Raw genomic sequence first — 144,179 nt, 5'->3', positions numbered from 1 at the left:
ATATGAATAAAAATGATATTTATTTAGCCAGCGCTCATACCTGTATTTACATCCTGTTTTCGGTCAAAGTCCATAGTAATCGATTGTCGAGTTCACGCGCATTGGTTTAGTACCTATGATCATGCGTGTGAACTCGGCAATCGATTACTATGGACTTCGACCGAAAACAGGATGTAAATACAGGTATGTGCGCTGGCTGAATAAACACCATTTTTATTCATATCTTTCACATCTACTGCAGTCAGATTCACCCGCGTTCACTCCGAAGGAATCACTCACATGACCTGTGCACTTGTAATGACACATCAAGGATGTTAAGAGGCTAAAAGCAGGTTTAAAACTTGCCCCATTGAAGTCAACAGGGTGCAAATTTTAAAAAGAGGATAACACGGTGTAGGCAACACCGATTTTTGTCGTTGTTCTCTGTATTGACAGCACTCCAAATGTACAAAAAAATGAGCTCAATGTTAAAATTGACCGGAGTTCTCCTTTAAGTTCCGCATCGAAATGGTTTAGCTCCTGTGTATTTAACAGATCTTCTATCGCCCTACAATCCATCACGCTATTTAAGGTCACAAAACTCTGGTCTTTGGTAGTACCTGGGATAGCAAAGTAGACTAAAGGAGGGAGACCATTTTCACATGACTCCTAAACTCTGGAACAGCCATCCTGATAATGTTTGGGATTCAGACAAACTCTCCAAGTTTAAATATATATTAAAGACACATCTCTTTAACCAAGCATTCACATAATGCATCTCATAACCTTATACTCCAGTTATATCAGATAAAATAAGATTGCTTGAAATGTTATGAACAGCAGTTACACTAATTCTTTTCCATTTCCCTTTCTGTTTCTACCTCAGGATGCCCATGGATAAAGCTGCTTTGAAACTATATGTATTGTGAAAAGCACTATACAAATAGATGTGAACTGAATTGAATATGAATATTGAGTAGCTCAACAGTTTTCAACATTGTCAATAAGAAATGTTTCTTAAGCACTAAATCAGCATTTCACATAAATAAGTTGCCTTACCCAATTTGATTGTACATAAAATTAACCCTCATTCTTCCTTCACGTCCTGTAACAAATCCTTCCCTCGCAGGTCAAAATGACCCAAAGGCCTAAAATTATACTTCATTTTATTTTTGTCCAAGCTTATTTGATTTCATTTTGATAAAAAAAAAAAAAAAAAAAAAAAAAATCTATTTGTAATTTCTGGGTCAAAATGACCCGAGGGAAGGATGAGGAAACTGAACTGAAGTTAAGTTGAATTAGGTGGGATTTTCTTTTTCAGTGATGAGACTGCTTTGAAAAACAAAACAAAACAAAACAAAAAAAATACCCCAAACTTTTGTACACTTTAAACACTGATGTTTAAAAGTTACAGATTTAACATATTTATGTCATCTTCCTCCACTGGAATATTTTTCAGTGCGGTAACCATACATTTTGTTTGAAATGGGGTCACATGGTTTAGTTAAAAGAACACAATCCAGATCTGTACTCCTAAAACAATGTGCATTCTTTGCGATGAAGCCTCTCTGTATTGGGTTGTACTTTCTTCTGGTACCATCATTGGCTGAGGAACGCAGAGAACTTGCCAATTGACGAATCATTGCCCAGAGCTGTGGTACATCAGGCAGAGAAACAGAAGTAAAGCAGGGCCAATGTTGATTAACTCACATAAATGTTCTGCACTCCTTTAAAAAGGCTGAAGGGTAGCTAAAGTCATTGAGAATGCTTTCATAACAGCCCTCTAATGACTTTGTGGTAATCGTCCATGTGGAAAACATCAAAACTTAACGTTACGCTGTTTGCAATCAAGAGAAAGGCCCATTGACTGATTATGCTCATTTGCCACTCATTTAGAACTGCGGCTAAAGTATGTTTGGGGTGTTACTGATTTCTAAGCACCTGCAAGAAGTCATGTCCTGAACAGTTTATACAAGATGTATTCATAAATCATAATTTTAAAAATATGATAATGCATATTAAATCATTTTAGATACATTTAGATACACTCTGAACATACACTTTTTTATTCAAAAGTTTGTGGTCAGTTAGTTGTTTCTTCTTTTTATATATTTTTTATATAAGTCTCTTAGCTTATTGATCAAAAATACAGAGAAAATAGTAATATCGTAAAATATTAGTACAATTTAAAATAACTGTTTTCTATTGTAATATATATTAAAATGTAATTTATTCCCGTGTTGGCAAACCTGGTTTTTCAACATCATTATTCCAGTCATCAGTGTCACATGATCCTTCAGAAATCATTCTAATATTATGGTTTGCTGCTAAAAAAAAAAAAAAAAGAAAAAGTATATATATATATATATATATATATATATGTATATTTATAATTTTAATTAATTTTGAAAATTATTCTGCTGCTTAATACTTTTGTGGAAACTTTTTTTTTTTTTTTTTTTTTTCAGGATTCTTTGATCAGAAAGTTCAAAAGAACAAAATTTGTTTGAAATACACATCTAATAAAAATATTAAGGTCTTTAAATAAATAAATAAATAAATAAATAAATAAATAAATAAATAAATAAACTTACTGACCCCAACTTTTTAACGGCAGCGTACTCCCTCAACAGCACAAAATAACTGCATGCTACAAAAAGCACCAGGTTCTAATAGTTTCATCAATTCCTTTTTATATTTACAAATATCTGACATTGATACAAAAGCCCGTCTTTATAGACCACATGGATGCAATTATAGACTTAAAACTAAAACTTCCCCTTGAGTGATTCTGCTGATCACTCAGGTTTGGCCAGCTGTGTTGATATTGTATCTCACATGCTATTTCTATAATTGTTTGCAGATGCTTTGAGTCGACCTGCTCTCGGTGAGGTGATGTTTAAGGAGCACATAAGAATGCTTAGTAGATTTTAAGGGTGGTTGAACTTTTTTGTTTACAGCTTAGCAGTGAGACGGGAAAAATGTGCTGTTGAAATGTTGTTCAGGTTCAGTGGCTAATATTCAGCAAGTAGACATTTATTTGTAGTCTCCCTTCAAGTTTCCAAGAAATCATAAGGGGAGTCCTGAAACCCCATACCAACAGTTTTCAAACTGTGTCCTGTGTTGTCCGATTCACTAATAAATGGTTCTTATGAGTCAGTTCTGTTAATGAATCACTCAAAATGAAATTTAGGCCGGTTGCATAGCTGCTAAGTTAAAGGGATAGTTCACTTTGAAATAAAATTTTGGTATGTTTTAGCTTACCTCAAGGGCATCCAAGATGTAGGTGTCTTTTTTTCCGCAGTAGTTTCAATTTTGATATTTTTAGGTCAAACCGTTCTTGTCTGTCAGTCCTATAATGCAGGTCTATGGATACTGTCTCAAAGAGCATGCACAAAGTTCAAATTAAAACAATTCCCCATCGTCCAAATTAAACAATTCCCCATCGTAAGTACACATTGATGGCCTAAGACACGAAACGAGCGGTTTGTGTGAGAAAACGAACAGTATTTATATTGTTTTTAGCTCTTATAACACAGCCGCGTTCAAATGATCTGAGGGCTCGGGCGGGTATAGATATATACACTAGATGTCGCCTTGGTTACTGCAGTTCATTGGAACGAAACCGTAGCCAAGCGAAATCTAGTGTATATATCTATACCCGTCCACGGGCGGGTATAGATATATACACTAGATGTCACCTTCGCTACTGCAGTTCATTGGAACGAAACCGTAGCCAAGGCGACATCTAGTGTATATATCTATACCCGCCCGAGCCCTCAGATCATTTGGACGCGGCTGTGTTATAAGAGCTAAAAACGATATAAATACTGTTCGTTTTCTCACACAAACCGCTCGTTTCGTGTCTTAGGCCATCAATGTGTACTTACGATGGGGAATTGTTTAATTTGGACGATGGGGAATTGTTTTAATTTGAACTTTGTGCATGCTCTTTGAGACAGTATCCATAGACCTGCATTATAGGACTGACAGACAAGAACGGTTTGACCTAAAAATATCAAAATTGAAACTACTGCGGAAAAAAAGACACCTACATCTTGGATGCCCTTGAGGTAAGCTAAAACATACCAAAATTTAATTTCAAAGTGAACTATCCCTTTAAGACTGCATCTTAAAAACTAGTCTGACCAAATAGCAGTTAGTTAGGGCTAATCAGTCTTAATTTTCAGATTAAAATTAGGCCAATCGACCTTTTTATGTAACTGACTTAAAGAATTTATGACGAGTCTTGAAGAAAAAAAATTAGATGACTAACTTGTAAAACTAGTCTAAGCAGTTTATGCAATCGGCCCATGAGTTATCCATTTTAATAAGTCTGTCTATTTAACTGAATTAACTCACCAACTCTGTCAGAGCAGCTCTTCAACAAACTTATACTTAATGAACTGTATGACATATACTTCATCAACTGCAAGTTCCATTGCAATACATCATGACTCCAGTATAGCTGCTATTACTTGATGTGCTACCAAGAAAGCTACAACATATTTTCTCTTTATTTTTATAGCCTACCTCACACTCATGTCTTATTTCATTTTTATGAATGTCTTATTGCATAAACGTTATGCAATGAAACTGCAGGTCTACACGATATAATACATGACAAGAATCAAATTAGCAAAACAGAAAAAACTGATTTTCTTTTTTTTTTCTTTTTTTTTGCCTCAAGATTATATCCTCTGCCCTTTGCTCATCTAGAGAACTTTAGAATGAAGGGTGTATTTTATGTATTTATTGCACTGGACCTATATTACTGTTCAAAAGTTTGGGGTTTGAAAAGCATGTTTTTGAAAGAAGCCTTAAATATGATCAAGAATACCTATAATATACCTGTAAGTTTAAAATAATTTTCTTTCTATTGTAATATACACTCACCTAAAGGATTATTAGGAACACCATACTAATACTGTGTTTGACCCCCTTTCGCCTTCAGAACTGCCTTAATTCTACGTGGCATTGATTCAACAAGGTGCTGAAAGCATTCTTTAGAAATGTTGGCCCATATTGATAGGATAGCATCTTGCAGTTGATGGAGATTTGTGGGATGCACATCCAGGGCACGAAGCTCCCGTTCCACCACATCCCAACGATGCTCTATTGGGTTGAGATCTGGTGACTGTGGGGGCCATTTTAGTACAGTGAACTCATTGTCATGTTCAAGAAACCAATTTGAAATGAATCGAGCTTTGTGACATGGTGCATTATCCTGCTGGAAGTAGCCATCAGAGGATGGGTACATGGTGGTCATAAAGGGATGGACATGGTCAGAAACAATGCTCAGGTAGGCCGTGGCATTTAAACGATGCCCAATTGGCACTAAGGGGCCTAAAGTGTGCCAAGAAAACATCCCCCACACCATTACACCACCACCACCAGCCTGCACAGTGGTAACAAGGCATGATGGATCCATGTTCTCATTCTGTTTATGCCAAATTCTGGTAGAGTCTACGCCAGACTCTACCATCTGAATGTCTCAACAGAAATCGAGACTCATCAGACCAGGCAACATTTTTCCAGTCTTCAACTGTCCAATTTTGGTGAGCTTGTGCAAATTGTAGCCTCTTTTTCCTATTTGTAGTGGAGATGAGTGGTACCCGGTGGGGTCTTCTGCTGTTGTAGCCCATCCGCCTCAAGGTTGTGCGTGTTGTGGCTTCACAAATGCTTTGCTGCATACCTCGGTTGTAACGAGTGGTTATTTCAGTCAAAGTTGCTCTTCTATCAGCTTGAATCAGTCGGCCCATTCTCCTCTGACCTCTAGCATCAACAAGGCATTTTCGCCCACAGGACTGCCGCATACTGGATGTTTTTCCCTTTTCACACCATTCTTTGTAAACCCTAGAAATGGTTGTGCGTGAAAATCCCAGTAACTGAGAAGATTGTGAAATACTCAGACCGGCCCGTCTGGCACCAACAACCATGCCACGCTCAAAATTGCTTAAATCACCTTTCTTTCCCATTCTGACATTCAGTTTGGAGTTCAGGAGATTGTCTTGACCAGGACCACACCCCTAAATGCATTGAAGCAACTGCCATGTGATTGGTTGATTAGATAATTGCATTAATGAGAAATTGTCAGGTGTTCCTAATAATCCTTTAGGTGAGTGTATTTTAGAGCATAATTTATTCTTTAAATGGCAAAGCTGAACATGAAAATGCATTCTAATATGCTGATTTGGTGTTTAAGAAACCTTTCTGATTAATATCAATGTTTAAAATAGTTGTTCTTAATATTTTTGTAAAAGTTTTGTCAATGTAAAAGTATTTTACAGAATTTAATGCAAGAATTTAATGCATCCTTGCTCAATATATATTCATTTCTGTAAACAAAAAAAGTTTTGTTTTAGGACTGTGTGTCGGATCAGGTGTTCAATATTACAGGAGCTCCCTAGGGTAAAGTCCTGGCTCCCTTCCTGTTAACTCTTCATACAGCTGACATTAAATACAACACTGGGTCATGTCACCTACAGAAATACTCAATGACACTTTGATTGTTGGATGTGTGAGAGAAGGCATAGTACAGAGGAATCACTAGTGTCTTTGTGGACCGGTGTAACCAGAATCCTCTTAAGCTCAATGTGGAAAAAACAAAAGATGGCTCTGGACTTATAATAGGAAGAGGAAACATTTCACCCCAGTTTACATCCGTTGGGAGGATGCTGACACGGTAGATTCCTCTTGGGAATGCACCTGAACAGCAGCGCTGACTGGTCTAATAACATCCAGTACATATACAAGAAAGGCCTAAGTCGACCATTCAAAATATGCAGAATATGAATATTCAGCCTACAGTAGCAAGTGTCATTTTTATGCAGTGGAGTTTGTGAGTCTGTCTTGGATAGTACAGTAGTTCACTGAAGGTGGTGGCCAAGAGGAGGGTGCTGTCCAAACTTTAAAATATTATGGAGACCTCCATAACAAGAGCACTTGTAGTTCTTGAATTATCATGCCCTGGTGTATCACTGAGAGACAGTGAATCCTTCCTGCCCACTGCCATTAGTCTGTACATATCCCTGTACTAATGTGACTATATTGCATTACAACCACTTCCCTTTAGCTGCTCTACACATTTACATACATACACAAGTTTGGCGACTGTAAGATTTTATATTGTTTTTAAAAGAAGCCTCTTATGCTCACTGAAGCTGTATTTATCCAATTAAATATAAAATATAGTAACAACAGCAATATTGTGAAATAATATTACAATTTAAAATAACTTATTTCTATTTGAATATATTTTAAAATGAAATGTATTCCTGTGATGAAAAAGCTGACTTTTCAGCATTATTACTTCAGTCTTCAGTTCACATAATGCTTCAGAAATCATTCTAATACTGACTTGGTGCTTAAACATTTCTTATTATTATCAATGTTGAAAATGGCTTTTTTTCAGACTGTTTTGATGAATAGACAGTTCAAAAGAACAGCATTTATTTGAAATAGAAATCTTTAGAAACATTTAGTTTTTGATCAATTTAATGCATCCTTGCTGAATAAAAGTTTATTTTTTTATACAATTATTTTTGAGTATGCAGTCACTGTAGAGAACCTTTTAACTTTATTTTATTAATATGTTTATTTTATTTCATTTTATGGTTACATAATGTACTGTATTATGTGTAAACATTTCCTTGTGGAGACTTATAACCGATCAATCAATAAATCCAAGTCCCCCTTAACTCATTGGAAAGTCAATGATATATATGTTACTGTAAACAGTACACTCTGTCTCTGTTTTTTTGGTCTGTGTGTGTGTGTGTGTGTGTGTGTGTGTGTGTTTTACTTTGTGTTGTCTTCAACTGGACAAAATCAAGTAATCTAGTCTCTAATTTATTTATCTGCAAAATAAATAAAGCCTTTCTAATAATTCATTCTTTCTCTATAAACTGTTTTGAATTTGCATTATAAAAAAAATGAAAAGCTTCTGTTTTCCAAACTTTCGGCAAACATGTGACTTATGTCTCTGCTAAATAGAAATTTAGAAAGAGCTTCCTGGAGGATGAGCGGTTATTAAGTCCTAGACGTCCCCCAAGGGTTTATTTAAGAGCTTATGCAGCAAGCATGTCCCAGATATAGACGTGCGCTCAGACCTTATCGCTTCTCGCTTCTCGCAATGAACATGTCTGACAAAAGGCAGATTAGGCAAGGGGTTCTTCAGGAATGTGTTACAAGCCTCACTGACTTTTCTTAGACTCGTGCTATCACTCTCTATGTCTATAGAAAGTTTGAGTTTGGCCATCAACACAACATGAAAGCTACAATTTATGACAGAGCATAGTATTTTATTTATTTTTATTTTGTATGAACACACAATGCTAACAATGAAGTTGACTCACTTGATGGTGTCCACCTGTTGACTATTAATGGTGTGTAGCTGACCTAGTAAGCAAGAAAAAATCTTGTTTTTATGCTGTTGAATTATTATTGTATTAACCACAAACCATTTTCAAAGATTGCTTTTTTAGATTGCAAACAAGCTTGACAAAAGGGCATCCACCATCATCTAAAACGATTTAACTTCTCAGCTCGTCAAAAGTTTTTAAAACGTGCTTATTTTAAACGCAGTAGCATAATCTCTAGAGCATAACTGTCTGTCTGCACTGTCGAACAGATAATACTGTAGGAGCACTTCTCATGACCTTAGACCTTCTGGTGTCGCAGTAAAATGACTAATGTGAACACATTTCCAGATCATTCATAAATCATCCTTTCTTTACAGCAAAAGTAGATAGCATGGACAAACTGATGATGGTGGAGACTAACAGTGTAAATAAGTCTCTGCTGTCCACAGATGCTGGTCAGTCTAAAGGAATAGTTCCACAAAAAAAAGAGAAAACTGCATCATAATTCACTCACGTTCATGCTGTTCCATTTTTCTATTCTTTTCTTTTTATTCTTTGATACGAAACACAAATAGAGGTGTTAAGCAAAATATTGCATGAAAAAGAGATGCTCAGGTAGGGATTTATGGGATTTATGCCATTTTTATACATTCTATATTTTTTTCAAACTCCAAAAAGAGCAAAAAAGCACTTTTGAAGTAACATAAAAGTAGTCTATCAGTGAAAGTGGTATGAAAGTGGTAACCTGAAATTGTAAGCCATCTCTGATCTAACCCTTATATTTTATTTAACCTTCAGATGTTCAGAGTAGTCTCTCTATACTGAAGTCATATGACTTTAGAAGTTTATCTGAGAAACATATTTTAAAGCCAAGGACACACCAAGCCGGCGGTCGACCGTCGGGCAGTTTTTGTGCGTCGGCCGACAAAGTTTTCTCAGTGTGTTCCGCGCAGTCGGCTGAAATTGGTCCTCGTCGGCTTTTTTCTGGCCGATTCGACATGTTGAAATACTCTCGGTGAGAGAGAGAACTCTGATTGGCTGTTCAGTTTAGAGAACAGGCACAGATAGAAGGCTGTTCTAATGTTACGTCATCTTACCTGAGTGTTCCTTGGCGAATATTTCAATATTAACATGAGCAGAGTGGAATAAAGAAAGTGTTTAGCAGGATTGATATTCAAAACGGTAAGCACGCACTGCTTTGTTTATGGTTTGTGTGTCTGCAGTCTGCAGCATCAGTTTCCTTTTTTGAATGACGAATAGGCTATAAATGAATATATCTTCAGAAATAGACAGTTGTCTCATTTACACACAGGTGCAGAACACGCATGCTAGCTGACAGTCGGCTGTAGTTCTCTCGGTGTGTTCAAGTGCAGCTTTTTTTCCCCGACGCAGGCGACGCGAGGCGACAACATAGTCGGCTTTCATCAGCACTAGTTCTTTGGCATCAGTTTGGTGTATCAGTTAATAAAATAAAAAAATGGTGCCATGAGGTTTGACACTGGTTCTTCCATGTCACATGACTGATTGTAATAGAGCATGATTGAAATTAGACGCAACTGGAATGGCAGATATGAAGGTGAACAACGGCTCAAAAATGTGTATTGTTTCAGTACAAAGACTTGGAATATAGCACACATTTGGACTACCATTGTGATATTTTATTGGAGCTTATAAGTTTAAATCCACTCTGCTTGTATAGACCTTATGCACCAGAGAAACGAGGGCGCCGCCATCTTTAGAATATTGTCTTTGAACTTCCGTTTTTGCGGTCGCTCTGTATATTTCTATGGCATTGCTGTCCAGGAGTAATTAGCTTTTGAAGTGGATTTACTTAATGTAAAGTTAACGAAAGTTATCATGAGGATTGTAATGTTTAAATCAGATGTCTTAACAAATGTCAGTCGACCGGGAAGATTTTAAAACGAGCCGTTCATTCATAAATACGCAAGATCGCTGTGAAAATACAGACCGGAAGACAAAAGACAACGAGCGAGCGCAGCGCTGCAAAGGGGTGAGGCTACATAAGGTCTATAGAAAACAGAAGCTTGACATTTACAATTTGAATGTGTGTGTGTGTGTGTGTGTGTGTGTGTGCGCGCTAATTGTTTCATATGATTCATTACAATATTCTAATATCTTCAGTACTTCAATACGAACTATTTGCCACTGGTTCTTCAGTCCAGTACCATCATCTGTGTCAGAATGTCAATCACAGTCACAGATAAGAAAATCAAATTGGCCTTCTTTCCCAATCTTTCTTCCTCCCTCCCTCTCTCTTTCTCTCTCTCTTTTGTTTTTGGTGCAAATGCCCCAGTTATGAAACCGCGTACATCCCACTCAGTCAGAGGTTTGAGCTCCTGCTCCCTCCCACAGGGTATGTACCAATATGCACGGAGCACATTTTCACAGATGCCATCAGAGAACAAGCATATGAATTACCAGGCAGCCTGCCATCTTTGAGTTCAGACAGAATGCCATTAATACCAGATGAAGAGCCCAAACAACAACAGCACAACAACATGAAAGCCCAAAACAACTGGGACCAGGTAAAGGTTTCATCATTTTATATATTAATGTCTTGATTAACAAAGACTCCAAACTCAACTCTCTCTCTCACACACACACATACTCTCGTTCTCTCTCTCTCTCCCTTTCCCCCAAAAGTTGTGACACCATTGAAACTACCAGCAGACTTGAGGGACTCTGTGAAAAAGGATCCTGTCAGCAAATCACGTTACGATTAATAAAATATATGCCACTGTTGACCATGACTTATTCAAGAGCTATTATGAATTCATGCCTACAATTAAAGAAAACACAATCGTTTTAAAATTGAATGGCAATAAATATTAGTATTACCCAATTAAGTCACAATTAATACTAAGCAGGCTGATTAGCTGCAAATGAACACTCCAATTAAAAGATGCACGTACAAATGGAATGAAAAGGGGGAATTACACTGCCCATAGCATTTGGCCATGTTGAAACGTGATGAGAATATGAGCTAGATGGACAAAGGATAACTATTTTGGATTTTCACTTTTAAAAGTTACAGTAACAGTCTTTTTTTTAGTCTTTGCACAATTGTTGATTTGGTGCTGCTATACGGTCAATGCTAGAATAGACCAGTGGACCAGAAATGAAATAAAGGGGAAAAAACTAAACAAAATAAAAATATGAAACTTGCGAGGAATCACAGATATATTATATTATATTATATTATATTATATTATATTATATTATATTATATTATAATATGGTATAAAATATAACATAATATAATATAATGTTCAAAAGTTTGGGGTCAGTAAGTTCTTTTTTTTAAAGAAAGAAAAGAAAAAATAAATTCTTTATTTTATACTTTTATTCAGTAAGGATACATTAAATTGATCAAAAGCGACAGAAAAGACTTTCACATTACAAGAAATTTGAATAAATGCTGTTTAGAGTTCATTTGTATTTTCAATTCATCAAAGAATGCTGAATATATCATGATTTCCAAAGAAATAATAAGAAGCACAACCATTTTTATGATAATAATAATAAATGTTTTTTGAGCACAAAATCAGCATATTAGAATTATTTCTGGAGGAAATGTGACACTGAAGACTGGAGTAATGATGCTGAACATTCAGCTTTACATTCAAATATATTAAAATAGCAAACATTTAATTTAATTAGTAGTATCACCGTTGTTACTGTATTTTTGATCAAATAAATGCAGCCTTGGTGAGCATAAGATACTTCTTATGCTTAAAGCATTGACATCTGCCAAAATCTGTTTTAAAATCTTTAAAACATGAAGGCTACAAACAAATTAGTGCTTTGTTAATACATGTTTACCAATAGAACAGTCTACATGTTGTCAACCCTTGCATACAGAACAAAATGAGATAAACCTCTAAATCTCAAGACAACTTGATAAAGCTTCAGTAATGAGGAGGCATTAGGCATAAATAAAACATAGACCAGTAAGTTGTAATGATATTCAGGTCAATGTTTTATTAGATACAAGTACAGTTGCACTTTCAGCTTAGGTGCCTGTTTACAATACTGATAAGCCTTCCTGGCTGCACTTAGACCCCATATTGATAATGGCCCATTTTACTAGGCATAGATGTTTAGGTTGCATAATGGACAGTGATGTAGTCAGCCAGGAACTTTGCTTTAGATGAGCTTGTTGTTCCAATCGACCTTCTTAAAGACAGCCTATCATGCTGCCAGAGCACATAATGAAAAAGAATCCAAAATAGCTTCAATTTATGTAAGGCTGGTATAAGGCAGACTTGAACCCAAGGCTTATGTGGGCTTTTATGTTCACATGAGCAATCAAGTTTTCCCCTGAGTCTGACCACCCACATTGTGATATTTCAGGCATAGAAAGTCCAAGGCACATTTGGCTCTTGATCCCACCACCGTCCCCCACAACCCCTCCTGCATATCAGTCCGTATCGCATCTAAAGCAAAGGACTAGGCGAGTTTGTCAGATGCGAATATCGCTGCTGATCATTTGGGAGAAGGTTATGACATGGTGGCAAGGGCTCAGAGAAAGAAAACGACAAAGATCGAGGGAGAGAAAGGCGGAAAACCTCAGGAGAGGATTTGTAATTCCTCCTGATGCTTCCCAAGCTTCGGCTGACTGTTGACAGTCAGGCAGGCTGTGCCTCACCGAGCGCTGGTGTTTCCTTTGGGGCCCCCCTCCCGGCCGAGGGGGGAGGTGGAGATTTGCAATCCCACCCCGTCAAAGTGCTCTCTCTTAAACACTCACATACACACGTACACACACATACACACACAGCAACTCTCCACAGGAAAAGCAGGAGACAGAATGCGCAGCCCCTTCACAGCAGCTTTGGTGCGTCGTGGCGTCCAAATGGGATCTTGCTACACTTTGATAGTTGGTTAATTACTCATATGATACCACACAGATGTCTGGGGGGCTCTAGCCGAATATTCGTCTAACTAACTCACTGACTGATTGACTGACGGGATCCTGGGGAAGGCAGACATTTAAGGAGCGGTAGGTGAAAAACCAGGAGGCATTTATAATTCATAAGTGTAACAGTTTACGTGCCGTTCAGGATCTCTTTAGTGCCTAGCTGATGCTAAACTGAGATGCTACTTGAAGGGCTGTCTACTAAATAGTTCCTTGTGTACCAGGTGGTGGCAGGGACTTTGAACAGGAAACACATCTTGGCTCAGAAGTGTTCCTTTGCTGTCAAGATAATGAAAGGGGGTTTCAAATGATTCCAAACAAGATGAGAGTTGATTAACTTTTCTCACTTGTGATTCTTGTGTACGAATAGGCTACATTTGTTATGGATAAAATTGCACAACTTATTTGAAAGAGATTCTTTTTTTCTGTGTGTGATTAGCAACTTTTTAAGAATAAAAACTAGAAATGTTATGCTCTTTTCGAACAGCATATCTAATGAAATTTATATGGCTTCACTGAAATGTTAAAATATTATATTTGGTACCACTTCAACAGTGAGAAATGGATTTGTTACGGTATTTATTAATCTTTTTTAATGTTCGTTGATAGAAATACAACTCTTTATTGTAAGTTCATGTTAGTTCAGGTCTGTTAAATTATATTAACAGATACAACTTTTAATAATGTAGTAATGGTCAATGTTGAAATCAATATTAAATAAGATTATTAGATGTATTATTAGTTCATGATATCTAACAAATGGAACCTTATTGTAAAGTGTTATCAAAAAGGTATCTGATTGATATGAAACTGAATTGTTATTAAGCTGTAGTAAATTACTAGAACATTTCCTATAGTGAAATTCCAAAAGACTAAGTTTGGGAAACTGCCCTAATGAATGCCAAACGCAAACCAGAGCGGAAATGTGTGTTGAGGAAACCAAAGTGATGAAAGCCATGCAACGGGTGCATTTTTAAAATTACAAATGAAAAAACAAAAGCTTGGTGCTGTGCCACTAGCACCATGCCAGCACTGATGGGTACTTGCCTGGGATGACAGGAAAGGCAACGTCTCGTCCCCATAGCATGACAGTAACTCGTACTGGCACTCTCCATCTGTGCTCCTCCACTAAATCCCTTTTGAAGTTGTGTTGAAGTTTTGCGCATCTAGTGTTATACTTTTAAGTAATTCTCTTTGATTTTGTTTCATTCTGAGGCCTGCATCGTATGTCTCTTTATTTTGTGTGTGTTTGTGTGTGAGCTGTGACAAACTAAACTTTACAACATTGTGTGTTTTTGATGTCCGTCCTGTTGTCTATTTTTCTACAGCTGCACTAATCAGGATCATATCACCTCATCTGGAAATCAAAGAGCGAACTGCGTTCTGCAATGGGCATTACGACACTACAATTGTTTTTGCTAATGGCCGTCCTGGCCACTAGTGGAATATGTCAGATAAATAGAACAGAGGAAGTCCAGGACAGTTTTCTTCAAAACTCTACTACCTCCAAAACCAATGTGCATAAGGGTCTCCAGCCCACCAACAAAAAGGCCCTGCTGGATAACAATACCAAACTTCCACCCTGCAAGGATCCCACTTCCATCAAGCTCTATTTTAAGTATGTTAACACAATTATTTCCTGTGTCGTGTTTGTGGTGGGAATTGTGGGTAACGCCACCTTGCTGAGGATTATTTACCAAAACAAGTGCATGAGAAATGGACCCAATGCCCTCATCGCCAGCCTGGCTCTTGGAGACCTCATCTATATCACCATAGACATCCCTATCAATGTCTACAAGGTAGGCACCTTTGTTTCTTCATTATTTTCAATTGGTAGGAAACATGACATTATGTTGTTCTTAAAGGGATTTTTCACAAACCAGACAGAAAGACCAGCCTACACTCTTAAAAATAAAGGTTCTTGATTTGCATCTATGGTTCCATGAGGAACCCTTAACCTCAATGGAATGTTTCCATTGTACAAAAGGTTCTTTGTAGTGGAAAAAAAAGGTTCTCATATTGTTCTTCACATTAAGAAAATCAAAAACGGTTATTCTATGGCATTTCTGAAAACCCTCTATTGGAACCTTTATTTTTAAGAGTGCATACAATACAGTGCAATACAAAAGAGAGTACTTGAGCACAGGAAGGGAGAGTGAGCTGGCAGAGGAAGTTGGGAGGATGCTTAGATGCACAGGGCAAGGGGCCCTATAATTATACGGTCATTCAGATTTTATCTCCAGGGCCGTCCTATTACGGTTACTGAGGCTTTTGTGATGAGTACAGCAGGGATATGGCCTGATAAAATAAACAGAGGATTGAAGGCCCATCGTCCAAATGAACAGCCCTGTTTTGACTAATGCTTCATCACTAGCCAAAATTCCCTTGTCTAATACTCTGCTCATCAGTGAACTCAGTACTTGACAGTGAACAGAGGCCTCTAGCAGATGGGTCAGTGATGTGATGCTCGATTTTTTTTACATTTTTATTTTAAATACATTAAAAGTGCAATTCAGACATACAATGACCTTTTCAATGAAGAGCATATTTTTTTAATTCATGTGTTAAAATTCATATATATATACACACACACATTATTTAAAATATTTGGGGTTGGTGTGACCCCCCCAAAAATGTACTTAAAACCGTACCTAAGAAATATATGAAAAACTTTTTTTTTTTTTTTTTTTTTATGATTAAAGTCCCCCTGTAGTCAATAATTTAATCCCTTAAAAATCATCTTTGATGACCAACATTACATTTAAACGTTTTTTTTTTTCCTTGGAGAAAAAAAACGCGGTTCTGTGAATATGCAAATTAGCCCTGCCTCCACTCACTCACACCAGCTCAGAGATCCACTAGTTTACGATCACACTTTGACGTGATTGGTTACAAGGTAGTTTGTTAAGTCAGAAACACACGCAATTTCAAACCAAGTTATTGAGACTGTCTTTGGTTCACTGCAGTTTTAAGGAGAAAATACTCATGGTGTTGACATGAATTTTCACATGGTTTGTCGTAAAGCACATCAAAAACACCACATATACATATAAACAACATTAAATACTTGATTTTCACCACAAGGGGACTTTTAGATTCATGTACTTTGTGTACATTTACTTATTTATTTTTGTTGAATACTTTTTACTTGATGGATACACCACATGAAATTTTAGTGTCATATACTGAAACTTTTCATCAAAATGGTATAAATATATGTTTTTAACTATATACAGTACTGTGCAAAAGTCTTAGGCATGTTAATACCCCTTTTCTGTTTCTTCATGTAATCACATACGGACTCGATGATGGTGAGATCAGATCATCCTGGCTGTTGTCAGATTCCTTGTGCATAGAAATCTCACTGGATTATTACAATTAATGGCAAAAACAATGTTTGGAAATGTAAACTGATATTTCCTACTGACACACTACAGGGGGGGGGGGGGGGGGTATTAACATGCCTAAGACTTTTGCACAGTATTGTATATTTTTTTCTTTATCTTGGACTTTCTTATGCATCATTGACCCGGGTCAGATTTCCTATCTGTAGTCTATCTATATGATTTATAATGTTAAAACACAGCAGAATGTTTCCAGTTTTTACAAATTTCATTTTGAGGGACTTTTCATTTTGAGGGATGTTGAGTGGAGATCCAGAGAGCTTCTCTATTAGGATGAAAGGTGTCCGTTTAACATTGAAAGCTCAAACAACAACAGTGTTTTAAAACAGAAGTGCGGCAGTTAGCATGTCTTGTTTTGTGACGCACAGACTTCTGTGCACTCCAGACCACTGACTTCCAATATACATCAAATGCACATACACACTCCATCTGTGCTAAACTCCACACTCCTCATACAAACAGGGCCAGGATACACCCATGAAGAGCTTCCTTTCTAAACCTGAGCAAAATCCGCATACTTTTCCTGTTTAACAAAACAACGCCCTTTCAAAGAACCCTGTCAAGGCCACTTGAATGATGAGACTTTGCAAGAGTCCAAACCAACAAAACACAAACCTTCTACTGACGCAAAACTTCATTTCAAAATGGGGTACACTTCAAAAAAGAAGACATGAGGATTTTGTTTTCAACACTACTAGAATCTTCCAAGGTGAAGACTAGCAAAAGTACACAACGAACAAAGAAGTGCCTGGGCCGATATACAAGTAGCCATTGAAACTGCGCTAAATCAATTTCATCAAGACAAGATGTGTGCCCTTAAGGCCAAAGATGGGAACAGAGAGTCAAAGCAAAACAATCTGCTACTTATTTAAGTTAAACTGTTTCAGAAACCAGCAAATTCCAGAAATGTAGACTGCCTCAATTATGGTTAAACATCTCCATTTCATTCCAACTTTATAAATAAATGTACAGACATAAGTGCTTAAAATAAATAAGAAAATGCATCCACATTTCATTCATCTCAATGCAATGTATTCTACTAGAGCTTGTGGGTCATATGGCTGAGGAATCATAGAAATGAATGATCCTTTTTTTCTTGCAGCTGCTTGTCACAAAATGGCCGTTTGATGAGAGCCCATTTGGACTCTTCCTGTGCAAACTGGTTCCATTCCTCCAGAAAGCATCTGTTGGGATTACAGTACTCAATCTGTGTGCTTTGAGTGTGGACAGGTAAATCACTGCTTCACCATTTTTAAATATTTGCCCCTTTCAGTGTCTACATGTTCTAAAACTTGCCTTTTGTAATTTATTTTCACAATCTTTAAATTGTCAAAGAGTTTTTCTACTGATGAGAGAAACTCATCTAATTATAAAGCTACCTACAAACCTTTCTTTAATTTGACCTTTAAAACATCAACCCTCCTTGAGGTTACAGGTTCAAGTTTCACAGCCGAGGTCTTAGGGTCAGAGAGAGACAAAGGTCAGAAGCTGGGTTTATGGTTTTAGGCCTATATGTTATAATCTGTCACCACTCCTCATAGCTATATTGTAATTCAGATATTTAAAGGATTAGTTCACCTCAAAATGAAAATTTCCTGATAATTTACTCACCCCAATGCCATCCATGATGTCCATGTCTTTCTTTCTTCAGTGGAAAAGAGGAAAACATTTTTCTTGCAAAATAAGTTTCAAAACTTTTTTGAGGAAAACATTTCAGGATTTTTCTCCACACAATGGACTTCAACGGTAACCAAATTGTTGAAGTCCAAATCAATGCAGTTTGAAAGGGCTTTGAAGGGCTTCAAAGGGCTCTGCACGATCCCAGCTGAGGAATAGGGTCTTATCTAGAGAAACGTTCAGTCATTTTCTAAATAAAATAAAAATGTATATACTTTTTAACCACAATTGTTCGTCTTGTGCTGGTCTGCGACGCGCCAGGCATTACGTAATCACGTTGGAAAGGTCACGCTGGATGTAGGCGGAAGTACCGCCCCATTGTTTACAAAGCGAACATGCGAAGACTAATACAAAAGCCCTTTAACAAAAAAGGTAAAACAATGACGTCAGACGATTTTGAAGTTGGAGGAGAAAATGAGATGGAGTTTTTCACCCTACCCTACCTTTTTGAACAGGAATACACAGATGAAGACCTTAGGCAGATGGAGGAGACCGCTACATCTAGCGTGACCTTTACAATGTGATTACGTAATGCCTGGCGCGTCGCAGACCAGCACAAGATGAACAATTGTGGTTAAAAAGTATATACATTTTTATTTAATTTAGAAAATGAATGATCGTTTCGCTAGATAAGACCCTATTCCTCAGCTGGGATCGTGCAGAGCCCTTTGAAGCACTTCAAAGCCCTTTGAAACTGCATTGATTTGGACTTCAACAATTTGGTTACCATTGAAGTCCATTGTGTGGAGAAAAATCCTGATATGTTTTCCTCAAAAAACTTAATTTCTTTTCCACTGAAGAAAGAAAGACATGAACATCTTGGATGGCATTGGGGTGAGGAAATTTTCATTTTGAGGTGAACTAATCCTTTAAAAAGAAACATATTTCGCAATTCTTGTCTCAATCTCACTGTATGCTTATTGTACGTCTTCAAACCAAGCATGACCTAACTTTTCAGACTCTATAATTTTTATTCTCATAAAGCATTGTGGAAGCATTGTATTCTGCCACAAATATATTATGCTGTCTTTATCAGCAAAAACAATTAACAATTCAAGCTTAAAAATCCAGTTTTGTGTACATTTATTTAATTGGACACTGGCGTCTATCTGTATATTTTGTAGTTGTTTAGAAAATTAATTTGTAATTATTTTGACAGTAGAAGCTCAAATTATATACAGGTGATTTGTCAAAAAGTAGCTTAATTTCTTTCTTTTCAATTTATCCACCATTTTAAAACCAGAGATCTCTTGGCATTTAAATTAAGAATTTTGTATGAAATGAGAAAAAGCTGTATTTCCCGTATCATCTTGATCAGGGTGGTTCCAATGAAAACCTTCTCAGGAAACATTAGTGCATTTGCGCATGTGGTTTAGGGGAAAAGGCGGGACGTGAGCTCGTCCACTTCTTGAATCAGGGCACTTCCTCCAGTTTATAAGGTCAGCTCTAATGGGCACCTCTCATTAGAAAGTATTTTCCTCATCAGGAGCCTGAAGCCACCTGCCCACTTCAGTTTAAATGCTACCATAAAGAAGGAAGAATGGCTGTTATCTTGTCGTATGTCTATACAATAAAACTAAACTAAAATGTTGTCTTTCGGCCAAATTGTTAACATGCTGTATAAGCCAAAAACAAGCCATCAACTTTTTTTCCCGTGTGAATGATGTTTCATTGACATTAAGAACCATAAGAGCGAATCTGAGCCACAAATGTCTAGCAGCCCGTCATAATTTTTAAAGAATGAATCACTTGAATCATACGGCTGGACTTTCACAACAGCACAGCCGCTTTCAATTAGTTTCTGAATCATGCCGAGGAAATGTTCAGCACAACTCGCCAGATCCGTTCTCCCCATGTTGCGTGAGCTTACATATTAAATGAAGATAATACATACAGGTGCTGGTCATAAAATTAGAATATCATCAAAAAGTTGATTTATTTCAGTAATTCCGTTAAAAAAGTGAAACTTGTATATTATATAGACTCATTACATGCAAGGTGAGATATCTCAAGCCTTTATTTGTTATAATTTTGATGATTATGGCTTACAGCTTATGAAACCCACAAAATCAAAATCTCAGAAAATTAGAATATTACATGAAATCACACAGTAATTACACAGTGATACCATGGTCATTGAAGCAGGTTTTGGTTCTTTTGGCAGTGTGGGCAGGTGCAAATCCTGCTGGAAAATGAAGGAAGCATGAAGTGCTCTGAAAATGTCCTGGTAGAAGGCTGCGTTGACTCTGGATTTAATAAAGCACAGTGGACCAAAGTCCTCTTTTCTGATGAGAGCAAATTTTGCATCTCATTTGGAAACCAAGGTCCCAGAGTCTGGAGGAAGAATGGAGAGGCACACAATCCAAGATGCTTGAAGTCCAGTGTGAAGTTTCCACAGTCTGTGTTGGTTTGGGGAGCCATGTCATCGGCTGGTGTTGGTCCACTGTGCTGTCCACTCAATGCAGCCGTCTACCAGGACATGTCCAGAGCACTTCATGCTTCCTTCAGCAGACAAGCTTTATGGAGATGCTGACTTCATTTTCCAGCAGGATTTGCACCTGCCCACACTGCCAAAAGAACCAAAACCTGGTTCAATGACCATGGGATTACTGTGTAATTACTGTGTGATTTCATGTAATATTCTAATTTTCTGAGATTTTGATTTTATGGTTTTCACAAGCTGTAAGCCATAATCATCCAAATTATAACAAATAAAGGCTTAATTGAGATATCTCACTTTGCATGTAATGAGTCTATATAATATACAAGTTTCACTTTTTTAAAGGAATTACTGAAATAAATCAACTTTTTGATGATATTCTAATTATATGACCAGCACCTGTATATCATCCAGGTGGATGCTGCACATTGGTGGTGGTTGAGGAGATTCCCCCCTTCTATGTAAAAGCGCTTTGAGTGCCGAGAAAAGCGCTACGTAAATGTAATGAATTATTATTATTATTATTATTATTATTATTATTATTATTATTATATCATGTCTTTTTTTATCCGTCTGAGTTTTGGCAAAGTGGATACATCTCTACTTAGTGAAATATAAATGTCCCATTGTTGTTGAACAGGAATATTCAAATGGGTTATAAAAAAAATATATAGTTATATAAAATCTTGATGCACCGTTTTACAGGATCACCCACAAGAGAAAAGATATTAATGAAACAAACAAGCAAACATGACTTTGAGCAAAGGGAAACAAGCAGCCAGGCAAACCAGTGACTATATCCAAACAAACAGCTGAAGTATATCTGTGAGCATTTTAGTAATATGCATATTACAATGCAAAGCAGCCTTTTCATTAATCTTAGATACTGTAGCTGTAAACCAGTAGCTGAAAGTTGGCACAGCTGCACGCACGGCAATATTTTCACAGAAGCTTTCCCACACGATAGGAATCTGATCAGTCAAGCTTTGCAGGTGTTGATGTAAAAAAGAAAAAAAGAAAATGGTGTTGAAGACTATACATATTTCTCTGAGGTCATTCACAGAGATGTTTATTCACATAAAGTAGATCTTTCCATCAATCTATTTTATGCAAAGTTTGGTATATTGCAGGATGAAAAAAAAAAAAAAAGATTTTCTTTATTTATTCGATAAGAGGATGTACATATGGAAACACATTTACCAAAAAAATCCCTTGATGCGCAAAAACAACAACCCCCCCCCCCCCCCCTATCAAATTGTTGGGGATAATTACCTCCCAGAACTGTCTCACATGACTGAGTTCCCAAACGCCAGGCATCCACCACCGAACGCAAGATAACACGACAGCATTCATTGCATTTTGTCTGCACGCTCTGAGGCACAAGTAATATATAATGTACAAAAAAAGAGCCACAGTGGCATCCCGATTGCAGCAACTTCCTTTTTTATCACCAGTAAGTGACAATTTTGTTTTCTTAAATACAGTACATGCACTGTTAAACATCCAAGTTGATTGTACTTAAAAAATGTCAGGCAGCAACTTTGTTTTTAAGTCATTTCAACTTAAATTACATTAAACTGACTTAAAAAAATGAGTTGAATCTTGTGTATATTATAAAGAAAAAGTTGAAAATGGCTTAACTTATTTTGATGAGTTAATGAGTTGTCATAACTTATTGATCATATAATGTTTTATAGTGTGGGATAGAAATTTCACAATTGTTTTATGCAATACTCCACTTTTTGTACATAAGTTAAATGCACATCTTTGGATGAAAACATAGCTAATGACATGTCTCTGTTGTGAAACAGATGAGCAATCTCATGAGAGTTTTGTTTTTGTGGCTCAGGTACAGGGCTGTAGCCTCCTGGAGCAGAGTGCAGGGGGTCGGCATTCCCCTCTTTACTGCCATTGAGATCTTCTCCATTTGGGTCCTGTCCATTATCTTGGCTGTACCAGAGGCAATAGTCTTCAACATGATCACCTTCAACTACAACAACCAAACCATCCACACTTGTATGCTTAAGCCTGAAAGTAACTTCACAAGGGTAAGCTTTAATCGGATGGATGTCATGCCGACGTCTTTTCCCTTCATTCACATAAACACTCAAGCACTTTTTGTAAGTGCATCCTGTGTGGTTGACCTCGAGCAGGATGCTATGCACGATTTCTGTCATCATTTACAAACTTTGATCTTGAAAGCAACATTTTGCGTAAATCACAGACAATGCAGGGGATAAGAGTAAAACCTTTTCTTCAGTTTTCCCATGCAGACGATATCTGGAGATTTCTTTTTCTTTGTTCGGTCCAAAGAAGTAAATTGATAGCAGACCATGAGTGCAATTACAAGCTGATGTATCTCTCTCAAGCAGAGCCATATGTGTGGATGAGAAACCGAGTTCATTCTCTCATATGAACCCTGCCATTAATCTCAGAAACATTGGATAATTCAGATGAGACAATTTAATACAGCACAAATTAAATTATAAAAATGAAATTAACATTGTGTTGTTTTCACTTTGAGTACTGTTTTATATGTTAAACAGTTATGCTATAGGGACCTAGGGATAACGTAAGGTCAGCTGATTATTATCATAAAATAAACCCAGCAGGGTGATCAGGATGCAACGCAAAATGCTTTTCCTGTTTATTGCATGGCTACAAATAAGTAAATTATTGAATAAATGTTAACTGCTAAGTAAAGAACAAAAAACTATATTTTAAAAAACTGAAATTTTAAAAAAAATACAATAAAATTTGTATTTTATTATATTTATATTATGCATTTATATTATATTTATAAAATGTGATGTTATTCCTGTGATGACAAAGCTGAATTACTCCAGTCTTCAATGTCACATGATCCTTCAGAAATCATTATAACATTTTGATTTTGTTCTCAAGCAACATTTCTTATTATTATCACAGTTAAAAACAGCTGTGCTGCTCAATATTTAATGGAAACAATGATCGTTTTTTTGTGTGGATTTTTTAAGGAATAGAAATGTCAAATGAACCGCATTTATTTGAAATAGACTTTTTTTGTAACAAAAAAAAAAAAATGTCTTAAAAAATCTTACTGACCCCAAATTTAGCTTACATCATATTAAGCTAGAATGTCTTCCTCTTTTTTTTTATCGAATCCATCTCTTTATTTTTTCTTACCGGTTCGTTGCTTCCGGCGTCTAAACATCAAAAGTTTAAGCTCACAGTTAAAACAATACTTAAGTCTTCTGAGGGCATTTTTGCTATATTTTTAACTACTTTCAATTAGCTACCAATTCATGTTGGTATAAAAAAATAGTGCTGTGACAACTCAGCCCTTAAATGATCTCTCACTGGCTGTAAACACTGCATCATGACACCGTAACTTTTTTCCTTTTTTTTTTTTTTTCTATAAACATAATGGAAACTGTGAATGTCTTTCATCTGCTTTCAGTTCTATGTAGATTTGAAAGACTGGTGGTTATTTGGCTTTTACTTCTGCGTGCCACTGGCCTGCACAGCTGTTTTCTACACCCTCATGACATGTGAAATGCTCCACCGTAGAAACGGAAGCCTTCGGATCGTCCTCAGTGAACACCTTAAACAGGTATGAAAAAGTCCTTAATACTAATGCTCATAAACCTTCAAGTCAGTATCATTCAAACATAAGGAGTATTACTGCAAAGTGCACAGTAATATTGTGTCTTATTGTCTTTATTAACAATTAGATCATGGATGGGCAACTTTGGTCCTGGAGGCCCAGTATCTTGCAGTTTTTTAGTGTTTTTTTTTTTGTTTTTTTAAAGTGATCTTTTTAGTCATTCTGGAGACCTTGATTAACCTGTTCAGATGTATTTGATTAGTGTTGGAACTAAACTCTGCAGAGCAGTGGATCCAGGACCAAAGTTGCCGATCTTGAATTAGATGATATTATAATAATCTTTTTAGCCGATCTTGAATTAGATGATATTATAATAATCTTTTTAGCCTGTTATGTATGTGCTAAAGTCTGTAAAAGTAATATCTCTGAGAGTACATTATATAACATTGAACATACTGCGGTTCTAATGGCTTGTTCATGTTTTTCAGCGGCGTGAAGTGGCTAAAGCAGTCTTCTGTTTAGTGCTGATCTTTGCTCTTTGCTGGTTCCCCCTTCATCTCAGTAGACTGTTGAAGAAAATGGTTTATGTTCCAACTGATGAAAGACGTTGTGACCTACTCAAGTGAGTGAGCCTTCGCCAATTTTTACTCTTAACAGCGGACTGATTTATTTTATACCCTACATACTTGTACTGTATGTGCATGGTACTTATTTCTTGACATACAAGTTATAGTTTGTACTAAAGTGTTTACAGATGTCCAAATAAGTTCACAGACCCCTAACAGAAGCTGTAAGACTTGCAACTTAAAAGATAAACTTTAGATAAAATCTACAAATTTTAAAATAAAAATAAGATATATAAAACATATATTTTAAATGTAGTACTGTCATTAAAAAGACTGATTAAAACACTGTATGTCATTGTATTCCACAAGACAAAAAAATATATTAATTTAGACAAATTGTACTGTTTAGAGTTAACAGGAATATTCAAATGGTACATAAAAATATATATAGTAGTTATGTATTAATAGTGATAGTTGTGTATGAGTCCCTTAGTTGGCCACTGAAGACATCATATAGCCACTGTTGGAAAAACTCAAACATAGAGCATGATGGGAAACCAAGACTACAGGATCTTAACGAATTTCTGTCAAAATTATTGGGCAGCTTCCCTTCTCAGGGCAGATCAGGGACAATAATGGAAAACCTGGAAATATCAGGGAATTTTAAAAACAGTAATTTAAAAACAAGTCATGGATATTAATACAATTTTAAAAAGGCATGTTTTTTTTATGTGACTATGGTATAGTATTTCTAGTGTGTTTTTTTTTATGAGCTCAGCTTTAAATTAATTGTTGTATTTTAAATCTTCAGATAATATTTAGTATTTGTCATTGCAATCTCTAAAATAATCCATCTTATTCAAAAATGACAAAATTCGTGTAGATTGTGCAAGTGGTATGTAAACTTACACACAACAAAACTAAACGAGTGTCCAAACTTTCAGCTTCCTATTGATCATGGATTATTTTGGCATCAACTTGGCCACTGTGAACTCCTGCATCAACCCCATCATCCTCTACTTTGTAAGCAAGAAGTTCAAGAATTGCTTTAAGGTGAGTGCTTATTCCTTCATTAACCAGCCATTGCAAACAGACTCATACAGAATGAGTGAATGCATATGCTTCCTCACGTCACGACTTCGCAAAATCAGCGGCCACAGAACATTCATGTGCTTGATTTATGGAGACGAATGTTTAGGTGTCCTGTGAGTCATTTTCAGAGAGAGATAAGCCATGCCCAGCCATGGGTGTCTGAGCGTAGATTACAGACAATGATGTCAGATCCTAAGTGGGCCCCTTTTCAGTAATGAGGATGATCCCATAAATATAATGCAGCTGAAGCGTTTGTGAGACAAACCATAACACCAACTCAGTTGGCCAACCAAAGTTCATGGCCCTAAATACAAGCAAACTGGTGAGCTGTGCAAGAGATGGTGTAGGTCCAAGAGAAATATTCAACATTGATTTACTATGGGCCAAAGTTAGTGCTGCAGATAAGAAATACTGAATCAAAAAAAAAAAAAAAAAATCAGTGCCTGCGGGGCAGCATTTCTTCAAAATAATATTACATTGTTTCTTGCACATTTTACAGCATGCTCAAATTGAAATGTCCCGTAAATGGTGCTAAAAGCATGTTCAATTGTTTTCGAAACAGAAGAATGTAAAACTGGCAACATTTTAAAATGTTGGCTGTTATCGTGGCAGTTCAAAACAGAAATTTTCAGCAAGTGCCGCTAAAAGGTTCAAGCTCTATCTCCTTCGAAATTGTAGTACCACCTACACTAAACCCTGCTCTAAACATAACCGATAGTGTTAACAAAAGCAAACCATGCCATTTTAGCTTACTTCTACAAGTCTTTCAGCTCTTTAATCAAGTGTCGTGACACTTTTTTTGAACTGGACTCGTACCTGAGCGTTACAAATCGCAAGTGCAATGCTGTATCAAGTGAGCTAGTGAGCAAGTTTACTATGTCAGAAACCCATGTCATGCAAACCTGAAAATGTATTACTTAACAAGTCATGCACTTTGGTGTGTTTTGGGGTCATAACATATATGTATTTTTTATTTTTTTTGAAGTTTTGCAAAGCAGCAACATGTTTTTCTAATGAGCTTATGTTGCAACAATCAAATGATTTTCCTTTTATCTTTATCACTATTTCAGTCCTGCTTGTGCTGTTGGTGTCATACCAAGAACCAGGTGTCCAGCTCAGGCCCCGTGAACGGCACTAGCATTCAGTGCAAAAACCATGAGCCCGGCAACCTCAATACCGACAGAAGCCTTCGCAAATACAGCGACTGAGAGGCGGAGGACAGTCTACATGCTTAAAACGCATTAGAAAAGTGGACATCATCATCATCATCAGTGTCAAACTTTGAGGTGGAGAGCATTGTAACCATTCATACGAAACTAAAGGCCCTGTGCTCAGCGCAGTATCAGGATGTTTTTATATATAGCTTCAGATCAGACAATGGACCTGATATATTTAAAGTCTCCCGTAGACTTAGAGCAGCTGTTCCCAGACATTCAGAGTGTTGTTTTTCTGTGTGAGAGAAGTGGTGGGAGTGAAGACCAACAGCAACAGGATGCAGCTGAACCTAACAGCTACAAATTAACCCTCATCAGGAGCTCAACATGTTTTCCTTACGTAAATACTGCACTATGAACAAGCTCTGGATCGTCACTGTCTGATGTGAAAGGAAGTTGCAGAAAGGAAGAGTGAACTGGTGAGGGTCAATCTGTGTCTCTGTGTGTGTGTGTGTGTGTGTGTGTGTGTGTGTGTGTGTGTGTGTGTGTGTGTGTGTGTGTGTGTGTGTGTGTGTGTGTGTGTGTGTGTGTGTGTGTGTGTGTGTGTGTGTGTGTGCGTGTGTGTTTTGTGTTCCTTCCTATAGGCTTTGCCAAAGAAACTCCCATGCAGCTGAGGGGACAGCCTATCCCTCAAATTCAGTGTCCGGTTGTTATTGTTAGCACAATGAATGCAGTTATGGAAGCTTGATTCAAAACTAGTTTGTACAACAGGAACTTTGAATGGCTCAAAATTTATTTAGTTGTTAGGCGAATCGTATTGTGCGCTGGACGTCACCTCTGTCTATTTAGAGTAGTAGGAAGATAATGAAGATATGCCTTTTTTGTTTAAATGCCAAATTAAGTTTCATGTGTATATGCTTGAAAGGTGTTAGATGAATATGTAAGCTCAGAATACAAATAATACAAAAATACACACATAAAGATCATACAGCACATGTGAAATGTAACAGCTGGATTGTGTTCCAGATTTGAGGAGGCAAATAACTTTGACCTTGGTAGGATTTAAGAGTAATTTCTAGGAATGACTCCAACTGCAACAAATGCAGGGTTATAGTGTAAAAGAAGAAAAAAAAGAAAAAAAATTGAGCATAAGGGCGCGGGAAAGGGGGCTTTTGTGTAATCAAAACAAAAACGCCCAAGAGATACAAACATATCTTTGCTTTATTTTGACACTGTGAAAGTTCTGTGGGGAGAACTCATACATGCTATTAACCTTATACATTACTTCAATATTATTAATATTTAATGGTCTCAGTATTTGTATATCATCTGCATTTTAAGTTGAAATATTTGTTTTCTTTATCTTGTTGTACCAAAAATATACTCCACCATTCAAATGTTTGGGGTCAGTAAGTATTTAAAAAAAAAAAAAAAAAAAAAAAAGGATATTTTTAATCTGCAAAGGATACAAAGCAAAGACATTCATATTACACAATATTTCCATTTCAAATAAATGCTTTTGAACTTTTTATTCGTCAAACAATCCTGACAAAAATATATCAAAGAACTGTTTTCAACATTGATAATAATAACAAGAAATGTTTCTGGAGGATCATGTGACGCTGAAGACTGGAGTAATGATGCAGAACATTTAGCTTTACAATCACAGAAATACATTGTATTTTAAAAAGTTATTGCAATTTGTACTAATATTTTACAATATTACCGTTTTACTGTATTTTTGATCAACTAATCGTAACCTTTATGAGCAGAAGAGACCTCTTTCAAAGACATTATTACATCTTACCAACCCCAAACTTTTGAAAGAAATCCATTTTCTTTTGACATAATCTGAAACTAATATGAATGACATTGTATACGTTCTGACAGAGATCTACATGGGTCTTGTTAATTTGAAATGCTAAGTGTTTTGTGCATGACAACAAAAAAAAAAGATCATGTTTGTAGTGGAATTTGATGTCACGGATTACCCTTGTCACACTGGTTTAACTTTACCACCTGAGTGAGGAATGTTGCACAGTTATTATATATATATATATATATATATATATATATATATATATATATATATTTAAACTTATTATAGTACTATAACAACCGAACATCTGTTTATTACTCTATATGCTATGCAGTACAGAGAATTAACTATAGATTATTTTACATATCATGACCGACTGGTTAAAACTTGTCAAGCTTCTTCTCATAGACTGTAATAGCATTAGTCCAATCTTCTAGATTAGCTGCTAGTTATTTGTGAGAGTATTGGACCAGACTATTGATTCTACCACTTAAAGCAATGTTGTCTTATCTCCAAATGTAATGAGGTTTCAGTGTTAAAAAGATAGGTCCCTTGTGACATGCTGTCTGTTTTTGGCCTGGGAAGAAGCTCCAGTATGGGAGTGATTTGTGATGCACTTTGACCCACAAGGCAACACGGCCCCTCTGGGTCATCAGTGTCAACCTAGAGGATGTGAACGGGGCATATAGAAGCCTTAATGTAAACTGTGGAGCTGAAACCATTATCTGTCTGCAATGTAAGTTACTGTTTATATCAGTCTGATATTGGTTTGGAAAAATAAATATGTTTTTTATTTGCTTGTGTGGGGTTTTGTAATGTTCTATTATATTATATAATGAAGATGATGCTTATTTATAAGCACAGTAGACAAATTGTTGGTCTGGTCTCAAACACGATTTCTCTGAAAAAGATTTATATGCTCTAACAGTTACAAATGTGTATTAATTAAAAAGCTAATAATTTTTGATTGATATAAAGTCATTGCAACACAATGTTCTAGGCTGAATATAAACGGGCCATGTTCACCAGCCAAAATAAGCATGGACTCTAATTTACAATAAAAGTGTCTTTTTGTTTGTTTTAAGACATTTTCTTATCACACATGGAATTAGAAATTTAATTAGAGGAAAGACAAGTGTGTTTTGAGAGTCTACTATTGAAAGCATATTAATGCAAAAATGAAAAAATGACGTCTCATCAGAGATTTGAGATATGTTTTTCTTATTCTCATGAAACTGCCTTCAGGGAGAAGAACGAAAGGTTTTAGGTCCGAGGAATTTGGTGGGAACCTCTGAGCCTGCCAAGGAAGGAGCAAATGAAGCTCAAAGGCAAAGTAACACAAAGAGCCTTTAAAATAAAATAAAATAAAATAAAATAAAATAAAGTGAAAAAAAAAATCACTCTAGAAACTTCCCCAGATGCCATCAAAATGTCGTTGTACTCAAATAGTTAAAGAAATTCTAATATCGCTCTGCATCTGTATTAAATTCAATGTTTTTATTACTTTCCTCTAGAAATGAAAAAATGTAAACATTTGAAAAAGTTGTTTTTTCCCCCCTGGATGTACGAGCTGCTCTTTTATGCTTCTGTAGTTCTGTAATGCTCTTAAGTCTTCTGAAGTCATATGATAACTTTTTGTGAGGAACTAAAAGTCATTATTTGCTGAAAATCCATGGCTGCAGCTCATATACCTCAAGCTCATAACAAAATTTGACACCTAGCCTATAATATAAGTAAGGAATAATCCACGGCTAGCTGTGCATTAAACTATTTTAACTGGTTGCCTCCACAGAGTGCATTCAAATCATTTAATGAACAGATAGCCATGGGTTATCAAGTTTCTCGGTGCGAGTGACGTATGTGTGTGTGTGCTTCAATGAAAGCAGTGCATTGATATAGAACAGTGATTCAACTGATTTGGATCTACCTGTGCATTAAATGGTTTTATTGGACACCTTCCAGCCAATCAGAATCGAGTATTCAGACAGAAGATGGTATCCTATACATATAATATAATTCTTTATCCTGCCTTCAGCTCAGGTCTCTCAACAAAGCACATAGTTATTTTCAGAGGAAAAGTAGCTCTCCAAGGCCAAACTACCAGCAAACATAGATAAGCGCTGACAGTATCCTAAAGTTTTTAATAAGAGTGCTCTGCCATGGATTATATTAATAACACATTTCTGATATTACACCACCACTGCCATAACACTTAAAAAGGCAAGAAACCAACGGCATTTGGATCATATCTGTGGATAAAACATGTCTTAACTGTGAGAGCATGCAGTGCAGTCACCTCTATTTATGAGCATGAGGTAACCTTATCTCTCATGCAAGGGATTTCAAACCATCCACAAAATTAATGTATGAGATGACTGAGCTCCAAGAACAATAATCAGATTTCTATTTATTTTTTATATTACAATATTGAGGACTAGATAGAATCATTTCTACACTAAACAATTTCTATCATACACATTTTTGGCCAGGTGTTTGAGATGAATTAATAATCAAACATATATTTTGAAGGTATCCATCTGGCATGACACCAATTCATGAAGATTGTAATTCACATGTCCAAAGACATAAAGCCACAAACCATGATCCAATAACTGTCCTCATTTAGCCCAACAAGTACTGACGTCTAAATTAAATCCAAACTAAACACAGAAGAAGAACTCTCATTCTGGGAGTCACATGAGATGTTATATGGACGGCACTCAGCGTTTAAACTTTAAATATGTATCCAATTTTCTCAAACACACCGCCTGTTTGTCTTCCCTGCCCCGACATGGCAGAGTCCCACATGCCATTTTGCAGAGCTATCCCTCCAAGTCATCCAACAAGGCGCTCACATGAGTGTGGCAAGAACGATTTCTAATTTATAAAAGCCAAAAGGATCGATTCAATATTCATGAACAATCTGTCCCATCGCAATGAGCCATTTCTGTAACTGGGGGACAGTATGATGACAGCGCAGCGACATAAAGGAAAAGTTCTGCCTCCACGTATTCAGGACTACTTCAGCCTTGTACATCTTCCTTTGTCCTCAAATATTTCATTGACACAATTTTTTCAGATATACCTTATTTTTTGTGACTGGCAAATGACCGGTAGGTCTTTTTAAACCTTTTTATTGCAGTCTGTGTCTTATATAAACACAAGTGCATGAGAGAGGAAAGAATGAGTATTGAGTTTTACAGGTCAAGCTCCTGCCTCTGCTTTCATCATGGAAACGTTTAAACTCTAGCTGATTTTCCATGTAAAAGACCATTAAAGTCATCTTCCACATTCGGTGGGTATTGAAACAGCCTAGTGAAACTGCGCTCTTATGTCTTCTGCGGGACTGCTGGATCTGACAAGAGGAGACTGTCTGAGATAAAATCTGTCCTACTCAATAAAACATCTGGAAATTATTGCTATTCCTCATTGTACACTCAAGTAAATACACAGGTTTGATTTTAGGGGTTCAAGCACGTAGCGCTGAAACCCTATTGTTATTGTTAATTTTCCCATGATGCAGCATTCTTCATCTAAAACTGATCGGTTACCGAACCGTAAGTCGTATAGACTTGAAACTTTGAGGGCTGGTAGTACTCACACTGCCTACAACGTCACCAAAGACGCGCCCCGATCGGCCTGACGGGGGCGCTACAGCGGTCAAAAGTACAAAATGGCTCATAACTCCTAAACCGTTAGGCGTAGGCTCAAGTGTCTTATATCGCTGGAATCCTTGGCTCAAGATGTACAAAATGCATGCATCAGATTTTTGGGTATTTGGGAACATTTTTGGGTATTTGGGTTTTTTCAAAAAACCTACTTTTGCAAACTACTCCTTGGTTTTTGGCCCGACCGGAACCAAACCAGTGCAGCAAGATTCTCTGGACTCTGATTATCAATAATTATCAAATAAAGTGGAAATTTCAGTTCACGGTCCCTAAGAGCCGCCAAAATGTTTGAAGTGGGAGGAGCCACTTTTACTAAATTGGCTATAACTCGTGAACGGAACGAGATATTTTCACCAAACTTGTATGTAAGAGCAGCATGTAAGAGCTCATTCTGTGGTTGCGTGAAAAAGGATGCGGCGACTGGCCATTAGGTGGCGCTACAACTGTTAAAAAGGTGTCAAAATTATGTATTTCTATGGCAAATCCCATGAAATGGCTAAAAGCGGCCCTCTTCCTGCCTGATTTGCATACAACCTCACAAAATTGGACGTGCACATGCATCACATGATCCTAAAGAAGCTTGGAAACTTTTATGGACGTTGGGCCATTAGTAGAAGTATAACAGTTGAAGGTTTTAAAAAAAAACATACCAAAAAACACCACATTTCCATGATAAATGAGCTGAAAATGCAAAAAGCGACCTTTTTCCTCTCTGAGGTACATGATAAAAGGCTTGATAAAGATTTTGTAACCAGCAGCTCAAGCGTCAAGGTTTTTTTTTTTTTCTTATATAAAGGCCTTTTTTAGGCCCTTTTTATTAGGGGTTCAAGCACGTAGCGCTGAAACCCTATTGTTATTGTTAATTTTCCCATGATGCAGCATTCTCCCTTTAAAACTGATCGGGCAGACAGAACCGTAAGTCGTAGAGACTTGAAACTTTGAGGGCTGGTAGAACTCTCACCGCCTACAATGTCACCAAGGCCCGACAATTGGGTGACAAAAAAGTGACAATTGGCCATTTGGTGGCGCTATAGCAGGGAAAGAAATCATGAAAATGGCTTTAACCACACCCACCCAACCGTTAGTCCGATGAAAATTGGCAGTGTCTTTGTCCAGGGTGCCATGATAGTCTATGAGAACATTGGCGTATCTCAAAAAACTCAGGTTGCCTCGTCGGCACAATGCCCTGAAGGAGCTTGAGAAGTTTCAAGCCAGCGTTTTTCACGGAAGTGACCACCTTAGACTCCTGAATCCTTGCCGAGTCCAACGATATCAAACATGCCAGGTTTCGCCTTATGGTTTGTGTAACGGTGTCATTTAGCGCTTAAAAAACTTGCAATTATCTTCGAAACCGTTGGTCCTATTGAGACAAAACCACCACAGGAAATTTGAAAACATAGGTCAATAGCTAAACAATAATGCCCAAATGTCAGAATTATGATAGGAACTGACAAAAAAAATCCAATCAATGTCGCCCATGAATAATTTTTAGGCTCTCACAAATATAAGTGTCTAAACTTCAAAACAAAATGAGATATTTACAACAAATTTGACACACGTATGAGCACACTTTGAGGACACCTAATAGAAGTGGTGGAGATCAGGTAAGACATGGTGCTATAAATGTTAAAAAAAAAAAACTTTAAAAAAACATATTTTTCCTTAGTAAATTGCCTGTATTGGCTGTAGATGGTCTTTTCCATCTATGATCTAAGTGTATTTGTTTATTTCGATCACCATTAGCCACTACCTAGGCAGTGGCTACTCTTCCTGGGGTCCCAACAAGTAAAAAATACAAAACTACATTTAATAAACAATAATAAAAAGTCAAGTCAATGAAACATACTAACCCAACATTCATTCCAAATATCAAAATCAACTATTTACTATATAGGCTATTGTGCCATTAAATGTTCCATTAAATATTTTTTTAAAACTATTTTTTCTTGTTAAAAAATATGTAATATCAATGGTAAATCATTCCATAATTTCATTCCTCTATACATTACAGTCCGTTGTTTTGAGTGTTTTGCCTGGTGTTAAAATTATGACTAGTACTATACAAAAGTTGAGAGTACAGGACATTAGGAACTCTAGACACAGAAATAATTCTTATAAAACAAAGCAGAGAGACAATCCTTCACCAGTGCATTCTTATTATATTAGCCCTTCTATTACAGTTTCAAGTGAGTCATATCACTCTGTTCTGGACTAACTGTAATTTTCCAATTAGTTCAATTTTGTGTCTTTACTTGATGTACTTGACCACACCACTGGGCAAGAACCAAGAGCCAGTGTTGTGGTAAAAAGTTTACACATCTCTTAATAACTGACAAACCTCTTTGTCAAAAAAAAAAAGTTGCAATCAACTTTTGATGCAATTTGATGCAAACACAATGCTTTTGGTTTTTATCAAGTTTAGAATCAACTTATTATTCCGTACCAACTATGTGACCAATTGTATTTCCTCATCCAAAGCAGTAGACAACTGCTTAATTGATGTTGCAGGTAAATATAATGTTTTATCATCTGCATACACGGTCTATGCACACTTTAAAACAAGAGGAAGATCATTGGTCTTAAACAGCTTCCTTGAGGCACACCACATTGCAACTCTTTCTCATCTGAATAACTTCCATCATAAAATACACATTGTCGCAATAGTTAACTTTTAAACCAATGCACATTATGAGAGGTAAATTAGTAACATTTCAGTTTATCCAGCTATAATTTATGATCCAGTACATCAAAAGCTGAGCAAAAATCTAACAATACTGCTCCTAAGTTATTGTCATCAATCTGTGATCTCTCAATGTCCATGCTGAAAATTAGATAGCAAATTATTCTCCTTAAAGAATAATTTAATTTGCTCACAAACTATCATTTTCAATACTTTGCTAAGAACTGGTAGCAAACTTATTGGTCGACTATTATGACCATTAAAACCCAGTGCTGCATTTTTCTGTAGATGAATAACCTTTGCGTCTTTCCAAGCTAAAGGAAAAATCCCTTTTTCAATACTGATATTAAAGATGTGGCAAACTGGTTCTGCCAAACAACATTTCTTCTCTTAATTTATCAACTTTATTTGTGAAAAAATCATTAAAATAATTTCCAATTTCATATGGTTTAAAAATAGTTAAAAAAGAGTCGCCTGTATCAATAAAAGAAGGAATTTGACTTGATTTCTTATCCATTATTTCATTGAGTGTACTCCACATTTTTTTACAATCATATTTACATTCACATATTTTAATTTTGTAAAACATTCTTTTCTTTTTCCTTTTAATTTTAGTTACTTGATTTCTTCATTTGCAATAGATGTCCTAATCCTCCTTATTCCCAGTTCTGTTTGCTGTACCCTTTGCCACATCTCTCTCAAACATAATGTTTTTCAACTCATAAACAATCCATGGTGCCCTAACATTCTTCCATTTTTTCATAGCATGTTTGTCCACCAAATAATCTTTCAAATTCTGACAATGCATTATCAGGATGAACTTCCTTATAAACATCAATCCAACATACATTATTTACGTCTGTACAAAATGATTCTTGACTGAATCTCTTATACGATCTTTTATAAATTACTTTTGGTTTCCTACGCTTTCTAAGTCTTTACATGCTTGCTAAATAAAACATAATATCTTTTTACGCATGTGCTTAAAGGCCTTAAACCGCTTGAATGCCGATAAATGCTGCTTGCAGCTTTAATTTTGTTTTGATATAGCCTGGGAAGAGCTCTTTAACTTCACAAATGGCATAAACAAAACAATTAGGCCTATAAAACTTTTAAGATGTTGTGCTGTTTTAAAGTGCTGTGTATATTAGTAACACTTATACTTGCATATGCTTCCTGATAAGATCAAATAAAACAGTTGTTTAGCTATGTCCACTATAAGAAAAAGTCAAACTCTGGAGTTCTGTGCTGTAAAAAAAATTATATGATCAATAAGTTATGACAACATATGTTTTTACATTGCTTTAACTCACCAAAATAAGTTAAGCACTTTTTATGCTTTTCTTTCTATATTTTTCAAGTTATACAATATTCAGCTCATTTTTAAAAGTCAGTTTAATGTAATTTAAGTTGAAATGGCTTAAACATCCAAGTTGATTAAAGCAGCAACTTTTTTATTTTATTTTTAAGTTGTTGTTTTTTTTCCAACCAGTTAAAAAATGTACTTTCGTGCTGATACGGCATTTGTCGTAATTGGATTAGCTGCAGGGGGGGAAATAAATAAATCTTTTTTTCACACACCCCAGGAATCTTAATTAGAAACAGTAATTTGACGACTGTTCTGTTGTTCAGGAAAACAAACTAAAACATGTGGCGCAATCTTCCTGCTAAAAAAGAAAACAGACTTAGAGACTTGGCTTGTTTTTTGTTCAGGAACACTTTAAACAAGAGATGAAAATGGATTACTGGGATACTCGTTCACGGAAAGTGTTGCCACACACTGCCATCTAGTGAGACACCCAAGTCTGACAAATTTCACCTTTGTTTCACACTGCACTTTCACTTGTTCTTGGTGTGATTGTGAGGTCATTTTTGTTTAAATCCCCTTCAGTGAGACTATTCTATTAATCTTTGCTTTTCTCTCCTAAGAACAATTTTAAGTAAAATTCAATAGCATGTAAAATTCAATAAACTTAAAGTGACAGTTCATCAATTTTGTCATCATTTACTCACCATCATGATGGTCTCATAAGATGTTCTTTCTTCCATGTAACACCAAAGGAGATATTAGCAGGATGTTGGCAATACATTGAAGTCCAGGCTGTCAGTCTTGAAAAAGGACAACAGCAACAACAAAAATCTGAAAAGTAATCCAAAGACAAGGTAACAGAGGAGTTCCATAATGCACACAATATACAATATTATACACAAAATAATCAGTCTCTGAGAAAAATTATAAAGGAATTACAGATTTAAAAAAAAACACTGAGGAAAAAGTATTATTTCATGTCTGGTAAATACATTGTTTTGCAATCACACATAGAATGACAGAAATGGTATCATCTGAACTGGCAAGTTATTTAATTTTATATATGGCATCACATGCTTTTCAGCTATTTATTAAATATACTAGAAATGTCTGATCATGAGGTCTGTCACATACTTTCTAATGTACTTTAGCTTTGCCCACAAAATGGGCCCTCATTGTCTGTTTTGTTTAGTTGTTAGCCAAAAGTTTGTTTATATTTTTTTTCTGTTTCCCATTGTATTTGTAGTTTTAAATTAAAGTTTATCATTTTTAATTAAAATGTGTAATGAATGAGGGCACTGTGGGCAGGTTGGGGGTGGCATACAAACTATTTTGCTAATGACCACAGTAGATTAAAAAATTCAAAATGCCCGTGTTTGAAATCGGCAGTAGCCTACAACTCACCTCGGTAGTGGGGGAAGTTGTGACAACGTTTTTTTAATTGTTATTATTTTACACAAATTATGGATAATTATATTTCTAAACCACTTGCTTTTTTAGCAGACAGATATAAGCCCCTTTCTGAAAAACGACACTGAATCAGACGTCGAAACAAAATGCTTTACAACTCTCACCGGTCGCCTCGTTTGTTAAGCAGCCGTTCTCCCATCCGAGTGGTGGCGCCAAGTATTAAAAATGCCTCGTTAAACAAGCGAAGAACCAGCCTGCAGTGACGACAACATCAACAGGAAGGTCCGACCAGCAGCTTTGTTTATGAACTTGTCACACGGTCACTTCTTTTTTTTTGTTTTTTAGTCTGTTAACGTATATATGTCTTAAATGACATGATTTGAAGTCTGTAAACTTATATATTTTTTATGACATGACTTCAGCAAAAAGAGAATTAAATATGATTGCGCGCTGACTTAACAACGGACGCGATCGCGAGCGGCTCTTGAAACTAAGCAGTGACTGTAATGTATGTGTGGGAGCGGCGGGAAGCATCGGGAGGAATCAGCTGATTATTTGACTCGCTGAACACATGATTCGTCTAGATCTCTGTAGTGTCTATTCCAGTCATATGCATTCTAAACCAAACCACAGCAGTAGAACTGCCAGTAAACTCAGTTTGTATCTGTAACGTTACATGTCTCTGTGTCAAACTCCATTGGAGTGTAATGTAAAAGAGGTTAGTGTCCGTTGGAAAGATGCCGTGCACATGCGGGAACTGGAGGAGGTGGATTCGGCCTCTCGTGGTGCTGCTGTACATTCTGCTCCTTCTGGTTGTCCTTCCTCTCTGTATATGGGAACTTCAAAAATCAGGGGTCAGAAGTCTTTTTATAACTACACACATTAAACATTTAGCAGCTGATAGTCAAGAATGTGCCTATAATTCTGTTGTGAAGAAACTTCACATAACCATTGAGTCTAATTTGACCTACACTAATAAATAATTCATTTGGACTCTATTATGGTATAAGAGGTCTAAAGAACTTGTAAGTTTGATTTTATCTGGTCCCAAAGTGTTTTGTTATAGAAAAATGCATGTTTCTACATTACAATTTAAGTAATCTGTTATCAGTGGTGACTGTGTCAAAGTAATGTCCATATGTCAAGTTGTGATCATAATGATTACAATCTATAGGCAATTTGGCAGTGGTGCATGCCATGTTGATTTAGAGTTGCTGTCATCTGAAGTCCTCGCAGGGTTTGCCGTCATCTCTTCAATGGTGTTTGCTCATCTGATTATATTTTTAACTAAAACTATTACAAATTATTTCTGTTCATATAAATTAAGATGAAATAAAATGAATGTTGCATGAAAACCTATGCTAAAAAAAATAAACAAAATAAGTAAATGTTGTCTTGCCAACTAACGGAACTAAAATATAAGTGTGAGTTGAAATGCTAAAATTATTAAAACTACGGCCTAGTTTCACAAACGGTTTAGATTAAGCCAGGCCTTAGTTCAATTTGGACATTTAAGTAGCTTTTATAAACATAAAAAACAAAAAAAAAACCTTACTGGTGTGCATCATGAGACAAAACAATGGCACTGACATATTTTAAGATATGTCGGTGCAAGTTATGTTCAGTTAAAACAGCTCAAACATGCATTTTAGTCTGAGACTAGACTTAAAGGGATAGTTCACCCAAAAATGAAAATTCTATCATTGTTTACTCACCCTCAAGTTGTTCCAAACCTGTATGAGTTTCTTTGTTCTGCTGAACACAAAGGAAGATATTTGGAAGAATGTTTGTAATCAAACAGATATCGGTCCCCTTTGACTTCCATAGTAGGAAAACAATATACTATGGAAGTCAAAGGGGACCGAGATCTGTTTGGTTACAAACATTCTTCCAAATATCTTCCTTTGTGTTCAGCAGAACAAAGAAACTCATACAGGTTTGGAATAACTTGAGGGTGAGTAAATGATGACAGAATTTTCATTTTTGGGTGAACTATCCCTTTAAGCCTTGTCATTGAAATGACAAAGGGGTAAAACTGAGATAGAAAAATAAGTTAAAGCCAGAAATACTAGAAATAGAAATATTAAAAAAGCTGATAAAAATGACAAAAATGCATAACAAAATTACTAAAATTTAAACTCAAATTATAAATGAAATTTTGATAATAAAAGCTAGTTAATAATATAAATAATGTATTTATATATAAATAGTACTAAACTATATATATATATATATATATAATATATATATATATATATATATATGTATGTATGTATATACATTTTTTAAGGTTTGATCATTTTGACAATGTCTGGTTTTCACAGTGGCTGTATTTTTTCTTTGTAATCACGTAGGCTAGTATTCAAAATAAGGCATGGTTCATCGCTGGGTTATTCGTGTTCATGACTATACCCATCTCACTGTGGGGGATACTGCAGCATCTAGTACACTACACCCAACCTGAGCTACAAAAACCCATTATAAGGTATTGATGTATAGATAATATTACTTTGCAACTAGTTTAATTTATGCAGTAGCCTACTGTGTAGGACATTATCTTCTGTGCGATTGTTCTTTCTCTTTCTCACTTATTATTTTTTTCCTTTTTTAGAATATTATGGATGGTTCCTATTTACAGCCTGGACAGTGTGAGTATCATGTGATCACCTTGATGCCAAAATGTTGGTATTTGAATCGCAAATGGCTTCTTTGATGTTTGCTATCCACCTAGATTGCCGTTTGAATACTGGCCTTTTTTCTGTTTGACATTGAGTTAATGTGAGGCCTGATGGTGCAGATGCTCATGACTTAGATTACTTAAAGAGTTGGAACAGAAACTAATTTAAACAAACTCATGTGCATCTAATCTTTTTTGAGCAGCAGGATATTTGTCTGTGTTCCATATGTGGAATCCCTTTATTCTAATGTCATTGGTTTCCTCTGTTTTCACAGTGGATTGCGTTGAAGTATCCCAGCATTGCCATCTATGTAGACACATGTAGAGAGTGCTATGAGGCCTATGTTATCTACAACTTCATGATCTTCCTTCTCAACTATCTGGGGAACCAGTATCCGAGTCTGGTGCTGATGCTGGAGGTGCAGGAGCAACAAAAACATCTCCCTCCTCTTTGCTGCTGCCCACCGTGGCCCATGGGAGAGTGAGTGTTTGCATAAACACAGTGATGATAAAAGAGTGGGGTAACTTGAGGCGGGATGTGGTATTTAATGCATATCTGTTAATATTACTAAAGGAGAAAGTCAAGATGTTAGCCGAGGCTCTTATGTTGAGGGCCTCCATTACCTGTTTACCATCTTCTCCTTTGGAGTTTTCTTCAAAGTGCAGGATGGGAAATGAAAGTTTAGATATCGCAGAAAGGGATTTTTCTAAATTGCTTGCAGATTGAAGACTTTCTTGTGGTTGTTGGCTGCCTTTAGCTATTGCCGCTGACAGCAGCAACTTTTAAATTCACGTTAGGCAGTGGTGGAAATGTGTGAAGAGTTTGTTGATTTAAACCAGTGAGTTTTTTAAACTGAAAAAATATGTTTGTGTAGTGCTTCAGAGGACAGTGAAGCTCTGTTGTGTGCCTGGTAACCTAACTTGAAGTGTTTTATGCACATTTATTTTTGTATACCTTACCAATACGTTTTAAAATGTTCTTCTATTTTTATATTAAGAACAGAACATTTACCTAACTCATTTTTTCTCTTAACAGAGTGCTTTTGTTGAGATGCAAACTGGGAGTTCTGCAGTACACAGTTGTGAGACCTGTCACCACAGTCATTGCTTTGTAAGTGTTACTTTATTAGGTTTTACACCACAAAGAGACACAATATATGCACTATAGTTCACAAGTTTGGAGTCATTTTTTAAAAAAAATGTTTTTGAAAGAAGTCTGTTATGCTCATTAAATCTGCATTTATTTGATAAAAAGAGAATTGATTATATGTAATGGCAAAGCTGAATTTTCAGCAGCCAATGTCAGAAATTCATTATAATATGCTCATTTAGTGCCCAAGTACCATTTCTTATTAGTATCAATGTTGAAAAAGGAAACTGAGACATTTGTATCCCCATGATGTTTGATGAATGGAAAGTTTAAAAGAACAGTATTTATTTAAAATATAAATATTTCATAAATGTCTTTACTGTCACTTTTTATCAATTGAATGCATCCTTTCTGAATAAAAGTATCAATTTCTTTTTTGACCCCAAACATTGGAACGGTAGTGTTATTTCTGTTAGTGACAGTTGAACAACAAACCCTTTTGGTCGACATTAATGGTTCCATATGTTTCTGTGCTCTGATACTTTTACACACAAAACTCTATCTAGTTTCCTGGTACTAAACTTACACCCTCTTATAGACTATATTTTTTTTAATGTACTCTTAAATTGAGCATGTAACAGTTCAAAATAAAGCTTTAGCTGTTAGTCAGTAATTTCAATGTCATTTCTGTCCTACCAAATTAGGATTTGCCAGCTTTGTGGTGTCTACGATGAAGGCAACTTCAGTTCAAAAAATGCCTGGACATATCTGGTTATTGTCAACAATCTCTCTCAGCTCGTAAGTACTTTCCCCTGAATATTATGCAAGACTGTCACGTGAGCTTGAATGAGTCTACAGTTACACCCAGGAGCCAAACAGCAGTAAAATGAAGATACAATGTAACTAAAGCCTTATTTACAGAGACATTGTATTGATTTTTTTTAATCAACAGTAAAACAAAACAGACAGCCTCTCATTTGTGTTCATGCAGCTCATACATATTAAAAGCTTAAGGAACTTGAAGCAACAACAGTGAATAATTATTGATAGTTGAAGTTAAACAGTAACCTGAAAACCTAATGGTATTGTGCTAATGGTGCTCTTGTTTTCTCTCTACAGTTTGCCATGTACTGTCTTGTGCTGTTTTACAAGGCTCTGAGAGAAGAGCTGAGTCCCATAAAACCTGTGGGCAAATTCCTCTGTGTCAAGCTGGTGGTTTTTGTGTCATTCTGGTAAACTGTTCTCTACATATCGCACATACCAATTCTGATCTACTTGCAGTGACGACTTTTATAATCATGCTTAGATCCTTTGTTATTATTCAGTGTAGTTTTCTAGAACTTTTCTAGGATACATTATATAGCAACTACCATCTCTGCACAACTAGTCATGCCATGGGTCATGGCAGTTAATGGTCATTACTGGCAGAATTATAATAAACATGTATTGGTGAATCTCATGAAGCCAATATAAAATATAATTTATGATGGATGGATATTTATTTTATGTCACCATGTAATGTTTTATTTAATTGAGTTGTTTTATCTGTCTTAGGCAAGCTGTGGTCATTGCGCTTTTAGTGAAGGTTGGTGTGATCTCAGAATCTCACACCTGGGAGTGGAAAAGTGTGGAGGCTGTAGCCACTGGATTGCAGGTGTGATACTTTGGTCTGAGCACTAAACTACTATTTTTGTAACAATACTTGGGACTGTAAATGGGACTTACCACTGGAAATCAGCTAGTGAGACGCCGGTTTAAAATATTTATAGAAATTGTCTTTGACTGGCTTATCATTTACCATTGCTGCTGCAGTGCCATTAATGAACTTCTGGTTGCATGAGTGGAAGTAACCTTCAAGATTAAGAGTCTGTGATTCTTTGTTCTCATAGGACTTCATCATCTGTTTGGAAATGTTTTTGGCAGCCATTGCCCATCACTTCAGCTTCACTTACAAACCCTACATTCAGGAAGCAGAGGAAGGTTCCTGCTTTGATTCCTTCCTGGCCATGTGGGATATCTCAGACATACGGGCTGACATCTCAGAACAAGTGCGCAATGTCGGTGAGTCACTACACAGTCTTTTCTTATTAGTGTGGAATGGTCAGAGGGTCTTGAAGCCTTTTTTGGTAAAAAAAAAGATTTTTACAAACTGCTTCATCTATCTATCTATCTATCTGTCTGTCTGTCTGTCTGTCTGTCTGTCTGTCTGTCTGTCTCTGTCTGTCTGTCTGTCTGTCTCTGTCTGTCTGTCTGTCTCTGTCTGTCTGTCTGTCCGTCCTGTCTCTATCTATCTATCTATCTGTCTGTCTGTCTGTCTGTCTGTCTGTCTGTCTCTGTCTGTCTGTCTGTCTGTCTGTCTGTCTGTCCGTCCTGTCTCTATCTATCTATCTATCTATCTGTCTGTCTGTCTGTCTGTCTGTCTGTCTGTCTGTCTCTGTCTGTCTGTCTGTCTGTCTGTCTGTCTGTCCGTCCTGTCTCTATCTATCTATCTGTCTGTCTGTCTGTCTGTCTGTCTGTCTGTCTGTCTGTCTGTCTGTCTATCTATCTATCTATCTATCTGTCTGTCTGTCTGTCTGTCTGTCTGTCTGTCTGTCTGTCTGTCTGTCTGTCTGTCTGTCTGTCTGTCTATCTATCTATCTATCTATCTATCTATCTATCTATCTATCTATCTGTCTGTCTGTCTGTCTGTCTGTCTGTCTGTCTGTCTGTCTGTCTGTCTGTCTGTCCGTCCTGTATCTATCTATCTATCTATCTATCTGTCTGTCTGTCTGTCTGTCTGTCTGTCTATCTATCTATCTATCTATCTATCTATCTATCTATCTATCTATCTATCTATCTGTCTGTCTGTCTGTCTGTCTGTCTGTCTGTCTGTCTATCTGTCTATCTATCTATCTATCTATCTATCTATCTATCTATCTATCTGTCTGTCTGTCCTTCTGAAAAAACTTGAGCTTTCTTCCTAACTATCTCAGGGGAACTCAAAACATTTGCAAGAGAACGCAAATGCATCGGCATATAATTTCCTGGAGCTCTGTATTGCACAGCCAGGAATAATACTACGTTATTACCTTTAATTGGTATGGTCCAAGTTTCTGAACACAGAATAGGCATTGTTGTCAGTGTTATTTTAGTGTTTTGACCGATTGCTGTAGCTGTCTTGGTTCAAGAGGCAACATGGAGGACATTTGAACTGATGATTTCCTCATTACCACTAGTTATAGCATGAAATATTCTACAAAAATTGTTGGCTTTTTGATGAATGCTTTGTTCTTCTTCTGTAAGTCACTGTGGATAAAAGCGTCTGCTAAATGCATAAATGTAAATGAAATATACAGGGTGGGCCATTTATATGGATACACCGTAATAACATGGGAATGGTTGGTGATATTAAAGTCCTGTTTGTGGCACATTAGTATATGTGATGGTCACCACCCATCTTGAGGAGTTTGCCCCCTCACATATACTAATGTGCCACAAACAGGACTTTAATATCACCAACCATTCCCATGTTATTACGGTGTATCCATATAAATGGCCCACCCTGTACTTCAGCATCAGAAGGAATGTTGAAAGAAACAGTACAACTTCCTGAAATGCATTATGTCTCATATAATCGCTCAGTCAGTCAATAAAGCAGCTTGTAAATGATAACATGTAACATGTAACGTGTAACAATAACATTTACCTCAGGAAAGCTATTCAATGTCCATATCTCCTTAGTTAGTTTGATTTTATTTGAGTGTTGATATATATCTGAAAATAAATAGCAATTGAATTTATTAGTTTTGGACTTGTTAATTTTAACCTAGGTATAATATAAAGGGTTCCCTGAATAGTTTACAGCAGATTTTTTTCCTTAAGAAAAATTTACATGTACTGTTCCTGATACATACTGTATATACAAACTAGTCGATATCAAATGAAATCAAAAGCTTGAGAATCTGAATCAGAATCGAATCGTTTTGTGAAACCTGTGTCAATACCTAGCCCTATTAAAAGAGTTATGCATCATATGTATGTGCTTTGTTTTATTAATTCAGGGAGAACTGTCATGGGTCGACCAAGGAAAACATATTTTGGTGAAGAGGTTTGCCAGGATGAGAACACAGGACTGCTGTCAGCTGGAGCTCAGGATCCAGTTGAATCGTCTTCCACCCCTCCATCCCCCAAGGGCCGTTACCAGGGCATGGGTCACACTGTAACCCCTCACTCCATCTCTGCTCCTGCAAACCTTGGCTGCGTTCCATGGGAAGGAGATGTGGATGACATCCCGCCAACTGTGATATCTGGCGATTGTACAGAGCAACAGTGTTCAGACTATCCGGAGATTACTTAGCATCAGCTACCAACGCTTTTATATTTAAAGCACAGCAATCAATCTAGCTACCGTTAACTCTGGTAACTACTGGATACCTGTGGCTAATATTTGTTCAGAGAGGCTCGGTGAAGCTTTGGTAGCAAGAACGTAAAGGACTTGGGCAGCGTTGGTCCGCTGTTTTTATCTCCGTTTTGCATTTATTTTGCTGGAAACATGACCATATTATAAACTGACCTTAAAGTCAAGCACAGTAATTCCCCAATACCAGTTTTCAAATGTAATAATCAGTTAACGGTTCTTTTAAGACAGCTTTATGAATGTTTACTCTAAGAAACACTATGCATTGATAATGCTACTTCACAATTTCGTTGACGTTCTCCTGGATTTTGTTAGCAAGTCATTTTTACACCTTTTTTATCATTAGTGTTACTTTCACTAAATAATTTTATGTTAATGCAAATACTGTTACCTTTTTTTTTTTTTTTTGAGGAGCAGCACCTTGATCATGGAAAGTAATATGAAATTGCCAGGATGCCGTTAAGATTTGGAACACGGATGTTTCAGAATATATGCATGCGTTAAAGCAACTACAGTTTTGACTGTACATCGGCTTTTAAGCACAAATTACTGAAACACTCATATCTTTGCTCAGTTCGCTTCAGAGATTAGCAATTTTTCTTGGACTTGCCTTCTAAACAGCTTCATGCAATTGCATCAAAACATAAATGCAGATGTCATTTTTCTTTATTTTGTCAGAAATTAGTAATTAGAAACAAAAATATATACATTTTATTTTTGGTTGTTTTAATGGCTAGACAAAGACTATTGTTTAAAACCTTACTTTGAAAAGTATTGAAAATGTTGTATATTGACTTTTTAAGTTCACCTCGGGGAATGATGCAATGTTTAAATATCAGCCAAAGCTGTCTTATTGCTAGTAAAGGGACAGTTTGACCAAAAATGAAAATTCTGTCAAAATGTACTTTCTCTCATGTCACTTTCTTTCATCATTGAATTCTTTCACAATTGAAAATGTTTTTTTAATGAAACATGAGAAACAAACCTAATTTTTTCCTCGCGTCAAGCACATGCATTTGAGCTTGTTTACCATATTTGATGTGCTCTATGTATCAGTGTTTATGTGAATAAAAGTCTAAATTAAATCTGCTAATAATATAAAGCTATGGTGTCTCTTCAGAAGACTTCATATGGATTATGTTGACAATGACAAGAAAGAAAAGTTTCTTTAAAAATATAGTCACTTGTGTTTTGAAGATGAACAAAGGTTTTAAGGGTTTGGAATGACATGGGGGTGAGTAATTGATGACAGAATTTTCATTTTAGGGGGAATCTTCCCTTTAAGAAATCGTCTTTTTCTTTGTTAATATTGGGTGTCAGTAGTGTGTTAGTACACAAAATTAGCTGCACATGCGCTATAAATGTCAGATATAGCATAACAGCACAGGCAGATCGTTTAATCATTACAGATGTGGACCTGTGGGAAATCCCATTTAATTGTTTTTATGAACTGTCATGTGTCTCTCTGTTTCATTCAGAGAGATGCGTATTCTGCAATGGTTTGTACTGCTGTTGCATTGCCTTATCTAACAGTGGTTGTCACAAATAATTAAACTTCACATGGAAATGTGTATTGAGTATTTCTGCTTAAATCCCAATTCAAAATACTTCACCCAGAAATTGTCATTTACTAACTCTGATGTAATTCCAAACCTGTGTGACTTACTTTCTTCTGCGAAAGAAGATATTTTGAAGAATATTGGTAACCAAATAGTTTTGGTTTCCACCTATTTCAAGAAAGAAAGAAAAAAACGCTGAGACATTTCTCAAAATATCTTTTGTTTCACAAAAATAAGAAAACTATTAAATAATTTTCATTTTTGGGTGAACTTTCCTTTTAAACATACCTACAAGAATCATCAAGCCACACAGTCATGGTGAAATTATTTTAATGTAAAATGTGTTCTGTTTTGTTTACCATACAGCAATTAAATAATTGCCCATTAGCAGCAGGTTTTGGAGTTATGTTAAACTATATATTGGTACAGAGTCCCTCCCATCATGGGTCACTGGTCACTGCCTTCCTGATGACATCATCAGCCCCCCTATTCCTGTTTAACAGCTGTAATGGATATGCTGCTCTTGTGGAGCCGGATGCTGAGGCGGACCCACTCTCCTCTGCTGACCGCCAGTGGTTGCTGGAGGACCACCGCCGCCTGCTTCCAGTGAGAGTCCTCACTGAAGGTGCTGACGCTCTGCTCAGAGTCCAGATGGATCTGGTACCAGAAGGGAATGGCAGTCACCTTTCCTGAGGTGCTGACCTGCACCTAACAAATGCAAAAGAATAAAAAAGCACCTTAATAGGAAGTTATGGGACCTAGGGGGACTCAAAATGACTTACAATTAGATAAACAGTTTTTTGAGTTTTAAAGTAAGCTAAAACAACCAAGTATCAATATATTTCTTGTTTTAATTCAACAACTGTTTGTTTCCTCTGAAGACACAGGGTTCGCTTGGCCCCCCTACTTTTTCTAGACTTGGAAAAGTCACATAAATTAATTTGAAAAAAAAAATGAAAATGCCTTAGGAAATTTTATAATTACAATTTTTTTTTTTTTTTTTTTTAAGCTCGGCCAAGCTCTAGATATTTTATCTGGTATAAATTGTGAGTAAAAATCATTTTTTTAAGATCTTTATCCATAAATCACAATGATGAGAAATGCTAATTAATTTATAGTATTTATAAATATACTGAATTATTATTATTATTATAAAAATTTTTTTTTTTCAGTTTTCATTTTAGTTTAGTTTAAAATGTTAGTTTTAGTAATTTTAGAACATCCAATATTTCGTATTTTATTTTATTTTATTTCAATTAATACAAATTATTTCAGTTAAAAATAACAACACCTCAATAGAGGGAACCCAAAAGAACCCAAAACTCACTTTGACTTCTTTGTCGGTGTAATTGGCAGTGTTGTTCATGAGGTCTAGTGCGAAGAGTTCTACTGGTTCACTAAGATGTGTACATTCAAGGGTAGACAGGTCCAAAAACATATGAACAGGTACCTGAGGGAGAAAACGCACATTAGAGACATTTTATCAAATTTACAGAAACCACATCATGTACGTTATTGAATTTCTCTCAGTGCTGAATTATCAGAACACCCCAGTTCATACACAGCTTTAATACAATAGGGCATGAAATGGAAAATGTGATCTTTGATAAGCTAATAATCTTTCATATCTCAATAATTTTACGACATAAACATGACATTGATTGGACAATATTCCATAAATCAGCTTTACAATAAACCACATAGCAGGGCTGTTTCTGGTCATTTTGGTGCCAAAGGTGGGAAATTTAACATGCACACTGTGATTCAATTCAATAAAACCTAAAAAAAAACAAAAAAAAAAAAACAGCAAAGACCCCATTTTGGCATCTGCACTAGAATGTGCCCTTGAGTTTGCAGGTCAAAGTCGAGTAAACTGAATGCAAACATTACACAATTGGGAGCAGTCATGGCCAAATGGTATTTTTGAAAGAAGACTCTTATGTTTACCAAGGCTGCATTTATTTGACACGAAAAACAAATTAATATAATTGTGAAAAATAATTGTAAAAATTAAAAAAAAAAAATTTGTAAACAACAATTGTGAAATATTTGTAGTTTAAAATAATGATTCTATTTGAATATAATTTTAAAATGTAATGCATTCCTGTGATGACTGAATATGAAATAATTAATAAAATATTATGATTGATAATTAATGACTCTTATGCTCTGATGCTTATGTCATGCACTTCAAATTCTGCACAAAGACAAGATGTTATGATGGAGATGGGCAAAGCCAGCATTTCCATTTCCCCTCTCCTTTAAGTTTTAAATAAAGCATTTGAAAATTACTATGGAAACCTTTATATATATATATATATATACTTGGTTTGTAAATTAGATTTGTATAATAAATCAGATTTGGTTGCAGTGTAAACAAAGTCTGCATTACATTGAATGTCAAAATACCAGAGAACATTTCAGAGCAAATATGGGACCTCATACACAAAGTCAAGAGATGAATAGTGAGCACAGTATTCACAGAGCTATTAAAGAACATACTGTGAATTGATTGATGAACGGAGCGATGTTGAACCCAAGAGTCGGCTCTGTTCCCTGAACGGCGCTTTCCAGAAGCAGCGTGTCTGACTCAACAAGCATACCGTGGATCACAATGCGCTCTGGAAAAATCTGTCCACCGTCCTCCAACAAGCACCTGAAATGTTTACAAGAAGAACTGTAAGCCAACCTAAAGAAAATAACAAACCATAGTATGTTTTACACTCTTACCTAGCTAACGTTGCTTTCTCCAACAGTTTCTGTCTAATAAGGCCGCAAGTCTCTATGCAGTCTAGTATGATGGCGCTCCAGAGCTTCTCGATGGATGGCCGCTGAAGAACTGCAGAATCGTCCTCTACGTGACTCAACCAGAACTCTAGTGCACTTTCAAGCACACCATTTTCTTTGGCCAGCAGTCTCAGCATAGTCTGGTGATGTTCCTTCTCAACTGAGCTGTAGGCTTGAACCAATCTAGAGCTGTTTTGTTTATCTTCACTTGAATCGGAGTCTAACTGGGCTGCCATCAAAGAGAGCACAGAAAAGCCCTCAGAGACATCAAGCACATAGATTGGGTCAAGCTCTGTGTCTGACTCCTGTGACCTCCTAGCCGACTTCAGAGAAACTAAAAGTTTGCTCATGGCCTTCTGGAAGCTGTTATGATACGCCGTGTTATTGAGGAGGGCGATCTCTGAGGACTCCAGCATAAAAGCGCAAGAAGGTTTCTCCTGGGTGGTTTGAAGGCCAGCCAGAGCACTGCACAGCTCTGACTCAGGGTTTGCATTGAGGATTTTGGAAGGTCCTTTAGTTGCATTGTCCATTTGAAATGTGTGTCCGTCTCTTACGATAGCAATGCAGCACAGCCTCAGATAAGAGTCCTTACAGGAAACTTCCACCAGTATTTCATCCCCACATTTCACAGTGTCTGAGGGACGACATGAATTGATTTATTTAACGCCATACCACCATAAAAGGCTATATTCATGAAAAACTAAAGAATTTTCAAATTTACAATACTCATAATGAGGGACAACATGAATTAAAGTCCATTCATTAGGTGTGTTCGACTTGAAGTGGCGCTGCACAGACCGATCGCTGTATGACATCAAAGTACAGTGAGAGTGATTCGGTCTGCTCTCTAATCGCTCTCACAGTACTTTGATGTCATACATCGATTGGTCTGTGCAGCGCCACTTCAAGTCGAACACACCTATTATTCACGAGTTCACACGTACAAATAAGTCAGATAGAATAAATGCGTATTTGGCGTGCTGTCCGAGGAGAGGGCTCCGGGCTCGGTATTTGGCCCGAACCCAGAGTACTCCCCCCGTATTCCTGGCTGTGAAAGAACAAGCCAAGAGCGAGGAGTCGGGGTGGTGGAGGGAGGCTGAAAACTGTCAAGGAATGTTAGGTGAGTTGACAGAGTGAATATATATATGCTTCCTCTCATGCTGATAGGGTAAACGTTGATTGGATTGATTATTTGAACGTGGTCCTCCCGAACTTTGTTTATGAAACATCATTTATTCAAAAAAGCTATTAACATTAGAACTGGCTGTAGATAAACCTTTAATCTTCTTCACTAAATAGGACTAAACACTACCTCGTGGTTTCATAGAAAAGGGTTAAGTTAGTACCAGACTAAAACAGATCTTTGAGCTGTTTTAACTGAAAGCAACTTGCACTAACATATCTTAAAATATGTCAGTACCACTCTTTTGTCTTAATATGCACACCAGTAATGTTGTTTTTTTTTTTTTTTTGCTAAGACATGCTTATAAAAGCTACTTAAATGTCATAATTGAACTAAGGCCTAATCCTGGCTTAATCTAAACCCTGTTTGTGAAACCAGGCCTTGATCTTATGCAAATATCATACGCAAATAAACAGCTATGTATTAGTTTCAACCTCATGTGATCCATATTGAACACAAACAAATGTGTGCTGGATGAAATCATCAGTTCCGGGAATAAGGGGAATGCTGTTTTTTTACAGAAGAAATATTAATTTATTTTTTTCCAAATCAGTTATTGTGGCATCATCCATTTCAAATAACCCACAATTGCGTACAAGTGGATAGTTGGTCAAATGGTCTTTTCCTGTCTAAATGGGCAGTTGTTTTGAGAAATGAGCTCATGTAATCTAAAAAAAAAAGAAGATAAAAATAAACTAAAGAGGGTCTATACTGAAGGGTAAATTGCTGCTAATGTGCAGTTAGTGAGACTACTTCCTGTTCTTGTAGAACATCTGTCATTAATGCATCAAGAAATTCATTAAAGCGACTAGTTCTAGAGCAGTGGTTTTCAACCTTCTTCACTCCAAGCCCACCCATTGTCCACAATAACATTCGATACAGCCTAGATTAAAATAAATAACTAAAATAATTAAAATGAGAATAATTACATTTCAGGATGCCAGACGTTTTAAGAGCTAAATGTTCTTCAAGGTTCAAGGTTTAACCAATAATTATATATATATATATATATTCATTCAAGAATTCTGAATATTCATTATAAAAAGGCTTCAAAACCACTGCTCTAGAGTCATGGTCCTCTTTACAATATTCTCTATATTTTTCAATTTATAGGCAGCCGTTCTTACTGAATGGAGTCTGCACTGGATAGATGGCCTGCTCCCAGCATGTGTCTTCCTGTGGGCCAGTGGACAGGTGGTTGTCCTGGTCCAGATGTAGCTGAAACCATACTGCCAGAGCATCAAGAATGCCCTCCCGAGTCACACACAGCCGCATCTGCATCACCTCTCTGGAGCAAAGACCCTCCAGCTCCTGCAACACAGAGAATGCTCATGTCACTTTAGGTATTTCAGTAGTGCCGTTTCTCTACCATTTGCCTAATGGTCACAGCATGTCTCTGTTGCACTATAGGTAAGATTTGTTGCGTTAAATGTTAATGTTAAATGTTTTATGAAATGTTAAATGTTTTTGAAACAAGTCACCCAAGCTGCATTTATTTGATAAAAAAATACAGTAATAACAGTTTAAAAGAGTACAATTTAAAATAATTGTTTTCTATGTGAATATGTTTTAAAGTGTAATTTATTCCTGTGATGGTAAAGCTGAATTTTCAGCATCATTACTCCAGTCTTCAGTGTCACATGATCCTTCAAAATCATTCTAATATGCCGATTTGCTGCCCAAGAAACTATACAGTATGTTCAAAATAACAGCATTTATTTTAATTTATTTTAATTATTTGTTACTGTCACTTTTGATCAGTTTAATGCATCCTTGCAGAATAAAAGTATTAATTTCTTAGAACAACATTGTGACCTGAGATTTGTTTTATTATCAAACAAATTTTTTAGTTCAACACCCTACTGCTAAATACATGGCTCTGTATGTTGACTGAGTTCAATACCTGCACATTATTGAAGTCTATGTCCAGAGCTGTGAAAGGCTGTGTGAGCTGAGTGTATCCTCCACGCAGGCGGCTCAGTCTTTCAGTGGTGTAGGGCTCTGTGCTGTCCTCAGTATCAGCAAAACAGCTAACAGGACTATAGATCTGTCCTACAACAGACAGATCCAAGCCTCCCAATGAAGACACACACAGCCTGCAGAGGGTTGAGTGGATTATTAAGATGTGCAATGCTTTTAGTAATTCAGTCACTGAATGTTCATTGTATTCTTTCTAAGATCATACTCTCTAGAGCAGGGGTGTCAAAGTTCCTGGAGGGCCACTGTCCTGCAGAGTTTAGCTCCAACCAGCTCCAAAAACACCTGCCTGGAAGTTTCTAGTAATTCTGAAGACCTCGATTAGCTGATCAGGTGTGCTTAATTAGGGTTGGAGCTAAACTCTGACACCCCTGCTCTAGAGCCTGCTTCTTTGATGACAGTGTTTATATTTTACCTTTAACGGTTTAAAAAGAAATGTATTATAAACTTACACATTTACAATGTGTCATTTACGCATGAGCAGCTTTAGTCACTCACCTGTGGTGTCTCCGGATCTCATGGCACTGCACAGCGACTCCAAACACAGTTGCGCCGGCAGGTATTACCCGGCCCGTTTGCGAGGGACTGGACAAGGGTTCTCGAAAGTTCTGTTGAGATGATTTAATTATTAGTTGGAATGAGTTGAAAATTATGAATCACTAATGTTTTACTTTTAAATTCAAAGTGTATGAATTTATGGCCCAATTCTCACTATGAACTAGTTGCTTATTAGCATGCATATTACTAGGATATTGTAATAGGATATAGTAATATATATATATATAGGCTGTTTATTAGTACTTATAAAGAACATATTAATGCCTTATTCTGCATGACTATATTCTACATCCCTTAATCCTACCCAATACATAAACTTAACTACCTTAATAACTATTAATAACCAGTAATTAGGGGTTTATTGAGGCAAAGGTCATAGTTAATAGTGAGAATTGAACCGTATAAAAGTGTGACCATATAAATTTGAAACAAAATGTAATATTAACAGCATGTATCAATTCATACATGTTTGAATCCGCCACGAAAAACAAAAAAACGTAATTGCGATTATTTCTCTCACCATTCTGACTTTTTTTTAATCTTGCAACTGCGTTTTTACATTTCACGATTCTGAGAATTTTCTAATAATTGCGTAATATAAACTCACAATTTTTACTTTTTTTCAGAATTGCTTAAAGGGGTGGTTGATTATGATTTCACTTTTCTAACTTTAGTTAGTGTGTAATGTTGCTGTTTGAGCATAAACAACATCTGCAAAGTGACGACACTCAAAGTTCAAAGCAAAGGGAGATATTTGCTTTTAAAGAAATTGCTTTTTTAAGGACTACAACAAACGGCTGGTAGGGACTACACAACATTCCTCCCGGGTTAGTGACATCACCAACCCTAGAATTTACATAAACCCACCCCCGGGAAAGCGATTTATAGATTATCATGACAGAATATGCTAATCAATGACTAGAAGATAACTACACGCTACATAAATTCATCAACTAACCATTCAGAAATGTCCCGTTGCTTCTACATGTTGTCACTTCTTCTTGAGTCTCTCCATCATTGTCTGACTCCGGTTTGAACATAAAAGGCTAAAAGTTTTAGAAATTTTTTGAAAGGACACAAGCTGTTGTAGCTCCGCCCCCTATGCTGTGAGCAGCAGCTCATTTGCATTTAAAGGGACAGACACAAAAACGGTGCGGTTTTGCTCACCCTCAAAAAGTTTAAAGTCCGCGTCAACCGGAAGTTGCAAACGACTTTTCTCCAGTGTTGTGACGTATTTCCCAGTGAAAAGGAATATTGAACAGAGGGCAGGGTTTTACTCTAGCGCTCCTCCTCTCCATCTCTGCTCATAACAGACTAACGGTTTGAGGGGAGTGGTTAAGCGTTTCCCAACCCAAGCCGTCAAACCTACATCATCAGAGAAGGAACGCCATTCCAGACCGGAAGTAACAGACGGAAGTATCAGACCGGAAGTTTCAGACTTTGATTAAAGATTACGACGGCAAACAATTTATTTCTGTGTATTAACTTGCACGGATTAATTTTTCACCACAAGACTAGTAATATGCGCTAACAAAGTAAACAGGGTCAATTTTGATTTCAGTTAGACTTTAACATGCTATATAAAAATATCTGTGGGGTATTTTGAGCTAAAACTTCACATACACACTAGGGGACATCAGAGACTTATTTTACATCTTGTGTAAAAGGCATTATACCACCCCTTTAATATAAACAGTAAACACTTAATTCTCTGGGTCAGTATTTTTTCCTCAGAACTGAGAAAAGAATTGCAAGGAAAAAGCTGTGATGCTTAATATTCTTAATTGCGAGTTAAAATCTTGCAATTCTGACTTTATTTCTCACAATTGCGGGTTTATATCTCACAATTCTGAGAAAAAAAGTCAGAATTGAGAGATGCTTCCATAATCAATTTTTGGATCAGTGGAAGAGCTAATTTAAAAAAAAATCCTTAATGTTGAGCTCTGTTATGGTACCATGTTGATTTTAAAACAGATTCACAAGCATGTTAAAACACATGCATGTATCTCGGGTAGTCACTAGGTGTCCCTGTTGACTAAATCTCTGATAATGATACTGAAAAAGCTTAACATATTTAAAGTAAGGATTTAGAAGAAATAATCTAGTTCTAGGACAGCAAAGTATGATTTTTGCCAAGATTGCCATTAAGACAAACAGAGACAAAAATCTCTTAGTCACTGACCACGGCCGGATAAACATTGGATCAGACAGGATAAAGTAATTTGTATAAAAGGATTACACTATAATCAGAGTTTAGTTTGAGGCATCATGTGACCCCACTGTAGGTTTCCTGATCAGAACAATCAATACTGCATTCATATAGTGAAATCACTAAGAAAATGACTTACAGGCGGAGGTAACAGTAGGTGCTTCCACGCATGGATCAGACTCTCAATGATGCCCTCACCAAACAGCCCTGCATCTACTGTCTCTGTTACAACCAGAGACACTCTAATGAAAGGAATATAATACAGGTCAACACACTCTTGTTATCTTCAATGGGTACCATAGTGAGCTGTTTATATGATTGAAAAGTTTAATTAAAAACAAAAATGCAATGCATTCTGCAGCTAAAAACATTTATGGATTTTTATTTTTACTTTAAATTCAAATAAGTCAGTCAGAATTTGCTTTTCGTCAATGCAATATTTTACACATAATACATGAGATTTTTAGTATTTAATTTACAATTTAGTAAAAGTTACAAGTTTATTTTTTTCACATTAAATTGTAAAAACATTATTTTCATCAAACAATCCTGAAAATTAATGACATCTAATAAAAATATTTTCAACAATGAAACTGAGAAGAAATGTTTCTTGAGCAGCAAATCAGCATTTTAGTATGATTTCTGAAGGATCATGTGACACTGAAGACTGAAGTAATGATGCTGAAAATTCAGCTTTGCCACAACAGGAATAGATTACATTTTAAAATTCATTAAAACAGAAAGCAGATATTTTAAATTGTAAAAATATTTCACAATATTACCATTTTACTGTATTTTTGATCAAATAAATGTAGCCTTAGTGAGCATAAGAGGCTTCTTTCAAAAACGTTAAAAAATCCGACTGGTGGGATTTATGTTATAAACACAGATTGTTATTTTTCCATCTTAAACCCATGTCAATACATATCTGGTTAACTGTATAAAGAGATTATGTACCTATTTGGAATGTCTTTTGGAATTTCCATGTCCAGAGACTTCAGGTGAACAATCTTGATGCTATCTGCCATCCCATTGGCTGAGAGCACCTCGCATGCCAGCTCGTACATTGTCTTTGACAGCTCACAGGCATAGACCTCAGCAGCGCCTGCCATCTTTGCACACATTCTAACATACCAACCGAACAGCGTCAAACCACACTCACCACTGTATATCAGTTGTAGCAGACGTCTGTTAAATAACAATGTTATGTAATAGTTTCTAAAAAATCTTACCCAAGGATGCCGGTGCCAGTTCCGATGTCCAGAACCGAGCTGCATCCTCCTTCAACAGCTTTCTTAATAGCCAACTGGTACTTGTGGTTCCGCCCATGGTCGTTGAGCATTAAGAAGTGCCAACGTTCCACCAACCAGTTTGCAACACGGTAAAAGTTCTCCTTCGCCTCTGGGAAGTCTGGTCGGAGTTTAAGGGCTTTGTAAAAATGCCCAGCAGCCTCATCCCGAAATCCCATTCTGAAACAAAAGAAACCAATCCAACAATTGACTATGTTTGATTGATTATGTTTGTTATATATTATATATATATATATATATATAAATTCCAAATAAATTAACCAAGTTTCTATTTCTATAAACTAAATTAAATTTATATTAATAAGAAATTAAATTTTCTAATTAAAATGTACATTTTCCTATTTATAAAAAAAGTATCTCGGTTACCAAAAATATTTAGCGGAACAACTGTTTTCAACATTTATAATAAAAATATTTCTAGAGCACCAAATCAGCATATTAGAATTAAGTTACACTTTATTTTAAGGTGACGTAGTTACATTGCACTTACTCAAGTAAGTACTGAGTAATATTAATCAACTACATGTACTTACTATACAGTTTGGGTTTGGTTTAGGGTTAATTACTTGTAATTATGCAGAATTTACTGTCAAATAATTTTTGACAGTAAATTATGCATTTTTCATCAAATAAATGCAGTCTTGGTAAGAACAAGAGTCCTCTTTCTAAAGTGTTCAAATATGTTACCAACCCTATATTTTAGAATGGTAGTGTATGCATTATACATGTATAAATAAGACATGATTACATAATCTTGAAGAGATAAATGTGACTTTTCTTAGTTCACAAAGACCACTAAATAAATAAATAAATAACCTGAAGAGATGCTCTCCCATACTATTCACTATAACCTCATCCACTGGAAACAATTCCATAGCTTGTTCATAGCAATCAAAGAGGTCCTGGATGCGTCCAAGAGAGTCCAGCTCATCAGCCCATTTAAAGAGAGTGAATCTGAAGGACTCCTGTAAATAAAATAAATAAATAAATAAAAACATTTACAGATTTTGCAAAAGAGGTTCTGAAGCCTGAATAACTTTATCATTCCACCATACATTGCTGCAGTAATCAGACATGAAAACATGGAATAATAATAATAAAAATCAAGCTTACATTTGCAAAGTCTCTTAGAGCTGGGGCAAGGTTTAGAGCCAAAAGATAGTGAACAAAAGCAGTGCCATAGTCCTGACTGAACAGACACTGCTGAGCACTTTCCAGTGATCTAGACACCAGCTCATTTCTCGCAGCATCTTCTCTCTGAGTTTGTCTATGACGCCTCGTCCTCTTTGGTCTTGTAGTGGCATTAGGCATCTTTTCTGTGAATGACAGAGCTAATTATATATCACTTGCTAAAGTTGAAAAACCACCATTGTCAAATATAAATATGCAAATGCTTTAGTGTAAAATGTAACACATCTGTGTTTGAGCATATATTTTTACCCATGAAATGATGATATAATAATCAAAATGACTAATTATTAAAATGTATTAATTATTCACATTTAATAAGACAATCAGACAAATCTGTTCATTCCAAAAATCTGTAGATTCAGCAGATGTAGCAAATTGTGATGTGGTTACAACAGAAAAGATTTTCATAAATCAGAATAACAACATTGAATATAATTCCCCCCCCCACCGAAATAAGAAACCAGAATTATTGCATTTTACAATTTAAAATGCAGATTTCAAGAATTCATTTAACTTTTTTTTTTTTACAGCATTATTTGTCACGTTCAAAATTTGGATTGAAAAGGTAAAGGCTGATTTATGATTATGTTTACCTTCTTCAGGCTTGCTAGTTGAGATCACGGGGCTGTATATTTATCAATGTCTCTGCGACCCCAGCCTATCGCTGTAATTAAACCCCCAAACTGCGCTCAAAACATATTTTTATCTTGCTTTATCTCTAGACGAAAGCTAATACTACTGAAAATCTTCTCCTGTACTGCAGGTCCGTTCAGTACAACCAGGCGGACGGAAACAACATCCGCTATTTTCGAGTTCCACATAAGATTTACTGACTCTGACCAGCCCATGAGTATTATCGTATTAATAGTTAATTTTTTGAGAAGCCCAAAATTTGATACTTATGCTGAACGATGTATACACCTGGAACAGATGTCAATTTCTACAATAATATTGCCCGCGTCCCAATATTCTCCAAAATATCTCAGTTTTCCAGAGAGCCAAGCGTGATGACGTGCAGTCAAAAAAAAAAGAAAAAAAAGCCCTGAGTCCTACACGCGGCGGGAGGAGCTCGACTGTCATTCACGCACCAAAAACCTGACTGGACATTATTACCTTTATTTCAACAGATATCCGTGTAGCGTATGACTGTTTTATCTTATCTTGCGGGAGTTTAATCCTGGGACTTACTTAATACACCCAGGAACAAGTTTACTTGTGCGACTTGGAAAGAGTTGTATTACCAAGAGAAGTCCCGACGCGCTTGGTCTTGCTAAAATATACGAGGACGCGTTGGTAGATCCTTTTTTTACTAACGTTACAGCTTTGCGTTCATTTATAATTTTGTTTATTCGTTTGACCAGTTTTTATTCATTCGCTGGTCGCTTTCTAACGGGATTTAAACGCTAGCTAGTCAGTAAACTAGCTGAATCCAGTAAAAATGGGTTTACACCCGTTGGAGTTCAGTGAGTGTTACCTGGACAGTCCTGCTTTCAGAGACAAAATCAAAGCTCATGAAGCAGAGCTGGACAAAACCGGCAGATTTATCAAAGAGCTATATAAAGATGGAAAGAATCTCATCAATGCCACAAAACGTAAGTGTCAAGTCATTTTATCTCTAAAACTTGTTAGTGTGTTCAGTCAACATGTGGTCCAGTCCATGTAACGTGAATACAATAGGTAATATATTATTAACTCAAATCAGGCAGGCAGGATTTTTTTTTTTTTTTTTTTTTTTTTTTTTTTTTTTTTTTTCTGTCAAGGTCACTCCTATGTCATTTCTATTTCCACGAATGCGCGATACCTGGCTAGAATAGTTTTGCTGGTCTGGAGAGTAACAATGGTTCATTTGGTGAAATGAGCTTGCGTGGCATAAGATTTGCTGACCTTATCCAGTTTTCTTGAGGTATGATTTACTTGAACTATGTGCAGATCATCAGGTGTCCTAAAAGTCTGCTTTTTGATCTGTTTACATAGTTAAATGGCCACATTACTGAGTTAGTTTCCAGTTACATCAGCAGTTTTGCATCTTCATCTGTAGTTTATCACCTCTTGTCATGTGACCCTCCACGTGTAAGGCCTATTGTAAACATTTTATGTCTCTTCCCATTTATGCACTCATTTTTCTAGAGTTTAGGACTGGACAGAACAAATTGGCTAAAAATAAAGCTTGCGTATTGCGCCTTGGACGTCCAGGCCTTTTTTGGACTTGTTTGAATTATTAGGATCTGCAGTGTCTGGCTAGACTTATCTTTAAAATGAGTATTTGTTCTGCTGATATCAGTACATTTTTGTACAAATGAAAAAGAAAGGCTAAAGTTTTTAGGTGCTTGACCGTTTTATGCTGAAGCAAATATTGTCTGAATGTTTCTTTAAGATTATTGTGGTGTGTTCCTCTTTCTTTTTTTCAATCCTATGCATGATGCACAGTTTTGTTTTGTCACAGCTTCCAGATAATGCTGAACTGTAAATATGTCTAAATTAAGATGTGCAGGGCTTCAAGGCTGGCTCATGGTACATAAGCCCACACATCCACTGCCCACATGATAAACACGGCTTGGTTAGCTTAGTTTTGTTTGGCTTGAAACATAAAGGAATCATATATAACAACCAATAATAACATGCATTTTAGATGAACCAACCATTGGGAGAGGTTGATTTAGGTAACTCATGAGTTTTCCTCAGGAGTAAGTCAAGAATAACAAGCAAATGTTTTTGTTTTTTTATCAGTTTTGTCTGCTGTTTTGTTCTCATAATGTTTTGTAATTTTAAGTGCTGCCATTCAGCAGGTATCATGTTCAATTGGTGTCTGTACTGCACAATATATCCAAAAAACATTAGAACAATGTTAGCTATATATTTTTTGTTGACTTTGTGTACTTTATCCCAAATGTTTACAACAATGTTTAAAATCTAGAGAAATCAGCAATTTTAACCAATGTAACATCTCATGTCATTGCGTCGCCTGTCAATGACATCATATTACCCTCGATTTCCGGTTGTTTTACTTCATAGAAACCATGGAAACAGCAAAGGCGTTTTAATATATTAGCCTGTGTTTTATTAGACAGGAGAGCAAATTTTTGGACACCTTTGTCGATAAAAAAAAGTAATCGAGCTATAATCTGTGTGTACACAGATTTAGTAAATTTTGTTATTTTCCATGCCTTCGGCCAATCAGCGGCGTACAGTAACATTACTGGTAGTTCATGTTGTGCTGGGATAGACCCTACTCTGAAGTAGGAGCTAATTTAGTTCCCCCCAAAAGGCGTTCCTAGAACTACAATCATTCCCAGTTCCTGTGGTGCGAACAACAACAAAAACCAGGTATTACGGCCCGGTGTGAAAGCCCCTTTTGTTGGTCACTTTACTGTCTAACACATGACATTTATCTTCTTCTTATGTTTTGTTGGCAACAAAATAATGTGACACCAATTTTGGCATGGCTGAATATTATAGAAGCAGTTGGTCGCCATGTTAGCAGAGTTTAACTTGGCATGCATGTTTTGATTCACTTTTCACTGGCATTTGACTTTCTGAAGCAGGATGTACCCAGAGTATTTCTTAATGTTGTAGTGGTTGGCTTTGTCCCAGTTCTCACTGCTCAATTGACTTCAACATTATTGTCTTGTGTATACCCATGCAGTGACCTAACAGCATTTTACAGCAAAACTGGCCAATTAACTCATGGTCATGAACTGAGAGAATCCTTCCAGGGGACTCTAATAAAACTTAAAAAAGCTAATGCCCTACATATTGTATATTGTAGGCTACTATAAGGCATGTCAAATGTTGATAAGGTCAAATGCCTCACAATCATCCTAATATTTCATAAAGACTCTACAAAAAGCTTGTTTTATTATTATTATTATTATTTTATTTTTTTTCTTCAGAAAAAGTTTCTCAAAAGGCATCGTATCGTTCTTTAAAATGACTTTCAAGTGTCATCTTAAACAGAATTGGCTGTGTCCCCGAGGCAAATAACCATGAAAGAGCCCAGTTCTTCAGCTTTTGCTTGTTTTTCTTGTGGTTGTGAAATCAACCAAATTGCTTGTCTTATGTGTGCTGAAATTCATACATGTTTGGGGATGACATTGATAGTGACCATTTAGTGCAGTATGACTGATTTTCAGCAATGGAATCAGAGCTTGTTTTTTTTCAAAGGATATAGTTCACTCAAAATTGAATTCCTTTCTTTTTAAATTCTTTCTTTCTTTTACTTACCCTCACACTGTTCCAAACCCATAGGACTTTTCTTTATCTTTGAAAAACAAGTTAAGATATTTTTAATGAAACCCAAGAGACTTCTGTCCCACTATTGAAAGTCCACAGAAAACTTTGACACTTCAAATGGTTAATAAAGACAAAAAAAGGAATCCATAATGAATTGAGCGGTCTTCTGAAGAGACATGATCACTTTAGATAATAAACCGATTTAATTTAGGCTTTTATTCACATATAAACATTGATTAATGAGCACATAGAGCACACCAAACCTCATTGGTTCTTGCTTAATATGAAACGTGCTTTCATGAAATGAGAGAACAAATCACATTGGTTCTCATGTATCAAGCAAGCACTGTTGAACTTCTATTTGCCACATTTTATTGTGCTCTATGTATGTGCAGGGGCGCAACTACCCAGTGTCAGAGGGGTAAGCAGCAACAATTTTGGCGCCCCCCCCCCCCCCCAAAAAAAACAAACAACAACAACAAAGAAATAAATAACTGTGCCATGTAGCCTAATGATTGAGGAACGAGTAATAGTTAACAGATGAAATAAATGCAAAATTGTCATTTATTAATAAAATTGAACTATACTTCACAGTGATGAATTCACTGCTGAGTGGACCTCTGTCTCACACTCCCCCCCCCCCCCCCCCCGTAAGAAAATTTTGTGCTTTTTAATGTTGAATTCATCAATCTGGTGCACTTTGAGAGTTCAAAATTAAAAGCTCCAACCCATATTCAGTGTGCAAATTAAACAAAGAAAAAATTAAACCTTTTTTAGTAACAGTGTCTGTCTACATTACACTACTACATAATAATAGTTATAATATTAGTCCCATGATAGTAATAGCCATATATTGTAAAACAAATGCACTGAAAAATAAAGGGAACTTTCATAATTAGTTTTGTACTAATTTCACATACCCACTTTTTGCGCCACTGTATACGTGTGACGTGTTATGTTGCTAAAATTCTGAATTAAATTTGTTCATCATAAATATAATGCCACTTAATAAGACTAGAATCCACAAATGAATCTACATAGTCTACAACTAGGAAAGTTTTACTATAACAAATTTTTCCACCTTTTGGAAGTCTGGGAGGATGTATTCTGCCATGGAATCCTTGATTCAGAGAGACGTGTGACAACCAGGCGGTCAGCTGCTGTGGAACAGGAATCCCTCAGTGGATGAGACGGACTCAGAGGATGCGCTCCTGTTTTTGTCCGTTTCCTCTGCAGAGCGGCCAGTCTTTGTCACACAACCTCTTGACCTGTCCTCGTATCCTCCCCTCTCCCCAGGGGAGATGTGATCCTTGTTCGTCACTGTTCATAGGAAACAAATAGAATACATGCATCAGCTTCTGCAGGATTTGTTTTTACTCTGCTGCTAAACGTTAAAATTATTTCCACATTTCAGGATACTGGAAGCATAAAGCTGCACACTGAAATGTCTTTAAAGCAAAGCAAAACAAATAGGCAGTTTAGTCCTCCACTCTCTGCATGTCACGTTTTACGTTTTGTCTGTGAGATGTTCTCAAATCTTGCCAAGGATTCAGTTCGGCAAAAGTCTCAGAGTAATTTATCTCAATGCATTGTCAGGAAACATCGTCATAATAATTAATTAAAACAGAATTAAAGTGGATATGAGATCATGGAAGAGGAAAGTTTACTTTTAGGAAAAGAAATGAGTGAAATTAGCTTCATGTGTTGTGCAGATGCTGTGCCAGAACAGTAAAGTTTTATTTTAGCAACATTATTTTATTTTACTTTACCAACATTATGAATAAAACTTACTTGACACTTGAACAGTTGCTTAGCGAAGAGAATGCGCTTAAATAATGTATAGTTATTTAAAGGGGACCTATTAAGCAAATTTACTTTTACATGTTGTTTGAACATAAATGTGTGTCGGCAGTGTGTGTACACAACCACCCTAGAATGGTAAAAATTCTCAAGTTACCTAAAATCGTTCATGTTTGCTCTAATCATTTTACACCAGACTGATTTGTGAACGAGGGTCAATGCAAAGCAGGTTTATCTAAAAGGTTGTTACTCAAGGATGAAGCAGTACCTACTGTTTGTGGTCCAGCTTCACACCCTGAATTGATAAGAAGCGCATTTGTAAAGGCGATTTTCAATAATTTACAAAATATAAAGTGTGATACATCATCATTTACAAAATATAATGCAATTTTCAATCATTCACAAAATATAAAGTGTGATACATCACACTTTATATATTTGTAAATGATTGAAAATCGCCTTTACAAATGTGCTTGTTAGCAATTTCCACAGCTAAAGTTACCACTGATGTTTCTGTGATTATATTCTCAGTTTTCTGTATAGATAATAGACTAAAAATGGAATGTGTTTTGCACAGACCAGCACAGTTGACACATATCAGTGTCATGAAGGATGTTAGTTGCCAGAGTCAGACTCACCAGAGCTGCATAGTGTTGGTACTCAACTATCATTCTCAAAGTTGTTCTCTCTCCTTCATCATCAGTGTCCGACCCAGGTTCACACATATAGGACTGAACAGTGAACACCTGTATTTACTTTGTCAGTCATATTGACAAAGTAAATACTTTGTCTAAATTGACATATCACCTCTCCTGGTTTGTTATTGACGCCGTAGGATCGACACAAGCTATAAAGGTCACTCCCTCTTCAGGAAAGGGGGCGGGGAGCAGCAGCTCATTTGCATTTAAAGAGACCCACACGAAAACAGTGTGTTTTTGCTCACACCCAAATAGAGGCAAATTGGACAAGCTATAACCGGTGGGGTATTTTGAGCTGAAATTTAACACGGACATTCTGGGAACACAAGAATATTACATCTTGTGAAAAGGACCATTAGATCCCTTTAACTTATACAGACTTATGTGGACTTTTTTTTTTAGGCTGTTACACATGGATCCAATATACGGTTACACGTGCGCATTCTTTCTCAACCGTTTGCATTCACTAACTTAAGACTGTTTACGTGAATACTAGCCAAGACGTGCATATTTGACAATATAAGTTGCCAACGAGAACTCAATTCAAGATCTCCGAGCGTCCGAGAGGCGGCTTTTTGTGCACACGACACAAGCATTGGGTTCTTTTCCTCATCTTATTGTGCTTAACTTTTTTAACACTGTCCTATTGTTCGTAATTGCATGTTTGTTCTTGTTTTTGACAACAAAGATAAAGTACAACAAAAATAATCATCCACTCCTAGTTTGAGGTGCTTTTGTTTACCTGGATGTTCTTGGTCTTAAGTTTTTTTAGGTTGACATAACTTCAAGCTGGGCAAAGAGTTGGTGGTATCTGAATTGTTTGTTTGTTTGTTTGTTTACATTAGGGGTTTTCAGACTGTTCCTGGAGCCTCCCTAGCACTGCATATTTTGAATGTCTCCCTTATTAAACACAGCTAATCAACTGTGAGATCAATTAGTACTGCATGACCTGAGATGGGTGCGTCTAGGGAGACATCCAAAATGTGCAGTGCTGGGAGGCTCCAGGAACAGTATGAAAACCCCTGGTTTACACTAGGCCTTCTGCAATAGTCTATGTTAAGTGTTACACTGTGTTCAGCCGCAACACCAGTTACATCACATGCTCTCTAGGGGTGTCGAAATGAATCGTTTCTACGATGCATCGCGATGCAAATGAGGAGGATTCGGTATCGGTTCAGTAATAGACCATAACCGATTATAATGTACTGACGTTTTGCTGACATCATTTGTCGCGTACGTGCTTTGTTGCGGTAGCATACAATGGCAGAGGGAGGCGAGTGCGAGTAATTAAAAATGCTCCAACTACTTTAAAAGCCGTCATCTGGGCACATTTCGGCCTTTATGAACAACCTGGTAAGCACAACCTGGAGAAGACACACGCTGTGTGTAAATTATGTCACGCACAAATAAAATATGCAGGGGGCAATACCACTAACTTGAGAAACCACGTCAGCCGTTTTCACTCCGAGCTGTTAATGCATGTCAGTGCCAAGGTGGATCAAGCTCAGCCAAAAATAGATCAAATGATATCAACGTTGCCGCCCAACTCGGAGAGAGGGCAGAGAATTACCAGAACAGTGGCAGCTTTTATTGCAAAGGATATATATGGCCCTTTTCTGTAGTGGAAAACCCCGGGTTTCGCCACCTGTTGAATACACTGGAGCCGCGATAAAAGCTCCCCTCTCCCAGCCACTTTTCAGAAAAGATCATCCCAGCACTCTACCACGAAACCAAAGCCCAGGTAATGGTGTCAGTGAGCCAAGCTCATTGAGTTGCAATAACGTGATTCCTGGACTGGACGGTTGCGATAGAGTCGTATGTGACAATAACGGCACATTACATTAGCGAGGACTGGAAGATTTTGTCTCATGTGCTGCAAACGAGAGCCGTTTATGAGTCTTACACGGGCAGAGCTACTGTCTCATGTCGTGGATGAATGGCAGCTATCACATAAAGATGTAGTGACAGATAATGCGTCGAACATGATCGCTGCAGCCCAATTCGGAACATTCCCTCACGTAAAATGCTTCACCCATACGCTGAATCTGGCGTCCCAGTGCACGCTTAAAGTGGCCGCGCTCTCCAGGCTTTTGGGCAGAATCCGACGAATATCAACATTCTTCCATCACAGCACCACAGGGAGCCACTGTCTGAAAGTGAAACAGCAATGTTTTGGCCTGATAAATCATAAGCTAATAACTGATGTTGCAACAAGGTGGAACAGCGCATACAACATGGTCGAGAGGTTCTTGGAACAACAACCTGCAATTTGTGCCACCTTGCTGTCACCAGAAGTCAGAATAAGGAGAGACCGATCTGTGCACTCTTACTGAAACAGATGTGACAAATGCAGAGGATGCTGTGAGGGCATTAAAGCCAATGAAGGATGCTACAACACTGATGTCAGAAGAGCGCAATCCGACAGTTTCTCTCATTGCTCCTCTAAATGCGCAACTCCTCCAGAATATGTCAGACACAAACGGAGACTCACACATGATCCATGAGATCAAGAATGCAATCAGAACAAATCTCCTGAAGAGGTACAACAGTGAGTCACAGAAGAGGATCCTTCATACAGCCTCTGCCCTGATTGGGAATGCCTTTTCTCACAGAAGAGGAGAGATCGGACGTATACAGAGCACTGACAGTTATTAAATAATAACAGCAAAATGAAGCAAATGCTTCTCAAAACGCCATCTCATTCACCAAAGGAATGAGAAGGGTTTTTAGTTTAAATAAAGGGCTAGTAGAATTGTTAAATGAGTCGATGTGATTGATCACTTAATTAAATTACTTATTTAATAATAAAATATAACGACTACTAAAATGTGTCACCAACGCCGCCTCAGATGTGTGTTAGTCAGAATGTGTAACTCCTGTTGTGGACGTGCTCTTCCTGTGTACACGCTGAAACATGGCAACTAAACCCAATGCAATCACAATGATTTATTACTATAGTGTTCTCATTATAATGGTATGTAATATGACAGTCCCATGATAGTTATTATTAGTCATGCATTGCGTTGCTGTTTGAGCTGCATGAACTCCCGGAAAACTGAAGCACTTTCCTTGCAGGGTATTTAACTCAACCAATAGTGTTCTCTTTATATTATAGTCCCAAATGCTGTTTGAGCTGCATGCTCTGAAGCTGATCACCATTAATTCTTAACCAAATGCATCCTATATGAGATAAATCAGATACATAGGCCTACAAAAAATAAACACAATATTACAAACTTACATTTGCACAAAACAAAAGGTTGCGAATGCACACGCAAACTTAGTCATGAAGATGTAGGATAACTCTAGCCTTTTAACGTAAAATTGTCCCAAACATAACTCCGGCGTGCTTGCTTCATTTTTCCTCGTGTCTGCTTTACGTATTTCGCGGTTGAGCAGCATGCATGCGCATGACCTTGCTTAATCGACGATCGATAAGTTTGATCGATTAAAATATTATCGACAGTTAATTAATCCTAGTTCAGTTAGAGAACAGACACTACAAATAAAAACTGAACCCGTCAGCTCAATTCAGCATGAGCCTAAAGAGAGTCGCAGCACAGATTAGCAAAAGTCAGATTTGTTAATAAAAGTTCTATGTTTAATAAAAGTGAGTTTATTGTACTGTTCTGTTGTGTTTTTCATTAAGAATAATAATGAACCCACTATTCAAGCAAATGCCGCCCTCGAATTGCCGCAAATCGTAAACTAAAATGCGCACAGGCATTCATACCGGTGCGTGTCCACTGGCGCAGAGTAAGCATTTTCAATTGATTCCAATGAAAGTTGAGCTTGAAGAGGGAAGCTCAACTTCCAAACTGAAAACGCGTGCTCTGCTCCGCGCCAGTGGACACGCACCATAAAAGAGGGAAAAACTACAATGTCTCCTCAACAGTCTCAAGTGAGTTTTCGACAACAAATAGGCCTACTTCTCAGTTCAGCATAGACGTGTTGCAGCCTTGGAACGGCTGCAGTGGTATTCCACAAAATGATCATATCTCTAACGCATTCATGGAATTAATACTGAAACTGAGGCCAGAGGGTTGAGAATGATGTCATGCTCTTCTGACAAAAAAAAATGTTGTGCTTAATAAACTTGGAGACGTTTAAGCCAAAAGAGGCCTTAGGGGAGGAAAAGAAAGAAAGGGTGAGCGAAGAAGATGGTAAGAAGAGAGGCCTGGAAAAGATCAGTGAGTGGAACAGGAAAGATTGGACAAAGAGATGGTTGTGTAAACACAGTCCTGCTCGTAATTTAGTTTGAGGGTTAACTGTGCCCTCAGTGTCACATCAGAACTGTTTATGAAGAAGATGCAAGTCTGTTTTGTTTTGCTGCTTGTAGTCCTACTAATATGAAAGAGGAAACATTATAAATGAAACTTGCATTACAACAACAGATCTTGTATAAAAAAAATTATGTATAGTTGCCAGTACACGTCAAGATTTTCTTGCAATTTTGCTTACTTTTCATACGCAAGTTAAACACATTCTAACCCAGATGTGCAAGCAACAAAAAACAATTGATTTGATTAAATATTTTATTGATATTTTATTTTATTTTAATTTAGTTTATAATAGGCTGTTGAGTTTGCAATGCCTATTTATTTAGTCTATATTGGTAAATGCTAATTATTGAACACTTAAGTTTAATATACAATGATCATAATGCGAGGCAAGCACATCACATTATATAAGTACATTGTATATATTTCCAGCAGCATTCAGTATAGGATTTGACTAATAGACTCATAGATTATTTCAAATTGATCTCATACTTATTTTTTTGACTGTCCTCTAGGGTTTGTTAGACTAGTTCAGTCTGTTACAATATTTCAGTTTTAACGTTAATGAAATTAATTGTAGTGCACATCCCTAACAAATACACAGCATAGCAAACATTGGCTACATCTATTTTTAATAACACTGAACTAATTTTTGTAAAGATTTTTTTGGGCAGTGAATGAAATTTTAAAATTTAAATTATCTTGCCATGTCCGCCATGTAAGGGTTAATGCCCGACGAGGTGTCCATTAATACCTGACAATGGACACCTCGAAGGGCATTAACCCGCTTATACCATGGTCACTTACGAAAGAAAGAAATATTTAATCAATTAATAATACTTTAATGTGTTTTAGAGTAAAAATCGTGAGGGTTTTTATTTATTAAGTCGAGCGCACTATTTAATATCTCCCATATACAGGCGTTGCCAAGCAACGTGGCCACAGCGACCCGACCGCAGCAGTTGATCAGTGAGTTTGAGCCAGCGCAATCATTTAGAACTGCCATCAGGCAAATTGACGGGACGCCTTTCCTAGGTGTACATTATCACTTTTTAATGGACACCCTGCAGCCAATCAGAATCGAGTATTCACCCAGACCATGGTATAACTTGAATTCATGAATAATAAAAAGTAGGAAACAATTCTACAGTTGTAACTGGTGCAGACAAATGAATAAACATGGTGATTTAAACTTTTCTAACTTTTAGTTATGCATAAATGAGAGTTAATATAATAGTACTTTAACTTGGGCTTCAAATATGTAGGCATTCTATGTATTCAAACACAGGTTGTTATTAGGGGTGTAACAATACATCGATAAGGATCAAACGTCGTCTAACGTTACAATGCATTGATGCCTCACATAAAATATCAATATACAGTACCTTTATTTTGGCACTATCCACATCCTCACGTAACTTTTCTCAGCTGAAATAGAAGCCTGACTAGATTGACTGAACCCTAAACACGTTTTGTCACAAAAGCCGGTATTGTCCACTGTCAAGGCATTGCGAGCTCATTTTTTACAGCAGAAACCGACAAGCAGCACCCTTTTTGTTTGTGAACACAACCCGAAAAGTCCGTTTTAGTGAATCAGCGCGCAGCAGTTTTCAGGTCAAGTGACAAGGCTGTTAACTTAGTCACTTCGAAAAGACGCTAGCTGAGAGGAGTTTCATTATTCGTCAAAGCTGACTAAAAGGGATCGAGGATAGATCATTTCAACAAACTTGATGAACCTGTGAAATCTTCTTCGGGGCATTAAAGGAAAATAAAAGCTGAAACTTTTTCACGGAACCTTGCTAAAGCAGCACGTTACAGTGGTGAGTGAAAAGCTCCCTGTATTGCGTGTAATCACAACAACAAAGTTTGTCTGGCGTCTATGTCGGCGGAGGAGATTAATGTTACAAAGATTGTAACTGTTTTAACTGAATGTTTTATATCATATTCATAGCAATTGCTTGGGATTGTTTAACTCTGAAACATGAAATGTGCAGTTATCTGCTTTTAACAAAAAAAAAAAAAAAAACTTTTAATATATAAAAAACAATGAACTTTAATTTTGTAAGTTACCTGTATTTTTTGAGTTATTTTTACTTAAACAAAACAACCCAGCTGCAGTTTGATTGATATTACTTGAAATTCACCATAAAAAAAACATGATTTATGAAAAATCACCAAGAACGGAGTTAACGTTTTTTGCAAATGAACTCTTCTGTTGTAAATGTCCCAACTGGGAGAGGGTGTGCAATTTTCAAATAGTTTAATTAAACATTAATATTATATATTTAGGTTGTATTTGTGAGTTAATAAACGTAACTGGTTGTGTAAACTTGGCACATAATATCTAAAAAATATCGATAAATCAATCGATATAGCCCTGAATCGAATCGAATCGTAATCGTATCGCTGAATTTTTTTGAGGTATCGGCAAATATCGTATCGCTGGCTGAGAGAATCGATATCGTATAGTGATGAACTGTCCGATTTACACCCCTAGTTGTTATCAGTCTGGACACTTTACGTCGTTTCATTCTTCCTAATTTTACTCCCTCAATATATTGTTGAAATTTCAGAACCATTGATCAGAAGCCAAAAATTTTGAGGCTGTGTGAGTGAACCTGAAGAATAAGTCATGTCCCTCGTCTTCATTAGTTCAGAATGGTCTTGACCTGAAACCCATCGCTATTGCCATAAACCTATCTCCATCTGTTCATTTTTACTGTCATACCCCGCATACCATACATAACCCCTTCACCCTTGAGACTTGGGTGCTCTTTTAACTTGCACTCGCAATTTAGTCTGACAAATGTATCAGTTTCTTTCTGTCCTTTTTTGCAGTTAGAGGAAACTGAAACTCAATTATTTATGTAATAGATGACTAGTAATAGTAATAGATGGGCCTCTTGCATTCATAAGGGAGATCTTGGCCATTTCCAGTATTTCTGCATGCCTTAAAAGGACTTTGTTGAGAGCACTGGGGAATGTCTGTGCTGAACACAGATTGTGCAAGTATTTATTCAGACCTGTTATTATTAATCTTCCAGGAGTTTCATTATCATGGCTAAACGGCGACTCTTATCTTTTTTGTGCAGGTGCTAATAATGTATTCATCTGCAGGGCCTGAAGTTCGGCGCGGTATTGCGCATAGTTGTACACATTCCTGCGGGTTTCGAGATTATAAAGCGGGATATTCCCGCAAAAATGTATGCACTGTACAGTGCATTCCCAGCTGAGGTTCAGACAATAATTTTTTGGAACAGTTATATACATTTCCATCGGGGCAGCCGTTGTGCTTTGTAAAATAAAAAATCCTAAACACTCAAAATAGTCATCAAAGTGAACTGAAGATCAGATATTTATCAGGCTATTTTTATGTATTTTTTATTTTATTTTTTATTTTTTTTATTTATATATCTTTTACATTTAGACACCTACAGTACATGTATGCCACATGGGACTGAGAAAACATATTGGGGGTGCAGGGTTTACCTCTTAAAGTGCCCCTACTATGGATTTTTGAAAATGACCTTTCATGTAGTGTGTAACATAGCTCTAAGTGAATGAAAACATCCTGCAAAGTTTTAAATCTGAAAGTGCACCGTATATAAAGTTATTGTCTTTCAAAAGTAAGAGTCGACTCCGAGTCAATGAAATGAATCGTTTTTCAAACGAGTCATAAGCTGTTTCGTTGTGACGTCAAGACGAAACATTAACATATTGCCCACCCACTTATTGCGCGCGCAGACACCGGGGAAAACTTGAATCCCCTCAAACCTGCTGTTGATTCCTGTGGACACTGGATAGCATCATTCATGTCGAGAAGATGCTGTGCTCTACAATGTGAAGCTAAAGCCAGTTTTTTTTTTTCACTGTCCAAGGACGAGCATGTGAAGATTCAGTGGTTAAAATTCATCTTTACCATGATACCATAGCAGTATAATCCTAAACTTTTGCTGTGTTCCCTTTATTTTACTGACGACTGCTTCTCAAATCTCGGAGTTCAATGCAGGATTCGCAAACCGCTTGCTCTTGAAAGATGGTTTTCAAAATACTTAGTTTTGAGTTTTATATTGTGTTGGTCTCCTGCAAACTGGTTAACTCGCATTATTACTGTCTTACTGAAATACTTCTGCTAATCAGTTGAGGGCCATTATTAACGTTACCTAAAACTGTGTCTATTAATGCAGATTGTCTGTCGTTCTCACTTCTTTGAGGAAAGATTAAGCATGGAGCAAGATTTGTTTTACCAACGCTTGTTTCATCAGTCATTCACGCTAGAGCTTGGCTAATGTATACACTGTTATTGATACAGTTTCCACATGTTCACCGCAATAAATTAGAAAAGTATTTGGTAAATAAATAAGTACAAGTAAAATAATCGGTTTGTTGATGGACATGCACTTGTTAATGCTGATGGTGAGGAATTACAGTTGCAACATCTCATAATGTCCCTCAAAGTAAGTTAGTGTATCACTGAGAAACATCCTGCTCGAGTTGTCCTTGCGATGGAGGTTCGGGTTGAATAACTAGTTCTTCCATTGTAACATCATCGGACTCGCGCTTGGATTGATATGGTAAAATCGACGTCATTGGTCGTTACTGTGTTTAGTTTACAGTGCAGGAAGCCTCAGGACACGCAGAGCTGACTTTATGGCAATGGGCTTTTTTGTTTTCGATGCGCGCTGTACACGATAGACCAATCAGAACAGACTGAGCTGTCTGGCCAATCAGAGCAGAGTAGCTCGCCGAAAGGAGGGATTTAGAGAGATTGATTCATCTGGCGAGTCGTTTGAGAATCATTGAAAATGAGGTGATGTGCAAATGTATATTATGAGAAAATTAAACAGTTTTTTGACCTTTGATGCATGTAAACCTGTTGAAGGAGACTCCAAAACAACATTAGGAAACTTTAAAATGGCATAATAGGGGCACTTTAAGAAAAGCATGGGCCATTTGTATATTTTGCTCAAAACTACTAAAAACAAACAACGTAGGCCACATAGCCTAATCTAATAATCAAAACTCTCATCATGAGTAGTAATTTCAGATGTTGTTGTCTTCCCTTGCCATCTCTAATTATTTTTTACAAATTATAACATTGTTTATTATGAAATGCTCTTAAAGGAGAACTTGGTAACTTTTTTAACTTAATAAAACTGTCTAGAATTCATTTGGATGGTTAAACAACCTGTTCTGGTGATATTGGTGACTTTCCCCACTCCCCCCAGCGTTCCCAGGCGGAAAACCAACCTTGCAACTTGGGGACTACCGTCCCGGCAAGATAGAAATTGGAAGTCTCGTGAGAAGCGAGAACGAGAACGAGAACGAGCGCAAAACACGAATTGCTTTACGGCAATTCCACATAAACACACACGCATGTATGATGTATTACCAGATTACCCACCTCGGTAGACATAGCTCCACACGATACAGTTGGCTTGCTCCGATCAAAACAAACGCACATGAGCAGCGGTAGAGAGGGGGAGGAGTTTTTTACGACCGTGTTGTGAAATATACGCCCACCCACAGCTGTAGGGGGAGCTCGTGGGGAAAACATGCGACAACAAAAGGGAAAATCAGCGAAGAAGTGACTCGAGTTCGCTAGAGTTGCCGAGTTCTCCTTTAATATGCTGATTAATCATGCTAAATAGGAAGGAAAAAAAGTCTGAAGGTGCCACATGTTAACTTAGTTGTCTCAAACCTGGTTTAGTTAAATGGTCTGAGTCATCTGTATGACAGAAAAATATTTGTATTTGCTGCATTTTCATTTTCTGCAGTGTTTTTAGCAAAATTATCTATTTTTCTGCTCACCATGTTTCTGCTGTTGTTAAAATAATAACTGCATCAGCTGCAGCTCTTAATGCGGCACTTTACGTTTTTATCGGGAGAAAGCTTGAATGAAGCATGTTTTGCTTTAGATGAAAATATTAGATGATGTTGCACCAAAAGATCATTACCATAAACGACCCTGAGCTCATGTTGTGTGAACCGCTCCGTTGTTTTGATGCGCTGCTCACTTTAAACTGTAGAAACGGTAAAATTGTGCAATTATGTCGCTTGTGTGTCGGGACAGTTTTAAGAATTTTCTGAAGTGGATGTAAACATTTAAGTAAGAAAATGCATGTGTATCGGTATGTTAGATCCATGCATTCGGTCTAGGGGTGGGCGATATACCGGTAGGCAGGCTTGCCAACTTTGGGACTTTGGCTGGAGTGAGACTCTGTAAAACATCAGTGCGTGCGCAACCCTAGCCCTAATTTAAAAAATGTCAGTCCTTGTTTACTTAGTATAAACCCTGATTTATATAAAAAAAAAAAAAAAAAGAAGAAAAAAAACCTAATAGAATGGAATTTTTTTTTCAAAATGTACAATTAATTTATTGATTGCACTATAAAAAAAATAAAGATAGAGGTGATTAAATAACAAACATGTAAAACAACAACATCAAAACAATAAAAAATCTATTAAAAAAAAGGGACACATAATAGTTACTCCACCTCCCCAGAAAACCACAACACAAGTTTCACACATTAGGCCTGTTGTAGTGCCACAGTGGCAGTGTTGGCCTGCTTCACTACCTCTGCAGGAGGCTCGTATCTGAAGCAGGGTTCAATCCGTTCATGAACGTTCATTGCGTCTGTCACGTGACAAATGAACGAAAGACTCGGTAAAGTAATTATTTATGTTCCCTGTAAATTATTTTTGACTGCATTATAATGATTTCTTAATTCAGAATATGATAAAGACTGCGTAGGTGGATGTGTTCGGGGAATTTGGCTGTTAAAAGTATAACATTTAAAGCCCCTTAAATGAACGAAATGACTCGAAAAAAGATTTGTTCATAATGAATGAGATCGAACAAGCCAGTCAGTAAAATGATCCGAACTTCCCATCACTCACAGGGTGCCATCAAGTGACAGTCTGTTCCTGGTGTCAGTCTTGTTTAGGCTAATAACTGAAAAGATTCGCTCAGCATCCGCATTTGAGTGTGGCAGGCTCAATACAATCTGGGCAACCTTTGATCATTTGGGGAATTTTAAAATGCCACTTGCCCGATTTGCCAAAACGTAATTTGTACCATGAGCCTATTTTTATTGAGCAATTAGCTAGCCCACATAACGCACGTCAGACAACGTTCGCAACTATAGCTGAAGTCTGTACTCTCGGCACACAGACTGATTAGTCAAGGCTACGTCTGTAGTGAAAGGCACACCATTTTATTATCTGCTTACCTTGATTGTCATCCAAACTTTCAAACTCGCATCAGTGGCTCAGACTCCGTCCGAACCTATGCTCTGAACTCTCTCTGAACTTTTCACATGCAACTGACGTATCAGGTGCAAGGTTTTCAGCGAATCAACGATCAGAGAATACTGCAGTGAGAACGTTGTAGGCAGATGTTACAGCTGTGGGCCTTAAACTCCTCTCCTGTCATTAATACGCTGTGGTCTAGTCATCAACAGAAAATTAACGGATTGAGAGGGGAGAAAAATGGATTTTGGCGTGACATTTCTTGCGTGTGCGTGAGAGCGTGAGATTGATGCTGAAAGCTGAGTGTCACGCCAGATGCGTGAGAGTTGGCAACCCTGGGTAGGCACAATTAACCGGTAGAGATTTTGGACTATCGTCTCTATTACAGTTACGCTCAAGTGACGTTGCTGTGCTACACAGTCACGAAAGCTTATAGTTTGCATGTGTTTTTAAAGATTCAATATGTCATTTTTCACTGCCAGAGGTCACATTTTCAAAACAGTAACAAAGGCTAAGCTTGATGACACTATGAAAGAGAGTGAAACGAAGGGTGATGCCGTTTTCACCATCCAGTGATGTATGGTATAATTTGTATAATTCACGAATCATGTTCACAGGTGAGGTAATAAATTTAGTTTTTGAATTACCTGTACATTTGATCACACTATGTTATGTCATTGTAATGAATTAGCTGGAAGGAACGTGAAATATAATGCTATATTAGCCTGTCACTGACATGTGACTATTTGTCAAATGATTTGGGGGGTTAATGCTGCGCAGTTTTACACGTTTAAAACAATCGTAGTAAGTAAAGTTTTAAATTAAAAAGTATATTTGAACGAAATCACAGTATTTGCAAGTAACGGCTAAATATTTTTGTGCAAAACGTACTGTATTTAATTTCACTGCCATTGGTCACCAGACTTGATAAAAAGCGTTACTGAAGTACAAAGAAAGTGCAATATAATTGTGTACAATATTTGCTTGCCTGTTTATTAAAAACACATGCTAGAGCAGAGTCTCTGTCATGTCCAAGTTTGTCGCGAAGCTCTCTCCATCCTGAAAACGCTAAGCCGATATTGATCCTTGTTTTATTTCTCTGTTTTTCCCAAAGCCTGCTTGCCTTAGGTGATCTACGTTTACGTTTTTTGGGATTTTCTTTACTCGCAATCAACAATCGTGAACCATGATGACTGAACTACACAACAGCGGCGTGCAAGATCCTCATTTGTGGCTTGCGTATAGTGACTCATTGAAACGGCCACTAATGAGGAATCTATGTATATATATGGTTTCTACAAGTAGAAACCGAAGATAGCGCAGATATTACATCATTGATAGGCGACAATGACAAGGGACGAGCCATTATTTAAAACTGGAATTTCTATGGATTTACAAATCCTTGGGAACTTTTGGGATAATGTAAGTGCACAACTGCATGAAATGTATCACACTGTGAAAGTGTTTTTTGAGTATTTTATTACAAAAATCTTGCATATTGTACCTTTGAGTATTACGTAAAAAAAAAAAAGTGATTTTAAATCGTTGAAGTGCAGTAAGCAGTGAAAGAAAACAATTCGCTAAATGCGCATTCTGTCAGAGAGACTTTCTCAGGGCTGTCTGAGACACATGCACATAAACAGTCATTATGTCTTAAGTAAACAGTTCTGAAAAAGAAAACGCACAAGTATATTGGATCCGTGCAGTCGGTCTTAAAGTGACAGCATCCAAATTTACTTGCTGTCATTATTAACGTTAATCAAACAACAAAAAAAGAGAAAAACTCTCACTGTTCTTGACTGAATCACTTTTGTAACTTTATTAAGAATAGCCTACACATTTAATTTACACAGTGAAGACTATGCAGTGTACAGTGCAATTTGAATATTTTATACAAATGTATTTTTTTGTTATTTTTTTTATTTTATTTCTAGTGCTAGTTTTTCCAGTAGGTCCATTTCATTTGTGCTTTTGGTCTATTGTAGTTTGTTTTCCCATATGCTTGTAATTAGTTTCTTTGTTCTTTCTTTATCACTGTTTACTTGTCTTCAGTAAGCTTGTTCTTTTTTTTTTCCTTTTTTTTTTTTTTTTTTTTACTTTAGGCTAGTATTAGGCTAGTTTATGATATTTGAAAATGGTGACAAGAATAATGAAATATCAATGGTATCAAACATTTTAATATCATAAAAACCTTATTTTAAATAGGGGCTGCACAGACTAGATGATTTGTCGAGTTAATTAGTCATAAGTTAATCGTCATTCTAAACTTATGTGCTGCATTGTAACGCACACACATGTAGCTCGCACATCACGCGCATATCGTGCTCATAAACATTCAGTAGCGCAAAGAATGTATTGTCAACACTGTTCTGTCATTTATCAATAAAATAGCTTACAAACTGAAAAGTTCTAGCATATATTTCTTAGTAACTAAAATCCACAGCTTATATTAGTAGAGAGACACTGCCAGGTAGAATTAATTCACACGCAATCACTCTCTCACTAATGCATTCATATAAATGTGATCTTTACTGTGCAACTTTATCTGTATTTGATTTAGAACAAGCTGGAATCTGTGAGAAATATAAAGACCCAAAGACAAAAGAACTGATAAAAATAAGCTGTTATAGGATCGCTGTGTCATATGCCATAGCTGTGCACAAGGCAACCTGCGTTCCATTCTCAGCTCGAGGTTCAGGCTAAATTGTTCGTTAATAACTTCAACAGCGTTATAGTCGACGTCGACTCGACTTTCATCACATAAATGTCGACTTTAAAATATCTGAAATAACTATATTGTGATATACTGTATATCGTTATAGTGAAATAAAATTAGCCTACTCATGTCGTAATATGCATGCACGCCTAATTCGGTCTTAAAGTAACAGTAGCTGTGTCATAAATGATAATCAAACAACAAAAGAAACATTTTTATAAGGATTAATCTGTATTATACTGTAAAGACTTTGCAGAGTTATTTTATATTTGATTAATCAATTTTTGCATTTTTTCCTGAATACTACTGTTAGACGTATACCTGAAAAAAGTACAGCTCTGATTAATTCATTTTTTTATCTTTATTCTATTGTATTTGTGCTACTATATTTGTGCTTCTTGCTTTATTACTGACTATTTACTTGTCGTATTTATAAATTCAGTTCAAAGTTTGAAATCAAGCTTTCTTGTGCTGTCTGTTAGCTATTGCAACAAAATTATCCTATTGTAAAAACACAAGTACATTGAGTTGAGTGAGCAAATATTTAGCTGAGATAATTGTAATTTCTTTTTAAAACTTTGTATAAAAACTCCCCCGACTCCCCTCCCCAACTCAAATAAAAACAAAATCTCCCGATAAGAGTCACCTAAGGGGAGAATTCCCCCCATTTTCCAAAAGGAAATTGTTCTGTCAGCAATGAAAGCAAAACTGTTGTGATTGTTAAGAATATTAAATATGCTGTGGAAGATTATTTATACAAATTGCATTCATAAATATGCTAAATTAGATACAATTAAATATACACTAACCTGTAGATCAAGAAATTGCTTAAATGTGATTTGTGTATTGATTTTTAGAAATGTTGTAAGGAATGAGTTGGTTTTATCTGGCTTGGCTTCTTTGCCTCAAGGAAGAAGATAAAGATTGACATGACAGGGCTTGACGCTTATTTTTTTCCCCAAGTAGCTCATGTGCGCCTAAGTTGAAAAATGTAGGACTGTGTGTAGAAATTTTAGGGGTGCAATGAAAAATGAGCAAATAAGTGTTTTTTACTTAATAAAGAGATACAAGTAATTTACAAGCAAAATCATTTAATTTATAAAATACAAATCAGATTATATACAGTATATAACACACTGTAATAAACAGATTTTGCCATACTAGTCAGTGTTTTAGTATCATTGAGATACTAGTTTTTGTTAATAATTTGATTTTGAAATTATTTTTTATAATTTCTGCTTTCTTTCTGTCTTTTTTTTTTTTTTTTTTTTTGACTATAGCAGCCCGACCATGAATATTGACTCTGTTTATTGACTCTTAACATTGTCTTCAGCGTTTAAGCTTTTAAACAAAGATTCCTTTGTATACTTAAAGTTAGGCCTAGCTAAAGAAAGCCTTAGCTATAATAACACTGATACTAGTAAAATCTATATGGAAAGAGCATGTGATGTAATGATCTGCATATCTGCATTTTTCTTTTTTTCTTTTTTTCTTTTTTTTTATTCGAGAGAGTGGTCAAAAGAATTCTAGCAATTCTCTTTTTTACCTGTCAACATCACCAAACTGCGTTACGCTACTAGTGTATCTACAGATGTGACAGAGCCAACGAGGATTATCTCTGATGTAGTGAAACACAGCAAGTAACATTGTTTCAACATGGTAAAAATGCATTAAGGGAGTGTACCCGCATTATATATAATCAAAACGCTTTTTTTATAGAACATATTTTGATTACAAGCATCTCATCTACACCATTCAGATGATTCTTAACAAAAACACATTTTATTTCTTAAAGGGCACCTATTATGCATAATTCACTTTTTTCATGGTGTTTGAACATAAATGTGTGTTGGCAGTGTGTGTACACAACCACCCTATAATGGTAAAAATCCACCCAGTGCTTTTTTTTAATCCCCATAAATCATTCAGTGTCTCAGAACAAGCCGTATTCAGATTCTGAGCAATGTGACGTCCTTTTGCACAAGCCCCTCCCACGACTGTTGATTGACACTGCCATATTAGCATAGACCCGCCCTGAGTGAGCTGTACACAGTCCGCCATTGTTTCGACGCCGGAGCAGAAGCGATTTAGGTGTTTTGAACATAGCAGTCGTCATTTACTCCTGACATCTGAGCTGCTGAAGAGGGGATTACTTTTGTTTTTGAAGGGAATGAGCCCCTAACCTACCTAAATGTGTTTGTTTGCGCAAATCATTTTACACCAGACTGCTTTGTGAACGAAGGTCCTTACAAAGCAGGCTTTGCAAAAAAAAGTTATTACTCGAGGATGGATCTGTACCAACTGTTGTGTTTGTGCTCCAGCTTACAGTCTCCGGAGTGATACTGGTCACGACAGTAATGAAACGGACAGCACGCACTTTATTACAGTTCATCAGAGTTGTTTTACAGATATAAAGTTTACCAGTTTATTAATCCCCCACCGAAAATGTCTGTATATATTTGTTTACTGTTAGTTGTAATGAGATAATGCAGATAATGAAGATAATGCAAGGGAGAGAGAGAGTTTATAGATAAGACTTTAATGCACACTTTTTGTACTGTTTTACAGTGATTTTCTGGACTAAAACAAATGCTTAATCTTTTGTGTGAAGTACAATAAACTTAAACATAAAACTCATTAGTAAATTTTTGGCCATCATTCGGACGAGGTCCGCTACAACAGGCTTGTACTAATAGTGGATAAAAGCAAGATGACAAATAAGTTATAATCGTAATTAAACTAAACTATACCTGCTCTATCTCCATACAGCACATTCTCTGGCTCTGTAGGTATTATTGTCCGACTCCGGTTCGAACCGAACACTGCTAGTACAGTTTCTGTTCTGACATTTCCATTCCGTGAGATGAGATTGTCCTGACACTGAAGCAGAGCTCCTGAAGCACTGCCCTCTGTGCCGGGAGCAGCAGCTCATTTGCATTTAAAGGGACACAGACAAAAATTACGCGTTTTTGCTCACCCCCCAAAAGTGGAAATTTGAACATGCTGTAAAAAAATATCTGTAGGGTATTTTCAGCTAAAATTTTACATACACACTCTGGGGAGTCGGGACATCAGATACTTATTTTACATCTTTTTAAAAAGGGCATAATAGGTGCCCTCTAATGTGTAAAACTTGTCATTAGACCTCTATATAACCAGAGGTTATTGACAAACAGGCTAATTTCTCAGGTTTCATGAGTCAGTCTTTGAGTAAGTTAGGATCATTGTTTTCCCTTAAATCTCCATAAATACAGTACTAAAGTAACTGTACATTCAGTGATCTAGTTGGTTTAGATCTGCAAGAAGCACACTGAGCCTTGCTTGATTCCCTTTTACCCCCTGAGCTAAATCACACATGTGGGTCCAATCAGGACGTCATTGTGAGTGACATCACTTTCCCAAATGAAGTTTCCTTTTTATATTCAGAATGTGACTCAATGGGGATTTCTGGTTAATTCAAAACAGACTGCTCACAAAATCTTAATCAATCAAAGTACTAGACCCTTTCTAGATGGTTTTAAAATCTGAAACGTTATGATTTCAGTTTAAGGATAGATCAATTCATTATAGGTCTGATCCTATACAAGGGCAGTCCATGAACTGAAATGACTGAATAACTAAAAGTCTCTTTCCCAGGCACTAAAGAAACAAAGGTATTTCAGAAAGACTGCTCATGTCATTACTGTAAATCGCTCAAGATAATAAGCATTTGCTTAATGACAAGCTACCAAAAGTCTTTCTAAGTGCTCATTACTCATTGGTTCACAGTGCATATGAATGATTGCAGTGATTAAAACTCAGACTGGGTGTGTGTCCTCTGTCCAAAGGCAGTTCTGCTGCTGAAGTGCATGTTATTTCTTGGGAAAAAATACACTGTGTTTTGGCCATCCTTTAAACTTGTTCGAAATGCCTTTGGGGAAAAGTGTTGCAGAAGAGTCATACCTCACTGTCGTGTCACACTGACTGTGCCCTGTTGTTATAGTATTGTATGTGCCCAGATGTGTGTTTTCCTGTGATAAGCAATAGGAGGGGCATTTTCCTGTGTTTTTTTTTTTTTTTTTTTCTGGTTTCCTGGGCTCAGTGGCAAAAACTAGATGAACCAAGATAAACTACAAATCATTGAAATGTTTAGAAATATGGATCTGTCATAATAAGATCAGCTAATATTCCTTTAATGTATTTTCTACAATGTTAGTGCAACACAACGGATGTTTCGAGCATAATTACTCAGGAAAGAAACAATTAAAACTCGATAAACCCACACATGACATGAGTTGCTTGGCCGATGCTGTGTTCAACCATACAAGACAGTTCAAACGATAGACAAATTACAGAGGAGTGGGAGGTGTGTCTAGCAAAGACATTTATGTGTAATCAAACACTGAGTAACACTCTTCTGTTACACAATATAGGCTGAGACTGTGTGTGTGTGTGTGTGTGTGTTTGTGTGTGCGTGCGTGTGTCTGTCTTGCTCAACTGTCTGTAAACCTGTTGGACAGAGAGCAGTAAGACTTTCCTATTTTAGCTAACTTTAAGTACACAAAGAAATCTTTGTTTAAAAGCTTAAACACTGAAGACAATATTCAGTCTCAATATTCATGGTCGGTCTGCTATAGCCAAACCTTTGGTCCCTCATGCCAATGGCAAATGTCTGTTTCAGTGGTGCCAAAAGTGCAAATCTTGGGCTCTGGACAATGTGAAACATTTTGTTCTCTGATGAGTCCACCTTCGCTGTCTTTCCCACATCTTTAAGAGTTACGGTGTGGAGAAGCCCTAAAGAGGCTCAACACCCGGACTATTGCTGCCCAGAGTGAAGCACGGGGTGGATCAGTGATGGTTTGGGCTGCTATATAATTGCATTCCCTGCTGTGCTTGATGGGCGCCTCACTTTCAATGACTACTGAACCGTTCTGGAGGAACATGTCCACCTAATGGGTACAAACATTGTACCCTGAAGGGGTGCTGTGTATCAGCATGATAATGCACCGATACACACAGCAAGACTTGTGGCAGAATGGTGTAAAGTTGAACATCTCCCATGACCTGCACAGTCACCAGATCTGAATATTTTTGAGCCACTTTGGGGTATTTTGGAGGAGCAAGTCAGAAAAGGTTTTCCTCCACCAGCATCACATGATGTCCTGGTCACTGTTCAGGAAGAGGAACGGCTCAAAATCCCTCTGGCCACTGTGAAGGACTTGAATGTGTCATTCCCAAGATGAACTGATGTTGGTTGGCCGCAAAAGAAGGCCCTACACCATATTAATAAATTATAGTGGTCTAAAACAGGTGTTACGGTTTCATTTTCCAACCCATGTATATATATCATTCAGTTTCTATATTTATCACAGTATATATCATGTTACACCATTAATAGGGAAGGCAATTCATTTCACATATTTGTTAGACCTTGAGAATAAATGTAAACATAAATTGCTTGTAAAATCCTTTATTTAATGCCCTAATTTAATATTTTTCTTCTTCTTCTTCTTCTTCTTCTTCTTATTCTTATTCTTATTCTTATTCTTATTCTTATTTCCCTCCCCAAAATCAGTGGTTTCTGTTTTTTTTTTTTTTTTTTTTTTTTTTTTTTTGGATTTTGATTTAATACAAATTTATCATAAAAAATAGTGTCTAACCAAATTAATTAGTTAAACTTTAACCATTTAATCAATGTTTTAAAACGTAATGATAAAAAAAAATCTTTGTTTGATATTCATTGAAATAATAGTAGTAGTAATAATAATTATAATAATCAGTGTTGTTTTACTAAATTGAATTTGTTTTTTGTTTTTTTCCTATGCAATAGAAAAATATATTCATTATGTCATTATTTCTTTTTGTGAAGACACTGGAAATACCACGAGCATCACGCATGCTTGTGTATGTAGTAGACAAGTAAAGCTCCAGTAAAGCCAAAAACAAACAAACAAAAGACATTGGTTATGAAAGTACTCATCTTCTTGATGTTCCAAATTTTTCTTTATTCCATTGTAATATTCCAATATTCTTTATTCCACAGATTTTAAGCAGGATGTTTCTTTTTTTCATAAAGTTACTTTATGGAACCATAACTTTTTCCAAAAAGTAAATGCTGACCAGGGGCAGTACAGCGTCATAAAAGTAGTCCTTACAACCATTGTGTGCATATTCAAATTTAGCACCTCATAATCAGTTATACTAGACACGAGAACCAAACATGCAGCAAGCCTTGCAGTTTAATTTATCAGCAAAGTGTGTCTGTCTTCACTCTCAATTTAAAACGTAGGCTTCACTTTAAATGCAGGCCTCTGTGTTTGAAACTAAAATATGTGCCTCTGCCAGTGCCTCTGTTTTGACAATAAGGCACCAAACCCGTATTTAACCTCTCCATAATATATAGGTTGACACGACAGTGTTGTCAGTTTCCTGGAACGAGTGGCTTTTTGCTATCATTTTAAGGGCTAGGCTACATAATATATTTGTTATCAAATCTATGGCAAATGCTTGGTGCAGAAAATTGTAATGGTCACTGAGTTTCTGTCATTAATTTGACAAAATAGTTTGCTTGGGTCATCACCAGGGTTTGGCTGCACTCAGAATTTGACCTTACAATCACAGTTTCCAGGGTGTGTTGTTTTTGGTTTGTGTTTTCAAAATGCTTTACTGTTGAAGAATTCCCTCGGATTGACCAGGGAATTTTATGGGTGTTGTCAGTGGGCCGAACCTCCGTGTGTGTGTGCTGTTAGCACGCCCCTCTTGATATTCCCATAACATGCCCTTTCTGAATGCACATCCTAAGACTCCTTAAGTCACAGTCCCTCTAAAGCAAATCAATGCTTCAGGCATTCCCCATGAGTGAGTGAGCAGCATATCTCAGTGCCATGAGTCAGGTCTCTGTCTGTCCTGTTAAAGCCTGCACATTACTGCTGAGTCCAGAGTATATGGGGTAGACCATATCTCAAGTTTCTGAACTTGTTTTTTGTCAGCTGATGTTGCCTATATTGACTGCTCTATATAGTAGTGTTGTCACGATACTGGAGTTTCCAACTTCAAAGCGATACCTTGAAAAATATTGAAATTCGATACCATTTTCAATACTTAAAGGAACACTCCGACTTTTTGGGACTTTAGCTTATTCACAGTATCCCCCAGAGTTAGATAAGTCCATACATACCTTTTTCATTTCTGTGCGTTCTGTAAATGTTATTTGACGCACCCACCGCTAGCCTAGCTTAGCACAAAGACTGGATGTAAATGGATAGTGGTAGCATACTAATCCTAATAAGTGACAAAATAATGCAAACATTTTCCTATTTACATGTTGTGATCTGTATAGTCACAGCGTGTACAAATAACAAGGCTATATGAGACAGAGACCATTTTTAATCGTATAAATACTGGGAACTATATTCTCACTAGGCGTAGGAGCACAGCTACTTGGGCGGAGTGGCTACTTGGGCGGAGTGATTAGCGCAGCACACGAGACGCCCTGACCTGTTGATGGTTCCGTAAACAAAACAAACGTGACAGACTAGCTAGTAGCGAACGCGACTCGTGATCATGGCTGACTTTGAGGAATTTTACTGTGTATCAAACCAAGATCCAGAACCATATAGTTTTGAGCCAGAATACACAGACGAGGAGTTACAAACTTTGGAAGCTGCAAGACAAGATGCCGAACAGATTGATGTCGAAGGGAGAATCAGAACGAACACGGACTGGTGGTGTAAATGTGGAACATGCCAGCCTATGCCGACAGAAACCGAGTGCCTTTGTTGTAATGAATGGGACCGGGTATTGCCATCAATGTCAAGGCTTGATGAGTGATGACAATCAAAATATTTGCGTCACTACCACGGAAGATCAACTGGAAGAAACGCCCCATGCCGAGTGAACCTAATGGTCAGCTGTCCACCAAGTAAGCGATTTTGTTATAATGATCATTCATAGTACAGTGATAATAACAATAAAGGGGATACACGGAGCCTCTATTCACGTAATAGTGTCACTACTAAGGTTACATTACATTAGCATGGCACTGTTACAGTATGGCTAATGTTAGTCATCTCAAAACATGATAACGGAACACTTACCGCAGCAACAGGTGATTCAATTTGTCCTGTCTTTATTATCGATGGGATGGCTGTATCCTTTAGCACACGTTTCATGGTCCGTGTGGCAACTTGCATTTTCTCAAAATAGTCGTCTATAGTAAAATGTTCAGAGCAAACGAAATACTTATTGATGCTGTTTACAGGTGTGTTTGGATACCCAGAACAAGTAGCCATCGATTCATCAGGTCAGCGTTTTGGTTGGAATTCTATGAAACATCATAGTATTACCTGGTCTCCCCTGTTTATTGTCACAGCTCTTTACAATACAGCGAACACCCATGATTGTAAACTATAAATTTACTATCTAGTAATTGCTGACTCTATTACTCCAACTCTGAGCGAACTCTCTGCTCCTCACCACAGGGCGTCTCGTGTGCTGCGCTAATCACTCCGCCCAAGTAGCTGTGCTCCTACGCCTAGTGAGAATATAGTTCCCAGTATTTATACGATTAAAAATGGTCTCTGTCTCATATAGCCTTGTTATTTGTACACGCTGTGATACAGATCACAACATGTAAATAGGAAAATGTTTGCATTATTTTGTCACTTATTGGGATTAGTATGCTACCATTATCCATTTACATCCAGTCTTTGTGCTAAGCTAGGCTAGCGGTGGGTGCGTCAAATAACACTTACAGAACACACAGAAATGAAAAAGGTATGTATGGACTTATCTAACTCTGGGGGATACTGTGAATAAGCTAAAGTCCCAAAAAGTCGGAGTGTTCCTTTAAGGGAAAAAGGCCATACATAACACCATACGTATAATTTGTTATTATCTTATAATTTTATGATATTTTGGGTAATTGTGTTTTAATAGCTTACGCAAAGCACATAAAGGCTTTATTTTAATCGTTGAACTAGGCCTACATTTCCAAATAATCAAGTCAGGTCAAGTCACATTTATTTATATAGCGCTTTTTACAGTATGCTTTTTCTTTATGTTTCAAAGCAGCTTTAGAAAGATAACAGGAAAATAATGCAACAAAGTTTGTTTCCAGAAGAAAATAGCATCACAGTCCAGCTTAAGTAAGTTCAGTGATGTTTCATTTTTGTTGTAAAAAAGTTATTAATTTAGTTATTTTATATATATATATATATATATATATATATATATATATATAGCCACTGTGGAGAAAAACGTGATGTCATCGTACAGCTCAGTTCAGTTATCATATAATGGTGTCAATGCAGGCAGATCAATAATATTGTTGAATATTAAATTTAATGTCCCCAACTAAGCAAGCCAAAAGCCAATGGCAACAAAGGTGACAAAGGCAACAGTGGCAAGGAACCAAAACTCCATCAGGTGGCAGAATGGAGAAAAAAACCTTCGGAGAAACCAGGCTCAGTCGGGGGGCCAGTAAGGCCAACGAACGAACAGTGTATGATTATGAATCAGGCAGCATTACAAGTCAGATTGGATTGGAACAATCAGAATATTATCCAGTTCCATCTGGTTGAAGATCGGAGTCATCACGCCGGTATGGAGACGTAAACGAAATAAAGAAAAGTAAACATTTAGTAATAAATAAGAACAAATAAACAAACTGCAAATGATAACACAAATAACCACACTGCTTGTGGTCTCGACCAACCCAGCACTTCATCACAACTTCTCCATTCAGCTAGGTTCATCAACCATAACTCCATCAAGGTCAGTAAGGAACCTTGGAGTTGTGATTGATGATCATTTGAACTTCACAGACCACATTGCTAGAACTGCCCGGTCCTGCAGATTTGCCTTATACAACATTAGGAAGATCAGGCCCTTCCTATCAGAGCATGCTACACAACTCCTTGTCCAATCTCTTGTTCTATCCAGACTGGACTATTGTAATGCTCTCTTGGCAGGTCTTCCAGCTTGCACTGTCAAACCTCTGCAACTGGTCCAGAATGCTGCAGCTAGAGTGGTCTTTAAAGGATTAGTTCACCCCAAAATGAAAATGTCCTAATAATTTACTCACCCCAATGCTATCCAAGATATCCATGTCTTTCTTTCCTCAGTGGGAGAGAAATTATGTTTTTTGAGGAAAACATTTCTGGATTTTTCTTCTAACAATGGACTTCATTGGTTACCATCGTTTTTAAGTCCAAATCAATGCAGTTTCAAAAGTCTTTGAAGTGTTTAAACAGGATGTACCCGATCACAGCTGAAGAAGAGGTTGTTATCTAGCGAAACGATAGGTCATTTTAAAAAAAAAATTATAATTTATACACTTTACCTTCAATAGTTCGGATTGAGCTGATCAACAAACGGACAGGGAACTACGTCATCACGTTGAAAGGTCACGCCGGTGCCGGCAATACTATTTGAACTACTATTCATATTCATCAGAATGTTATTCATATACTATTCATATTCATATTCACTGAATACTATTACTATATATATATATAATAGCAAACAATACTATTTGAACCATTCTCCTTCATACGGTCTAGGGATGCACCGATCCGATACTCAGTATCGGAATCGGCTCCGATACTGCCATTTTTGGCGGATCGGGTATCGGTCAGACAAGGCCGATCCAAATCCGATATTGTGCGTATACTATTCAGTGTTATTGTTAAGCCCCACAAACATTATAAAGCACCATAAGTTTTCGTGCACAATATTATAAGTGTTCTGAAGCCATTATATAGTATAATGTGAGATATAAATTAATATTTAAGTGTTAAATTCAAGATCACGTAAACGTTTCCCTCAGCTGCGGCTGTCAATCATTCTTCATTCAGCACTCAAACAGCGCGTCGCGTCCGGTTATGACAGAACACACGATGAAACTCTCTCCAAGATGATTCAATGTTACTATTATTATACTTGATCTGTAGATAAAGGTCTATGGTTTCACATAAAACAACTTTATCTTGCTGGACTTTATTGCTGTACCTTAATCATGTTACTTTCTACCGGGTGTCTGTTAGAAGTCAGGTAGCCTACTATTTGTTCTTCACGCGCACAGTAACTGAAATTTAAAAGAAAATGCTGAATAGACTATTGCATAGATAGATACTGTATAATACACTATGCTATGCATCATATGTATTTTCTTTGTGCTTTAAACTTTTCAATGCGGACTCGACGCGCTGCGCGCTGTGACTCATGTTGCTTCCAGCGCATCATTCTGCGCTCGGGATGCGCATAAGCGCTTTGTGCCGCGATGTATTGGAGCCTTTCATATCATAATAGAGTGACGAAATGAAAGATTATTAATACTAATAGCCGTTCTTGTCCTGTCCTATCTATTATGTTGCTACCTTATTAAACAGCTGTGCTATACATTTAAAAAATGTCTCAATTTTATAGTAGGATATAAAATAATTGCTATTTTTATCTTGTTTTTCATGAATGTATTTTACAATACAAAGAGCAATGTGTAAAGTTTTACCAGATTTAGTGTTACACTTATTGTCTCTAATTTGTTCTCCACTAAACATTTTTTTCACAAAATGTTCAGATTTTATTCAATTAATTGTGCACTCGTGATTTTTCTAGACTAAATTTTATTGCTGAATTATCCACTAATCTAGTTTATAATTGCATTTATGTCAGATTATGATCATATATTTTTTGTTGGTGTTTTTCTTTTTTTTCAGTTCTTATCAGTTTAACACAGAGTTATAGAAATTCTATTTGATTAAAAAAAAACTGCGCTGGTATCGGTACGGATCGGTATCGGCCGATACTCAGAATTTTTGAGATCGGATCGGTTCTGAAAAAATGGTATCGTTGCATCCCTAATACGGTCGCATTGTAAACTGTGGGGCGGTACTTCTGCCGGCGCCGGCGTGACCTTTCAACGTGATGACGTAGTTCCCTGTCCGTTTGTTGATCAGCTCAATCCGAACTATTGAAGGTAAAAAGTCTATCAATTATAAAAAATTTTTTTAAATGACCTATCGTTTCGCTAGATAACAACCTCTTCTTCAGCTGTGATCGGGTACATCCTGTTTAAACACTTCAAAGACTTTTGAAACTGCATTGATTTGGACTTAAAAACGATGGTAACCAATGAAGTCCATTGTTAGAAGAAAAATCCAGAAATGTTTTCCTCAAAAAACATAATTTCTCTCCCACTGAGGAAAGAAAGACATGGATATCTTGGATGGCATTGGGGTGAGTAAATTATTAGGAAGTTTTCATTTTGGGGTGAACTAATCCTTTAACAAACTGAAGAGAGAGCACGTCACACCTCTCCTCATAAAATTGCACTGGCTGCCAATTGCCGCTCGCATCAAATTCAAGGCACTTATGTTTGCTTACAGAACAACCACTGGCTCTGTACCCCTATATCATAACTCATTACTTCAGACCAACGTGCCATCCAGAAACTTGTGTTCTGCAAGTGAACTGCGCCTTGTGGTAACAATCCCAAAGAGGCACAGAATCACTTCCACGGACCTTTTCCTTGACTGTTCCAAGCTGCCTATCTCAACCCAAGATGCTGAGTCTTTCATCTTCAAGAATATACTAAAGACGCATCTCTTTCGCCAACATTTGTTTCAATTTTACTAAAACGTACTATTGTAAAAAAAAACTTGTTACTTGTGGCTTATTTGTTTGCACAAGCTTTTGGTGTGAGCGCGAAACATGCGGGAATCACTAAAATGATGTGCAATATTCAGGACATGTAACACCAACACTATTCAACCAGGGTGAATGAGAGGATTGAGTGAGGAGGCGGGTGCATGTCAAACCATCATTTGTATTAGTTTTTAGCAAATAAATGCAGCCTTGGTGAGCATAAGAGACTTTTTTCAAAAACACTTTTTTTTTTTTTTTTTCACTTACCAACCCCAAACTTTTAAATGGTAGCGTGTATTTGTATAATTTTACTTTTATATGTCATTTAAAGCTGCAGTTCGTAACTTTTTTGGGTTAAAAATTATCCAAAATAAATTTTTAAGCAAGTACATAACCAGCCAGTGTTCAAAACTGCTTGCCTTATCTCGATTCAAACCGGTAAGCTTGTAATAATGTTTTTAATAGCAGTGGTACTGGTGGATTTCCGTGGGAAATTTGAGCATGTCTTTGTGTCATTACGTCATTATAAATAGTCTGATCTGCTCATGGTACTTTTAGTTTTGAATTTCACTTTTGATTGCATGTTGTAATGTGGTAACTTCCACAGCCACGGCTTCATATGTTTACAGAGTGATGCTTACCTTGCACACATATGGAAAAAAGGAAAGAAAACTGTTTCCTGGCGACTCTATTTTGAGTCTGGCTAAAAGAACAGAAGCTCATCAAACACTGCTTTGACCAGTTTGTCCAGTGCCCAGCTGCCCACGGGCTGCCATTTGCCCTTCCTAATACCCACTAGAATTAGGCGATCAACCTCCCCTTCACACAGTGGTGTTGTGGAGTTAATAGAGACATTGTTAGACAGATGTTGTCTTTACAGATGGGTGGATGGATGCTGTGTAAGAGGTTGCTGTCATGGATGTATTCTAGACATTAATATACTTCTCGGCAATAAACAGAATAATCATACCGTAACCTCACACTAATTATTATTTTTTCCCTAGAGCAGAGGCCACCAATTATCAGACTGCAGTCCAGATTCAGTCCCAGTTCTGGGTCATTAATCATTTAAAAATGTCATTCATATTTTAAATAAATAATTGTATCCCTCAAATCAGGGGTGTCAAACTCCACAACCCTGCAGAGTTTAGCTCCAACCAGCTCCAAAAACACCTGCCTGGAAGTTTCTAGTAATCCTGAAGACCTCAATTAGCTGGATCAGGTGTGTTTAATTAGGGTTGAAGCTAAACTCTAACGGGTTGTGGCCCTCCAGGAACTGAGTTTGACACCCCTGCCTTAAATCATCTTTGATAATCCAAATTACATATTAAAAAAAAAAAAATCCCTGTGAAAATAATTTATTCATGCCTTAAAATAGCTTGAATTCTTGCTTCATTCAGTGTATGTGAATCCCTGAATATGGAAATTAGTCCCTGTCTCCACTCTATCACACCAGCTGATTCAGAAGAAGAGGAAGAGCAAATTATACTGGCTGGCCCGGTTCTGTGGGGACTATTGGGGGTGCTAAGCACCCTCAGACAAAAGCAAGAGCACCCTCAGTTGATACTATATATCATATTGAGAAAACATGGTAAACGCTCCAGTGCATATTTAAGTTTGCACTCTGGAGAACGTCAATTGTTTCTATTTGCTGTATTTTTGTATTGTTTTTGTTCAGTGCTGAGTTCTGCATGCTTGCGAATTCTCTCATTATCAAAGTGTAGACACAGTGTAAATAAGAGAGATTCATTGTGCAGTGTACTTTATTGATTACAACCGAACTTTGTGAGATCGTGAACTGAGATGAGTGACCGCTTTTTAGTGATTATAATAGGAGGTCTTTGCACGTTTTCTAGGCTATATATAATCTATTCAGAATTTGAAAAAAGTCGACATAACAGTAATTGATATGATTAGCCTTTAGCTTGACTACGTTATCAAACAGCTAATAATATGTTGCTAATGTTACACAAACCATGTTCCCGTTCGCCATCTCAGTCACACAGCTGCCTTCTAAAAAAAAACAGCATTCTTAGAAATAATGATAGGAAAAGCCCCACCCTGCACATTGACAGGATTGGTTACAAGTTTGTGATGGTAGGAAAAAGAGGCGGTTTCAAACAGCGTTTTTAAGAATGTCTTTGGTACACTGCAGTTTTAAGGAGAAAATACTCAGCAACGGTGTTGACTTATGAAATTGCACGTGGTTTGTCTTGAAGTATATTAAAAGCACCACACAAACATATAAACAACTTTAAAACTCGATTTTTACCACATGGGGTCTGTAAAGGTGAATTTAACATGAATTAAATAAAAAATAAAGACTATAATGGTGACTTAAGTTAAAACAATATATTTACTTTGGTGACTTTTTTCAGCAAATGTTGCTATTTAATTATGATTAATTAATCTGTTTATTGTATAGTTCATTTGACTATTACAGGGCTCAACAATAAGGACTGCCAGATAGCCCGGGGTCAGCGTGAAAGATGCTTGGGACAGTTGATGGAATTGTCACTTGCCCGATTGGGCCAGTGCTGCGTTGTCATGAATATCATTTTGCTTAACTGTACGGTGCAGAGCAGAGAAAGCGTTTTCAATTCAATCTTAGGGATGTTGAGCACAAACACACACTCGCTCCACGCCAGTCGACACGCACCATTATGAATGCCTGTGTGCATTTTACTTTCGCTTTTGAATTAGCGCCAATTCGGTGGCAGCAGTTGCTTGAATGGTGGGTTCATTATTATTCTTAATAAAAACAGAGGCACAACAACAACAAAACAGTACAATGACAAACACGCTTAAAAAGGCGCTGTTCCATTTCGCTTTGAAGCCAAATTTTCCTCCATCGTCTTGAAACGGTGAAATCTGACTCCTGCTGCTGATCTGTGCTGTGACTCTCGTTCAACGCTGTATTGAGTAGACACGTTCAGTTTTTAATTGTACTGTTTTTTTAATTGTATTGTCTGTTCTCTAACTGAACTAAATAATTTGTACTACTATAAAAAATCCCCAAAAATCTAAACGAAGGTGGGGGGTGGTGCCACGGTGTGCAAGTGATGTAAACGGTGTTGCGGCTGAAAAGACCTTATAATTATTTAATTATTAATCAAAGCATTTTTTTCACAACACAGTCGTTCTCTTCACTATGAAAATACCATGATATGTTTAGCTACATAAACTATAAACACAGTTGATATTAAAGCATCTCACTGACGCACTCCGAATGTCACATAGTGTACAGACATCTGCTTACAGTCAAAAATTTAGAGACTGGGTCTCATGGAACTTTAATTGAATACCACTGCCCAGCCCTGCCCTAGAGCATAGTGTTTATCATTCACATTTATCTCTTGACATTCTCAGTCCGTTCTGTCCTGGGGCATGTAGTCAGCAAGTCCACTCTGCCAGACTCGCATGATTGAGCATTGTTGTAGAGTAATCCACATTCACTCCAACCCTCACAGATGAGTTGACCGGGCGTTTTTAGTTCGGACTAGGCAAGAGGGTGGAGTAAGCAGCTTAATGGGTAGCTGTGTGGCCATAAATGAAATATGGGTCATTCATGAATGACTGAATGGAATCAATTAGAATGACTCTTAAAAGTGGATTACAAGGATAAAAGACTGTAAATCTGAGACAAATATGGCAAGCAAATTTAGAAACCGCCATAGTTAGCAGAATAAGTTGTGATAGGTCTACTGCACTTCCAGCTCATTTCACACGGACGGGCCCAGCTGTCAGTGTTGATGACACTACATTGCTGGATACTGCTCATAGTGTTCGTCCTAAAATACCCCAGCACTCTGTCCCACGGACCCCAGTGAGAGTTCACTTATATCGGGATCATCCTTTGGGAATCCACAGAATGAAATTTGCTCTCTCTGATTTACAAATCCTCCCCCAGCCTCATGTTCCAGGCGAAGTCCCATCCCTTTTTTCATTGGGTTTTCCACATGTTTTCCTGAGGGAAGGGGAATTCTTGCTATCTATTAGCAACACCTGCTACTTCAGGATGCTCTTGGCAACATAAGAGTCCAGCAGGATGTTTGCTGAGCATAACTTTCATTATGACCAGCTCATATCTGCAAATAGGTGGTATTGTTAAACTATTCTTTGGGAATACTTCACCTGAACAGAAGACAATGTAATCCAAATATTCCCAGTGCGATACAATAAAACGATTGTCTGTGTGTGTGTTTTAAATGTTTAAGGTCATGTAATGGATTGGTTTACATACTTGACCATTCAAAAGTTTGGGGGCTGTAAGATTTTTTTAGTGTTTTTGAAAGAAGTCTCTAATGAGAAATTTTCCAGGACATTTTGATGAATAGAATGTTCAAAAGAACTAGAAATATTTTTTGTGACATCATAAATGTCCTTAATGTCACTTTTGATTTATTTTAATGTGTCCTTGCTGAATACAATTTACTTATTAAAAAAATAAATAAACATTGGTCACAATAATGTTTCATTCGTTAACATTAGTTAACCACTTTAGTTATCAACATTACAATACTTCTACAACATTTATTAATCTTGGTTAATGTTAATTTCAACATTTATTTTAAAATCAAGTCATATTTGTTCATATTAGTTAATAAATGTTAATTAATACATTAACTACTGTTAACAAATGAGACCTTATAAAGTATTACCAAAATATGACTGACCCCAAACTTTTAGTGGTAGCGTAGGTTAATGTGTGACACACCCTCCCAAATGAAAAATGAATGAAAAGGAAAACTCTCTGCCACTAGAACATCCAAAAATAATACAATTCCTGATTTCCCTCTGTCTTCACTATTTGCCTTACAGAGCTTTCATTGGCCCAGAAGAAGTTTGCTCAGTGCCTGGGTGAGTTCAAATTTGAATACATCGGCGATGCCAAAACTGACGATGAGAAGTGCATTGGTGAGTTTTTTTCCCCCCTTTTTGCATATATTAATTTACATACATGCATACATTTGCTTATATTGTGCTTTGCTCAGTGTCTGCATATGTGTAATTTCAGATGAATCCTTGCAAGAGTTCTCATCCTTTCTCAGAAACTTGGAAGACCAAAGAGAGCTGATGGTGAGCACAACCAGTTGAGACTTGCACCAAACACACTCTGTGTTATACATTTCACTCAATTCCTTGCAGGCTAAAAGATATTTTTGGAACATGCCAGCATGGCCATTTGCTTGTGGAGAGACGTAATCAGTTTTAACACTGAGTTCAACACACTTTTCAACACATAGTCTGTAAAGTGACATCAGTCCTCTGTTTGTTCTTGCATTCTTTAGTCACAGTTTTTTCACAGTGAATTACATTGCCATAAGTTATTTGTGTCCTCTCTCACAGATTACTCAGAGATTGCACAAGACCGCTGCTTATGTTGAGTCATGCTACCTCAACTGTGTTGTGTAGGAACTGTACTTTCAAAAACAAAAGAACGTCCAATGGCACTTGTGGTGTTATCTGTAATTAACTTGCTGTACAGTGTAAAATGTGTAAAAATGAGACAAAAGAAAAGATTTCAGTTTTACCTATTAGATTGACAAATCCCTTCCTCTGGCATAGACATTTTTTTTTTGCATTCTTAAGGTATGAGAGGACTATATATTCTAATAGGTGGTTAACCATCTAGGTAGGAAGGGCTCATGTTGCATGTAGGTCATGTTAGTATTTATTTAGTATGCAGAATTAGAGAGCTGAAGGTCCTGCCCATGACTCAAAGTGCAACAGCTGACAGTTGTCATGAGCTCAGATTTGAGCCCCACCCGTTCATAACACCACAGCGGGCCAATGACGTTATGGCCCCTTGGCTCACTGGAGTCATGTGTGGAAGGGGCAGAGCTAACAGGTCCTGACAGGGTCAGAAACAGAGTAATGGTAGACTGGAGATGCTCATTCTAACAGTCACATCATGGGTTGCTTTGGTTATTTCATTATCTCATTTCAGGGTAAAGAGAATGTCCTTAATTACTTCAAAATGTGGAAAAGTGTTCCTACATTTCAAGAAGCTTGATTTACACCGCAAATATAAATAAACCATAACAGATATGTGCAGAGCTGCATTCATATTGTTGTTCTGAGTCCTCAAAGGGAATGCAAAGTTTCTTAGGGGAATGCGATTTATGAGAGAAGGCAAAGTTTCTTGGGGATCGTAAAACTATTTTTTTGCGAGAGAGTGCTAAGATTTTGCGATCTAATGCAGTGTCTTGTTGGAACACAAAGGTTTTGCAAGTGAACGCAAAAGCATTGATGTCCTTTTAGGGAAGGGCTGGGCTACTAGAAACTGATAAACCCTGATAAAGCTCATCCGCTTGTAGCTTTCTAGTTATTCTGAAGACCTTGTTTAGCTTGTTCGGGTGTTTGATTGGGGTTGAAGCTTAACTCTGCTGGAAAGTATATTTCGAAGTCCTGTGTTGCCCAACCCTGTTTTAGGGGCTCCATACTATTGCATTCTATTTGGCTTGTCATCACAAGGACCACATAGAATATAGAGCATATTACCTTTTTGTTTAATGTTTGTTTTAATAAAAAAAAAAAAAAAAAAAAATATATATATATATATATATATATATATATATATATATATATATATATATATACTGTATGTGTATATATATATATATATATATATATATATATAATATATATTTTTATTTTTTATTTTTATTCTGCTAATTTAATTTAAAAAAAAAAAATCTTAAAATGAACCCGAGAGTGTACTCTTATTAGATGAAAGTATTATAGTATCCAGCGTATTTGTTAAACAAATATGGAAGCAGTGGGGGAAGTGTAGAATTTTATGAATGGCAGCCATTCAATTTCTGTAGAAATCTGTGGAGCTATCTGATTTATTACAGTTTCTGTGCAGGTTTAGTCATGACTACGGAATAGGTGATGCAATGATGTCACCTTTATTGACATTTAAAATTGAAACCTACAATGTGTTCGCTCAAGTTTTAATGAAAGAAAATCATCCTGTTTTTGCTAATGTTTAATATAATTAAATTAAATGGTCGAATATTACATATCACATTACTGAATTGCATTTTCACAGATGAGAAACATCACAGAGACACTGATGAAGCCTTTAGAAAAGTTTCGGAAAGAGCATCTCGGCTCAGCAAAGGTAAAATTCTAGATCTTCACTGTTAGCTCCCACATTTAGGATGTTTGCGTTGATGTAATTAAAATAAATGGAAAAATGTACATTTATTGTAACCAGTTCCATATATTAAAAATAGTAAGTTCCTACATTTGATATTTCAGGCCGAGAGAAAGAGGTACGAGAAGGAAACAGAGAAGTACTACAGCTCGCTAGAGAAACTTTTGAACATGTCAGCAAAGAAGAAGGAACCACAATTACAGGAGGTACTTTACATTTCATTCTTCCCACACACAAGATGGATGTGTAATGCAAACTATTTTTATAAATGCTTCTTCTTTATCTCGTGAAAAAAAAGAAAAGAAGATTTTTAAGTCAAGGTCAATGGTTTTCTAAATTCTTGACTATACTGTTTATTGCAGTTGTTTAGTGAAGGTACAGTCTGTCATTATTTCTACTATATATAAGAAGCTAGGCATCTCACTTGATCGAACAATGTCTGGGGAACATAACCTTTTAAGGCGTACCCATCAGCCATGAATGTTGTGTACATTGAGCACAAAAACCACTAGAGACTGTTGAAATTTTTATGGTGGGCCATTATGTTCCTCTGGACCTTATGACGTGTGTTTTTTGGCTGTGGTTTTAGCAGTGGGCTATTTAGTGTCAGACTGGTGTTCACAGCAGACAAACTTCTAAGTATAAGATGCATAGAAATACTTAAGAATGCCAGAGAACTGCTACATTTTCTCCAGTTCATAAGACACTTAAGTTGTCATGGGCCATGTACACATTGACTCCAGACAAATATGGTTAGGGGTGAGGATTTTGGTCATTCAGTCTAATCTAGTACGCAACAAATTATTCTGCTGTACATATTTAGACACTGTTACATCTCAAGACAACAACTCAAAACTCAGTGTTAATGCAGACATTCATGTATATATTAATTTTATGCTGTGTCTCTCCACAGTAGTTTCTCCCACCAGTCCTATATTTACAATGCAGAATAGGCACTCTGTTTAAAGCATGGGCTTAATGATTTAAAAAAGAGAATCTGTTGGTAGTGGTTTATAAAAAATAAAATAATCAGATGATTACGTCTATAATAAATGTTAAAACTAGCTAATGTCACAAACACCATTTGGGTTAAAGTTAAACTATTGATGTCCAATTTTCTTGTTTACAAGAAATCTAAACATTGCTGTGGTTATTGCAATGCCAACTGAATGAATTTTGGGAGTTATTCCTGTATTCGTTATATGCCAGAATGCATAACACACACAGGACAAAAGCTTAAGTGATTCATTCCCACATTTAAATGCAGTTGCCAAAACTTGGCAGTGTGTATGTGGGCATAGATTCCTTCAATTGCAAGTTCAAGATCCAAGTTCTTTTGGTAAAGCTTTGAGACTTTAAGCCTACATAAGTGTGTTTATTTATGATGGAGTTCGCCATGGAATGTTGCTAAGAGACGTCAGTGTGATGCACTGCATTTAACTGTATTTGCACAACTAATAACTATATTAAAGTAGTTACTGTTTAGCACTGTTTACATTCACACAGTACTTTACTCAATTGCATGATCCAAGTCATTTCTTTGTTTTCAGTGTTCAATTTTCAGAATAAGGCCCTTTGTGTGTTGTAAGGCAGGCAACACATGGACAGGCAGTCAGCTTTTGGAAACGCCATATCTCCATCTGCGTATCTTAAGTCACTCTTAATTTTCATGTGATGACTTCTGTTTCTTGTTTTCTTCAACTTTTTTTTTCATTCTGTCTGTCTTTCAGGCAGACGTGTCGGTGGAGGCGATGAGACAGCACTTTCAGGAGACGTCTCTGGAGTACGTTTGCAAGCTGCAGGAGATACAGGAGAGAAAGAAGTTTGAGTGTGTTGAGCCTGTGAGTGCATGACCCTTCATCCAGATGGTCATTCAACTTGATTTGTTTCAACATGGTTTGCTTTCATGTTTGTCTATCAACAGCATTTGGTTTGGTTTCACATGCCACTAAAAAGAAAGGAAACACATTTAGTGAAATAACTCTCAATGCTGTGAAGCGATTGTACAGCACCAGAATACACGATACAAATATACGTTTATTAATATATTTATACATATACACTATTTCATCTGTATTGTCATAACACTTAGTAAAAAGCTGCCGTGTGCACCAAATAGAATAACAAAAATTAGGGCTATGTTTGGAATGGCGTACTGGCATAATACTCTACAAATTTTATACAAAACTGAGTTGAAAATGAATAAATTAAACTTTGATTATAAAATGAAAGTGGACACTATGTATATATAGGTTAGTTACATAATAACAGTATTGGTAACCATAATGCTATCTACACTAGTCTGTTATGCTCACCAAGGCTGCATTTATTTGTTTAAAAATACTGAGGAAAAAGTGTAGCCTTCCGTATATCAAATAAATAAATGAAACAGAATTATATTCAGTGAGAGCTGTAAGTACAGCATGGTTACATTTGGTGCAATTACCACACACAAAAGCCTCTTTTAAATATGGGTTTGTCCAGGCCATTTGCAAGTGGGTCTATTTGGGCCCGCATTCTCACTAATTCACCTAGGACACACAATTTAATAGTTTGCATAAGCACATAAATTAGTATCCTTCTAATTTAGTTGAGTGTTTTAGCAGAGCAAATATTTACCTGATTACTTTCCAGTTTATGGATGTCTGTTTGACTTTCTACTTACATGAAACCGTGTTCTTTGACATCACATAGAGATTTAGACACAAAAACATATATGAACATGGTGGTCCTAGTGGATATAAGTAGTTCTATTTATTTATTTATTTTCTCTCATTCCCTTCTTCCCCTCTCTCTCTCTTGTGCAGATGCTGGCATTCTTTCAGACTGTATTTACTTTCTATCATCAGGGATATGAGTTGGCCAAAGATTTTGATCATTACAAAAAGGCCCTTCAAATCAATATTCAAAATGTAAGTAAAAACTTTCATAATGTTTTTGACTTTAATACACTAAACTTTAAATCTTTTTCGTAAAGATTTGTAAAATATAGGCTATATATGTTTTATTTCATATATGCAATGAATAAGTAAAATATTAAACATAAACAGCATATAAACTGTTTATCAACACATGTAGAGTGATTTGCCAATATGTGTCAGTCTTCACTCACATTCTTCTTGTTAATATTATTGGCTCGCTGAGTGACATGGAAAGAGAGTTACCAAGACAGGATACAGCAGCGTTTTGAGAGGGCCAAGGTTTCCAAGGGAAACTTAAAGGCCTTTGTTTGCGTTGACCTTCCATTGTGTTTAACTTCTAAGCCGGAAGTTTGAGAGTCGACTTCCTCCCTTGTCCTATTTGATTGGACCGCGTCACTGTCCTCGCTGGTGTTTTGTTTTGAATCAGTTATAAATCACTTGTGATGGTCAGGGTCAGAGTTCTGAGGATGTATAGATTGAAAACATAGATTAGAATGTTTAAGAACATTGAGGTGGGTTTTTTTTTTATGGATTGAGTAATTTCCCAATGTATTCCAAAGATTTTGGGAATTCCATAAGTGTAAATTCCCAGATACCAGGCCCTCACAGAATTTGTAAAACTTACTCAATGATTGTGTTATTTTGTTGTGCCTCTGCTTTCAGACTCGGAGTCGTTTTGAGGGCACACGCTCTGAGGTGTATGAGTTATTGAAGAGAATCAAAGAGTCGCCACAGGAGTACAGACAGACCAGCCCCATCAGCAGCGAGGGCTATCTTTACATGCAGGAGAAACGTACGCAAGACAATTTTTATGATGGAACTCTTTTGTGCCTATTACTTTTACTGACTGTCATGCCATGTATCCTGCGCTTTGCTGGTTGCATTACAGATAGTTATTGCTATTTCTGCAGGACCTCCTCCTTTTGGATCCAGCTGGGTGAAACGCTATTGCACGTTTGTCAAAGAACAAAAAATTCTACACATGAAAACGTTTGACCAGAGATCAGGCGGGAAGCTTGTAAGTTCTCATCACACATGACACGCTAGTCTTGATAATGGCATGTTTCGTATAATATTAATGTATTGCTGATCTGCTGTTCACAGAATGTTCTGTATCCTTTCAGGGTGAGACGGACTCTGTTACAATGAAGTCTTGTGTCCGCAAAACCACAGACACACTTGACAGGAGGTTCTGCCTAGACATAGAGATCACAGATCGGTATGTTGGCCATGCCTCCGGTTATAATGGTGTGCATGAATAAATGTAATGATGCGTTTCTGATTCACCAGAAATAATGTCATTTATGCATAAAAAATAAAAACTTTAACAATGTTTTACTATTCCTTGACAAGTAGATTTTTTGCTTAAAGGGGACATGAAATAGAAAATCAAAATGTCCTTTCTATTTACACATCATAGTTTACTCTATAATACAAACTTACTGCAAGTTTCTTACCCAGCTAACTTCCCTGTTGAAAATAAGTTGAATTAAGTTGAAACGCCCCTTAACAGGCACATGTAAATCAAGGATGTGTACTCTTAGCAACTCATGTCTGTCCACCGATCACAAGAGTGGTACTGCTGTTGAGCAAAACCTTCGGAAGTTATTTTGTCCCTGGATGTAGACAAACTGCTCTTCCCAAAATGGTGCATACCCTTCCCAAGAGATCAAACTATTAGAAATGCAAGTTTTAAGTATATTTTTAACAGCTGGCCTTAGTGATTGAAAGAGAATGGTTTTTGTTTGGTCATCTCATTTCTGAACGGACTCTTCATTTTTTTTATTAATCTCAACAAGCTGACAGTTTTTCTAAATGTCTTGTATTGCAAGCTATACCAGTGGCAAGTATTTTGTCTTCAGAAGCAATCATTGTGGTTGCATTGGATATTTTTTTGCCAATCAGTTTGCCAAGTGTTTTGTGACAGAGAGTGAACATAAAGATCTGATGCATTTTATGACCCCTTTGAAAACAAATCCAACAAAATTAGTTGTTTTTGATTGTTAAGGTTTATTCATTTAACTTATGATGATAATACACAGGAAAAGAAAAACAATAGGACCGTAAATCCCTCTGAAACTACTGTGTTTAACATGAGTGCGAGACAAATTAGATTCATTGGCACTACATCTCATTTGTCAGAGGATAAGGAAAATCTAAATATTTTGATCATCCAGGATACACTCAGAACCCTCATTAATCAAAGCCAAAGCTGAACCGGGCAGAGTGTATGATGAACGCTAATCGTGTGCTTCATGAGGCTGGTTAGTGGAATCTTTTAAACAGCACATCAGGATGTTTCCAAATTAGGATATGACTCAATATCAAAATGAATATGCCTTTGATTTCCATAATCCAATGTATTTCCAAGTGAAAAGGATCTTAAACAAGAAAAATTACTGTATTTTGGTCCGTTTCAAATTGATTGGACAGTCAAAGTTAATAGACAACCCCAGATTTGCACCATAAAAGCTGCATGTGTGCTAGAGCTGCACGATTAATTTTTTAAAAGATCGCAATCTCGATTCAAACTCCCACGCGATCTCATTCCTAAATGACAACATTTCGCCTGTGTCTATTAAACCTGGAACGTTCAGATCTGCGTCTGCGCCACCGCTGATCCAGAGAGAGCAGTTGTTATATATAGTGTAAATATGAAACAGCTTCACAGTCTTTTAAACCACACAGTATAATTTCTGTGTTAAAATATTCATATATTCATAGAAGAACTGGAATAAAAGTTTATAGTTCAGACATATGTAAACACTATCAAAATAGAGTAAATCACCTTTTGAAAGTACATAACTTGACACTTCAAATAACAATTGTATATATTACTTTGTTACGCCACCAGGTGGTGACAAGAGACTGTTAAAAAATCTATGTCATTGAATCATTCATTTAATTGTTAAAAAAAAACTGATTAATGTTCCCAGTAATGAAACAATGAAGTATTTATGAGTGAGTCATTGAATCATTCATTCAAACCATTCATTTTTTCAAATAATTCATTCGGATTTTAAATAGACTCCAGCATTTATCATTTTTTTCAGAAACTCTTGTAAATGACATGTTATTTTGTTTAGTTGTCTGTTCAGAATCGTGAAAGAATTGTGATCTCTGTTTGAAACCAAAAATCGTGCAGCACTAATGTGTACTTTTCTCCTGTATGTAAAGATAACCCTCGCTTCTGAAGGGACTGGTCTGTCTGTATTCCTTTCATTCTCTTCGTTAACTTAACTTCATTAACACTCAAAGTGTGTGCCCTCAAAACAACTCTGTGTCTGATCCAGAGGCACAACCTTAAAATAATAGAAACATGAAATGGAAAGGCACTTTACAGTTACTACATTTTGATAAAACAATTTTGGAGCTGTTTAGAAATGAATCATGCACTAAAAGACAAATAATCTACAATAAGTTGTTGTACAATAATAGTTGTGTTCAGTTTTAATTTTGTATATAGCAGCAGGCTAAGTCTGTGTGTTTTTTTCTAGACCAGGTACAGTGCTGACAGTCCAGGCAATCTCAGAAGATGACCACAGATTCTGGATGCATGCGATGGGAGGAAAGGAGCCGGTGTGTCAATCCCTCACTTCAATTTAAAGCTATATTCAGTCAAAATAATTATCTGATTATCAGTTGACAAAACATGAGGTTAATTTAAATTGTAGTAATATTGAAAAACATAAACACACACACACACACACACACACACACACACACATATATATATAAAATTTCAATCATCTACTGACCCCAAACTTTTGAATGGTGGTGTGTATTTCAAAGCATTTTAATGATCAATAATAGTCTCTTGTTTGGTATATAAATTCAGTTCTGTTTGGTGTAATGTGTTTCATGCTGGTATGGTTTGTGTTTTCTGATGTTTATCTCTCACGCATAGATGCAGTATCTTAACCGAACACATTCAAGAGAAAGAGGAAGTGAGTGAACTCAAATTAATATCAGAGCTACTGTTTATAGCTAAAGTTTACCTTTAATTGTAGTGCTTATGCACAAACAAACAAAAATGTATATGCTTGTGTTTATTGATGGTGCATATATTATAATGGCATTTGTGTATTCCATAGTCGATGCCCAGTTGGATGATGTGGGAATAAGCTTTGTGAAAAATTCAATAAACGCCATTGAAGCCAGAGGTAAATCCCAGTAATGTTTTAATATATGAAAATCACATACAAAATAAGTAACAGCATGTTGTAATGCATATAAAAACATATCAGGCATTATTTACAGTTTATTGTCTATCAACAAAGGAAAACTTCTGCTAAAACCTTCAGTAAGGTTGCATACTGTAGTAACACCCTCTGAACACTAGAGAGCAGAATGATCTAGCAGTTTTTCTCAGCCCAAACCAACAACCTGTTGTGCTTCATTCTGGATAATGCAGGAAAAGCTTGGTGTGCTATTTAGTTTTTCCAGATCAGCTGGGATGGTTATAGAGTACCTAACTGTTATTGTTTTGTTTGTTTTTTTGCAGGTATTAATGATCAGGGTCTGTACAGAGTGGTTGGAGTCAGTTCAAAAGTACAGAAGCTTGTCAGTTTTATGATTGGTAAGTTGAGCCTTGTTGATAGGTCTGTAATTGCTGGTCAGATTTTGGTGATTTTCTTTGAAGCACCATAATTGTGTCTAGAGCCAGTGTCCTATTGAGTCTCATTGGCATTCAGACATTCATCTTGTCTGGTGTCTGTCTGTATGTCCCGTTGTCCTGTCCTTTAGGTGACACCTGACTCCATTACTGCAGGCAGGCAATCAGATTTCTCTCTCTCTCTCTCTCTCTCTCTCTCTCTCTCTCTCTCTCTCTTCCTTGATCCTATTTCGCCTCTCCCAAAAACCCAACACGATCTGATCACACTCTATCGTCATCTCTCTTATGCTCCTGTTCCATGCTCATCTATCATTCTTTCTTTCTTTTGGGTTCTCTCTCTCTCTCTCCTGCAGTCGTAGCATGAGCTGGTATCTCTCTGCTCTGAATGCTAAATGCTGTGTCGAGTCGGCAGGCTGCCTGTGCCCCTGCTGCTACATGAACTCAGCCACTCCAGAGTCTAATAGCCATTAACACTCTATACGGATCCACTGTCCTCATCTGAGAACAGCCTGAGCCCTTGTAGTTGGTTCATGAACTTAAAAACCTGCCAAATGTCCAGAGCACAACCAACTATCCATCTCATTTTCAAATTCAGAGCACTGTCATTAACAGGTTCTGCTGTCGCTGGATTATATCCACACATTCTCTTTATTTAAAGGGACAGTTCATCCAGAAATGAAAATCATTTAATCATCATTTGTTGTTCCAAACCTGTATGCATTTCTTTCTTCTGTGGAGCATAAGAGAAGAGAACATTTGCAACCAGTTTCTTTCCCCATTCCATTCTATTTCTTATCTATACAATGGAAGTCAATTGGAAACCGAACTATTTGATTACCAACATTCATCAAAATATATTCTTTTGTGTCCCACAGAATAAGGAAATTCATACAGGTTTGAAACAACTTTAGGGCGAATAAATGATGTCGGAATTTTTGGGTAGACTAAAGTTTTAAGGTCTACACAATTAGAATTATGCATTTAGAATTTTTTTTTTAATGATGTAGGGTTATGTAAGTGAATCTTTACAAAGAAATATAATACTATACGTTAGTATCCAGATGAATCCGTTCCACAGCGATATAATCATAACGCCTGTATGCCAATTTCAATTGCTATATTTGTTTTATTGACAGACTCTTCCTCACAATGTGACTCAGGAGGATGAGCATACATTATGTTGTATTGAGATGTCGGTAGAATGCAAATTAAGTGTTAAGATGAAACCACATAGTGCTAAAACGTTATCTGTATCAGAGACGTGATGTGCTCACAAGTCACAACACTTAAGGATTCATTGTGCTCACAAGGAACACTGGTTGAAAACTCAGGTAGTTGACATGCCATTTTAATAAAGCAATAAGCCATGAGAGGCCAAGCGACTGTTATCATTTATTAACAGCATTTGCAGAACCTGCATCAATTTTATAACAACTTCTAGTTATACAAAATAATCACAATCACAACAAACAAAAAAAAGCAGCAAAACTGTTTTGAACATTGATTATAATAAGAAATGTTTCTTGAGCACCAAATCAGTTTCTTGAGCATTGAAGACTGGAGTAATGAAAATGCAGCTTTTGCTAATAAATGACATATATATTAATATAAAATATATTACATTTAAAAGTTTAATTTGAAGTAATACTGCACAGTTTTGCTGTATTTTTGATCAAATGAATGTAGACTTCTGCAAAACTTATTTCAAAAATATGTTTACTCCAAACTTTCAACAGTAGTTTCAAGTTTGTGTATACAGTCTGTGTATCCCAGGCTGTCTGAGGGTTGAGTTGAGGTTATAGAACACCAGCGTTTTAAAGGAGAGCAGAACTGGGAAAGAGAGAATTTATCTCTGTCTCAATCTCTTCTCTGCTGTTTGTGTCGTCAACAGCGGACTGCATTATAAAATGTAAATAGTTTAGAACAGGTTGGAGCACGTTGAATTCAGCGACTTGACTGAATACAATCAGACTTGCAGTTTAAGACAGAGAATATTTATATGCCTTTGCAGATAGCACACAATGATTCAAACTGCCGTTCAGGTTTGATTGAGAATGAATTTACTTATATATATATATATGACTAAAATGTTGTACATAAGTGACCTAAGACATTTTATGACTATCTACTGTGTTATATAAAAACACATTCAGACATTTCCATGGTAACAACATTTGCATACTCTTTGTCCAACCTCCTGGCAGGAAAGTATTTATATATCCATAAACCCATATGTGAGCTGTGATACTACCTCAAATGTAGAAGGGAAATTAACTGAATGAATCAGTCCTCCATATGTCCTCCCCTCAAATCGTCCGTACTCTGACCCTCAGCCCTTTCTCTGTCTCACTTTCTTTATCTTTCTCATTGTACTTCATCTATACTGAGCATCCTAATCGGGTCCTAGTAGGGTTACACTAAAACTGGCTCAGAAATGTTTTATCACGAGTTTATCATTTATTTCTGCTTTTTTTCTTTTCTTTTCTTTTTTTTAGTTGCAATTTTAGGCATTACAGGGATTATTCAAAACAAATAAATAGAAAAGAACAAAGGGAGGTTAGCACATCACAAGTCAAACATACAAGTGAAACATGAAACCTCCATCTGAATCCCTTATTTCTGCTTCTTTTAAATGTGTTTTGTGTTTATTTTGATTGTATCATTTTACTGTTGTCCCAGCCTTTTCAAAATGCACTACTGTTGAAAAGTTTAGGGTCTTTTTTTAAGAAATTAATACTTTTATCCAGCATTCATAATGTTGCAAAATTATAGTTCAAATGAAGGCTGTTCTTTTGAAAGTTCTTATTCATCAAATAATCCAAGAATCCTGAATATTTTTATCATAGTTTCCACAAAAATATTAAGCGGCACCACTTTTTTTAACAGTGATGTAAAAAAAAAAAAAAAAATAGAAAAATGTTTCTTAAGCACTGAGTCATCATATTAGAATGATTTCTGAAGGATCATGTGACAGTGAAAACTGGAGTAATGGCTGCTGCAAAACAAAAAAAAATGATTTGCCATCATAGGAATAAATTGCATTTTAAAATATATTAAAATAGAAACCAGTTACAGTGTATTTTAAATTGTAATGTTTCACAATATTAATGTTTTCACATCACATGCAGCTTTGATGACCAAACAAGACAATTCAATTTTTTTTAAATAATCTTACCGATGTAAGGGGATTTACAGTCAAAGACCCAGAACCAGATATGATGAATGAAGAACCGGAGTCAGAATTATAATAAATTGAAGAAAAGTTTTACATTGAAGATAGCTTGCAGTTTCATCAGCAGAAGTCAGCTTTTCATAGGCCACCCCGCTTACAGTTACAAAGATCACAGCAGTTATACCCTTCACCAAGGTCTAAGCTACGTCCTTGCTTCAGGTTGAATGATTCTCATTGGCTAAGAAATAGATAGACATAGTAATTTTCCACACATATACAGATAGACTGAAGCATATCTCCATCGATTAGGCAGCTGATACTTGGACCCTGAAGTTAGGCACGTCGTGACCTTCCAGGTCACAGATTTGGGTTGCTGGGCGCCAGCATGTCCAGAACAACAACTCAGTCAATCTCCAATAATGCCAGTTGTTCCTTAACCTGTAACCAAGAAGACTAACACACACACCGACACACAGCTTCTTCAAGGTTGGATTTGGCCAGGCTCGAACTATAAACAGGAGAGTCTTCTCAAAACATCAAGATAATACGTTCTTTCTCTCAAGGAGAGGACACTTTAGTCTAAATGGAAAGTAAGGCTTTAACTAAGAAATGGTCCCTTAAACTATAGACTTAAATGATCCCTGTGACCATTGCTGGCAGAGTACCCTAGAAAAGCAGGTAAATGTATTGACATGTTAAAGAAGTCCATACTTCATTTCTGGAAGCCGGGCTAAATGAGCAAGCGTTGTTACTGCATTCAGATATCAAATACAGACATTAGAGAATACATGAAAAGAACATTTCAGTAATCACACTGGTAGCTTCTATAACAAAGTAAAATCTCATAAGCTTAGAGAAGTCATTCAACTCATGTGATGTTTAGAAGGAAAAATATGGATTAGGCTAATACCTTGATTATAATCACTCATTAGATAGGAGCAGTAGATCCAAAATCCACCCCCTTCACCGACCATAGTTTTTTGCCCTCTAATAAAGATGATTTGATCTTAATTCTTTATTGTTTTGTGATCTGTAGATGAGAAGAGCAATGAAATAGATTTAGCAGCCTGTGAGGACTGGGATGTCAAAACCATCACCAGTGCTTTAAAGCTTTACCTGAGGTGAGTTTGTACTTTCTACATTCTGTTTCTGTTTGCAGATAATAAACACAACATAGTTTCTATATATCCTTTCTCTATATGTACTGATTGTAATTTGACAGAATAGGCCTACACCATTCAGCATTAAGACAATTGCTTGTTTCTAAGTAAACTTTAGTTTAAAGCTAACTTCAAGTGTGAATCCTCAGCAAGAAACCTACTGTATGGGCCTTTTCATTTATAAATCGATTTAAATCTCAAATAAAAGTATCAAGGATAAATGTGTTCATGTGAAATGTCAAGGTTTTTTTAGTGAATTTCACAGTGGGACATTCCTTTCAGTGATAAAATATGTGTATTTTACACAATTAATTAATATTGCTTTTAACTGATTTCTGTAATAACTGATTTGTAACAATAAAATAGCACAAGGCAGCTTTTGTAATGCAGCAGAAAAAGAGTTATATGTGTGTTTTGTCTTTGTACTACACTACAAGTATGAATGATATTGGTGTGCTCATTTTGGGCTAACGGTGCTGGGACGTGTGCCAGATACTGAGCGAAAGTACCTTCAGATGAACTTGGTTATCACAGTGTGTATGTGTGTTTGTGTGCTCATCTAATTTCTTGCAGTGATCAGCCACATTAATCATAGTGTTGTGTATATAATAATGCCCAATAAAGCCGATAAATCTCTCCCCCTCTCTCTCTCTCTCTCTCTCTCTCTCTCTCTCTCTCTCTCTCTCTCTCTCTCTCTCAAGGAGCCTTCCAGAGCCACTAATGACATACGAGCTGTATAAGGAGTTCATCGTCCCTGCAAGTAAGGTCTTTGTCCTTGCTTAGACAATAATCAAGCAATACCCAATCAATTACTTGACAAATGCCATACAATTATAATATGTGCATGTCAGTGAGAAAAGAGCTTATGATTTGTGAAACTCTTAAGGGGGGTAAATGCTTGTCAAAAGTATCACTGAATTAAATTCCGTTGAAGGACATCTGAAATATGAAAATGACTGCCAAAGATGGTTGTCCTCAGAAGGTTGTCGTAGGTTATTGTAGGTGTTGTCAGTCAATAGAGGCAGGCCTAAACTACTGTTAGTTATTTTGCTTTTGACAGGCCCACAGGGACTTATTGTATTCAGGTCCCTCTGGAGCAACATTTAGCCACTACTCCACTTCAGCCAATATAGTTACACCCAGTGTTGTTATTGTTAGCTAAAACTATTAAAAATGATTTATAGAGCTGAAATAAAATAAAATATAAATATTACATGAAAAACGCAAATAAACTGAACTGAATTAACTGAAATAAGTTAAAGTTGAAGTTCTAAATTACTAAAACTAAAACTGAAATGAAAATAGATTAAAGCTAAATAGAAATGAAATTAATTAAAACTAATAAAAATGACAAGCACATGACTAAATTATGAAATTAAAAACAAAAATTATCGAAACATGAAACAACAGTAATTTTGAAAATATAAAAAATTCTGAAAATATAAAAATAAAAGCTAATTTAAAATATTAATTAAAAACTATACTAATACAGTAGCCTAGAAATCTAGACGCACCCTAGCGGCAGCACATTTTATTTTGCAGCCAGGGTGGTCTAGCAACTCTCCGTTGGCTTTCGAGCTGGAAAAACCAAACTCTAGTCAGGCTCACATAAATACGCGCCTGATGGCCAATATTCCAGCAGTAAGAGCAGAGTGTGAAGATTGAATTAGTTGAGCAATAGCACAGCTGGACATAAAAAATTGTATTCCACACAACATAATGGGAGATATCAGAATACAAAAGAGGACAAATGTTGGTGTGCGTCTCGCTGGCTCATCTCTGACCAGGACAGGAAATCTTTGTGGTGTATCGAGAGCTATGGTATCTAGGGTAATGTCGGCATACCACCACGAAGGACGAACCACATCCAACAGGAGTAACCTTCCAGCTGCCCAAATCACTGCAGAATTAAATACGCACCTTGACTCTCCTGCTTCCACCAAAACTGTTCAACGGGAGCTCCAAGGAGTCAATATTCATGGTCGGGCTGCTATAGCCAATGTTGGTTTCAGTGGTGCCAACAGTGCAAATCTTGGGCTGTGGACCATGTACAATATGCATTGTTCTCTGATGAGTCCACCTTCACTGTCTTTCCCACATCTTTAAGAGTTACGGTGTGGAGAAGCCCTAAAGAGGCTCAACACTCGGACTGTTGCTGCCCAGAGTGAAGCACGGGGTGGATCAGTGATGGTTTGGGCTGCTATATAATTGCATTCCCTGCTGTGCTTGATGGGCGCCTCACTTTCAATGACTACTGAACCGTTCTGGAGGAACATGTCCACCTAATGGGTACAAACATTGTACCCTGAAGGGGTGCTGTGTATCAGCATGATAATGCACTGATACACACAGCAAGACTTGTGGCAGAATGGTGTAAAGTTGAACATCTCCCATGACCTGCACAGTCACCAGATCTGAATATTTTTGAGCCACTTTGGGGTATTTTGGAGGAGCAAGTCAGAAAAGGTTTTCCTCCACCAGCATCACATGGTGTCCTGGTCACTGTTCAGGAAGAGGAACGGCTCAAAATCCCTCTGGCCACTGTGAAGGACTTGAATGTGTCATTCCCAAGATGAACTGATGTTGGTTGGCCGCAAAAGAAGGCCCTACACCATATTAATAAATTATAGTGGTCTAAAACAGGTGTTTCGGTTTCATTGTTAAACACCTTTATATAAATAATACAAAAGTAACACTGATTACACCAGCCGTAATAAAACATCAAAACCTGAAAGGATTGGGATTTGAACAAATTAAAAATATCATATTATATTTTAATTTATTTCCTGGACCAACTTTGAGCAGTATCTTGAGATGCTTCTTTTTTAGGAGTTTCTATGCTGGTCATTTGTAGGCTAGTTTTCCTGTACTGTTTGGTCCTACTAATTCAATAATATTTAAATATATATTTATTTTAATTAATTATATTACGTTTAAAACAATAAATACATTTTATTTATTTTCGAAATAATTTATACATAGGTGAAATTTATATTTGTCTACAAAACTAATTACAAACATTTAAGCATATGCATTTACATGTAAGTTCATGGAAACAAATTCAGCCAGATGTGTCCAGACTTTTGACTGGTAGTGTTTGTATTTAAGTCTTTAAAAAAAAAACTCGTATTACTCTTATTGTAAAGTGTAAACTGTGATACTGCATGTTTCATGATGTCTTCTAAAACCCCCCTTCTCTCTCTCTCTCTCTCTCTCTCTCTCTCTCTCTCTCTCTCTCTCTCTCTCTCTCTCTCTCTCTCCTCTCTCTCTCTCTCTCTCTCTCTCTCCTCTCTCTCTCTCTCTCTCTCTCTCTCTCTCTCTCTCTCTCTCTCTCTCTCTCTCTCTCTCTTTTGCTCTACACAGAGAGCGCTAGTCCAGAATCTAGAGTTCAGGCCATTCACTGTCTGGTTCATAAATTGCCAGAGAGGAACAGATTAGTGCTCAGTCTGGTAACCAAGCATCTCGCCAAGTGAGTGGAAGCTGTTTTTTCTCTCTCTTGTGCATACACAATTTTTTGTGTACATTCTCTATTTTATTTCTCCAACCTTTTACTTCTCTCGGCCGTCAGCCACTTTTTTTTCTCTCATTATTTCTCCCTCTCTTCATGCTTACCTTCACTACACAAACACACACCCTTCTTACTGGCAGCACCAGTAGGCTACCTCTGTTGCTGAGCAACAGAGCAAACAGGCAGACAGCACTCTGGAGAGAAAAGAGACTGAGCAAAGAGACAACTCCACATGGACTTTCATAGTCTCCATGCTGTTATCTAGATCAACAATTTTGTTTTTCTAGAGAGAAAAAAGCCTTTACCATCTCCTTTACATCCAACAACTGCAAACTTAGAGAAGAGAGTTATGCAACAGCTTTCTGTTAAGAGATTAGATCGGGTAATATATTTCTAAAAAAATGTTCGCTACCATTACAAGGCTTTACCTCAGGCCTAACATTTCTATATAATGTGAATGTAAGCAAATTGAGGATAAGCATATAATCTCTCTAACCTCCGGCAATCAGTGACTGGGCAGCCGCATTTCCTCAAAATATAGAGTGGGATTTGCTGGCAGCCAAAGATGTGCAATTGGAAATTAAATTCAGGTTATCCGCCACTAAATTCCTCTTCCATCCACTCCAGCCCTCGCAAAATGCTTTAGGAATTGGCGCAGTTGCACACCCATCAGAGATGGAGAGAAAAAAGCCAAATGTTGCCATGTTATCTGAAATATAATCAAAGAGGTGATTAATTGCTGTCTGTCTGTGGCATATCTTTTCAAAGTGCATCATTTAAAAATGGTAAACTGACCTTTCAGGGCTGTATGTTCGCATTGTTCTGAAACAGGGACAACATTTTTTTAAGTAAAAAAAAAAAAAAAAAAAAAAATTAACTTTTTTTACGTTTATTAGTTAAAATGTTTTTGTTAATGTTATTTTGCATTTCTGAATCTTTTAAACTGTCAAAGTTGTCAATAACCATTTTTAGAGGAAGAAAGGTTTTTTTTTGCTTTTTTCACTCTATTGGATATACAGTACTGTTCAAAAGTTTGGTGTAGGTAAGATTATTTGGTTACACTTTATTTTAAGGTGACGTAGTTAAGTTATGTGGTACTTACTCAAATAAGTACTGAGTAATATTAATTAACATTGAAATCGCAGCAATGGCCCGATTTACACCTGATATTAAGAAGTGTTTTCATTGATCGGATCACAAGTGGATGACGCTAAATAGATGTAAACGGTCTAAAATGTTTTGAGTTTGACTACTTTCAACCACTTCCGAAAACTTACTCGTGGCCGAATGCGTTCGAACAGTCACAAAAGTCCGCCTACTCTCTGCCTACTGACCTAATGCGCAAACATTATGGGAAGCGCACTGGCCAGACGGGATTCAAACTTTGTCGGCTGAAGACTCAAATTTGGGTTGGAATAAAAGAACCAAGCACAATGTTCTCTCACCATTCCTGATTTATAACACGCACTTGTGGAAGGCTTGGTCTTGCGGCTTTCAGAGCAGAAATGAAAGCTGCTGCTCTCTGTATGTTGTTCCGTCATCTCCGGGCGCGTTCATATGTGAATTGCTCAAGCTTATTTCGTCCATTAGATCAAAAGATCTGAAAAATTTACCCACCCATAGACCCTCCCCTCGAAGAAATCACGACTGAAGTGGTTGAAAGTGGACAAAAGAGACGGATTAACATACCAGGTGTAAACGGGAATGTGTCTCCCTCATCTACTTGATCCGAATGACCAAAAAGCATCTTAATGCCAAGTGTAAACAGGGCCAAGGTTTCCTCAAGGTGGTCTCGGATCATGTTTGTTGTTTTGTTTGAACTGAATTTAATTACCATGTTCAAACAGTATATATGCCTACATGAACCAAACTAAAAAGAGAAAATTCATCAGGTTCTGACTGCACTAGACGCACGTTTTTCATTGCGACTTACTGTAGGAAGGAATGATTTGTTTCTTATACAAAGGGTGGTAAGGATACACTTTCATATGATTTACAAATGGATCTACATGGAAAATATAATGAGTAAAGAAGTTTGGCTAAAACTTCTCCAACTGTGAGGCTAATTGCCAAAAAGGGTGAAAATTATATTTTAGTCATTCACCATGCAGTAAAAAAAAACACACACACACACACACTTTGAATATCTCAAGTTTTTGACATGCTGCCAACTCTCTCTTCACTAATGAAAGTCTTTTGGGTAATGGCGTTAACCCACCTCTCTCTTATTTTGTCATTTGTCTATAATTAACACAACCAGAGTAAATTCAGCAAGGATGCAAGGACACTGAAGATTGTGTCTCTAAGGAATCTTTGTAATAGGAGGTTAACTGCATCTAGTCTCACAATCAAAACCAAAAATACAAATGCAAATAAATTCAATGTACTCGCTATCTTTCCTCAAAATAAACAATGTGCAGTGATGTCTATCTTTCCTGTTCTTTGAAGTCATTTGATCATAACTTGATAACGTGTGTGTGTCTGTGTGTGTAGTGTTGCAGCCAACAGCAAACAAAACCTGATGACAGTGGCGAACCTGGGTGTTGTGTTTGGCCCCACACTCATGAGGCCGCAGGAAGAAACGGTTGCAGCCATTATGGACCTCAAGTTCCAGAACATTGTGGTGGAGATTCTCATAGAACAGCATGAAAAGGTAAGACTTCTCAAAACTAGTGAGGTGGCCAAAACTGTTGTCTAGGTTTGCAGATCGCTAGGTTTAAAGACACAACTACAACTCAGAGAGCATCACATTGCAGACAACAGACAGCTAATGAAATCTATTGATTTGAACAATGTTTGATTTTGAACTTTTCTATAAGGCATTGCCCATGCAGAGGTTGTTGTACTTCTCTTCACAGCCAGGAGGGGGAACCATGTGTTTTGACTGTACTCTTCTCAGTTAGCTTCTCTTTCTGACGCCTCAAATACAGTTGGACTACCATACTCATTTGACTAAAATACAGGTTAAAACACTGATTTAATCGGCTTTAGATGACAGTAATCTGGTTAATCCTAAAATGGGGTTTATTCTGAGGGACAAAGGGAGAAAGAGTGAGATTATTTCATAATCTCTGAATTATTTAGCCTTCATTTGAAACAGGCTGATGAATTGCTTTCATACTATGCCCAGTGTTGTGACCAATGATCATATTTTAGTATTCAAAATAAACACTAGGATCTATTAATCACTTTTGCTGATTAAATGTTCACTGTTTCATATTATCTTTTGTAAACTGATCTTGAACTAAAAACAATTACGTCATCATAATAATAATAATAATAATAATAAAGATTTAATTTGAATAATAAAATGTTGACAGAACAACAGGGGAATTTGTTTGTATTTATCATACACCATTTTTAAGATACATACATGCACCCAAACAAGATGTGGTTAACATTATGATTGTTTTATTACCCATTACGACATTAGTAATCACTTCAGTATGTGTGCTTGGCGTATGTAAATGAATAATGCAAAAAATTGTCAATGTTTTTGTGTTCTGAAAAGCACTCTGAAACAGCATCCAAAATTCCATAAATAGGCAGATTAATGTTTAATTTACAGCATTCCTAGACAAAATGATATTGCGTATGACCTTGATTTTGTTTTGTGGTAAGTTAAAATAGGTGGGCAAAGCGTTGAGATTCAGAAGGAATGACTCTGCAGAGCAGCAGACTGATTAGCTCCTCTCCAGACTGCTGATACCCCCAGATGCACTCAACAGACAGTGTTTTGCATTCAGGTCCATCTGTAGAGAGAGATAGAAAGAGTAGTTGGAAAAGTTGCGAGACAAAGAAGAGACGAGGGGGGAAAGTGTGTAGACTGAGGGCAAAGAGAGAGAGAGGGGTGAGAGGGTAACAAGAGAGAGGCAGATCTGGAATGAGAAAGACGAGGAAGAAAGTATGAGAGAGGGAGAGAGAGGAATGGGCAAAGACTGAGATGGAAAAAGAGAGAGAGAGAGAGAGAGCAGGCTTTGCTGTCGTCTGCAGAATTTCACAACTGTATCAGATTTCTATCCCTTCTACCAGCTCCCTCATTCCTTTGTTCATCCCTGTCGAGAGTTCCACACTTCTGTTAACCTCCGTCACTCACACTGCCCGTCTGGGGTTCAAATGTAAACACTGCGTGACTGTAATGAAGTCGACGCTATTATGAAAACATGTTTCCTGTGTTGTCACTGAACGGCTGCCACTCGTTCAAATGCATGTCAGTTTCAGCTTCTCACAATCAACTGGGCAATGTGCCTGGGTTATCTTACTTAGGCTTAACTCTCATGAGAGGTCTTTTGATGCCTGTTGCTGTTAATGAAGCTTGCAAATATCTCTTATATAGCAAAAGTTCACCCTAAAACATTAAGTTTATTTATTTACTCATTTTCATGTCTTTTCAAAAACTTTTTGATTGTCCTTTTTCTGTAGAAGTGTTGAAAAATGTCCATGCTACTCTCTTCCAAGTAAATGGTGATGAAGGCCCAGGCACACCATACCAATATCAAAGAACTAGCACCGATGAAATTCGACTGTGGTGTGCTTTAACACACCCCAGAGACTACACCCCTGAGTGGAAATAACCAGCAGGTGGCAGTAGTCTGTATTTATCATTCTAAAAGGAAAGAGCTAAGACTGCAGCTGACAAACAGTAAACAAAGCAGTTGTTTCGTTGTTTGCTTGCTTTCATCACTTCGGTTTTTATACTCGTGGACTGGTTTGTTAAGCTTAACAGCCAATCAGAACAGGCCCTGTCAGCGATTCAACATGCTCAACATACCCGGCAGGGGTCTGATTAGTGCCAACGGTGCAGAAAACGCCACCAAAACTAGGCCGACAGATGCTCAACTATCGCCTGACATTGCTTGATGGCTGACCGTTGGCTTGGTGTGTCGACTTTTAAGCTCTAAAAAGCACCATAAAAGCATCATAAAATGGATGCATACGAGCTGTGTCCTTATTCCGTGTGTTCTGAAGTCAAATGGTATCTTTTGACCTCAAAATCTTTAAAAATAACCACAATTTCGGCAACTGAAAATATTCGGCTGAAGCAAAGAAAAGAAAAGAATTTTCAGCAGAAACGGTTTTTAAGGGCTGAAATCATTGACCGAAAATATTGAGTTTAATTAGCGCTTCTCCAATGACGCGGGTGTTGTGTTTGGCCCCACACTCATGAGGCTGCAGGAGAAATGGTTGCGGCCATTACGGACCTCAAATTCCAGAAAATTGTGGTTGAGATTCTCATAGAACAGCATGAAAAGCAACTTCTCACTGGAGATGCGTGGCCACTTCTCAAAACTAGTGAGCTGCCCAAAATGTTGTCTAGGTCTTGACACCTCAGAGAGCATCACATACAGACAGCAAGTGAAATCTCACCATGACCAAAAAATGATGCTAGAGTAGCAATATGTAAAATTAGTTTGACTGTAAAATTGAGAGGCTTGTTACCCAAAGAACTTTACTACAGCTGGTTTAACTTATCACCTGAGAACACGACACCCTGGACAGCATACATTTTCAAATACCCGAATATCCAAATGTAGTTATTAAAGCTTTATTTTCAGGTTTTATTTTTGGTTTTCGGTAAAAACATTTTGGTGCATTATTACTTTTGAGTGAGGAACAGAGTTAAATTAATTCTTTATTCACTTTTATTCTTTCCTTGCTTGACAGTCATAGTCACCATTCATTATAGAAAAGAGCAGCTTGGACATTCTACTATAAATATCTCATTTTGTGTTCCACGTGAAACGCATGAGTGTGGATTGACTATTCCTTTAAGAGACAGGTCTCGAGCACATCCAGAATCTTTATTTGTTTAGTTTTTTTCCACCACACATTCGCACTCGCATACATAATCATTTTTATTTCTCTGCAGGCATCGGCTGTAAACAAACTGTTTACTTTGATTTTTACATGCACACAACACATTCAGTCTAGCCAGCAAATCCCACTAACTTTTTGTTCTTTTAGATATTCGGGGATGCTCCGAGCAGCTCTCCATCCTTAGCAACTACACCCCTCTCTGCGCCAACCAGACAGTCCAAGAGGCTCAGCCGCCAGAATCGCCCGCTGGCTGTGTACAACCCGCAGGTGCTGGATATTCAAACAGGTACGGGAGACTAATCGGGTTTAAGCACAGTGAGGTCAAGGGAAAAGCACAAGGAATTATAGTTGTCACATACATTTACTATTAAATAGATAATGACATAATATAGGGCCTTTATCAATGGAAAGAGAAAGATAAGCAGAACCACACAGACTCTCACAGATATTGCACCAGAAGCACAGAAAATACTGGCCTGTGCCTGGAGATATGATACAATATATAAATGATAAAGATACTTTTTCTTTAATATTAAAGTGACTTTGCAGCAATTCATAGAGGTTCATTTTCATTTGGATAAACCAGGTGGTAAAATAACCCTTTTTTTTTTTTTGCAGTGTTTGTGCAATTGGTTTATTTCCATGTGGACATTGGCCGTTTGTCTTAGTGAGGGTTCATGACTATCTAAGACTACTGAGCAATCAGATGTGATGCTCTGCTGAAACATGCTGATTACCCATTGTCACTCTGGGCTACAGGATGTAGTTTGCCAGTCCATATTTAGGTGGATAACTGATGCTTTAGCGGCCCTGGACTTCTTAGAAATGTGTCTCCCAGTTCTCTATTTGGATTTGTTATGCCACCCAACAGGAATAATTTCAGACTGGGATCAGTGCAGGGTTAGGTTAGGCTAGGTTTTGAGCAAAGTTTTTTTTTATTTTTAGTACAGAACAAAGCAGATCATATTTCCAGTTTCACTTTTCAGTTAAAGAATTATGTGGTTTCAGTATTAGGGTCCAATTCTCACTATTACCTTTGCTTATTAGCATGCATACAGTATTACTAGGATATTTGGGTGTTTATTAGTAATTATAAAGCACATATTAATGCCTTATTCTGATTGACCATATTCTACACCCCTTAATCCAACACCTAAACTTAACTACCTTACTATTATTAATAAGCAGTAATTAGCAGTTTATTGAGGCAAAAGTGGTAGTTACTAGTTAGTTAATAGCGAGAATTGGACCATAAACTAAAGTGTGACCGATGTTTCTGTGTGTTCACTTGTTCTTCCACACTACAGCTATGCAGGTATACTAAAACTAGTATTGGCCCTTTTCACAAAGTGAATTAGCACATTGTCACAAGGCTTTCCAAAATGTGCTGGGTTTCGAAAACACAGCAGTTTTCAGAGTCAGATTAACCACACTTTTCCACACAAGATAGTAAACACTGGTTATTTGTTTAGTAGAGATCCCTCTGTGTTTTGGGATGTTACTTCAGAAAGGGAAGATGGCCACTGCCAAAACATACACACAAGGTGGAAAAACTATAAATGTGTGTAATGCTGGATTCATAAAAAGGCCAAACCATCATTATTAATCTCTACTTAAGCATTTTCAGGGTTGAAGGACCTCTACGCATTTTAGTTTTAGTTTAGTTTTAGTTTGTGTGGGATAGGGCTGTGCCGGTAAACTTGACAACCGCATCAGTGGCTGAGTTAGTCTGGCTATCACCAGACCAAGCTCAATCTTTTAAGATTGAACATTAGTCTGGGGAGTCTGCTCTGTATTTTCTACTGCACAAGAGGCGTGATCAACGGGCATAGTTCAAATGACTCTGTACGCAATTGGATAGTCCTTCAACCAATCAGACCAATGATCCAGGTGACGTACTTTGCAGTGAAAACTCCAGGCAGGAAACGTGTCAATAAACATGTTGGTTTGTAGCATTGATCAGCGGTTTGCAGAAGCAGAAATGGCATCGAGCGATTTTTGCAGGTTGTGCAAAAATAACAACATGAAAGTAAGTGGTATTTACACCCACTCGAGCGATTTGTTTGCTAAACTAAAGAAGCCATTGAGCATCGTTGAGAGGTTAAAAGGAATTGGATTGGATTTAAACCCGCCAATAGCGCGCCAGGTGGATAAAGCCAGTTTGTGATTGGTCCCCACAAATTTGGTAACGGAAGCAGGATAGAAGAATGTACAAGTTTCCAGCCTGAGCTGCAGAGCGAAATCAAATCGCCGGCAGATCGGGCTGGGTTTACCCAGTCTGTGGCTGAGTAGCACCGGTAAAAACAATTCTTTTTTGACACGTGAATGCTGTTTTACGTGAATATTATGACACGAGTGAGGTATGTCAAGTTTATTTGTATAGCGCATTTCACACACGCTTGGGATTTTAGTTTTGCTTTCTCTTGCAGCACAAAATCAAACATAGCCTAAATGTCTTGACACTGCAGAAGATAAAATTCGCTCTTCAGACCTTTTAGAACAAGTGTCAGTTGCTTGGAACATCAGGAGAAAACATGAAGATATTAGAAAAGAGAATGACTGTCTCTTTCCTGCTTGTGTCCCACATCGCTCTCAAATCACAAAGCGGTAGGCTATATGACGCATCTTTGTCGGGAAATATAAAACAAATGTTTTTTTTTTTTAAATAATATGTAACTTTTATTATTTTTACTGATATTTATTTCAATGTTTTACAGGCCGTAGTGGTGTTTCACTGACGGAAGTGCTAAAATAAACACGTTCGTCTGTTACAAAATGGTGGTTTAATAGTAGTTTAATCATTTTTTTTATGAATTTGGGGACTTTTGTGTTACTTTTTTGTTATTAGAACACAATCGTTATCAGTTTATATTACCTCCAACACTTGGTGCAAACGTTTTTGCTGAAATTCATATGGCAACAGTCCCATTGGTTGGATACACAAGAGTGTTAAAACCAATAACGACCTGTCAGGTTCAAAAATAAAACGGGTGTCGTCACTTCTTGTTGACGTTCAAAGTATTGTCAAACAAAACGGAGGCTAGCTAGACCCTCCCTCATCCTCATCCGCGCACTAAACCCCCAAATCCTTCTTGTCAGTTATTGGCTGGTACAGTTTGTTATGTTTCGTGGTGCGGGTTAGCCCAGTTTGTTTTTGTTGCTGTTTGTGGAGCCTGGGCTGTCTACAGAGACCGCGTTTTTTTTACAATGTGTTCAGGGGACAGACAGCTAGCAGATAGTGAGGAGTTGTTTGCTGTATGTGACAAAAAATGTTTTTTTGCCTAAAAAACGTGTGACATCGCTTAGAGCACTACAATGGCTTAGAGATTGAGAAAGGACGAGATAAGAATCAGAATATCTAGCCTGGATGCCAGCCGAACTTAGCTCCGCCCACAACATTTGAGGTTGGGAAGTTCGGTCTGGACTTGATCCGTGGTGGAGCAACTATGCTCGAACCAGAGCTGTTCGGACCAATCAAATTGTCAGGGCGGGCTTTATACGATGATGGACAGATGATCAACAGTAACGTAATCATCCGCGTCACCAGAGCGCTTGGGTTGAATTCGTTTATGACATATGACTGCCACTGGAGAATTGATGTAGATTCCGCCATTGTGTCTGTTATAGAAGATATCGACACTGATTGGTTGTAGGTCTGTCCAATTGAGTGCAGAGGAATTTTCTTTCCTGGTTCGGTTGAAACACGCCCCATAATCACAGCCTAATAGAGCAGTATCTCCATATTCTATTCAGTATATTCTGACTAGAATCTGAGATGGACGACATCAGGCTGCAGATTATCACTTCAAAATGTATTTTAAAAGAAGGTGCAATTTGAATCCAAATGTACAATTTTTAAAAAGGTTTTTTTTTTTTTTTTTTTTTTTTTATTGTAAGCATCTTTTACTAGTTAGATCATGATGTAATGTATTTATTAGAATCCCAACATTTCAATTAAACTACTACTAATCTAATTTTAATAGACACCAAAGTATTAGAACTGGAATGGCACACACATTGTGTTGTTTTATTTTTATTTTATTTTTTTAAGAAACTTGAGTCTTTAGTTTTGCCCACCCAGATATACAAGCAAACACAAGAACACACACAGTGAGAGAGAGAGAGAGAGAGAGAGAGAGAGAGAGAGAGAGAGAGAGAGAGAGAGAGAGAGAGAGAGAGAGAGAGAGAGAGAGAGAGAGAGAGAGAGAGAAACTTACCAAACAAATTTTCATGGATTTAGTATTTTGAAAATGTATTCATTAACAGTCTGAATTGATCATTAACAGTCTGAATTGATCACACACTCTCTCTCTCTCTCTCTCTCTCTCTCTCTCTCTCTCTCTCTCAATATGTCTTTTTCATTCTCATTTTCCTGTTCTTTGTCTTTTATTGTCTTTATCGTTTCATTATTTTCTTCCTTGCCAGTCTCCCCATCCTTTGAGAGTCCAGCCCTGGGTAATGATGAGGCATCAGTGGTCAGTGATGAGTCGGTCTCCTCCCAGTCCTCGAACGCCTCTGGAACGCCCCCCGAGAAATCCAAGAATCATCATGCCACCATTAGCACATCCATGCTAGAGAGCACCGGGTATGTAGCAAAGACTTGTCTCTCCAAAACCATTGTTATAAGTCAAGTCAAGTCAAGTCAAGTATATTTGTATAGCGCTTTTCACAATACAGACTGTATCAAAGCAGCTTCACAGTATTAAATCAAAATAACACAACAAGGTTTGTTTCTAGTGGAAAAAACGTCCACGTTTGGTAAGGCTGATCAATAGTATTATTGATTGATTAAATTAAATTAAATATCACACACAATTAAATATAATAAGCATTGCTTATGTGTTGAATATATAAAAAGGTATATAATGTGATTTAAGAGTCATGAGTTAACATTTTGAAATAAAGTATTAAAATTAAATCTTAAGTTTTTGCTTCTTCAGAATAGCCACTCTTTTCCTCTAATAATTTTATATTAGAAACAAATTGCAAATGCTACCTCTGTGATGCTTTTGCAGTGTAAAGTCAGAACAACAGATTGTACTTTTAAAGTTATAAAGTTTCACTTTATTTCTATTGTACACTTTAGACATACTAACTATAAGTATCTTTGCAACTACATCAACAGTCATTAGAGTATTAGTAGACTGTCTGCTTAATATCTTTCTTGTGATGGTCCTCCAACAGACATTCTACTGACTATCAGTAGCTTTGCAAGTACTTGTCAACTTATTCTACTTACTTTAACCCTGATCTAAGTCTACCAATACTCAGAGTAGTTGCAAATTAACGAGTTAGTTGCAAAGTTACTATTAGTTAGTAGAATGTCTAAAGTGGACTATCAAAACAACGTGTAACCTAAAGTAAACCTTATATAATCATGCCATTGAAGTGCATGTTAGTGCTAAGCTGTTTAACAGTCTACTGCAAGTCAGAAGCAGGGCTATTATTGTCACTTAAAATAAACTTTTCTTTTCTTTTCTTTCTTTTTTTCTTGGCTATATTGTTACTACTAAAACATTTTTGTTAATTGAAATAAAGTTTAAATAAAATAAAATATATTAGATGAAAAACTTAAACAAATTAGAAATGTTGCCTTAGCAACTAACTGAAATAAGTTAAAACTACTCACTGGAAATCAATAAAAACTAAAGCTGAACGTAAACCAAAACTGAAATAAAAATAAATGAAACCTATATTATATAGTAATGTCAGGGGAAAAAAAACGAATAAAAATGACAAAAGCACATAATTTGCTACAAATTTTGCTAAAATTAAAATGAAAACTGGAAATATAAGCCAATTCAAAAATGATAAGAAAAACTTATAAAATAATGCTAAAATAACATGCTAAAAGCTATTTAAAATAATTTTGTAGCAGAAAACTATCACCAATATTGTAGGCATAACCTGACCATCCCTTCAGTCTTTTTTGTGTGTGTTGGTATTTGGTTCTGTTTCTGAGCTCAAGCCTGTGCTTGTCAACTTGATTTAGTTCTTGGGCTAAGAGTCTTATCCTGTGCCAGTGTTATTTGCCAGAGGTTTTGCCTCTGGTTTCTCAGCTCTTTCACAGCCCTTCAGATGCTGTGTGTTTGTCTGGGGCTCATGTGTTGAATCCTAATAGGGGCCCACCTCTTTCTGCAGAGTCACCTGGAAATAAACTTTGTGTCCAAACATCTGTTCACTGTTTTTACCACTCCACTCCAAATTTGGATATATTTTGTTCTCACTCATTTCCACAAGCCACAACCTCCATCCATTCCTGCACCCCCTTTATTCTTTTAATTACCCATTCATGTGCTCACAGTTCCCCTTTTCCCATACACATTCGAGCTTTGATCACATGCTGCTCTCTTCTTGGCCTGCGGTCCTGTGTGCAGACGGCGCTGGTCTTATGTAACCCTCTGCTTCTCTCCCTGCCGTTTCCCACTCTCTGCCATCAGAGGAAGCGGCTCCCTGTGCGCCTGTAAATCCTGCCTGCTGTTTGTCCGAGGGACAGGTGGCCACAGCACTACCCCGTAAACACTATTGACACAGAGAGATGTTCGCCTTGTTTACCCTTCTAGCAGGCGCTGTCGCTTACAGAGCTACTCCTGTCCATATGTCACGAGGTTGTCACCTGTTTATCTGTAAATCTCCCAGCCCCTGGCCTTGAAGAAGAGCACAGATCACAGTGATGCTGTAGTAAATGCTGAACTGTGCTATATCGCACTTGATGAAGCTTTGGATGTTGACAGGCCACCGTGTAATTGATGAGACGTTCATTGAAATCTTTTGCTTTGTTTGAGATAATGTGTTACAACACAGAATCTGGTGCTCTTCACGTTTAAAAAAATAAATAAGATATTTCAATGAAATGAATGTACTATATTTTAGTTCGATAATGTTTTTTATTTAATATTTTGTATTTTTAGTTGATTTATGGTACTAAATTATATTTGCGCTGTAGTTATAATCCATTTATTCACTTTTTGAGCATTACATTTTATATGAAATATATATTTTCAAAAACATGTTTTACTCTAAAACTGCAAGTAAGTCAAAGCCATAAATCTAAACAAGTTGTGTTCCAAATTTGAGCTTGATATCTCAAAAAATGGTAGATGCAGTACCAAAAGTTTCCACTAGATGAAAATCGTCTCCCGTTCTCCCATTCACACAGACTCATGGGGACTCGTGTCACAGTGGGGACCTAAATAGAGTTCCCCATGGGTAAACAAGCTTATAAATCATACAGAATGAGTTTTCTTGATGTAAAAATGCAGAAAGTTTACTGTGATGGGTAGGTTTAGGGCTAGGGTTAGTGTAAGGAGACAGAATACACACTGTACAGTATAAAAACCATTAAGTCTATGGAGAGTCCCCACAAAGATAGTAAACCAGAGTCTCTCTGTGTGTGTGTGTGTGTGTATGTGTATGTGTATGTGTATGTGTATGTGTATGTGTGTGTGTGTGTGTGTGTGTGTGTGTGTGTGTGTGTGTGTGTGTGTGTGCGCGTGCGCGTGTGTGTTCACATGGCAATTGCCAAAACCTTTACCAAGTTTTCAAAAATTACTGAAGAGCACCAGAGAGTTAATCCAGTGTATCCACAATTGGCATAATTTAGAAAAATGTTATCCGTTATACAAAAGATACACTCTAGTCTAGATGTCTAGATGTCTGTATTTGCATGTATAGATCTGTATACGCTCTGGACTGCAAAAAAAAAAAAAAAATTCGATTGATTGTAATTAGTCTGATACACTGATTTTTATTATTTATAATAATAATAATAATAATTATAATTATAATTATTTATGTATATACTATATATATATATATATATATATATATATATATATATATATACTGTGTGTTTAACTTTTTGTTGTGTGTTTAACTTAATATTAATTAATTGCAAGAATACATGGATCAATGAACATTTTTGAAAAACGTGGAAATGGTGACCAATTAATTCATTATTATTAAAGTTTTTTTTTTTGTTTTTTTTGGCTGTCATCTACCACTATATATCCAATGTTGCATGTACTTATTATATTTACAAATTGTTTATCAGTAAGCAGCACTTAAAGAGTTGAATTGTTGAACACATTCGATCAGTGTTTGTTTTTTAGTTCTTGTTCAGTCTTAAATCGTTTTGTGCCTCTTTCAAGTAGGACATTTTTTGAGGATCAGAAAACAAGACATAAGATGCGATTCTTTGCTAAGTGCAGTTTTTAATAGCTTAAAATTGCTATTTTCTTGCTGTGGCTCAGTTGTAATTGTAAAAGCATTTTTGGGGTGAAACCATTTCCCTGTGGTTCTGCTGGTTGCCAGGGCAACCATACTGGATTTATATTTATAATTTTTTCCCCCCACTTCATTTAGATTTTCTTTTGGAGTTTGACGATTCAAATTCACCTTGTTTTGAAATGTGTGAGCGTGAACGGTATGTATCAAGCAGTGTGTGTGGTGTGTTAGCTGGGATTCATGCGGCTGGTGTGAGTTGTGTGTGTGTGTGTGTGTGTGTGAGGCTGGTGTGAGGTTAATGAGTGGATTTGCTGCACTGCAGCGCTGCTAGACTCTCATGCTGATGTGCAGCAGCTGAGGACTCACAGACCCACTGCAGAGTCATAAATCACCGCATCTCTCTCTCTATCTATACATACTGTACACATATATCTCTTTCTCTCTCTTTCTCTGTTCCTCTGTCTCTCCTGCTGGACTATGCTTCTCCTCATTTGCCCCTCTGCTGCCACTATCCCTGCTTCTGTGAGTCCTTCACAACTCCTCACCTTCAGCACACACACATTCCTCGTCCCCATTATCTTGAGATTCAAAACCAGCGTTACCCAAATGTAATTAAGAGCATGGCTTGGTTTTAACTGTTAACTGTTAATATTCCAGATTTAAGTGAAGCTCAATTTATGGCATGTATAATATACATAATTAAGAAAACAGAAGTGAATATTAGAAGTACTGTCATTTAAAAGATTGGTTGGGTTCAGTACGAATTTTATTCAGTAAGAATGCATTAAATTGATCAAAATTCACAGTAAAGACATTTATAATGTTACAAAAGATTTCTATTTGAACTCTTTCCCCGCCATTGACGGACTTTACCGGCTTTCTGTGTTTTCAGTGTTATACGGTAGCGCTATTATACATCTTCTGAAAGAGTGCTGAATCTCCTGATCAAAACATGCAAAGAAGAAGCAGAGACCAGCGATATCATATGTAATCATATGCATATGTAAAATAATGCCATCGTCAACATTAAACCGCATATAAATTTAAATTGCCTAATGTTACTGAATGAAATGTCGACCCAGGACGAGCTACAGGACTGTGAAGCTTTGGGGGTGTTGATGACTCGATCTACTGCATATGTTTTGATCATCGTTCTTAATCCCATCTTTGACAAAAACGTGATTTTCTCAGCTTTTTGCTCAAAATGTTGCTTTTTTTATGAAACTTACCCACATTCAAGTGGTATATAGCACACACATTTCTTTTGATATTGTATGTCCAGCTATTCATACAGCAAAATATTCTGGGGGAAATTGCAACTTTTGTGAAAATGAACAAAAACACTGGTGGTGGCAACTTTTTTTTTTTTTTAACGCTAGTTTAAATAAAAATTGGTTTTCACAAAAATATTAAGCAGGGCAACGGTTTTCAACATTGATCATAATTCTTGAGCACCAAAACAATTAGAATAATTTTTGAAGGATCATGTGACATCTGGCATAATGACATTTGCCATTACAGGAATAAATAAAACGTTACATATATTAACATATAAAATAGTTATTTTAAATTGTAATAATATTTCACAATATTACTGTTTTTGTATTTTTGATCAAATAAATGCAGACTTTGTGCTCATACTGTAAGAGACTTCTTCTTACTGACCCCAAACTTTTGAACGGTAGTGAAAATTGAGTCGGACTAGGTTTAAAGCCACAAGACCTAAATATTATATGAGCTAACAACATTATTCTAGTCAACCGAACCTCGTCTGTGTAACGTTTCATCCAGTCATCCAACTTTGTCGACTTCCATATAATGTCTGTACAAGGATACAAAAATGTGACTTCCATGTCTACATGGGGCTGAGCAGGTGGTTTGCCAGACTTGAATGTGACTTCAAGTGTCTTGAATTAGCAAAGAACATATATATTATTTTTGTTCCTTCCTGATGTCTGCATACGTTCATATGGCTGACATTGGAAACAAGCTAGACAAGCCGCACACAAGTGGTCAGCTATGCTCATTACCTGACAACTGGCATCTGTTAATGTGCTGTACTAGCAACATAATTTTATTGATTATTTTATGATACTTTAATAACATTATTAATCGATTAAAAAAGTTATTATGCTCAAAAAATATTTTGGCCTATAATTTTGATTTATGTATTTCAATTGCATTTAAAATATTTGGAATACACAGTTTAAAGAATGAGATTTATGTTATAGTATTAATGAAACAAATTTGTTTTAAATATACATTAACCACGTTTACCAGATTATCATCAATAAATCCAATATATGTAAACCAATTTCATACATTTTAACTAACTGAATCTTGCTTGTTCCACAACTAGCTCTATCCAAACCAATTTCATACTTTTCAACTAATTCAATTGAATTGTTTTAACAATTAACTGATTTGCTGATTCTAAGGAGTTTGAGTAAATACGTATTGAAAATATTATTTAAGTAAACTCAAATTGGTGCATTTACTTACTATGGATTTTGTGTGTGTGTGTGTGTGTGTGTGTGTAGTCAATACTGTATTTCATGTTGATATTTGCAGTGCATCTTGTGCAGTGCCTGATCCTGCTGTCAGCTATTGCGGATCTAAAGTGCTCATTTGCATTATTTGCATTTTCTAAATCCTTCAGATTCTTGGGGACGTTGGGCAGTTTTCCCCATAACCTTCACTTCTCTAACCCTCAAGGAGATTGTGAGACTGTCTGAGCTGCACAGCCTCTCTAAGAATAATGATGAAGGGGTTTGTGTGGAGGAATATATGCAGCAGAATGCGTATCTGTTGTGTCTTTAACCCCCTTTTTTGTTTGTGTTGTGTTTATATGTTTTGATGTGCTTAAATAGACGATGTTTAAGCACATCAAAATTCATATTTTTGTAGTTCAAAAAGTAGCTTAGAAGCTTAAAAGTATGCAATCTGTGGATTTTAACAAAATTATATCAGTCCGAACCTGGGTCACTATTTGTTCTTCTACTTACTGGCAGTATTTCTAAAATAGGTGTCTTTTACTTTAGGAAAGCATTACAGTATACATTTTTTGTGTCACTTTTTGTTCCACAGGATATGCTCTGCCACGGCTTCATGGATGAATAATGCCTCCCCTGCCTCACTTACACCGGTGAAACCTGGATCAGTAGGAAAGGAAAAGAATAAACCTGAGGAAAGGTAAGATGTAAACACACTTGTCCCTGAAGAACATGTATTATACACACATCCATTCTCATAGAATGTAATTAATTTGTTCCAGTCTGTTGATTTAAGTGTCAGGTTGGCCGGTTTTGGCTCAACCTTTATCGCATATACTCTCTCACTGTCTCATTGATTCTTTCACTCGCACTCCAAGCTCACAGCCTCAGGCTATTAACTCAATCACACATGCATTCATGCAAAGATGCAAAGTCTTCATCTGTCATTGTTTAGCCTCCGACTCACACACTCACCAACTTTTCCTTTCCTCCTACATGCCGACACAACTGTACTCTCTCTCTCTCTCTCTCTCTCTCTCTCTCTCTCTCTCTCTCTCTCTCTCTCTCTGTCTCTCTGTCTCTCTCTCTCTCTCTCTCTCTCTCTCTCTCTCTCTCTCTCTCTCTCTCTCTCTCTCTCTCTCTCTCTCTCTCTCTCTCTCTCTCTCTCTCTCTCTCATCTCTGCTTCCTCAGCTCTATTTGTGACGCTACACCTGTACACACAAATTCACACACACGCACACACTTTTCTCTCAGTCTCACACTTTCCAGGCAGGGGCCATTGCAATGATCTATAGTTCTGATCCAGACACAAAGATGCATTAACTTTCCATTGTATAAAATGAATGATGCCCAATGGCAGGTGATCAGACTCATTCAATTTAAAGTCTTTTAATCTGTTAAAAAGCTGTTGGAAAAAAAATGACTGACCTTCAGGAATGACGTCTTTGTTATGTTGCAGTTGTATAGACCTCCTGCTGTAACTTCTGGATTCTGGGTGTCTGCCTGGGTCGTATATTAACTTAAGGGCACGTTGTTCTGAGACAATATATAAAACATTCTGCCGACTACTGAAGAGAGTCTAGAGCACATTGTTGCTATATCTTCTTCAATAACCGCACATTGTTTCCAATAAATGGTTAGATTTAATAAAATCTCAAGTCATTACGTTTTTGGAATCAAAAAAGTCTTTAAAACCATTGGACATGATTGACTAAAATTGCTCTTTGTGAGTACAATTACAATTTGTATTTTATAAGATTATTGAAATTTGTATGCAGTAAGTATAAATGTTTGGATAAATCATGGAAAAGCCATTGAAATGCATTAAAAGGTGTGGAAACGGTTCTCTGCTTTGCAGAACATGCTCCAAATTTTTGAGTTCTAAATGGCAGGATATGCCTGGATGCTGCCCACACTTGCTTGAGAATTTCTCTCTGTTTGAATCATATCTACTCTTTGATGACTATCATACTTCTCAACTTCTTCAAAGCTCAGTTCTGGGATTTTTTACGGACAGATGTTAATCACACAGACTTCTTTCAGTGATAACTTCGGCTGAGTCCACTTTACAGCTAGTTGGAAAGTCGTGTCCTAATCCCCACGCTTCCGAACAGCGAGAGATCCACTAACTGATTGCCTCCATTTTTCAGTGTCACCCTCATGAAAGCCAAGGCTGTGTACCCCTGTGAGGCTGAACACGATTCCGAACTCTCTTTCCAGGTTGGCGCAATCTTCCATGACGGTAAGTGTTAACGTTATCACTGCCACAGGCACTCACCCGAATCCACAGACATATTGGATTTGGTGGGTCCTACCAGCACAAAAAAAAAAAAAAAAAATCTGATCTTATATCAGCATAGGTGGAGGGAGGAAAGTGGGACAGAGGTGCAGCATCCCCTAAAATCAATTCACATTGAACGAGACAGAGCTAGAATGACACGAGGAAATAAAGGCCTTAATCACTATCAGAGCTCCTGTTTTCTGAAACTATTCTCAACTACTTCAGCTGAAGCCTCTCAGCAGTCTTGCTGAATTTGAAATACAATTGAGTTGATTTTGAGCCAAATCAATGGAACCAATGGAATCAAGTGATTTTTTTTTTTTGTTAATTGGCTTCCCAAATGATATGACATATTGCTTAAGTAACATTTTGTTACATTTATTAAAAGTTTGTAAAAAAGAAAAGAATATTTAACCAGATACATAATATTGCTCAACTTTTTTTAAACCAGCAAAAACATTGGTGGTCAAATTATGGGCATAGAACATGAAAGCCAAGAAAGGCAAAAAAACGTTAATATATTTTGCTAGACATTAGTGTTATACTGTACTCTTGCTTCCTGCAATAAAAGAATGAAAATATTGGATAGAATTTCTAGTCAATTTTTATAATTTGTGATTGTAAATGTGATTTTGGTAGCACAGCATCCACATGTTCCTTTTTCATTTTTGTGTTTTTCACAATTTTTCTGTCATTCACTTGGACTTTCTTCACATCCAATTATTCATCAGAGTGTTCTAATACATTACATTTATTGAAATGATAGGTTGTCCTTCGACAAATAATAGTAACTAACTGTACGGGCATCCCGCTGTTTGTTCAAGCAGGCCTGCACACGTTACCGGTCAATTGTTCAGTATTTCTTTGCCAGTATTTCCTGGCTTATGTCTAATACAGCATTCAGCATCTTCAGTATGCAGTGATAATTAACATTCACAGTTATTAGTATCCTAAGTTTAGACACAGACTTTCAAATTATTCCCAGAGCCTCAGTACCCTTGGATTGAATCATCATCTAAAAAAATAAATAATAATAATAACAATAATAAAAAAAAAAACTTTCCACCCATTATTCACAAATCTCCCACCTCTTCTGTGTTTGTTTTTTAACACTTTGGCTATTAATAAATCAATAATTCTATCAGCTCCATTTACCACAATGTCCCATTTTCCTTTTTTTTTTTTTTTTTCTCCCCAAATTAGCACAGTAAATGCTGAAAAAGCAAACTTCATCAGGGCCTGGCTGTATCTCTCTTTTTTATTTTTATGTAAACGTTCCTAACTCCTACCCATCGTGGTGTAGTTGACATTCATCATCCATGCTAACCATCCACATAAGAAATGCCTTCCATCCGATGAGGAATTCTTGCTTGTCTGACGTGCAATGTGACAGAAGAGCTGCAGTAAAGACTTTTACCTGTGTGTCCGTGGTTTTGCTCTGCAGTGACACTCTCCAGGGAGCCCGGATGGCTGGAGGGTGTGCTGGAGGGAAAGCGAGGACTCATCCCTGAAAACTATGTGGAGATACTGTAACTTCGAAAAGAAAAACCCTCTTACTTCTCTATACATGGTATCCATGGTCTCGGCGGCTCTTTCACAATGGCACTGCTTGTCGCTCCTCCATCCTTCTTCACACTAAAGACATTGAGAGAGTATATACTGTATCCAAAAACACAGATGTTGCTAGCACAAGAGTTAAGTTCAAGTATAAGCTAAGAAGTGCTATATACATATAAAGAGCCTGCACTTTTAAAGTTTGGAAATGTAAATATAGTTTTGCCTGGGAAAGTATTCGTACATCATTGTGACCGTTTGTGTTGTCTTCTTTTAAAATGCATGTCATGATTTTAGTAAAGTAGTTTGAGTTGTTATGCATTAGTTTCCTCGATACTCAAAGATACCTTGAATATCTTTTCTATTTAATATTAGTAAGGGCATGTAATGATGGTAAATATGAGGAAACGTGTCGAGTTATAAAAGTGCAGTGATCATTATCACTTTGAAATAAACAGTTTGGCTTCTTGGAACACTTACTAGACAAAATTATTGAATATTGAAATTGATATGTGATATATGCGTTCGCATCGAAGTGCCTTAAATTTATGCATGGCATGTGTGACGCTGTTCAATAACTCGAACAGAGCAACCTTTTTTTGCTATTCTGTACATAGGTTATAATGTTATGTTGAAGAACAGAGACCGGTAAATAAAAAAAACGAACCCATACAATGACTTCAAATTAAATATTGCCAAAACTTACATCGGTGTTGTGTACATAGAATTATGTTTGTTCAAGGACACTTAAAAGCAAAGCACTTTCCCTCTCTTTTAAGTGGTTAAAAGTTTTAAAGACATCACTCACACAAAGACCTTTAAAATGGCAGGACTTCACTGATGTTTAATGAGACCATTTTCATTTTTCTAAGAGCCCTTGTTCCAAGGGTTCATTTTTGTGACTGATTGTAACGGCGGTTATTTAAGACAGTGATTTATGACCTCTGCAAAGGTCTTGGCATTGATGTAATTTTTGTGATGTTGACTCTCTTGTTGATCAATGTTAAATAAATAAAGTGTTTTATTCTTATATCTTGGTTTTTATTTCTATTTATATGTCAAACTGTGTCTATAAATAATGTAAGCCATATGCTGCGCACTCTCTGGACCCCCTAATGTGCTTTCTGAAAAATAAACTAAAACATTTGTTAAATGAAAAATAAAGTAACATTGTGTGTAGTTTATTAATGTCAATTAACTTAATTGTGTGGATGTGCTCTCATCAAGGTTTAATTAAGGTCATTAAGGTCTTTTTTTTAAGGCTTCTGCTGAAAAACTTTAGCTTGAATAAATTCAAAACTATTACTTTCTTCTCATAAATGTTTGCATTTGTCTAATATGAATTTTGCACATATGAATGATAAACAATAGCCACTTTCACAAATGAAATCCGTTAAATTGCAGTAAAAATAGCTGGATATATTATCTGGTAAATGTACCACATCTGCTGTTCACACATGCAGTGTCTTTCCATCATTTATCTGTTTTGCTACCATTTAAACAACAGCACCAAAATGCCATTAAAACTTGTTGATGCATTTGCCGGAAATCCATTTGGAAAAAGAAGCTCTTTCGTTTCAGTTAAGGTTGGTTATGTTTCGTTAACACATTTTGTTTTAGTATCTGTCCCATTTAATGACATTTCTTTCCACAATATAAAGATGACTCCTTGGATGTTGTGATAGATTCTTAAGATCTTTGGGATTAGCTCAAACTCAGAGAGAGAGAGAGAGAGGAGAGAGAGAGAGAGAGAGAGAGAGGAGAGAGAGAGAGAGAGAGAGAGAGAGAGATAGTGTCACCAAGTGTCGAATCACACTTTCAACATATATTTAATGATTTGCCGTTGTATGTAAATTAACTGTTGTCTATTGCATTTAGGGTATACTGGCTTATTCTCTCTTCTACACACTTCTAGCCCTGGAGCTGCAGCTTTTACATTGAACCTCTCCCCATTAAGTGGATTAAATCCTCATTTCCTTGCATATTTGGACTGCCACCTCATATATATTGGGCTTGAACTGTAGCACACTCCAGTCTAGGTCCTTACCATACACTGGATGAAGTGCTTGAAAACAAGCTATTTGAAATAAAAATAGACTATTTTGTTGGAGCTACAGTGCAGTGGTTAGCACACACACACTGTGATTGGAGTTTCTGGGTCTGGCTTAGGTTATTTCCTGTTCCCGTTCCCTTTCATGATCGTACACACATGATATGTGGACATTTCCTGCAGCACAACTGTAGTTTGTTTAAGTGCACTTAAAGGGATTTTCGAGGTTCCTGATCCTGTCAACATAAAACGGTATCCACATCTCATTTTACTTCTGTAATATGATAGATTCTTTAGTGAAACAGTAACAGTATGTTTAAAAGTGTAGATCACCCAAAAAAAATAAAAACAGTCATCATTTATAGTAAACCCTCATGTTGTTCCAAATCTGTATAACTTTATTTCTTCTGCAGAGCACAGAATATATTTTAAAGAACGTTTGTTTCCCATACAATGAGACTTCTATATATATAATATATAAAAAATTGTTTTATAATTGCTTATTTTGTCTTCCAGAAGAAAGTCATCCAGGTTTGCAACAAATGCCAAACAAACCTAAATTTCAAATCGGCAATAAAATCGGTTTCATAAATGTTGTTTCTTATGCTAAAAAATGAATATGCCCATGTGCAGTCCTAAGCACAATTCTTGGGTTTCTATGAGAACCAGAGCTGACAGCAGCTTCAGTGATGAGATAACTTTACCCATTTGCAATTGGCTCTTTTATTTGGAAGGCGGGACTTGCATTTCTAGAGCCGCCATATTGCGTGTTGCAATTTCTTCCATTCAACAAGAACACTGTCTTGGTGTATATATTGTGTACATGTCTTTGGATTGAATCAAATCTGATTTCACATTCTGAAAGATCTGTTTATTTTAACAGTAAACATTGCAATCTGATGCACATATCCGTTTGCATGTGCATGTATTCCAAACAAAACAGTGCATACGTAGTCCTCATTTGTCGTGTTCAGAATCGTGATAATGTCACCGGAGCTACCACAAGTATAATTGTAATTTTTGCCATGATGACATCTTATCAATATTTAGTAAATATTCAGAAAATAGTCCGATTTAAGGGTTTACATGTTTTTTTACTTGCCCCCCGGATTATTCGAGGTCTACACCACCCCTTTCAATCGGATCAAAATTTAATTCAGATCGAGCTCAATCTTAACATTTGACGTGTTAACAGTACTTGAAGACTTTTAGTCTGATTGAGCCATCAATCTTGGTTGCATGTAAATGTAGCTATTGAGAAATGTTAATTGAGTTACGAACAGTTCATTTTTGGGTAAACTATCCCTTTACTGAGAAAAAGATGAACTGATTGGATTTTGAAAAGTGATCTCTTTATGCCAGGTGGTCGAGTGAAGGGGTCAAAAAATAAGAGTTCTTGGTAACATCACCCAAAAAGATAAGTCATTTCAGAGGAAGCTAAAAGATTACCAACTCAATTTTTGTCTTTGAAATTATGTGCACTGAAACACACAAAAAAAGTAAACAGGGTAATTTCTTGTAGAGTGAAGTATAGTCACAGCCTCTGTCTAATTAGCTTACAAAGCACCTCCGGCCTTTGCCGTGTGTGTGTGCGTGTTGTCACACTTCAGTGCACTGTACACATCATTAGCGCGCAAATGTCTTCCAGACTGCTGTGAGATGTGTGCCCCTGAATGGGTGTGTTTGAGTACCACGTATTACATAATTATCATGACATGGCGGAGTCACAGACATCCAATAACTAATAGAGCAGATGATAGGACGAGACATGGGAGCGGGCTAAAAATAGGCGATGTGTCGAAGAGCCGGGTGCTTACATAATCAGATGAGTCCGAGCTAATGAGATGGGCAAACTCACCCTCCTGCCATCCCTGTCCGCTTCATCTCACTTTCTCACCCTCTGGCTTTTTTTTTTTTTTTTTTTTCTCCTTCTGTGTCTCCCTTTCACTTCTGTTTCCTTGGATGCCGTTTAACCACAAAGTTACCCATCTGTCCATTTTTTTTTCTGCATGGTCATGAGACCAAATCACTATTTGAACCGTGTTGCCTGCTCCGCTGTCTCTCTGCCTTTAAAGAGTGAGATGGCGCAATGCAGCAGTGCATCTGATCTCAGATGTAGATGATGCTGTGTACTTTGGTATTATCCACCAAACTCTGAATGTTTTCATTTCGTTTCCTCCGGCGCATTCGGTTTGCGGCCAGCATCTCCTCCCTCCCCCGTGTTTTGTACTGTACCGTAAAAGATACTACACTTTCTTTGTGCTCTTTAAGAAAACTCACATCATGCTGCCCTGGATGCAGCTATGTATGAAATATAAGCAGACTGTTATGTTTTTGTGTCTCAGATGAATGAGACAAAGAAGGTGGGACATTGAAAAACAAAACTGAAAAGGATTGAATGTCTGCGAGCAGAGAATCTGGGGCACAGAAGCCGCCATGTGTGAAGCCACAGCCCTGAAATCTGCCTGATCCAATAGATTCTGTTTATCTGGCAGGACTACACAGCTTGCGCTATTGGCAATCTGTGAGAGATTTGGAGTGGGCTGCGGATTTGCGCAAAAGAGCAAAAGTAATACTGTCTACTCTCACAGTCTGGCAAACAAGCACATTTTTTAGATCGGGCTTCTAACGAGGTTAATGGCGAATTTTCTCTCTGGGGACGTGGAGGTGTTACATTGTTAATGCTTATGTTCTTTGTCAGAAGATCTTGCTCTCTCGTGCTGTTTTCCGAGGATTTTTTCCATCACTGCTTCACCAGTAAATACAGACGAGACTTGCTGTTTTCCTACTCATATTACCATAATTACTTACTGCCTCATTCATGCTCACTTCCCCAGGAGAAACATAATTTTCTAAAACTGAAATCTGCCACAGATGTTTGAATTATGATTTGGTCACTCAAACTTATTCTCCTGTTTTAGTGTGTGTTCTCTCTCTCTTTCTCTCTGTCTCTCTGTTTTCCACTGGGCTTTGCCACATACTGTATCCAGGTATTTTTTTTTCTTCATCCATTCCCTTTTCTTCCTACTGCTGCTGTTTCTTTCCACTCACTCAACACCCACTCAGATGTCTGCAGCATCCCATGATCTAATTCACTGTATTTCTACTGTTATCCACAACAGTTAACCTCTAAATATTTAAAACCTCTAGAAGAAAATACAGTAACACATAAAAATAAGGTTAAATGAATTAACATGAGTTAATGCATTAGACATCATCAACTAGCAATGAACAATACGTTGTCAGCATTTTAAAGTCACCATAAAATCAAATTGTCTGTAGCGCTTTTGACCTTTTGCTTTTTAGATACACTGTATAAGGGAGCCCCCTAAGTTCTTAATAAACTTTGTATTTTCCCATTTGTTATGAGCTAAGTGTGGTTATTTACTAACTTTAACTTCATTTTTGTAACTGTGATTGTTACTACTTTCCTTGGGTCCCTTAAGCTTAAAATGTATTAAAAGATCAATTACAACCTTCCATATATTCATTCTTTGTAAATATTCCTTTAGGTATGTACAAATATGTATGTACTAAATGTATATACACCTTTAAAGTTGAGTCATCCAACCTCTTTCTTAAAACTCAAAGGACTCTGTAACCAAATAATAAGCTGCCAATATGAGCTCACCCTTCAATTAACTCAATATGAAAGTCTCAATGTTAATATTGCTGGCCTGTTTGATGCTGGGATGCATTGTGGTCAAAAAAATAAAAGAATGCTTCACTCATCAAGAAACAAACATACCTTAAAGTCTTCAGTAAGAAGAGCATGTTTTACCTCCCGATGTTAGATGTCCATCGATCGTGGTGATTTCCTCAGAAAAGCATTCCCGTTAACTTAGTCAACCCTAAGACACCATCAACTCTTCCTCAACCTGATCACTTTTCTTCTGATCAGTACCATGAGCTCATCTGCAGTGCCATAAGGAGATATTTTCCTTGCCATTCTACTTTTCAACTACTTGTGCATGTATGCATGTATGACTCTGAGGATTCTGAGGAAGTGGTTTTGGGGTGTGTTTTGTCTAAGTTGTATTTTCTTGCCTCTCCAGCATTCTCACAGACTGTCCAATGGGTAAGAGGTGATCACAATGAATGATCTTGACTCCTCCTTTACCATGTCTAGGTTTTACCTTATACACTGGCAAGTTGGGCGTTTTGTCAACCACAACATATTGCCGAGAACTCCATCGACTCTGAAGTTTGCATTTTCCCTCTCAGTCCCAGATTCTTCAGCAGCACTCTATCACCATTCTCCAAGATCTGGAATTTCACTCTTCTGTCAAATACTTTATTGTTTCTTTGGTGCACTTTGTTCTAAGCTTTTGAGGCTAGTTGATAAGCTTATTTTAGATCTCTTTTCAGGTTGGCAACATACTGAGAATGTTGCCTTTCCTCTGTTCCATCAGCAGATATTTGAAAACAAAGATCAACAGGCAGTCTTGCTTCCCTTCCAAACATTAAGTAGTGGGGAGAGTACCTTGTAGCATCACATTTTGTGATACCAGATACCCCGCATGCGGACTCCACTGACACATTTTCTCAATTGCCAAGGTTCCTAACATTGAGAGCAAGGTGTGATTAAACCTCTCAGGCTGAGCGTCACCTTGAGGATGATGCAGTATGGAGTGGTAAGTGATTTGCGGATCCTCAAGAGTAGCAAGAGCTATTTTATTAAATGACTCAGTCATGCCCTTGATCGAAATGGATTCTTGCTTGGGCGTACCTAGAAAATTGGTCTGTGACCACCAAGATGTTACTTATTCCATTGGAGTCAGGCTCAACTTAGAGGAAATCTATGCAGATTAGATCCATCGATCCATTGCTGGTAGTTTGGTGCAAAGGAGCTGCTTAGTGTTTTGCGAGTAATGCACTCTAAATCCCTGCACGGCAGGTGTCACCAACCCTGCTCCTGGAGGGCTACAGTCCTGCAGATTTCAGCTCCAACCCCAATCAAACACACCTGGACCAGCTAATCAAGCTGTTCAGGGTTGCTTGATAATTACAGGCAGGTGTGTTGGAACAGGGTTGGACCTAAAGTCTGCAGGACAGTAGCCCTCCAGGAGCAGGGTTGGTGACACCTGCTGCACGGGCTTCAAATCTTGAAAAACACAAGCTGCGTGCAACACAACACAAGACAAAATATAACAAGAAAGCATGAGGCCGATGTAAACATGAACCGCGTGCTACACAAAGCACAACAACACACGCGGACAGAAGAGCGTACTGCCCTAGCGAACTCGAAACCGCATGCTCACACAACAATAAGAGGGCGCACGTGAATGAGCAAATATTCCCGGCAAAAAAACGGTATATAATCCCGGCACAAAACCGAAACCAAACTAGACTGAGGTGCCGGGGTCAGAACACCACGCTCCGCACACAAAACAGCTCACATGGACAGAAGAGCTCACACAAGACAATACAATACAGCAGAGTCAGGGCTCTGTCACAAAACCAAGAATAAACTAGACCGAAGTGACAGAGCCCTGACAGAGATGTTCAGGCCCAAGCCCGGCCCTTGTCTGACAGCTTATCAGAATTGACTGGAGCCCATGTTTTGTTTTGTTGTTTATCCTCCCCCATTACACAGCCTATACTGTTGCAGCCATTAAAATAGTTGTTTTGTTTTTAATGGCAAAGTAGTTATATTTCTTTTCGTTTCTTTATTAGGTCAATTTAGAAAAATGTTTGGAGCATTTTTTGTTTGTAAAATGTTTGTTTTGTAAAAAACTTTTTTAAAGTGACGACCAATCGGCCAATAGCGTTAACCACAGGCTTGATCAATTTAGCCTTTCAAATCAACACTTGACTTGCCTACAATAAAATCCATAGATATAAAACATGTCAAGCATATCACAATGTTAGTTTAAACGTTTATCACCACCACAGTAAAAAAGGGATTTTTGATAAGCTGAGGCAGGCTGCTCTGCTGTTTACAACGGCACTCGGAAATGAAAAGGGCTAAAATCAAGGCTTCACCACAGCACATGGCCATTCTTATTTCCAAGAGTTTCCAACAGATTAACAGATTAAAGTCCAATCCAAAACGAGACAGCCTTCTAACAGAACAACAGTCTCTTACTGATCATTGTGAGCGAAAAAGCACAGCATCCACAGTGGAAGGTTTCAATCCAGGGCCTTTTACACCTAGAAAATGCATGAAGTGACTAGGGATAAAACTGCGCTGAAGGCACGCTCACTGCTACTGAAATTCCAGATCTTCGAGAATGGTGATGGTGTAATCTGGGACTGAGAGAGAAAATAAAGTCAATGGAGTTCTGTGCCATATGTTGTGGTTGACAAAATGCCCAACTTACCAGTGTATAAGGTAAAACCTAAACATGGTAAAAGAGGAGTCAAAACCATTTATTGTGATCACCTCTTACCCATTGGACAGTGAGTGAGAATGCTGTAGAGTCCCGGTGATGCATCACCTGAAAAGGCAAGAAAACATTAAAACTTGACAAAACACACCCCAAAACCACTTACCTGAGTTGACAGAATCCTCAGAGTCTGAGTGTGTAAGGTTCAGTGTCCCGAAGCCCGGCCCTAGGGGTGTAAATAAGGCGGGCCCCGTCGGGCTTAGGCTGAA

General features: G+C 36.9%; 4 protein-coding genes across 5 annotated transcripts; 3 read left to right on the top strand and 1 right to left on the bottom strand.

Moving 5' to 3' along the window:
- Positions 1-13,108: 13,108 nt before the first annotated feature.
- On the top strand, positions 13,109-28,747 carry ednraa (endothelin receptor type Aa). The gene is made up of 8 exons (XM_079862261.1): positions 13,109-13,362; positions 14,607-15,077; positions 17,785-17,912; positions 22,649-22,847; positions 24,239-24,391; positions 24,874-25,007; positions 25,896-26,004; positions 27,114-28,747. Exons 2-8 carry the CDS (start codon positions 14,667-14,669, stop codon positions 27,249-27,251), a joined length of 1,272 nt encoding a protein of 423 aa, XP_079718387.1. The 5' UTR covers positions 13,109-13,362; positions 14,607-14,666; the 3' UTR covers positions 27,252-28,747.
- Positions 28,748-38,334: 9,587 nt separating this feature from the next.
- On the top strand, positions 38,335-46,232 carry tmem184c (transmembrane protein 184C). The gene is made up of 10 exons (XM_079851691.1): positions 38,335-38,937; positions 40,438-40,568; positions 40,695-40,731; positions 41,036-41,241; positions 41,797-41,871; positions 42,555-42,648; positions 42,970-43,082; positions 43,405-43,504; positions 43,740-43,911; positions 45,891-46,232. Exons 1-10 carry the CDS (start codon positions 38,821-38,823, stop codon positions 46,184-46,186), a joined length of 1,341 nt encoding a protein of 446 aa, XP_079707817.1. The 5' UTR covers positions 38,335-38,820; the 3' UTR covers positions 46,187-46,232.
- Positions 46,233-47,912: 1,680 nt separating this feature from the next.
- prmt9 (protein arginine methyltransferase 9) lies at positions 47,913-60,532 on the bottom strand. Of its 2 annotated transcripts, none has more exons than XM_079851653.1 (13): positions 59,614-60,064; positions 58,943-59,145; positions 58,646-58,794; positions 57,752-57,988; positions 57,477-57,644; positions 56,659-56,761; positions 54,251-54,360; positions 53,679-53,871; positions 52,903-53,086; positions 50,536-51,226; positions 50,308-50,461; positions 49,133-49,255; positions 47,913-48,513 (listed from the first exon to the last, which is right to left on the bottom strand). In XM_079851653.1, the coding sequence occupies exons 2-13, from the start codon at positions 59,138-59,140 to the stop codon at positions 48,292-48,294; spliced, it is 2,532 nt and encodes an 843-aa protein (XP_079707779.1). In that variant the 5' UTR covers positions 59,141-59,145; positions 59,614-60,064; the 3' UTR covers positions 47,913-48,291. The 2 variants fall into 2 exon arrangements, with proteins under 2 accessions (XP_079707779.1, XP_079707780.1); XM_079851654.1 differs by lacking the exon at positions 59,614-60,064 and adding an exon at positions 60,495-60,532 and having other exon boundaries at positions 48,120-48,513.
- On the top strand, positions 60,041-136,686 carry arhgap10 (Rho GTPase activating protein 10). Its single transcript, XM_079851678.1, has 23 exons — positions 60,041-60,612; positions 97,441-97,536; positions 97,637-97,698; positions 99,677-99,748; positions 99,889-99,990; positions 101,515-101,625; positions 102,592-102,696; positions 103,369-103,498; positions 103,617-103,723; positions 103,830-103,924; positions 106,203-106,284; positions 106,613-106,652; positions 106,800-106,868; positions 107,210-107,284; positions 111,529-111,613; positions 112,354-112,412; positions 115,016-115,121; positions 117,654-117,813; positions 121,125-121,263; positions 125,403-125,562; positions 132,291-132,395; positions 133,847-133,938; positions 135,422-136,686. Exons 1-23 carry the CDS (start codon positions 60,459-60,461, stop codon positions 135,508-135,510), a joined length of 2,295 nt encoding a protein of 764 aa, XP_079707804.1. The 5' UTR covers positions 60,041-60,458; the 3' UTR covers positions 135,511-136,686.
- The last annotated feature ends 7,493 nt before the right edge of the window (positions 136,687-144,179 follow it).

This window comes from Squalius cephalus (assembly GCF_949319135.1).
Source record: "Squalius cephalus genome assembly, chromosome: 2".
NCBI lineage: Eukaryota > Metazoa > Chordata > Actinopteri > Cypriniformes > Leuciscidae > Squalius > Squalius cephalus.
This window is presented reverse-complemented; position numbering and strand designations above follow the sequence as displayed.

Coding starts and splice junctions, on each gene's coding strand:
- arhgap10 (XM_079851678.1), top strand. CDS start 60,459: ATGGGTTTACACCCGTTGGAGTTCAGTGAGTGTTACCTGGACAGTCCT. Junction 99,991..101,514: donor AGGAACCACAATTACAGGAG/GTACTTTACATT, acceptor TCTGTCTTTCAG/GCAGACGTGTCGGTGGAGGC. Junction 106,869..107,209: donor AAACGCCATTGAAGCCAGAG/GTAAATCCCAGT, acceptor GTTTTTTTGCAG/GTATTAATGATCAGGGTCTG.
- ednraa (XM_079862261.1), top strand. CDS start 14,667: ATGGGCATTACGACACTACAATTGTTTTTGCTAATGGCCGTCCTGGCC. Junction 24,392..24,873: donor TCAGTGAACACCTTAAACAG/GTATGAAAAAGT, acceptor CATGTTTTTCAG/CGGCGTGAAGTGGCTAAAGC. Junction 25,008..25,895: donor AGACGTTGTGACCTACTCAA/GTGAGTGAGCCT, acceptor CCAAACTTTCAG/CTTCCTATTGATCATGGATT.
- prmt9 (XM_079851654.1), bottom strand. CDS start 59,140: ATGCCTAATGCCACTACAAGACCAAAGAGGACGAGGCGTCATAGACAA. Junction 57,645..57,751: donor ACTGGCACCGGCATCCTTGG/GTAAGATTTTTT, acceptor TTGGTATGTTAG/AATGTGTGCAAAGATGGCAG. Junction 48,514..49,132: donor ACACCGACAAAGAAGTCAAA/GTGAGTTTTGGG, acceptor TGCATTTGTTAG/GTGCAGGTCAGCACCTCAGG.
- tmem184c (XM_079851691.1), top strand. CDS start 38,821: ATGCCGTGCACATGCGGGAACTGGAGGAGGTGGATTCGGCCTCTCGTG. Junction 40,732..41,035: donor CTATTTACAGCCTGGACAGT/GTGAGTATCATG, acceptor CTGTTTTCACAG/TGGATTGCGTTGAAGTATCC. Junction 43,505..43,739: donor CTGTAGCCACTGGATTGCAG/GTGTGATACTTT, acceptor TTGTTCTCATAG/GACTTCATCATCTGTTTGGA.